This window comes from Lynx rufus, unplaced genomic scaffold (assembly GCF_022079265.1).
Source record: "Lynx rufus isolate CCGP_SWC_20201006 ecotype Redwood Valley unplaced genomic scaffold, mLynRuf1.p SCAF_3, whole genome shotgun sequence".
Classification (NCBI taxonomy): domain Eukaryota; kingdom Metazoa; phylum Chordata; class Mammalia; order Carnivora; family Felidae; genus Lynx; species Lynx rufus.
In genome coordinates this window covers 97,320,771-97,450,635 of record NW_025814845.1, presented here as the reverse complement: position 1 = coordinate 97,450,635, position 129,865 = coordinate 97,320,771, and the positions used below count along the sequence as shown (strand labels likewise).

The 129,865-nt window shown below is 37.9% G+C and overlaps 1 protein-coding gene across 3 annotated transcripts; it reads left to right on the top strand.

Moving 5' to 3' along the window:
* Nucleotides 1–14,010: 14,010 nt before the first annotated feature.
* On the top strand, nt 14,011–120,813 carry SEC24D (SEC24 homolog D, COPII coat complex component). 3 transcript variants are annotated; one of them, XM_047090888.1, is made up of 23 exons: nt 14,011–14,214; nt 16,385–16,543; nt 27,295–27,424; nt 33,461–33,609; nt 34,872–35,147; nt 35,421–35,548; nt 44,338–44,449; nt 50,526–50,653; nt 74,289–74,427; nt 77,765–77,880; nt 85,860–85,984; nt 90,852–91,043; nt 91,627–91,720; nt 99,156–99,272; nt 100,106–100,276; nt 101,522–101,618; nt 101,748–101,893; nt 102,885–103,023; nt 103,845–103,963; nt 108,469–108,648; nt 110,959–111,150; nt 113,886–113,975; nt 119,979–120,813. In XM_047090888.1, the coding sequence occupies exons 2-23, from the start codon at nt 16,426–16,428 to the stop codon at nt 120,117–120,119; spliced, it is 3,099 nt and encodes a 1,032-aa protein (XP_046946844.1). In that variant the 5' UTR covers nt 14,011–14,214; nt 16,385–16,425; the 3' UTR covers nt 120,120–120,813. The 3 variants fall into 3 exon arrangements, with proteins under 3 accessions (XP_046946844.1, XP_046946842.1, XP_046946843.1); XM_047090886.1 differs by having other exon boundaries at nt 35,418–35,548; XM_047090887.1 differs by lacking the exon at nt 14,011–14,214 and adding an exon at nt 14,916–14,966 and having other exon boundaries at nt 35,418–35,548.
* Nucleotides 120,814–129,865: the final 9,052 nt, after the last annotated feature.

Genomic DNA, 129,865 nt, shown 5'->3' with positions numbered 1-129,865 from the left:
TGTCTTGAAGAGCCATCATTTGATTTTCACTGCTTTTATCTATTATCTTTCTGTTCTCTATTTGAAGGGTTTCCCAACTCTGATCTTTATTGTTTCCTTTTTACAGTTTACTTTAGGTCTCATTTGTTCTTCTTTTTCTAGTGCCTTATGATGTAAACTGGCATCATTAATGTAATGGTCTTTCTTCTTTTCTAATAAGCATTTTAGTGCTATAGATTTTTCCCCTAAATAATGCTTCTGCCACATCCCACAAAGTTTGACATGCCATACTTTCATTTACCTCAAAATCATTTTTAATTTCCCTTTTGATCTTACTGACCAGTGGGTACACAGAAATATAATATTTAGTTTCCAAATATCTGGGATTGTTCCAGATCATTGTAACTGATTTCTAATTTAATTCAATTACAGTCAGAGAATAAATTTTGTATGACTTAAATCCTTTTAAATTTATTGTGATTTATTTCATGACTTAGAATGATCTATCTTCATACATTAACTCTAAATAAATCACAGACAAAACTGAAAAACCTAAAATTATAAAACGTCTAGAAGAAAATATAGATGTCTTTATGATTGAGTTAAAGATTTCTTAGATATAATGCCAAAAGCATGATTTATAAAAGAAAAATTAGTAAATTGAACTTCATCAAAATTAAGAAATTCTCTTCAAAAGACACTATTAAAGAATGAAAAACTGGGGTGCCTGAGTTGCTCTGTTGGTTAAGTGTCCAACTCTCGATTTTGGCTCAAGTCATGATCTCACAGTTTTATGAGTCAATCCCTGCCCTGTGCGTGCCAAACCTGCTTGGGATTCTCTCTCTCTCTCCCATTCTCTCTACCCCTCCCCTGCTCATGCTATATCGGTCTCTAAATAAATAAATAAATAAATAAATAAATAAACAAACTTAAAAAAAAAAGGAATGAAAAACCAAGCCACAGTCTGAGTGAAAATATTTGCAAATAGCATGTCTAATAAAGGACTTGTGAAGAAATCCCAAAAACTCAATAGTAAGAAATAAAACAACCAAATGAAAATGAGCAAAATATTTGAACAGACACTTTACCAAGTATGATGTATAGATGGCAAATAAACACATGAAAATATGCTTGACAACCTTAGGCATTGGAGAAATGCAAATTAAAACTACCATGAGATGCCACTAAACAACTATGAGAACTTCTAAAATCAAAAACACTGACCATACCAGATTCTGGAGAGGATATGGAGCACCTATAATTCTCACTTACTGTTGGTGATAACATGAAATGCCACGCCACTTTGGAAAAGAGTCTGGCAATATCTTAAAAAATTAAACGTACATCAACCCAACTATTGTGACCCAACTATTCTACTCCCAGGTATTTCTCTGAAAGAAATGAAAGGATATGTCCATACAAGGATGTGTACATAAATGGTTATATCAGCTTCATTTGGAAAAGCCCCAAAGTGGATAATCCAACGTCCATCAGCCAATATAGATAAACAAACTGTGATACATCCATTCAATGGCAACTTACTTAACAATAAAGAGGAATGACCTACCAGTGCACATACACAAATAGATAAATCTCAACATAATTAAGTAAAGAAAATCATCCCACCCATCCCCAAAATAGCATATACAATATGATTCTACTTGTATAAAATTCTAGAAAACACAAACAAATCTTTGACAGAAAGCAGAGCAATGGTTTCTTGGGAGCTGAAGGGTAGAGAGAATAAGGAAGAAGTGATTACAAAGGAGTACAAGGAAGCTTTTAGGGGTGGTGGATTTGTTATTTTAATTATGATGATTATTTCATAAATCATCCTTTAGGTTTTGTTTCAATTCCAGAGAATATATTAGTTTAATTAAAACTTTATTTTTTTTGAACAATGGCTTTTTTATATGAAAGCATTCATTAAAATTCGTTTCCTGGGGGCAACTAGGTGGCTCAGTTGGTAAAGCATTCGACTTTGGCTCAGGTCATAATTTCACGGTTCGTGGGGTCAAGCCCTGTGTTGGGCTCTGTGCTGACAGCTTGGAGCCTGGAGCCTGCTTCAGATTCTCTGTTTCCTTCTTTCTCTGCCCCTCCCCTGCTTGTGATCTGTCTCTGCCTCTATCTCTGTCTCTCTCTCTCTCTCTCTCAAAAATAAATAAATGTTGAAAATTTTTTTTAAAAATTGGTTTTCTGATGTGAAATACAAGACAAAATATTTTAAAATGTATATTTGCGTTTCACTAATATTTACATAATATGTCTAAAATTATAACCAGTTAAAAAATAAACTATTGAGTGAATTATTTCAACTTAGAACTGTTCTTTCATTTCCTTCCTACTTTTTTCTACGCTGCATTGAAGCCTAAACCTTTATTCAAGTTAAATTAAGATGTATGCATTTTATATCACCTTAAAACACTCTTCAAATAATGAAATTTTCAATTAACTAAATATTAATATTAATTAGCAATAAAAATTAAATATGAGTGCACTTTAAAAGCCAAGAATTCAAAAAAAGCAATGGAAGAATGCAAACTAAATCTAACTTGTTGCCTTCAGAAAACAACTTTTGCTTTTGTTTTATTGAAATGACATGGTCTTAGAACATCTTTTATGCATCCACTCAGCTGGCTCTGTTTTGATGTACATAGGGCTCTGGTGATGTACATAGGGCTGCATTCTTTATCTTCTATTCAATTCTTTCCTGAACTCCAAATCTGTTAGTCATTTAAATGTGAAATAAGGGGCTCCTGGGTGGCTCAGTCGGTTAAGCGTCCGACTTCAGCTCAGGTCACGATCTCACGGTCTGTGAGTTCGAGCCCCGCGTCGGGCTCTGGGCTGATGGCTCAGAGCCTGGAGCCTGCTTCGGATTCTGTGTGTGTCTCTCTCTCTCTCTCTCTCTGCCCCTCCCCCGTTTATACTCTGTCTCTCTCTGTCTCAAAAATAAATAAATGTTAAAAAAAATTTTTAAAAAAGAATACAAAAAAAATTAATGTGAAATAAAACTAGATATCCCATGAACCTAAACTAAGTTTGTTAAATATTACAGTCAGAACTTCTTATCCAAGATGATTATTCTTACATTTGGTATTTCCAGACCAGACTTCTCTGACCTCAGGTTGAAATATTGCAATTCATACCTAATATTAATATTTGATGTCTCATATAAATTTCAAATATAACATGTCCTCACCTGAACCCTATTCCCCACTCTCATCCCTCCTCACATAGTTTTCTCCACCTCAGTAAAGTGTACTATTGTTCAAACCAGTTGCCTATAAATCCTGAACAGTTAGATAGAAGGTCCAAAGAAAGATAATAAGTAATTAATTATGCTCCTATATGTCTGTTAAAGGCAGTGAACATAAATTTATATTGACATTTTATTAGTTCTTCAACAAAGATATTCGTTCAGCATCTTTAACCATTTAAAAACAATTCGACTTTTCCCAATTTCTGAGGCAATTCACAACCCCCATTCCATTTTCCTTTTAATAGTTAGAACAAAGTTTGAACCTACAGTTGCACCAGATGAGAAAACTCTCAACTTTTAAACAAGTCTTGAAAACCTAACTCTAAAAAGAAGGCGTTTCCTTAGGAGGCAATAAAATACCACTTGTTAGTGAAGTAAACACATAGTTGTTGGTCCACAAACTGGTGGAGTACACAGAGGGCAAGGAGAGACTGAGCAGCCACTCCAGATAGCAAGGTGGCAGTTTTAATAAGCAAGGGAACTGGGGCACCTGGGTGGCTCAGTCAGTTAAGGATTAAGGGTCCCACTTCAGCTCAGGTCATGATCCTACGGTTCATGGGTTCTGCCCTGTGTAAGTTGGGCTCTGTGCTGACAGCCCAGAGCCTGGAGCCTACTTCAGATTCTGTGTCTCCCTCTCTTTCTGCCTCTCCCCTGCTCACACTCTGTCTCTCTCAAAAGTAAACATTAAAAGAAAAAAAGAAAAAGTAAGGGAACTTACTTAGGAGGCTTGTCTTCAGCTGCCGCTAGAGGAGTAGATTTCTGCACCTGCTAACAGAATCTTTAAAGTTTATATAGAGGCCTTAATGGGATTTGATCACATACACTGTCCAGATAGTTCAACAACAACCTTTCTAAAGGCTGTATACTTGAAAATTGGTCCCATCTGCCCTTGTGGGCAGAACATACTTGCAAGGACAGGGGCTGGGAAGAGGAGCTTCTGATTGCCTGGATTCAGCTCTAGGGTCAACTGGCGGTCATGTCCTCTGGATGACCTTCTCCAACACAATTGTATATGTATCTATAAAAATCTTAGATGCCTGTGATTGTAATATAAAGTTACACTTTAAAAAATAACCCATGCAGCGTCTGGGTGGCTCCAGTCTGTTTAGTGTCTAACTTCGGCTCAGGTCATGATCTCCAGGATTGTGAGTTCCAGCCCTGAATGGGGCTCTGTGCTGACAGCTCAGAGCCTGCAGCCTGTGTCAGATTCTGTGTCTCCCTCTGTCTCTCTGTCTCTGTCTCTCTCTCAAAAAAAAATAAGTAAACATAAAAAAATTAAAAATAGCCCAAATTATTATGGGATAAGCCACCCGTTCACTAAATTCAGTCCCCATTCAGGGCGATGCAGCTGTTTCTGAAGGCTCCTCTGGGTGCTGAATTCCATACACTTCTGAATACAGTCCTCAGATTCGTCCATTCTGACTGGGTCTTGCCACCATGCTCAGTCACCTATGACTTCTCCACTCCTCAGATCGTAAAGAGAACCCTGCCTGGCCTTCTCACTTCTAAACAGTTGCTCTTGGCTTGCGTTCATGGAGATGGGGCTCCTGGGAGGCTGAAGGGTGCACCAGAGGAAACAGACTCCCACTCTCACTGCTGCCAACACAGAACCTTTATGAGGTCAGGATGAGCTCTCCAGACCTACTCCCAGTTCGATCAGTATATTTGGAGTCTTCTTTGTGTCTCTTGTATTTAGAATCAACTCTTAGATCTAGGGGAAAGGAGAAAGTCCAAAAAGTCACCTTTAGTTCTTGGCTAGTGAACCGTGAACAATAGAAACATCAGCTTCTTTCAAAAGAAAACTCCACCCTTACCCATTAGGGTATGTTTTCAACATGAGACTCCATTAAAACAATAGAATTGCCAAACTGTCCACTCATTTGCTCCTCTGTGGTTAATTCACTCTAATCGACAGTTCTTTTGTGATTCTAGTCTATATGCTGTTCTGTATGTTGGTTTATGGTAGATTTACTCTGATAAGTAAAATTTTAAAGTGTCTTATTTAATTTTTAAATACACTGATTTTGGGCACCTGAGTGGCTCAGTCGGTTAAACATCAGGCTTTGGCTCAGATCATGATCTCACGGCTTGTGAGTTAGAGCCCCGCATTGGGCCCTGTGCTGACAGCTCAGAGCCTGGAGCCTGCTTTGGCTTCTGTGTCTCCTTCTTTCTCTTTGCCCCTCACCCACCCACTCTATGTCTCTCAAAAATAAATAAACATCAAAAAAAATTTTTTAAATATAATTGTAAGAATATGATTATTTGTTTAAGAGGTCCCCCTCCCCACACAAAACCAGTGGCTCAACCTTCATACAATTATTTTTCTCTCATGTAACAGCTCAGAAGCAGACATGGGGCTCAAGGTGAGTTGGTGACTCTGGTTCATGAAGCTACCTAGGCACCAAAGTTTCCTTCACATTCTTTCCACCAATCCCAGAGAACTGTCCTTATCCCAAGGGTTCATTTGGCTTGACCACTACCATCTACATTACAGCCTGCAGGAAAGTGAGAGAAAATTCATCAGGCTGAAAATTTTAAGGGTGAAACAAAGAAGTTGCATATAATTTCCACTCTGGTCAGTGAGTCCCAGAGCTACAACCAGCTGTAAGGAAGGCTGGAGCCACAGTCTCCTGGCTGCGCAGCCCCACATCAGCTAAAACTCAGAAGAAGGATGGATACTCCAGAAATATTAGCAGTTTCTGCCACAATGTGATATTCCAAAATCTAAATTTCTGGTAATTTAAATTTCTAACATTATATAATGCAATTCTATATTGTTATTTACAATGACAATATAGAATCGCAGAATAACAATACAGAATTGCATTATACTTCTAGATAATCAAGTAAGAGGATTTGAGGAAGGAATCAAAAGAAAATAATTTCTTGTTAATAAGCATATATCGAAGCAGTGACTTCAAATAGCTAGTACCATTGCTACTTCTTCGGACCATTATTCAGTGAGTTATCTGGTCCTTTTTATTTCTCAGTTCAATCCTGATAGCAAAAAGGGAAATATTTGTTACAGAATATTTGTTACAGAATACAGCACATCATAAGCTTTCAAATCGGTATACAGGGCACTTTGAGTGCCTATTTCTCTCTCTCTCTCTCTCTCTCTCTCTCTTTCTTTCTTTCTTTCAAGTAGGCCCCATTCCCAACGTGGCCTTGAACTCGGGACCCTGAGATCAAGAGTTGCACACTCCACCAACTGAGCCAGCCAGGTGCCCCTGTGGTAGAGTCCCCTCCCTAAAGAAATAGACCTCACGTTAAGGGAAGGCAACCTGGCTAGTGTGACTTCCCTCATGAGCCTGTAACATCAGAGTGTATGCCTATACATTATCCATATTTGGAAAACAAAGAAGTAGAAAATGTATAAAAGACTACGCCACCTGGTGTTCGGGGCTCAGTTTTTTGGGTACAAACCAACTGAGCACATACCGGCACAAATAAAGTTGCTTCCTGGAAAGAAAAGCCTCGGTGTCATAACTCTCTGTGTGAGAAACCTGCTACACCCCAAGCTTTCAATATTAGAAAGGTGAGAGTACCTTTCTTGTAAGCATTCTGTTAAACAAAAGTTGGGTTTCATCCATGTCTTAAGTGTCTGCTCTCCTTCTTTGATCAAGAAAATCAGTGCAGTGAAAATACTGAGACATATATCATTGACTTCATCAATTGGAAAATCTTTGAAGTCAGAAATGTGGTCCGAGTAAGGGGTGAGCTATGAATATAGAACTATGGCTGTGCAGCAGGCACGACTCAATTTTCCACCAGCTTTTAAAGCAGGTTATAAAACTACATTTACTATTCCTCCTCAAATCTTAGCCACCATCAAGAAAACCTGTGAGAAACCAAATGATTAAAGGATAAATTTCTGAGGCCTAAAATCTCACTGAGACTTTGTAAAATAAATGTTTTCTGAACACCATATTCTTTATAAAGAGATGCTGCTTCCCATATTAGCAAACACACACATGCGCATGCACACACAGACACACACACACACACACACACACACACACACACACACAGAGGGAAGTAAGTCAGATCATGTCATTCCTCACTTTAAATTTTTTTAATGTTTATTTATTTTTGAGAGAGAGAGATACAGAGCACAAGTGGGGGAGGGAGAGAGAGAGAGGGAGACACAGACTCTAAAACAGGCTCCAGGCTCTGAGCTGTCAGCATGGAGCCCTACATGGGGCTTGAACTCATGAGCCATGAGATCATGACCTGAGCTGAAGTCAGAGGCTTATCTGACTGAGCCACCCAGGTGCTCCCTCATTCCTCACTTTAAAACCTGAAATGACTCCTTTTTAAATCAGAGAAAAAACAAAACTCTTTATTTTTTTAAGTTTATTTTTACTTATTTTTGAGAGAGGGGGGGAGAGAGAGAGAGAGAGAGAGAGCTGGGGGGGAAGGGCAGAGAGAAGGAGAAAGAGAATCCTAAGCAGGTTCCACACTGTCAGCACAAAGCCCTATACGGGGTTCAAACTCATAGACCATGAGATCATGACCTGAGCCAAAATCAAGAGTCAGATGCCCAACCGAGTCACCTGGGCACCCCCAAAACTCTTTAAAATGGATTAAAGGACCCTACACCATTCACTTCCCTTTTTAACCTTTTGTCTCTCCTCTCCTACAACTTTCCCCTCATTTCCTCCACCCCAGCTTTGCCGGCCTCCTGTTCCTGGAACATGCCAGGCACCCTCCTTTCTGACTTAGGGACTTTTGGGGGCTCTTCTGCCTGAAATAGTCTGCCCCCAGGTGATCTGCGTGGCTAACTCTATTACCTCCTTTAAGGTCTCCAAATCTCACCTCTGTCAGGTGTGTCAATCCAGGTATCCCAAAAAGCAGATGCCAACATGGAATTAGACACACAACAGAGTGACTGGGGAAACCACCTATGAAGAGTAGAAGAGAGGGAACAAGAGCAGGAGAAAAAGGGAAAAAGTCTGCTGGTACTATGCAGATCCAACACCTGTGAAAAGAGGAGAAGGAGGTAGGAGGTCTGGGTAGGATGAGCCTCATATTGCAGTGCGGTTCTGAGAAAACCTCAGCCAGGACAATGGAAACCCCACAGGAAAGATTCCTTTTTTTTTTTTAAGTTTATTTATTTATTTTGAGAGAGACAGAGACAGAGAGTAAGCAGGGGAGAGGAAGAGAAAGAGGGAGATAGAGAATCCAAAGCAGGGTCTGTGCTGTCAATGTGCAGAGCCTGAGGTGGGGCTCGAACTCATGAATCATGAGATCATGACCTGAGCCAATATCAAGAGTCCACCACTTAATCGACTGAGCCACTCAGGCACCCCGGAGGAAAGATTTCTTACTAGAGGGGTCCCATGCTGGGAAAAAGTAGTCTGACTTCAGTAGGCTTACTATGCTCAGTCATTGGCTTGAACTGCTGAGAAGAATATTTGCTTTGGGATGAATGGTGTTGTGAAAGGCATAACAGCTGAAGGATGTCATCTATTTACATGCCTGGGAGTAGGTAATCTTGGAGGGAGCTCTGAGTGGCATGCCTTCAGGCACCACAGACCCCTACCCTAAGTACTCTATGAAATACTACAATCATTAATTATCCCACATAAAACAACCCATCACCCACTTGGCATTCCCAATCCCCCTCACCCTGCTCTACTTTTACTTTGTTCCATAACACTTTGTTTCATATCATTAAATGTTCATGATAACAATAAGAAGAATGTAATATCCCAAATTTACGAGTACACCAAGGTTAGTAAGCTTAGAACGTGCATTCATTACAGGATTCCCCAGGGTTTCATCCTTAGACTTTATCTCCTTAATTACATTGTCACAGACATGCTGTTAATAATGATAATTATTTTGATGGTGCCATAACAACATTATTGAGCATGTATTATGTGCCAAACACTGTACCAAGTACTTTACCTGCATTATTTCCTTTAATTACTACAAAAAGTTTTGTGATTAGTATTATAATTACTCCCATTTTTATTGATGAGAATACTGAAGTTTAGGAAGGGAACACATAGCCAGTAACTGGCAGAAACAGAAGTCATGACTTGGTCTGACTGCAGAGCCTTATCTCTTGTCTGCCAGATTGATTTCTGGGGGAAAAATCATTGAATCATTCCTTTGCTTAAAATTTTTCATTGCCTCTCCAGAGCCTTTGAGGGCCCTCAAGAGCTAGCCTAGCCCACCTACCTGCTCTCATAGAGATGAGACTATCTATCTATCTATCTATCTATCTATCTATCTATCTATCTATCTCATTCCTCTCCTCACTCCTTTAGAACCCCCCCTTTGAGCTGTACTAGACCATCTCACCTCTGAATGCCCCAGATTCCTTGTCTTCTCTCTTTCATTCCTGCTACCTCTCACTCCTTTTTTCCCTAACTTATTTTTGTCCTCAGGGACTCAGTTCAGATGCCACCTCCATCAGGGAGATATCTCTCACTTTCCAAGTCTGGGCTCAATGTCTCTTCTTACATTTTCCCATGGCAACTTAGTCTTCTCATAGAACTCTAATCCACTGTTACCATACTTATAGGTCCCACCAGATGAAGTGTTGGCAAGCTTTTTCTTTAAAGGGCCAGGTAGTATATATTTTAGGTTTTTTGAGTTTTGTGGGAAATGTCACAACTACTCAACTCTGCTGCTGTAGTGCAAAAGCAACCACAGAGAGTATAATAATGAAAAGCATGGCTGTGTTACAATAAAACCTTATTTATGGACATTGAAATTTGAATTTCATATAATTTTTATGTGTCACGAAATATTATTCTTCTTTTGATTTTTTTCAACTATCTAAAAATATAAAAACCATTTTCAGCTTGCAGCCTTTACAAAAATAAGCAGGTGGGCCAGATTTTGTAGTTTGCCAATCCCTGTACTCTTCCATGAACTTTTAATAGCTAGAGCAGTGTCTATCCAACTTTATATCCACAGTGCTTAGTATAGCATCCAGCTTATAGTGAGTGCTTAATAAATGTTAAATAAGTAAAACTCATATAGCTAGTAGTGAGTGATAGTTTCAGGATTCAAACCTGAGTCAACTTGACCTGGCAGTGTGATGTCACACTGCCCAATCTATGGCTGATGACATAAGTAATGCAGTACACTCAGAGCAAGATATTCAAGATATTAGCAAAGTAATTCTAGCTAGGAGTGAAACTGCTGGGCCATATGGTAACTCTATATTTTAACTCTAAGAAAATATTTCTTCTAGAATCAGCTTTGGTAAGTTACATTTTCACAAGAGATTTCAATTTTAATTATTTTGTTATTGTCTTTTTGTATGGGGGGTGATATTGCCTGTTTTATTTTAAAAATAAAATCTCATACAGAGTGGCAACATTGCCTAATTGCTAAGTGCACAGCCTTTGAGCCAGACTGCTCCAAAAACTACGTTGAAACTACAGTGTTTATTTGAAGTTCCCAAGAATATTAAAAATGTATATCTAAACAAAAATTTGTACATGTATGTTCATGACATTATTCATAATAGCCAAAAGGGGGAAGCAACCTAACTGCCCATCAACTGATGAATGGATAGTGAAATGTGTTATATCCATACAATGGAATATTATTTGGCAATAAGGAAATAAGTACTAATACATACTACTTCATGGATTAACCTTGAAAACATTATGCTAGGGGCACCTGGGTGGCTCAGTCCGTTAAGTGTCTACCTCTTGGTTTCAGCTCATGTTATGATCTCACAGTTTCATGGATTTGAGCCATGCATTGGTCTCTGTGCTGGCAGCATGGAGCCTGCTTTGGATTCTCTCTCTCTCCCTCTATCTCTGCCCTTCCCCACGTGTGCTGTCTCTGTCTCTCTTTAAATAAATAAACTTAAAAAAAAAAGGAAACATTATGCTAAGTGAAAGGATAGTCACAAAGGGCTACGTATTATATGATTCCATTTATATGAAGTGTCTAGGATAGGAAATCTTTACAGATAAAAAGTAGACCAGTGGTTGCCTAGGGCTGTAGAATGGGAGGGTAGTGGGGAAAAGGCAGTGACTACTAATGGGCAGGGTTTATTGGGGAGGGATGAAAATATTCTAAAATTGATTGTGGTGATGGCTATACAACTCTGTAAACATACTAAAACCCATAGGACTATATTCCTTAAATGGGTGAATTGTTAATTATATCTCAATAAAACTGGTATTAAAAAACAGAGAAAGAAGTAATTTCCAGAAGTACCTTTGCGTCTGGCCCTTGATGATCATTTAAACTGTATTTTTACTGTTATTGGTTGCTGCTCAAGTTAGCCTACCATGTACCCTTCTCGCCACCACCATTTAATTTGGCCTTATTTATTGTGTTTTCAGATGTTTAATACAGTCCAAGTCTTGGCTATTTCATTTTTAAAAAATATAAATCCTCTTCAAACTGTAGCTTTTCAACCAGAGACTCCAAATTTCTTAAGTTACATAAATGCTTAGAGCACCATAGTTTTTTTCCAAAGGATATATATAACAGAAAGAACCCTGAGTATTGTCAGGTAATTCATTCTCTTTCTATACAATCTTTTGCACCATCAATTATCTTCTTTATTTTCCTTTTACGGTTAGAACAGAGGGGTTCCTGGCTCTGGCTCAGTCGGTGGAGCATGTGACTCTTGATCTCAGGGTTATGAGTTCCAGCTCCACGTTGGGTGAAGAGATTACTAAAAAGTAAATAAATAAGAATAAACTTAGAACAGAAAGACCCTAAAGAACACAGAACTCCAGCACATGGACACTCCCTGTGACCTCACCTTTCAATTAGGATTTGGTTACCAGGGTGACCACATTAACTATACATGGAACATCAGAGGCTGACATCAGGTGACAGTGGGGTAGTTTGGACCAAGGAAGGCTGGGAATCCAGGCTGATCCTCCTGTCTGGTAAAGGCCAATAATCCTACAAAAAGCGTAATGTCAGAAGTTAGTCACTAAAGGGGTGGTATATAAGGTCACGAGAAGGGAAACTGGCCTGAAACCAGAAGTCTATTTCATAAGAAAAAGAAATTTGTGATTGGTAACTCCAGTAACTGGTGGAACTGTATGGTCTATTATGGTCTTAGTTATTTGAAAGCTTAACTATAAGGCAGTTACAGGAGAGAAAGGCAAACCCATTTAATAGAGAAGAGCAAATCAGAGTAATATTAAGAGAAAGAAAAATGAGGTAAAAATTACTTTGAAATACAATTTGAAGGCATGACTTCCAACTAAAAGACTAGGAGGTTATTTTCATTTTCTGAAATTTGGTTTATTAATCTATAAGTGATTAAGTTGAATTCACTTCTCACTGAATACTGACTTATCCATATATCTAATCCCTTCCAGCTTTAAATATTTAGGAATTCAACACTTAGTACTGAAATCACAAGTTGTTTGTCTGGTATCCCTGAACAAAGAGAAAGAATTTACAAATTCAAATTTAGTGGTTTTATAGAGGCAACAAGCCAACCAGCTGATAGGAATCAGCTCTCCTATCTCTGAGAGACTACTATTTCTTACATTGTGACATAACTGTGACATGACAACTTTTTTTATTGCTCTTACAAGCTGTGTTGCTTCAACACAGATCAAAGCTTCCTAAACTTCATCAGACATTTTCATTATACTGAGAATACAGGAAACAAATTAAAAAAAATTTTTTTATTGTAGATTTTCAAGTCTAACCAATGGGCAGGGCATCACACTTTAAAGCTGTAGAAAAAGGAGAAGTGGGAAAGAGACCATTAGACTTCACCATGCTGGAATAACTTAAAATGCCTGCAAAAACTCATGTAGCATTTCAGCAGTAGCATTATACCCAAGCAAGTGTTTGCCCAAGGATTTCATCAGTAAAGGGATTTGTCAAGCAGTCTTTATCTTCTTGCAGTCCAGAGAAAAGCATATTTTGAAAACAAAACACTGATTTGGTTTGCTTTGTGTAAGTTTGGTAGCTATACCAAACCTAGGGTTGGCTGAAGGCCTTTCTATCTAGCAGTGGGGCGTTGTGAGAAACCAGCGAGATGGTCCTAGTTTTTAAGGCTGGATAGAGAAGTCAAGTCCCAGGTCTCACATAGGTTGTCTTTCTCAGCTGTTTCTTAACAACACAGTGAGCTAAACACTGGGTCCTTATGTATGAATTGATTCCTGTTTGGGGTGGGTTCAATCATTCTCCCTCACAATGAATCTGTAGGCATTCCTTGAAGGAATACACAGAAGTCTAGCAATTTCAGCTTCAATGAAGGCACCTCTTACCACACTTTTCAGTTAGGACATCTTTTTCTACCTATTTTACACGTTGCCAAGCTGCTTCGGACGTTCCTTCTGTAGTGCATTGCACAAATGCGTCATCAAATTGTCCGTATACACGTGCCAGATTCACCTTTAAACTCTCATCTCTTCGGAGTCTTGAATCGTGTACCTTCCATATTAGCAAGCAATACCTGTAATATCAGTTACTCAAGTAATACGTAATGAATAGCTGAAGCTGCAACCTGTTGAATGCAAGAATGAATGAACCCTCATTACGCACTCCCGCCTTCCTACACGGCTCCGCTGTGAAAACACTGATTTATCAAAAGCGTTAACATTTTGACCTGTTATAGGGGAACAAACAAACAAAGAAACAAACAAAACACACAGAAAGAGGCGAATAGAAAAAAAAAAAGGAAGGACGGGCTGCCCAAACTCCGGCAGTTCTCTCGGCCAGGCCCCGCCTCCGGCCCCGCCCCGCCCCGTCGCGTCTGTGCGCGTGCGCCGGCGGGTGCGCGGCAGCCGGTCTGAGCCCCGGCGCTGGGGGCGCGCAGCCGGGAGAGTGTTTGACGTGGCAGTTCCCAGCCCAGCTGCAACTCTGTGCGCGAGACCAGCCTGTGGGGACACAGGGCCGGGGGAAAGGCGCCTCGGGAGCAGCGGCCGCAGCGGGAGCAGGGTCACCGGGGGCAGCTGGCGCTAGGAGCAGAGCGCAGGCTCTCGGAAGTCCAGAGGCGTGCGGGAGCAGAACAGGTAACGCCTCGCCCTGCCTAGCTACGCTCTGGCGGGACAGCCCCTCCCCAGGCACAGCTGGAGCGGGGTGCGGTGCTGGGCCTGGGATGGGGGTTGGCGGGAGGCTGGATGCTAAGCTGTGGCAGGGCAGCGGAGGAGACCTCATACTTAGCTCCTACAGCCCTTTCGTGCAGTTTAATAATAATAGGGGTGGGGTGGGTGGGCGTGGGCATTTTTTTTACCCGCCCCCGCCCCCATCTTTTTGTCTTGGGATGCTGGGACTGCGTGCTTAGGGTCCTCACCAGCCCCAAGATTCCAGGGACACTGCCAGCGGTTTTCTTGTCTCCGTATCAACTTAATTTCCTTTTTGGAGGAAGGCAATATTGGAAATATTGATAGTAAAAATGGCAACTGTATCTTCAAGCTTCGGGACATCCTGAGAGTGCAACCAATTTGTCCAAATCCGAACCTGGTCCAGGGTGAGAGGCACACCTCGGCGATAATTGACCAGTGACAATGGCCTGGGGCTCCCCAGATTTTGATCCTAGGCCTGCTGTTGCCAAGTGGCTTTCTGCCATGTCGCCGCTTGAAGCTGAGTCAGGTTTCTGTAACTTGGTGCTGTGTGAGGAAGTTTGACGTGGCAAACCGGGCTGCGTGAGGAAGCAAATTCCTGTCAGGACCAGTAGAGAGGGACCCGACTGCTTGCTTCCTGCTGTTCGGAGTGAACATCCCGGCCTTGCCTCTCCGTCACTCAGCAACAGGCTGCTACGTAGGTGTGTGCTCCTGCTGACTTCCGAAATGTGCTTGGTTGGATGAGCTTGACCAAAGCTCAGGCTGCCACGTCTCTCTCTGCTGAAGTGGGAGGAGGGAAAAAAGTGTTGTCAGTAACAAAGTGGACCAGCAGGCTTCTTCCTGTCTCTCCTCTCTGCAGTTCTTGCCTTCCAAGGAGAGGAAAGTGATCTTAGGATATTTTCGCTTGGTCCTTTTAATTTTGGAAACGCATAGTTTAATAGGAAAATGAAACCGAATGAAGAATGACATTTCCTGAATGTAGGTAGGTCTATTTCAAGGCTTAGCAGGTATCACCCAAATTTACCTTAAAAGGTAGTATCGTAAAATAACAACAGGAAGGGTATTTCTATGCCAGGTAAAAGAAACCGGAGAGAAATCGTAGTATCAGTGTTTTATATCTGCCAAATCTTTAGAAACTTTATTTTGTAAGAGGGACCTGAGGCCCAGAGAGGTTCTTCACCTTATCCCATGTCACACAGCTAAGTATTAGTATATTTATAGTGAAAGCCTACTTCCTTTGCTAGGATTCACAGCCTTTTTTGTTACAAAAGATTTTTTGACAATAGTTCTGTGAAATGTTTCTTGTCTTGTGAAACCTGGAAAAAATGGAAAATTTAAAACAAATTGGTGTTTAGCTTCTGAGTAGAATCAAGGTGGGTATGTTACATTTGTGTGTGTGTGTGTTGCCTGAACATATATGAAATTGCTTTTTTTCTTTGTTCCTTAAATATATGTGCATATGTTTTCAGAGGTGTGATATTTAAATTAGAAAGAGAGTCTGTCATCTCTGAATGAGAAACCACTGACAACTCCCAAATTGTTGTAGGCTGCAACCTGCCTTAGTCATTTCATGACTCACAGAGTGAGTCCATTATCCGCTCCTTTATCTTCTGCTGTATTTGTTGGACTATTGATCTCTCTTCGTCCTAACTGCCTAACGAAAATTACTAATTAGGATAGCACTGAAATGACACAAGCCAAAAAACATTTGGTTGCAGACCACTGGCAGTTGTGCTGGTCAGTGAATTGAATGACTGTGATTATTGCCAGTGGCATGCTTTGTGCTGAAACAGGGCCATGGAAACCAAAGGCACAAACATAGGAGAGACTATCTGTGAAATAGTTCATTCTTCCAAAGAAAAAGTGATTGGCAAGTTGTTATTCATATTTTGTGCCTGAGAATTTGCCTATAGAAGCGAGTTACTGAGTTCCATAGAGCTATGATTAGAGCCTGTTTAGGGGATAATGGTATGATATGTTGTGTGATATGCAGACGTCTCGTGCACCTGATATTTTCCTCAAACCATTGTAAATATTTACTAACGGCATTCTTATTTTTAATAGCATTAAGTAACTCAAAAATCTCTTGTTGACTTTTTTTTTTTTTCTTCTGTTGCAGGCTTCTTTTGTAGAGCTATCCCTTGGGATGATATTTTCATAATGAGTCAACAAGGATATGTGGCTACACCCCCCTATTCTCAGTCCCAGCCTGGAATAGGTCTTTCTCCACCACATTATGGACACTATGTGGACCCCTCTCATGCAGGTTCTCCACCAGGTAAAGTGCATTGTTTTGGCTTGTATGTGATTATTGATTCTCAGTACTCGGAGACTTAAGATATTCTGAAAGAGCAGCTTTGGGAGTGTTGAATGGTCATTATATAATGCAGTGGTTTGAGAGTATAGGCTTATTTGGAAAAGTATATTATAGAAGAAGCCTGCATCATCAGTTTGGTTATTGCTTGGAATACAACGAGTTTGGTTTTAAAATATAGATTAAAACAACTGACGAATGGATAAAGAAATTGTGGTTTATATACACAATGGAGTACTACGTGGCAATGAGAAAGAATGAAATATGGCCTTTTGTAGCAACGTGGATGGAAGTGGAGAGTGTTATGCTAAGTGAAATAAGTCATACAGAGAAAGACAGATACCATATGGTTTCACTCTTAAGCGGATCCTGAGAAACTTAACAGAATACCATGGGGGAGGGGAAGAAAAAAAAAAAAAGGTTAGAGAGGGAGGGAGCCAAACCATAAGAGGCTCTTAAAAACTGAGAATAAACTGAGGGTTGATGGGGGGGGGGGGAGGGAGGGGAAAGGGGGTGATGGGCATTGAGGAGGGCACCTTTTGGGATGAGCACTGGGTGTTGTATGGAAACCAATTTGACAATAAATTTCATATTTAAAAAAAATGAAAAAAGTAATTAAAAAAATAAATATGACCTTTGATTATTAAAAAAAAAAAATAGATTAAAACAAAGAAGCTCCTGAATGTTTTGTTTTTACTGTTAGACTTGTTCTTGCTATTAATCAGTTGTGTGGGGTTATTTAAACATTTAATAAAAAACCAAATTAAATATGTACATATATATCATACATACTATATATATTTTATATATATATATATACATACACTAAAGTGCTTTTGGCAATCATAAAAAATCAGGCTTGATATTGGAAAAATATGATTAGATTCGTATGTCAAAGATTACAAAGTGATAATAACAAAAACATGGCCTTACCTTGAAATAATTAGTGATTGAAATCATTAATGGAGTGGGATTACCATTGCTCTGATGGAAGTTGGCACCATGAAGCCACCTCCCTTTATCAAGAGGCTGCTCTGAGGGACCCAAGTTTCAGGGTCAGGGGTGAGGCTAATAAGAGCTTGTTTCAGGTCTAATGGTCCCAAATTTCCTAAAAATATTTGTTTAAGACAGTTATTAGGAATTCCGAGAGAATGCTGAGGAATTCATCTCAAATTGTTGTGTAAATCAGTGAGTGTCTCTTGGGGATCACTAGGACTGACTCAGATATGTAGAATCTGGGCTCTGCTGGATGGCATGTATGGAGTGCAAATCACTGAGGGCTGGGGAATGCCCTGTAGGGAGGCTTGACTGCAGCAGCCACACAAAGTTCGTTTCAGAAGATGCTCTAAAGACTGTGAATTTCCTGTGGACAGTGACTCTTGTGATTTAGTCTGCCCCTCATTTTTAAAAACCTTCAGATGAGGCATCCCCCTCTTGTCCAGAACCAATCTTCCCCATAATATTTATAGATCTGGATCCTGTAGGAACTTCTTCTTGTTTCTCTCTATCAGGTGGTTCATTGCCCCTCTGCATTTGTATATGATGAAGATTATAAACTGCTCTTTTCGAGTGCTTACCATGTATCAAAAACTGGTCCTAAAAGCTTTACATGCATTATTTTATTTAATCCTCACACAATGCTATGCAATAGATTATTAGCCCTGTTTTGCAGCTAAGGAAACTGAATGGCTGGTATACTATGATTTATCCAAGGTCACAGAGCTGGTGGGGTAGCCAGGATGCATACCCAAGTATCTCAAGAAAACAAACAACAAACTCTAATACACACCTAAGTAGAACATTCAGTATCATTCACTCTTCCTTCCTCTCTTCAAGACAGCCATGTTTTTAAGAAATTACTTGCTTTCCTCAGTGACTCTCCATCCTTGCCTTTCAGTCCCTCCATGGCTCAATGTAGTCTGCTCCATAGCTTGGGCCCCATCCACTCTTCCCCTTCTCCCACCAAGGTCATCAGTGGCCCTAACACCAGATGCAGTAGACACTCTCCTGTCATCTTTTGAATTTGACACTGCTTATGGCTCTTCTTTGTACAAAACTCTCTTCTCCTTTGGTTCCAGTGACACCATATTTTATTATTTTTCTTGGTGGCTTTTTGGACATCTTTTTCTAAGGAGTCCCCTACCCCTTCTATATGACCATAAGTATTGCTGTTTCTCCTTCTTTGTTCTTCTTATTTTTTTTTTTAATTTTAAGTAATCTCCATGCCCAACTTGGGGCTTGAACTCATGACCCTGAGGTCAAGAGTCGCATGCTCTACCAACTGAGCCAGCGAGGTACCCTTCTCCTTCTTTGTTCTGTCATCACCCCTCTTCTCTCACTCTATAGGTATTTCCCTAGGCTGTAACCTTCCATATGAAGTACTAATCTCTCAGATCTATTTCTCCAGCCCATATGTCTCTCTTAAGCTACAAACTCTTATTTTCAATTGCCCACCTGTGTATGTGGGCACATTGAACTCATCATATCCAAAATAATTCAGAATGTTTTTCATAAAACCTACTTTTCCCTGGCATTCCATATCTCACCCAGCATCATCATCATTCACTCAGTTATCCAAATTAGAAACTTTCACTATTAAAAACATTCTCTCCCTTTTACCTTCTTCAATCCAACTGTCCTCCCAATTTCTTTTTTAAAAACAATTTTTTTAATGTTTATTTACTTTGGGAGAGAGAGAGAGAAAGAAAGAGGGAGAGAGAGAGAGTGCTGTCAGCACAGAGCCTGATGCAGGGCTCGAATCCACGAGCTGTGAGATCATGAACCAAAGTTGGATGCTTAACTGACTGAGCCACCCAGGCGCCCCCCTCCCTATTTCTTTTGGGGAAATTGTAAACCTCTTTCCTACCTGCTTCCTCCTCTCTATCTTGTCACTCGTCTTGTTCAAGCCATCCATTTCTCATCTGGATTACTAAAATAGTCTCTTAACCTTCTCTATCTTCAGTACTGCCTTTCTCCAGACCATCCAGTCCTGTGCTAGAGGGATATTTATTTATTTATTTTTTTAAGCTTATTTGTTTTGAGAGAGAGAGAGAACATGCAAATGTGAGCAGGGGAGGGGCAGAGAAAGAGAGAGCGAATCCCAAGCAGGCTCTGCACTGCCAGCACAGAGCCCAAAGTGGGGCTGTGAGGCCGTGTCCTGAGCCAAAATCAAGAGTTGGAAACTCAACCCATTGAGCCACCCAGGTGCCCCTGGAGGGATTTTGCCTTTCTTTTTCTTAAAACCTTTTATAGCTTCCCATTGGCTCTGATTGAATTTTAGGCTCCATAGACCTTCATTAATTTACCCATTTTCTTTTTTTCATCTGCCAAATTATCATACCTGTTATTGCAGTGGTACTAAGCCATTAGTCGTTTAGAGTCTGGTTTGTACTGGTGCTCTCATTTGCACTCCACACTACCAGGAGGTGGATCCATGCCTTCATGTTGTCCTCCACACTCCTGCTTTAGACTCACTTCAAGTGCTGTGCCTACGGATGTTTCTGACCACTGTTCTTTGTCAGGCTTGTCTATAAGTCCTTTTTTCCTTTTGTGTTCTTCTAACATCTGTGCAGGCCTCTATACCATTTGCCACACTGTAGTTTGATAGATGTGCCTGGAGCAGGGAAGGTACCCATTAAATGAGTGTGTGAATGACAAGCCGCTCCATTCATCAGCAACTCTCTGGTGTTTACCAGTATTAAAACAATAATAACAAGGAAACTTCCTCTGTTGGATTAAAACCTTCACACTTTAATTTAAGCCTTTTTCTGCTTATTCAATTCTCAGATGGATACCGGGCTATCAGACTCTATAAATATACCTTTTTGTAAAATATGGTGTTTTTGTTGAATTATTTAAGGCTGTTACTACATTACCCTAGCCTTTATTTCTCTGGGCTGAGTGACCCTAGATCTCCTAATCTTCAGTCATCAGGTGCCTTCTTTTCTAGTCTTTTGGTGACCATTTTATTGGTTTTGTGGCAGATACAGGCAATCTAGTTGTGGTTCTTTGAAGTATCTGTTCTACCATAGATATGAGCAGTGCTAACTCTTGTTTTGTGTTTCTCACAGATCATACCTCCATTTGTGCCTATTGTGTGATGCTAGGGCTATGTAGTAAAATTTAACACATTTATTGAGTGAGAAAAATACTTGCAGCAATATAACAATGAATAAAATAAACCTAATCTCAGCCTTTAGAGTACTTACTTACCTAGTGGGACATGTGTCAAGTACCTTGATAGTGGCAATACAGGGGGTGTAGTAGTATGATAAAGGAGGTGGAAGGTGGTATGGAAGCACATGTCAGGGGCACACAACCAAGACTTATGGATAAAGGGAATCCTCCTGGAAGAAATGACCTGGAAGATGAGTAAGAGTTGGCCAGGTAGTGAGGCAGCTTAGTGGGGTCAGGAGGTGGCACTTTTGAGCCATTTGCAAGAGGTTCAGCATGGCTGAGATGTAGAGTGCCAGCAGTGAGGGGTATGCCTGGAGTGGAAAGCAGGGCCATCTGAAGACTTTATTTAGGCTTTATTTTAAGGTCAGTAGGATGCCACTGAGGCATTTTAAGCTAGGAAGGGTCATAATCCCATGTATATTTTAAAAAGAGTTATATTCTACATTAGAAAGGATGGAGAAGGCATCAGACCTGGACATACTGCTTTCTGGAATAGGGTTTCTCATCCTCAGCACTGTTGACACTTGGGGCCAGTTAATTCTTTGTCGTGGGAGGTTGTGCTGTGCAGTGTAGGATGTTTAATAGCATTCTTGGCCTCTACTCAGTAGATATCAGTACTCCCCCTCCTATCCCCACCTGACCCATCCCCATCCCCATGCCTTGGCAACCAAAAATCTTAGACATTGCCCAAATGTGTCTTCAGAGGAAAAATCATCCCTGATTGAGGACCACTGGTCTGGAAGCTGAGAGGCAAGAACTAATATTGATGTCCTGGAACTACGGGCGATGGAAGTGTGAGGCTTATAATAAATAGCAAACTTATATACATACACTACCAGGCACAGTGCCTCGGGAAAAGTAGTCATTACATGTCCATGCAATAGGGAATTTATCTTTGTTTTATTTATTTAAAATTATATATGTGTGTGTATGTATGTACTCATATATATACACATACACACACATATATATATTTAAGCATGATAAGTGCATTCCTTAATCACCATCATCTATTTCATCTGTCCTCCCACACTCATCTCTCTAGTAACCATCAGTTTGTTCTCTATAGTTAAGAGTCTATTTCTTGGTTGGTCTCTCCATCACTCTCTTTTTCCCCATTTGCTCATTTGTTTTGTTTCTTAAATTCCACATATGAGTGATATCATATGGCATTTTTCTTTCTCTAATTTTGCTAGAGTTAATACCTATTCTTCTCAAACCATTCCAAAAAATAAAAGAGGAAGGAGAACTTCCAAATTCATTTTATGAGGCTAGTATCACCTTGATACTAAAACCAGATAAAGGCACCACAAAAAAAAAAAAAAAAAAAAAAGAGAGCTACAGGCCAATATCTCTCATGAATGTAGATGCAAAAATCCTCAACAAAATATTAGCAAACCAAATCCATCAATACACTAAAAAAATCATACACTAACAGGAACCCTCTTGCTCTGTTGGTGGGAATACAAACTTGTCCAGCCTCTCTGGAAAACAGTGTGGAGGTTCCTCAAAAAATTAAAAATAGAACTACCCTATGATCCAACAATAGCACTGCTAAGAATTTACCCAAGGGATATAAGAGTGCTAATGCATAGGGGCACATGTACCCCAATGTTTATTGCAGCGCTTTCAACAATAGCCAAATTATGGAAACAGCCTAAATGTCCGTCAGCTGATGAATGGATAAGAAGATGTGGTTTATATATACAATGGAATACTACTTGGCAATGAGAAAGAATAAAATCATGCCATTTGCAGCAATGTGGATGGAACTAGAGGGTATTATTCTAAGTGAAATGTCTGTCAGAGAAAGACAGATATCATGTTTTCACTCATGTGTATCCTGAGAAACGTAGCAGAAGACAATGGGGGAAGGGAAGTAGAAAAAAATAGTTACAGAGAGGGAGGGAGGTAAACCATAAGAAACTCTTAAATATAGAGAACAAACTGAAGGTTGATGGAGGATGGAAGAGAGGAGAAAGTGGGTGATGGGCATTGAGGAGGGCACTTATTGGGATGAGCACTGGGTGTTGTATGTAAGCCAATTTAACAATAAATTATATTAAAAAAACAAAAAAATAAAGTGCAAAAAAAATCATATATCACAATTGAGATTTACTCCCAAGATGCAAATGTGGTTCACTTTTTGCAAAACAATCAACATGATACATCACGTCAACAAGAGAGGATAAAAACCATATGATTATTTCAATAGATGCAGAACAAGCATTTGACAAAGTACAACATCCATTCATGATAAAACCTCTTTGCAAAGTGGGTCTAGAGGGAACATACCTTAATGTAATAAAGGCCTCATAAGAAAAATGCACAGGTTATATCATACTCAACGATGAAGAACTGAGAGCTTTTCCCCTAAGGTCAGGAACAACACAGGAATGTCCATTCTTAACCACTTTTATTCAATACAGTACTAGAAGTCCTAGCCACAGCAATTAGACAACAGAAAACAATAAAAGGGATAAACTTTTTTTTTCACAAGTGGTTTTTAATTTTGGTTTTAGTTTATCAGATCCAGGGCCAAGTCCAAGATATACTTTTCTGTGATGTTGTTTTGGTCAGGAGTTTTTTGTTGGTAGCAGAGACTATTATAGTAGAAAGTGATTTGTTAAAGGTATCAGGAAGCTAAGAGAATATAGAGAAAGCCAGAACCAGCTTGGGAGTCCATGGTCCATAGAAATGCACACTCCACACAGGACCATTCCATTAGCAGCCACTGCCTTTCTACCCCAGAACCACCATTTCCGCTTCCTGGCCAGGGTCTCCCAGTGATGTGTTGCTTTGCTGAATTTAGAATACATGGCAACTACATTTGTAAGAGGTTTATGCAATGGATGTTCCGTCTTTCTAGCTCAGGACCATACAGAAGGGCAAGCCAGAAAGGAAAATGGAATTGGTATTGAGTAAGCCAATCTATATCTGCCATGATATTAAAGACCAGTTTGTGATTTTAGATATTTTTCTTTTGGCATAAGCATAGTTATTAGTTCTTTCTTCTGTTATGGTTTTTCTTATTAAAATTCTCGTACTGCTCTATAAAGAATTCAATTTCTCTTTATCTCTGACCACTTTTGAAAATACCTGTAACGTGATCAGGAGAAGACTGTGACTTTGCAGATAAAAGTGATACTGGTTTCCCTTTGCCCTGAGGATAGAGTCCAAGTGGCACACAGGACTTTGCAGCCTGACCCGACCAACCTGGACAACCTCTGTTCCAGCCACTTTCCTTCATAATCTCTCTGCACTGAACCTTCTGCCTGTCCCTGATCATGCCATGCTCTCTCATATCTTTGCTCAAGTTTTCCCTTCTGACTGAAACCCTCTCTCCTGTCTCTACACTAAGAAAACTCTTGCTTGTCTTGCAAGATTCAGCTCAACCAGTCCTTTCTCTTTGAACTTTTCCTTGATTTCTTTAGGAAGAGTTAGCTTGTCTTTCTGCATGTTACAACACTCATCACATGACACTGTCATTATTTGTTTACATGGTTGTGAATTCCATAAGAGCTCTCAGTGTCTCAAAGGCACATTGAATGTATATTGAACAAGAATGAGTTTGAAACGTTGCCATAGAGTTGATTTTCAAAAACAAAAAGGAAAGAACATTTTAGTGAAATTGGTATATAACAATACTGCTTGAATATATTAAGCTGTTTTTTTTTAAATTTTGTTTTTGTAACCAGAAATTTATTAACGTGTGTGTCTCATGGATACATATGGGAATACTCAGCCAGAAGTAATGCTGAAAACTTTTTATTTTCTGGAACTATATATGAGGATTGTTGATGAAATTGGTATTTAGCTATTACTTAAGGAATCCAATATTTCTGGTTTCTTGTAGTACATATAATTATTATTTTGGCACTAGTGTTGTGGATTTTCTACTTTTGTCCAAAATAATGTTTCAAAAATGAAAATGCAAGTGTACATATAATTATGGTGTATATGTTCTGTTAGAATATAAATCCTTGAAAAAAGGAGGACAGGGGCATATGGTCAGAAGAGAGGAAACCAACATTTGATGATCAATTACCTTATTTATCAGGCATTTCTGGGTGCTGTTATACCTATTGTCTTATTCAATTCTCAGAACAGTCCTTGGAGACAGGGAACACTACTGCCATGACACAGTGTTAAAAGTTGAGGTTTCAAAAGACAGAGGTGTCTTATCAGGGTCACAGCTGTTAACTGATGGGGGAAGGAATTCAAACCCAAGTCTATGTAAGTGCTTATCTCATGTTTTTCTAACTTTGCTGGCTTTGGAGTTTAGAACTTTGTATAAAAATGTGGTGTTATAAGACTATTTGGGTGCCTGAGTGGCTTAGTCAGTTAAGTGTCCCACTCTTGATTTCTGCTTAGGTTCTGATTTCACGGTTCGTGAATTTGAGCTCTGAGTCAGGCTCTGCTCTGTCAGCTGAAGATTCTCTCTTTTCCTCTCTCTCTGACTGTCCCCATGCTTGCACTAGCTCATTCTCTCTCAAAATAAATAAATAAGCATTAAAAAATATTTGTTGTTTTTCTTCTTAGTATATAAAAAATTGCTAAGTAAGACTGTGACTGTAAAATTAATAAAACATTTTTCTTAAGTTTGAGGAATCCTGTTTTAAGAAAATAAAACCTTTTTGAAAGTTTTGATAATAATCATGAATACAGCCATTTCACTGGTTATATTACATTCTGTATTACCCAAGCATCTGAAAGCTTGCTGTCAAAAGTATTATGATGATAATATAAGAAACTTTAATTGGGCAACTACATGGTCATCCAGTTAATTCTCTTGCTATCTGAGAGAATAGGCTCTCTAGAGGAAGATAAAAGAAGAAAGGAGATGTTGGATATGAAATATCATCATGAAATCAAGTGGAGGAGTGCACAGAAGCCATCTAGGAGGTCACTGATAATGGTGCCAGAGAGAAGGGTAGAGTCAAAAGTAAGTTGAACAAGAGGTGCCTGGGTGGCTCAGTCGATTAAGCATTCAACTCTTGGTTTTGGCTCAGGTCATGGTCTTGAGGTTCATGGGTTCCTGCCCTACACTGCGCTGTCAGTGCTGAAGCCTGCTTGAGATTTCTCTCTCCCTCTCTCTTTGTCTCTCTCTCTCTCAAAGTAAATAAATAAACTTAAAAAGAAAAAGTAATTTGAATGAGTTGGTACAAACCAAGCAGGTTGGAAGTGGAGAGAACAAATAAAGACATATGTTGTCACAAATGATCTAATCGAAGCCTTTCATTTTGCAGTGAGGGAAACTGAGGTCCTTAAAGATAAAATTCTTACCCACACCATGCATGTGTTAGTAAATGGCCAGGTGGGGCCTTGAACTCCTCTGACCCACACTCAGTGATTTTTCTTCTGTACCACAATTACTCTAGAAGAGAAAAATGTCTGCAAATAGTTCTAAAGAGAGACCTTTAAAGATCTATTTGACAAGAGCTGCTTGTAAATGAAAACAGTTACTGCCAGGAGCATTTCGTCATCACAAGGGATCCCACCTTGTGTATGACTGAGTGTGATAACTTCAGCAGTTTAGCACCCAGCTATTTGGAATCCTGGAAGAATTATGAACTCTGAAGGCTTGCTTTGCCTTTGTTAGAAAAACAGATGCTACTTTCCTTTTGTTTTCCTCATGCTGTAATTCAAAGACATTTTTTAACTTTTGATTTTGGCTCAGGTCATGATCCCAGGGTCATGGGATTGAGCCCTGTGTCCAGCTCTGCGGAATGTGGAGTCTACTTAAGATTCTCTCTCTCTCTCTCTCTCTCTCTCTCTCTCTCTGCCCCTCTCTACACCTCCTGTGTATGTGCACACACTCTCTCTCTCAAAAATAAAAAAAATAAAAATAATAAAACACAAAGGCATTTTCAGAGAATTTTTTTCCCATAGTTAGAGTTAGGCTCTTTATGATACCTCATATTGTTTTGTTGTTGTTGTTCTTGGAGTTATTTTCTGAAATCCAGAATGGCATTTTTCATTGCATATTCTAGCATTCTTTGTGTGATTATGTGTTCTGTCAAGGTTTTTCTACCAAACGCAAGTTTATTTCTTCTGTTTTAGTTTCTGTTTATTTTATTTTATTTTAATTTTTTTTAATGTTTATTTAATTTTTGAGACAGAGAGAGACAGAGCATGAGAAGGGGAGGGGCAGAGAGAGAGGGAGGCACAGAAGCTGAAGCAGGCTCCAGGCTCTGAGCTGTCAGTACAGAGCCTGATGCGGAGCTCGAACTCACGAACCATGAAATGAGCTGAAGTCGGACGCTTAACCGACTGAGCCACCCAGGAGTCCCTTAGTTTCTGTTTAGTATTGAGATAATTCTCTTCTTTCTGCTCTCCTATCATTATGATGGTCAAATAACTATGGGAGAACCTGGTGTTGATAGGTCTGTGATGGTTAATGCAAATTTAAAGGAGAACTTGTCTTAACCCATTTTTTCCCCTCCTTCCCCTCCTAGTTTTCATTTTTAACCTAATGGCATGGCATCCTCTCTCTTTGCACATTCATACTCTTCTAAATTCATGCCCTTCTGTTGCAGGTATGATGAAGCCAGCAGGGCCTTTGGGGGCTGCTGTCCCTGGGGGGATGTTGCCTCAGGGCCCTTCACCTCCTGGACCCCATCAGTTTGGCCAGAATGGAGCTCATGCCCAAGGGCATCCTCCCCAAAGGTGAGCTAGGTAGATTTCAACCCTCATTTGTATATTCTACTAAAATGGTCTCACAAGTCCCTTCTAAACTTGCATGTTTATTGATTGAAAGTTTGACCTCTTGATTCTGCCCACACCCTTGAAAGGACTTGCTAGAAGACTGCCCTAGGAGACAAAGCATTTAGAAAAGGTAGGAGGGGGAAGAAAAAAACAATGCTAGTACATACTAAAAATATATATAAAAAATTACTTGTATTAATACCACACATTTTAATTTTGGATTATATTCCTCTTGTTTTAGAGTTCTGTATTAATCTCTAATTCCTTCAGATGTCTATGGCCTGTATTCCCCAATACATTTTAAATTCTCTATCCTCTTGAATCTTTCATAGAACAGATCTCAGTGCCAGTAGGTGCTTCATAAATATTTTAAAAATTAAATCATATTGTGGCCAATGGTAAAAACTGGATTTGATGTGGAAGGTACACAGATGCCGATGAAGGATTTTTGCAGGACAATAGTAAAAACAACAGAGGAAATAAATCTTCTGTTTGTGTTTTTATAATGAATTCAGGAAGGAAAAAGTTGAAAGTTGGAGGCAGGCCTGAAGAAGCCACGATAGGAGATGTAGGAGATATGTAGAGATGTGCACCCCACTGGGGACTGTCACCTGGGAGGGGAGCCAACATCACACCTTCCCTGCTGGAAGTCCCATTATTGTTTGTCCTGTGAGCTGCCACTGTTGAGACTCCTAGTGCCAAGCTGTATGTAGTGTTTACTTTGGAATTTCTCCAAGGGTTACCTGGAGGCTTCATTTCCCAGGTTCCTTTCCCAGGCTGTTAGGCTGTAGGGTTGGGTGGGAGGAGTAACCCCTCAGTGTGAATCTGGACCCTGCTGCTGCTGAAGCCATTTAGTTATCCTTTCAGGGAGCCTGAGAGTAGTCCCTGTTAGTGGGAAAACTCTCTGGAATTTTAAAAATCGGCAAGTTAATTCTCTTAGAGGCCATTGGTGAGGTTCATACTTTCTGGCTCGTTTGTCATGATAACTTCTACCATTGGAACGGTTGCTGTGAGACACAGAGTGAAGGTTAATGCAGGAAACAGGATGAGTGAGTCTAAGTAATTTGGTTTATATGTGGTTTAACAAGGAGCACAAAGTCAATGGACCTGACTCAGGACCTGAGTAGTCTCATTAGCAATGGTGGTGGGGCACAAGGATCAGAGTAGAAAGGCTAAGAACCAAGATGTCTTTTCTGGCTCAAAAAAACCCCAAAAAACAAAAAACAAAAAACAAAAACAAACTAGTTGTGTGATGCTGGTGAAGTTTCTGGGCCTCTAGGCCTCCTCATTTTCTTCACTTGTAAAATGTAGAAATAGAACTCCTAGTCCAGAATACAGAGGAGAAGATCTGGAAAAGTTTATTGTGAACTGCCAGCATTTCAGATTTTTTTTTTTTTTTAAGAAGAAATGCAGAAATTAAACATCTGGTTTGAAGCTAAGAAAGCTTTTGGTGACTGATATTAGCCTTGATTGTATGGATCTTTTTGGTTCTTTCCATTTGTTTCACTTGAATTAGGTTCCTTAGAAATAAGTAAACTGTGGATTTTGCCATCAAGACAGACCTTCGCTGTGTGGTTCTGAGCTCAGCACAGAGTCTGGCACAGTGAAGAGTGTAGACTGTGTAGAGTCAGGACATGTTTGCTACTCTTGGCTGAGGCAGCTGTTCCTGAGTTCCCTCATCACAATTTTAACAATAATAATGTGGTTGTAAGGATTTTGATGATTAATGCTTGCAGAGAATCTTGCATAGTGTGCAATGCCCAGGAAAGACTCAATATGTGTTAGCAGTTATCAGTACCATTTTCGGTGGATATAGAAAGTCTACTGTCTGTAGCTTGTCCTTCCTACTCATTCATTCTAGCTTAGGAATTTGGTTTTATTGTGATTCCCAGGGAAACCTTGACAGATTTCCCCCCCCCCTCTACTATTTGCTTACTTCAACTTGAACTTGAATTAAAGATTGGGAATGGGTTTAAAAATGAAAAAGTCATGGAAAAGTCAAGTATTCAGACTCAGCGTCCATGTTTTCCATGTTAATTTGCCCTCATGGGACATATTTATGTGTATATAGTTAAATGAAAGGGCAAAGGACACAATGATTATGCAGGTGAATCACACAGGGATGGTCAGAGAGTATAGATGGCTCACGACATCTTCGTGTGACATCACAATTTCTTTGATGATTATAGCACTTCATAGGTGTTGTTTGTACTTAGAGAACCCATCAAAAAAATCTCTTAATTTTTACCATATCTAAACTGTCTACTAAAAACAAGATATAAATCAGTTATGTTGATTAAAATTTAAAAATTAATAATTTTTAGTTTTAAATATTGCTCCTTCATAGGCAATGCTTCATAAAATTTGAAAATCATACTTAGTCATTTGTCTTATTGATCTTCGCTGAGGCAGAATAAATGTCTTAAACATGTAAATGGTACCAAAGTTATCTTCAAACTGTTACTGCTGGGTGGGATTAACCTAATGAATAAAATCTATAACTAAAAATCCATTTTTTAATTAGAAGAGGAAAAGTCAATTTTAAGTTATCTATTTTGATCAAAAAATGATGGATTGGGGTGGAGAGGGTATGAAGAGGAGACTCATCTTCCCCCATTAAAGCTGATAGGGTGAAATATGCTAAGAACTTGGTTGCAGTGAAAAGGAGGTATCAGGAAAAATAAGAGAAATAGTTGTTTTCTCTTTATTTCTTTTTTGTTTTCTTTTCTTTCTTCTTTGTGTGTGTGTGTGTGTGTGTGTGTGTGTGTGTGTGTGTGTGTAAAGCAGTGATGTTTGGTACAGGTTTTGTTTACTCTGTGGACTGAGTATTTAAAACCCAGGCCATTTTACTTCAGGCCAATCTTGAAAAAATTGTTATCTCCACATTCTAACAAACTTCAGCACAAAACTCACTACTTGAACAATTCATTGCAAACTTAAAAATAAGAAGTATTTGAAGTTGAACAGGCCACAGACAATGCAGTCAACTCTCCAGAGGGTTAGGACTAAACTGAGCCTAAATATTCATGTTTTATTAACCCTCTGATAGTAACTCTTTATTGACTGCTGTTTTTGGGGGCACCTGAGTGGCTCAGTGTGTTGTGTCCAACTTCAGCTCAGGTCATGATCTCACGGTTTGTGGGTTCAAGCCCCATGTCAGGCTCTGTGCTGACAGCTCAGAGCCTGGAGCCTGCTTCAGATTCTGCCTCCCTCTTTCTGCCCTCCCCCACTCACACTGTGTTTCTCTCTGTCTCTCAAAAATGAATAAACGTTTAAAAAACTTTTTTTTGACTTTTTTTTTTATGGTGAATCTGCCCTTTTCTGACATTCATTGAAACAATAAATTAAAATATAGAATTGAATGTTTTCTTAGGCCAGAAACCTATTAAATGAAGGAATGAACATGAGAAATATTTAAATCATAGGATTCTTAATTTTAACCACATTATATTTATAGCACAGAAGGGAATCTTTGAATTCTATCTGCTCATTTTTTCAGTTTGAAAGCTGAGAGCTATGGAGATTAAGTGGCTTGCCTGTAGTCACACATCAGGGTCTCCAGGCTGGGAGCCTTAAGACCTGGATTCACACTTAAAACTCTGATACCTCCCTGCTGTGTGACCTTGGATTAACTAAGTTAGTAAAGAAATGAAATTGAAAAATATTAAACCATGTTTAATATTTGTATGTTTAGAGGCTCCTGGGTGGCTCAGTTGGCTGAGCGTCCTACTTCGGCTCAGGTTATGATCTCACAGCTCATGAGTTCGAGCCCCACGTCAGGATCTGGGCTGACAGCTCAGAGCCTGGAGCCTGCTTCAGATTCTGTGTCTCCTTCTCTCTCTGCCCCTCCCCCACTCGTGCCATGTCTCTATCTCTCAAAAATAAATAAACGTTAAAAAATATATATTTGTATGTTTAAAATGTTCTGTTAATTTCTTTTCCCTTATTTATTTAGCCCTTTAATACTACTTTACTCTTAAGTAGTATTAAAATTGCTTTTAAAATTCAAATATGTTTAAGATTTATAACATTTAAGTTGGTTAGAAAAAAAATTTATTTCTAAAGCCTCATTCCCAGGACATATATTAAGCAATGAAGGATAAGTGGCATTTATGGGTTAAAAGCATGGCCTAATGGTTGTGTATTCTCTCATTCTTTATTTTAAATCATCAGCCTTTTGTTAAGTTAAAAAATACTGAAGGTTGCTTGTGTCATAACTTCGATTTGAAACATACTTCATCCTGTTTGTACTATCTATATAATAAATTATTCATATAATTTTATATTTTAAAAATATGATTAACATTTGTGAAATATTTGTTAATATATTTTAGATAATTTTTTTCTTAAGCAATTGAATAATGTCCCCCTGCACTCAATTTAACTGCTAGTTCTCAGTTCCTGCTTATTAGATCCAACTCCTATAACAATACCTCATTCTACATCTACTAATATATTCTTATATAGAATGTACATTCTGCCTGTGTGCAAGTATTTCATGTATGTATCTCTCATAACTTTTTTAAAAAGACAATACCATTTCTTCAAAAAAAGATTTTTAATCAGTGAATTTATAAAACATATTAAGACAATTCTTGAAATCATTTCTAAGTGACCAACAATATTTTAAATGTGTCAACACTAGAGTTATGTTTTGCCCTGCCTTTTTTACTCCTAGTGTCATTAATAAATTAGAGAGATAAAGGAAACTTTTATGTGAGAAGTTAACTTTTATATTTTCTATCTTTATTCAGTTTTGTTACACAAATTATTTAAATCAAAAGATGCTTAATGTAACTGCATTGGTCTGGTTTCAGTTTTTGACAGGAGAGGAAATTGACAGCTTTGCTAAGCAATATTGTTTGGGCTAAAGTGTTAATCATTGTAACTTTATAACCCTTTATAACCAAGTATTTGCTATATGATAGCTTGTACTTTTACATAGAAATAGCATTTTGATCACCATCCATTTAACTCAAAGTGTGGGATATCATCATTCTGTAATATACTTAACACCATACAGCATAATGGTCTGAAGGTTAATTGTAAGTTTTGTTATAGTAATTATTCAGTTTAAGATATATGGAGGAAAATGACAGAAGAGAATTAGTGTGATGTTTTGGAAAGTGTGCTTGCTTAAGACCTAGGGAGAGGTTAGTCCTGGTTTTGTCACACACAAATTTTGGGACTTCAGGCAAGCCACTGGCCTCCCTCAGTGGCAGTGAAGGATGGAAGGCAAGAGCGTGGGCCACTAGGGATATAGTTTCCAGTTTATGGAGAAATTGAAATCAGAGTATACTATCTGGGAAATTTTCATTTAACATTTTTATTTAACACTAAAAATTAAAAGGAAGTTATAATGTAATTTGAAGGGAAAGCTTTAACTTTATTCAGCAGATGAACTACAATAGGAACACTGTTCAGATGGAATAAACATACAGTAAGTCCAAACTAAATTAAAGGTTAAAGCATGGTGAAATTTTTAGATGAAAAAGAATGAATGACTTCAAAACTTTTTACTGAGTTGTTCACTTTCAGGTCCTGTTTTGCAGGGAATGTCCTGATTGCTGAAATTAGTGTGCAGTTGACATTTTATTTTAAAAAGCTGGGTAGGGTATAAGGATAATGATCATAAAGATACAACTACAAAGCATTTTATTTTTCTAGTTTCCGTTCTGTTGATCATTAACCCTGGTATAGATAAGGCTGTGGTGGACTCAGCTTCCAACTGCATTTCCAAAGCTGGTTCTCTGTTTACATTAGGAATTTTTTGCTAAGTATCTTGACATGTTGAGCCTGTGAGCATAGATATGAGATGATGTTACATGATTCATTTTAAGTTTACACTCAGATTAATTAAAGACTTAGCCTAAAATATCAGTCATTGCCCTAGTGCCCACAAGATGGGCTTATTTAATTTTACAAGTTTTTGACATTTGTTGTTTATCATTTCATATGAAACTATGATACTGTTTAACATTCTTTTTTCTCTCATAGATTTCCAGGTCCTCCACCTGTCAACAGTGCAGCATCCTCCTATGCACCATACTCACCCTCTACACAATCGTCTTATCCAAGTCCTGCATCCACTTCATCCATCACCCAGCTGGGCAGTCAGCTCAATGCTATGCACATCAACAGCTATGGTAACAGTTTCATTAGTAGTGTTCACTGACTGTCTATTTCATTAGCATTTTTAATGAGGAAGGTTTTCTCCATCTTTAAAACATACATAACTCTGGCACACCATACTGAAGTAATTTTTTTGACATTTTTATATAAATCATCTATTACATATGGCTATAATTAATTTTTTTCCTGATGATGCTGCCATTTATTTCGAAATAGTTTGAAGACCCTCAGAAAACCTTACGTTCAATATTAGAGTAATAAAAAAAAAAACAAAAAAAAATTTCTGACTTTACAAATAAACATAGAACAGTGAAGTTATTTTAAGAAATGTGAGGTTAGGTTTACCCTTGTGTTGTTTATAATGGGGCCCTAAAATGAAAAATATAATACTCCTTGTTTCACAGTGTGTTTTGATTCTGTATTTAAATCATGAAAAGAATGGAAGCTCAGATGTTGTGAGGCAGAAAGGAGAATAATAGAGAAAACAGTTACAGTACTGAGATTTGTATCAATAGAAATGCTGTATATTCCAAGTGTCATAGGAATCTTCACTGTAATAGGAGCATAGTCAGCCATTGATCTTGATGAAGAATGTTTCCATTACTTAAAGTTGGTTTTCTGGAAGTATCTGTTAAAAAAACCCCTCTATTTCCTATCTTTTATTGATTTCAAGATGGATAAGTCTCCAGTGAAGCAACTAAATTTCACATAATCAGAAATAGAAAAAATAATCTGGTGTCACATCTATTTCCAATATGATTAGAAAACATGTTAGTGGCCCATCTCTTCTCCCTTGTTATTTCTACCTGATTCTGAAATCTATTTGACCAAGTCAAGCACAGGCCACAAATAATTTATTGAATGTATGAGTTACCTGGATCATGCTTGTTACATGATAAAATTTTCTTCTATATGATTTTTTAGGTTTTGTACCAAAATACAGTTCCTTAATTAGTGACATGTATCATGTAAAGTTAATGCAACATAGTTAAAATTCATCCCATTAATTTTCTCACCAAATGCTTTTACTCTTTAAAAATTCTCCAATTGTGTAAAATGCCCCAAATAGCATTTGTATAGCTTTCTGAATGAAAATTCATCTTGTGGCAAAAAAAAAAAAAAAAAAAAAAAAAAAAAAAAGAAAGAAAGAAATTGGTGTATAAGTGTGCCTTCTTGTTTTATGTCAGGAAAAGAGGTGTCCCTGTTACGTACTTTGTAGAAGTTGGAGAGTTGAGAAATTCAGTGTTCAGTGGTCTGGTCTTCTTTTATCACACAGGTTCAGGCATGGCTCCCCCTGGTCAGGGGCCCCCCGGCCCTCCACCAGCGCCTTCCTTCCAGGGTCCTCCACGACCTCCGCAACCATCTATTATGCAGCCTGGATCTCAAGTTCTCCCACCACCACCCACCACACTGAATGGCCCTGGGGCCTCACCCTTGCCTCCGTCAACGCACAGGCAGGACGGGTTCCCTGGGCCTGCTCCTCTGAATACCCAGTACCAGCCCCCTCCTCTTCCAGGACAGAGCCTGGGCACTGGATATCCACCGCAGCAGGGTAAGCAGCTTTGCTCTGTGTTACTAGGCATCCATCACTTACTTTTAAGGAAAGCTAGTTTTCGATTAGTGTGGCAAATGTAGAGAAAAGGGGAACCATAGACATTCACACTTAACTCTCTTCCCCTATAGACATTCACACTTAACTCTCTGCCTTTATATAATAAGATGAAAAAATGCAGCATGCTTGACTGAATAGTGTAATATGGTCAGTGAACACTGCATCTGGGACTTTGGGTTCTAGTCATTTCTTTTTTAAATTTTTTCCAAGCAGCCAACTATGGTCCCCAGATGGCAGGTGGGCAGCTCTCCTACCCAGGAGGCTTCCCTGGAGGTCCTGCACAGATGGCTGGTCCACCACAACTTCAGAAGAAGCTGGATCCTGACTCCATCCCCAGCCCAGTAAGTGCTCTCTCTCACTCCCACCATCTCCCTCACAAAGGACCATTCTTTATTCACTGTCTCGGAAACTCTTCAGTTTGTTAGCATTTATCCTGTCCTTTATTGTTGAAGCACAATACCCATCACATAGAGGCTTCCTTCTTTATGTATGGGGGTGGGGAAACTGGGTTCTGGCATATCAGGGATCTCCATCACAGAAAGCCTGTGTAGATTTTTGTTGTTGTTGTTGTTATCACATAAACTTAACAATACTATTGATGTTTATATTGGCATATATTAGCAGTGTTTATTGATTATTTAATGAATAATTAGCAGAGTATATAAACATGCTAGTTTAAATAAATAAAGGACCCTTTTCAATAAGGGTAAGATACCCATAGGAAGTGAAAGCACAAGGTATTTTACATTTTGCCTATTGAAAATTGTTCTATATAAAATTAGAGCTATAACTTCATTCTTCTCCATCCAAGTGATTTTCTTTGGAAGATTACTCTTTCGTAATTGTATCAGTCAGCTTTTATTAGGTTATTCTCCATAACACACAATCCCCAGTTTTACTTCCAAACATGAAGATTTATTGATTGCTTAGGTGACCTGTAGGCTGTAGCAGCTGCAGTTTGGCTTTAGGTGCTGCTCTGTGTGTCCTTATCATTCCAGAAACCAGCATGAAGGGGCATCCTGTGTTTGGGACATGTTATTATCACGAGAAAGGGAGAAAAGAAAGAGAACTGGCCAAAAGGTGCAAGAGTTCTTAAAATTTTTGCTCAGATGTGGTACATGTCACAACCACTCACATGCCTTCGGCCAAAGCAAGTCATAACAAAGCCCTGGGTCAATGGGGCAGGGATGTATACTACTGCTTCAGGAGAAACTGCAAGTCTGTATCAATGAGCCCACATGTATAGTCCGTTTGGAAGAATAATGAAATTGATACAGTTAACTTGGGTCTTTGAAGTGGTTCTATAAACATGAGTAGAAAAAGAGATAGCCCAAAGAGTACAAAGAGCTACCGTATTAGCCAACTTTTGCTATGTAATAAACCATCACCAATCTTAGTACCCTACAGCCACTATTTATTAATACTCATGAGTCATGGGTCCTCTGGGCAGTTCTGCTAGTCTGGGCCAAGTTCGATGGATTTGGTCTGAGCTTGCTTGTGCACCTGGGGTCAGCTGGAGGGTTGGCTGGAACCTGAATGGCCCAGGATAGTATATTAACTCTCTGTGGCTGCTGTGCCAAATTACGCAAACTGGATGACTTAAAACAATAGAAGTTTATTCTTTTGTGGTTCTGGCAGCCAGAAGTCTGAAATCAATGTGTTGGCAGCGCTGTGCTCCCTTGAAAGGCTCTATAGGAAAACCCATTCCTTGTCTCATCTAGCTTCTGGTGGCTGCAGGCATTTCTTGGCTTATGGCCACATTACTTTTATTTCTGCCTCTGTCATCTTGTCGCCTCCTCCTCTTCTTTGTGTCTTCTCTTGCCATCTCAAAACTCTTTCTTCCTCTCCATGAGGAAGTTATGCATGATTCCTTTCATGGCCCACCCAGGTAATTCAGGAGAAGTGCTTGTTTTGAAGACTCTTAATTTAATCAGTTCTTTTACCATGTCACAGGTAATAGTCAAAGGTTTCAAGGATTAGAACATGGACATATCTTTTGGGAGGGCCACCACTGATGGTGTTATTCATGTGCCTGGTACTTGGACCCATTTGTTAGTTGGGAATGCTTGGACTGTGTTACCAAGCAGGCTAGCCTGGGTTTGTTCATGTGACTGTGGGAGAGATCTGAGAGGGAAAGTAGGAATATGCAAGGCCTCTTGAGGCCTTCCTTGGCTTGGAACTAGAACATTGCACTTCTGTGGCATTCTCTTAGTCAGAGCAAGTCATAGGATCACCCCAGAGTCAAGGAGTAGAAAGATAAGACTCTGCCTTTTGATGGGAGGACCTGAAAAGTCCTTGAAAAAGGCACACAGAGGTAGAGGATTTTGGTTATTTTTGTGGTCTACCCACTTATTCTATGTTTATTTGAATATAAACTTGAAGATTTGTGATAAAGTGTCTGATCCTATAACATGTTAGAAATTAAGGTTTAATGACTCTTAGTGCCTTTATAGATAATTATGTTACCAGCCATTACTTTTATGGCTTAATATTATTTCATTATTCTAGTTAAAGGAATATCCTATATTTACATTGAATTCATCATTTTATCTTAACTTCTTGTTTCTCTGCTTCTATATAACATCTATAGACCCTCTGGCTCATTCCACTTTGTTCTCTGAAGTTTTTAGCTCCAGGTTCACTGTTAATCTTTCCAGTACTATTTTTTGTCACAATTATTGGCAATTTTACTATCCATCTTTAGAAACTTTCATTTCTTGATCTTCTTTGCTCCCACTGTTCTTTTCATCCACCCCACCTCAGTTATCCATAGTCTTACCGTTAATCTTATCATAACCAATTACAGGGAACTTCAACATCTCAGTTGAAACCATCTTATTTTCCAACCACTGCCTCATATATTTTTGGCTCATCCCCTTTAGGACTACTCAAACCTGAATAATGATTCACCCATCAGGACATAACTCACCACCTTTTCTCTTACACCGCCTTCATCTTCTCACTTATCTTATGCAACTTAGATTATTTGATCCATGATTATAGGTCTGTCCCTTATATCCTCTACTCTCAGCTCCTTTGCCCCTCTCTCTCCACTGAATTCATCTAGAAAAATCCCATTTGTTAGTAAACCAACTCTCCACCTACTCCATGCCTGCACCCCAGATGCTGCCTGGTACTTGAGAAAAGTCACACCATACTTTTAATTTCTGACCACTGAACTAAGGTGAACCTATAGTTGTGTGATTCTAAAACCTGGCTGCACAAAAGAATTGATGGTGGAGCCATAAAAATATTGATGCCTTGGGGCACCTAAGTGGCTCACGTTGGTTAAGTGTCTGACTCTTTATTTTGGCTCAGGTTATGATCTCACAGTTTGTGGGGTCGAGCCCCACATTGGGCTTAGCAATGACAGTGCAGAACCTGCTTGGGATTCTTTCTCTGTCTCTCTTTTTCTCTGCCCCTCCCCTGCTGTATCTCTCAAAAATAAATAAGTAAACATTAAACAAAAAGTTCTGGTGCCTTGCTGCCCCCTGCTAACTTGATTTAATTAGACTGGGATGTGGACTGGACATGGAGATTTTTTTTTTTTTTTTTGAAGCTCTCTTGCTGATTCTAATGTGTAGCAAGTTTGAAGACCATCACTCATTTTCCTGGTGACTATCATTTCTTCTCTCTTCAAACTCCTAACACTTCCTTCCCCTTTCTGACTCTTTACTGATAATCTTGTTTGTTACTTCAGTGAGAGAATAGTAGCAATCCAAAAAGAACCTCTGCATGCTCCGCTGCCACGTCTCCCTGCATCTGTGCCCATTTATCCCCCTCTCCCATTACTGTGAATGAGCTTCTCCTCCCAACCAAGGCTATCACCTCCTAGATTCCTTATGGCCTCTCAAGGATAACTCTTCAGCAAGTATCTCCTATATTAGAGTTCTGCAAAAAACCAGAACCAACAGGATATATTTGTATGTATCTCTATCTACCTACCTACCTACCAACAGGATGTATGTGTGTGTATCTATCTATCTATCTATCTATCTATCTATCTATGTATGTATCATCAACAGGATGTATGTGTCTGTCTATTTGTCTAGCTATCAATCAATCAATCAATCAGTCAATCAACAGGATGTATGTGTCTGTCTGTTTATCTATCTACCAACAGGATGTGTATGTATATCTTTATCCATCCATCCGTCTATCCATCTATCCATGTATCTTTCTATTGAGAGAGTTATCTTAAGGAAGTTACCCACTCAGCTGTGGGAACTAGCAAATCTGAAATCTGAAGGGCAGGCCAGCAGACTGGAGACACAGAAAAGAGTTGATTTTGCAGCTCAAGTCCAAAGACATCTAGAGACAGAATTTCCTCTTTCTTGGGATTCCTCAGTCTTTTTCTCTTAAGGACTTCAAATGATTGGAAGTCCTCACATTATGGAGAGTAATTTGCTTTACTCAGAGTCCACTGATTAAATGTTAAATATATTAAAACATTTTTTTTCTAAGGCACTAAGAGTCATTAAACCTAAATTTCTAACATGTTATAGGATCAGATACTTGATCACAAAACTTCAAGTTTATATTCAAATAAATATAGAATAAGTGGGTAGATCACAAAAATAACCAAAATCTAAATTGGTGTTTGACCAAAACCTGTGCCTAGCCAAGCTGACATATAAAATTAACCATCACATTCCTCTTTCCTGCATCATTTATACTTGTTTCACGGTAAACTTTAATTTTTCACTGTCTAGATCATTTTCAGCAGAATATAAACATCCTGTAATACCTTCATCATTAATAAAAGAAGCCTCCCTTGGCTTTTCTCAAATTCTCTATCTAGTTTCTACTCATTTATTGGTTCTTTTATAGCAAGAAATCTCCAGAAGAATTGATTCTGCTGTATTCAGTTCATCTCCTCCCTTCTTCTCCTGAACCTACACCAGTGTAGATCTCTTTACCACAGCCCCACCAACACTTGGTGCTTGTCGAGGTCACCAGTGACTTCCATTACCAAATCTAATGGTCCATTCTCAGATCACATCTTTCTCAACATATCAGCAGAAATTTGACACATCTGCTCATTCCATCCTCCTTGAAACACTTTTTTTCATTTGGTTTCTGGGATACCACCACTCATTTACATCTCTGCTTATCTCACTGGTGGCTCTTTCTTATTTCCTTTGTTGGTCTCACCCTGTCTCTCTGACCTCTTACTATTAGAAGTGTCCCAAGGCTTCGTCATTAGACCTGTCCCTTTCTCTGTCGACATTTACTCTATAGATTGACACTCAAAAGCGTGCTGCTCCCAGGATGGCACCATCGGCATCAGCTGGGAGATCACTAGAAATTCCTATCCCTAGGCTCTACCCCAGACCTACTGAGTCAGAATCTTTAGGGGTGGGGCCTTGGAATCTGTGTTTAAATAAGCTCTCCAGATGATTCTTAGTTATACTAAGAAGCACTGATGTAGGTGATCTCATCTATTTACATGGCTTTAAATGAGGATTCAGATATTCCTAGTCAAGGTATTTTCTTGAAATCCAGATTCCAATCCCATTCTTCCAGTTCCTCAGGACCCAGATCCGGGAGTCATCCTTTGTACTTTCTTTCTTGCACATTGTCCTTTACCTAATTCTGTTGGTCCTGGTCCTGGCCCTGCCTTATGTGCCTATCCTCGTTCAAGCCACTATCATCTTCCCATATCAATTATTATAACTCATCTCTCTGATCTTCCAGCCTGCACACAGCATCCAGGTTTATCCATTCAGATTTTGAATCAGATCATGCTGTGACTCAGAACAAAACTCTCCAGTACTCCTCCAGTTAAAAACCAAAGTTCTTACAATGACCCGAAAGACCCTACATCATTTGCCACCTCTGACTCCCTCATGCCTCTCATCTCACACACACACACACACACACACACACACACACACACACACACCCCACCCCTCTGACTTGGTCTCTTACCCCTCTTCTCCATCACTTTGCTTCAACCACACCAGCCTCCTTATTATTCCTTAAGCATACCAAGTGTACTCCTGCCTCAAGATCTTTGCACTTGATATTTCCTCTGCCTAGATATATACAGGACATGGCTCATTTCCTCATTTCCTTCCTGTCCTCATTACTCATCACCAGTGTCCCTTATACTGTTGTACATATCACTTCATATCCACAGTACTTATTATTACTTGACATAGATCCATCTTATTTATATATTTATTTATTGTCTGTCTTCCATACAGTGTTAGTTCCCTGAGGTCAAGAATTTGGTTTTGTTCTCTACTGTGTCTCCAACAGCTAGAACACAGGCTGGTACATAGTATATACATTCATACAGTTGTTGAATGAATGAATGAATGAGTGTTAACAACAAAAGCAATAATAACCAGTAGTGCTGTGATTCATCTGAGACCCTTAAAATATATACATACAGGTCAGTCCAGTATAATTTTTATCATTAAGGTAATGAAATAACAATATCAGATAGAGCCTGTTTATTTTCCTATTCCCAAAGTTACCTGCTTCAACTGACTAAATAATCTCTTCCTTCTGGAAATAAAATGTAAAATCATGTTTACTAAATTCCTGTTACATGCTAGTCCTGAGCTAAGTGCTCACTCTAATCCTTTTGGGTAGTGCTATTATCCACCTTTTGAGAGTGAGATCACTGGTGTCACCATTGAAACTCTTCCTCACTCCCTTTCTGTATCTGCAGGAGGATCACTGAGAAGTGGGGCTCTTCCTATTCCCCTCTTTCTCACCACCCTGAAGCTTACATAATTCTGCTTTGAGCAACCTGCCTTAAATGTGCACACATCTCCTACCTGGCTTCTCCCTTATTGTTCATTTATCTCAAGAGAACCACTCTTTTTTTCTTTTCCAATTCTGTGATCCCAGAATACTCTATTCATAGAAGATAAGTATAAAAGTAACTCTAGTGGCAGATCTTCTGAAGGAAAAGAAATCTATACATTTTGAGGTATCTTTGACATTATCAAAAGTCACTGTCATCAAATCAAAATCCTTTAAGTACCAAGTCATAGTAAAATATCTCTATTGAAATTTCCATGCATTGTTAAATCTCCAGGCCTGTTTTTCGAGAACATGCATTTGAGGTAAAATTAAAAACCTATAGTATATTTTTAAAAATTACTAGAAGTGGTTTTTAAAAAAAAATTTTTTTAATGTTTATTTTTGAAGGAGAGAGAGAGAGAGACAGCATGAGCAGGAGAGGGTCAGAGAGAGATGAAGACACAGAATCCAAAGCAGGCTTCAGGCTCTGAGCTGTCAGCACAAAGTCTGACACAGGGCTCAAACTTACAAACTGTGAGATCATGACCTGAGCCAAAGTCGGATGCTTAACCAACTTAGCCACCCAGGCACCCTCAAAATTACTAGAAGTGTTTTAATATTTCTTACTCCCTTTATAATATTCTAGCCAAGATGTGAATTAGTTTAGAAATATAATTACCACATATGACATTGTTTCTTTGGAGCCTGTGCTTTATAAGTTGCAGACAACTAATTTAAAAACAAATTTTTTTTGGAAATATAGTCTATTTTAAGGTTGGAAACTGTTCAATATGTAGATTACTATGCCTTTTAATTTGCTTTCATATTTGACACTTCATTGGTTGATTACCATAAATTTTGATTATATAAAAAGTACTCCAATTTTGAAGGAGCCAGGTTAACCTTAGGGTGGAAATATAGGATGTAATAGTGTTTTGATTTTTCTGTTTGCTTCTTGTCTCTGTCCATGGTAGCTTTTGGTCTCTTCTGTATCTTATGGTAGTTCTGTTTGGAGCATATTCTTTCTATATCATTAATAAGAACTCAAATCCTGTGAAATTAGAAAAAACAGAAATGTGTGGATTTAAGGCAGTTTAAATTTATTTTTGAAATGCCATAAAACCAATGATATCAATGCCAGCTAGGGCCTGGATTGGATGAGATGGGAGGGGAAAATGGAGAAGGTAACATTTCAGAGTTTGGGGAAGACAATTTTCATATTAATAGTTTCTTTAGGAATATTAAAAACTATATATCCTCCAAAGCTGTGTAGTACAGTCTGGGCACTTGTCACATTTTTCTGTTTTTTCCCTCTTTACTTTTTAACCCCTTGTCTCTTGTCACAAAAGAAGTGAGGGCAGGGAGAAGATAAAGAGGTAGAGGAAGGTAATTATTAGGATGCCTTCTTGTTTTCTTCTTAACTCCAATTACTAGATTTTGCTTATTATTTTCATCCCTAGACAACTACAACAGAAAGACAAATTTTTATCTCTACATTATTCATCAATATTTATTTTAGAGACATATGTGTCCAAATTAGATGACAAAACCTAAGGACTTTCGTGTCTTCTCGTATCTGTACAATAGGCAGCTTCCATGTGGAAACACTATGTTGTTCGTTTTTTACAGTCTCTTTTTTTTTTTTTTTTTAATTTTTTTTTTTTTCAACGTTTATTTATTTTTGGGACAGAGAGAGACAGAGCATGAACGGGGGAGGGGCAGAGAGAGAGGGAGACACAGAATCGGAAACAGGCTCCAGGCTCCGAGCCATCAGCCCAGAGCCTGATGCGGGGCTCGAACCCACGGACCGCGAGATCGTGACCTGGCCGAAGTCGGACGCTTAACCGACTGCGCCACCCAGGCGCCCCCGTTTTTTACAGTCTCAAGGTGGGGGTGGAAGAACTTGAATGGCAAATTGAGGATCAAGAGGAACTTAAAGTAGAAAGGTGTTTTAGGTTATATTGTAAATCATTTATTCTGCATTTAATGATTTTAGCCTTGTATATTTTCCTTTAACTACAAAAGTTATTTTCTTTATAAACTATTTTCAATTTCTTTTTCTACCACAATATATATATTTATATATATTAATGCTTATCTAAGGTCCCAGTGACCAAATTGAGTAAAAGTTCTCTGAAAAGTCAGAGCTCAGAGTATCAGAGAACAGAATTTAGCAGCTACTGCTCTAAAATTATGAAAGTAAACAAAGGTGGATCTGAAGGCCTGGTAGGCTCTCAGTGAGAATTTGATCTGAACTGAACTGAAAGGATTTAGAAAATACTTATTTGTATGTGTGTGACTAATGGAAAGGAGGGAGAGAGAGGAAATGTTTGGAAGAGTCTTAACTAACTTGCTCTTGATATCATATCAGATTCAAGTGATCGAGAATGACAGAGCCACCAGAGGAGGACAAGTTTATGCCACCAATACCAGAGGCCAAGTCCCTCCCCTGGTCACTACAGATTGTGTGATACAAGACCAAGGTATTTATTTTCAAAAACGTTTTTCATTGAGGTTTAAAAATTTTTCACCATTAAAAAAAAAGTTTTTAGCGTTTATTTATTTTTTGAGAGACAGAAACAGAGCATGAGCTGGGGAGGGGCAGAGAGAGGGGGAGACCCAGAATCTGAAGCAGGCTTCAGGCTCTGAGCTGTCAGCACAGAGCCCCATGCGGGGCTCAAGCTCACTGACCATGAGATCTTGACCTGAGCCAAAGTTGGATGCTCAACCAACTGAGCCAGCCAGGCACCCCAAAAGTTTTCACCATTTTAAAAAAGTGGATGTGGGGCTCGAACTCACTGACCATGAGACTGTGACCTGAGCCGAAGCCAGACGTTCAACCGATTGAGCCAGCCAGGCGCCCCCAAATTTTTCACCATTTAAAAAAAGCAGATACACTGACACCCTGCAGTAATCCTATCATTGACAGGGAACCTCTTTATAGCTGATAATGGGGACCAATTTTGCCATCAATTGCTCAAGTTCTGAGAATGTATTATCAACTTAATTCTATTTTCTGCTTATAGAAGTCTAAAGAGTATCTGGTGAGATACAGTTCAATGTACTAATTTAAGAATATTATTTTAAGTTATGAGCTTAAAGTAGTACATGCTGTACTTTGGCTTAATTTGTTTACTACCTTAGAAACATGGCAAAGATAGCATGAGTAGAGCAGTAGGGGATTGAACATGAGAAATCAGCATACCTGATTCTAGCCCCAGTGATATATTTTTTTTTCATTAGGTTCTTTAACATGGGTGCTCTGTTTTTCCAATTTTGAATTGGGATGAGTAAAGGCTGAGCTCTATCCCTACCTAGATGTCCTCTGTGTGTGCCGCCAGTTTAATGTATCTGCCCTTGTACAGGTTTGTTCTTTCCAGGAATATATTATTTTTCTACCGCTTGTGGCAAGTTAAAACACAGCCTGATGACATCATTATTTATGTATTTCCAGAACGTGTTTTTATCATCCTACACTCAAACTCTATACCCGTTAAACAATAACTCCCCGTTCCTACATTCCCTGCAGCCCCTGGTCTCCTCTATTTTATTTACTGTCTCTATGAGTTTGCCTCTTCTAGGTACCTCATGTAAGTGGAATCATACAATGTTTATCCTTTTGTGTCTGGCTAATTTCACTTGGCATAATATTTTCAAGGTTCATCCATGGTATAGAATGTATCAGAATTTCATTCTTTTTTAAGGCTGAATAATATTCACTTTTATGTAAATACATTATGTTTATCCATCCATCTGTTGTTGGACATTTTGGTATTGTGAATAGCCATAGCAGCCATATGTCTGCTGTGAACATTGGTGTACATGTATGTGTTTGAGTCCCTGTTTTCAATTATTTGGGGTGTATCTCGAGACATGGAATTGAGATCATACAGACATAAGGAAGAAGTAAGGAAGAGTACGAGGAAGGCTAGGAAGAGAAGGAAGGACTGGTGAGGTGGCAAGGTGCAGGTCTTCATCATGTCTCTTGTAGCCCCGCCCATGGTGGGGAGACACAGCTGCCTGCCTTGGAGCCCTGAAGTTGGTCCAGCCACACCCCTTTGCTGTGACGACCCTTTGTCCGGCTTGGTTTATTAGCCAGTACTTACTAGTGCATTTTTCAGGACAGAGCCCAAATCTCAGACATGTGCAGAAAGTCACAGACACACGTAGGATATAGAGGCAGAAGGAATCTTGGCCTCCATTTGCTCAGCTCTTCCACTTTACAGGTGTGAGGGCACTAAGGGCCAAGGAGCTTAAGCGACTTGCCAAAACTCCACAACTATCTAGGAGTGGCACTTATAAAGAAAAGCATCTACTTAAAAAACACTGTTTTCTTTGCCTACAAAAAATGTAGATAATGTTTCTTTGGCTATGGTATCGAATGTAAGACCCAACTTGTCCCTTGATTCTGTGCTTCTGCCTATCCTATGAGACCCTGTTCAGGTACCACATACTTTGTATAGTCACCTCTGATCCACATGGCGGCTCGTTGCCTCCCTGGGCCACTTCTTAATGAATTTGCTCTTCTATGATACTTACTATGCTGTATTACAGTTACCTGTTTTTGTTATCGCTCTCTACTACCAGACTTTGAATTAGCAATAATCGAATCACTGATAAACCTCTTTGGCTACAATACTGCCACTGCACAAAGCTGTCTCCTACAAGACTTTGAAACCAAAGGCTTCATTAGCTCTGTCCCTAAGCCTCTAGCAGGGGGCTTAGCTTCATAAATATTTATTGAATGATTAATCTGTTGAATGTTTTCCAGTCAGATTATCCCATAATGCTCTTTATTAAGCATCTCAAAGAGTTTTGAATCTTAATTACTGAACTTGCAAAATTATCTACTGTAGCCATATCTTTCATGCCCCACTTTTGCATACCAATTTATGAAAACAAATGCTCAGTGGCTTTTTTAAAAATTATCTTTGTGCACATTATCTTCCTGAAACAAAAGTTTGTTTAGTCCCTGTTAGGAGCTCGTTTGTGTGCATATTGCACTGTGAAGAACTAACCCTTTCAAAGAACAAATACTCAATTTCAATATGTTAGTGGTAATTTTGGCTAGTAAAAATTGAGTACAATGAAAAATTAAAATATACTTGAAAATTTTCAAAAATCTTTATTTCACAGTCTGTAAAATCGTGTGATGAGGAAGATCTTCTCTAAGTTGTTTTTTTTTTTTTTTTGGTTTGAGTTATGTGAAATGTGTAAAATAATAGGGTTTGGGCTCGAGCATATTTACATTTATTGCTAATATTTCTTTTTCTTTTATTACTGCTGCCAAAACTCTTGTTTTACTCCATGTTGGTATTTAACTGGACTCTTAACAGTAATGACCAGCCCACCTGTCTCCAATGTTTTCCTGCCTCCAGAAGCTGCCTGGCTAGTTTAGTTTTTTTTTCAAGTATTACCTTACCTGCACTAAAAAAAAAAAAAAAAAAAAAGAAAAGGTCCCATCTTTGCCTGTGGGCAGAAGGATTGATCTTAATTCTTCATCCAGAATTCAAGGCCTTCATAACCTGGAAGCAACCTACTTGGGATATAGTAAAGAGTTGTGATAGGTTCTAATACCACTTTTGTCATTTACTGACTCCTTAATCTTTGGCAAGTTACTTAACCTCCTCGTGCCTTAGTTTTCTCCTCTGTAAAATAGGTATCAATCTCATAGGGCAGTTGTGAGACTAAAATGGTTCACATGTAACCATCCTAGAATGATGCTTAATATACTGGCAATTACTGTCATAATTATGAGTCCCGTTTTGGGCTCTGCTACAGAGGATCTGAGAGACAACAGAAACATGGTACCAACAACAGCTGGATTCAGCCTGCAGTCATGTTAATTTGTCATGCACAGTATTTTGTCTTATTTCTATTTGAAGTCATTGCCATTATGTAAAATCAGAATATTTTATGTAAAATCCAGATTTCTAGCTAGTCCTAAAAAGTAAAATTTGGCAATAATAGTTTAAAGCTAAATAGAAGAAACTCAGCTTTCTTATGTCCAACCTTTCACTCATTCCAGGCCCACCTGTGCCACAAAACCTGGCCAGGGAAAGGCTCCCAGCCCTGCCACAGTACCCAGTCAACCATGCAAACTCAGGACCATGCACTTCCCAGCACACTGTACTTGCCAAGTCCTTTCACTTTTCCACTCTCCTGTTTCACACTCCTTCCTGAAACCTGCAACTCCTCTCCCAACCTTTCTTTTACCTGCTCATACGACCTCCTTTGTGAGAGAACTGCACAATCATGAGTACCCTTCCATGAATTTTCACCATCATATCAGCCCCTGCTGAAATGTGCACCTGTGCTCTGCCTTTCTGGTTTTGGCTGAAAAGGAATGATCTGTGCTCCAGTCAGCAGCCAGCCTCTCTTGCTGTGCAGTACTCAAGTATATTGCTGCAATAAGTCTCCCTTCTTTCTTTTATGCCATCAGTATCTCTCTTTTTACACGATTATCCCATTGTGTTACACTCTCCCCTCTTAAATAATAAAAATGTTTTCATGACCTGTTTTCCTTATAGCTACCCTTCTTTTCTTTCCCACCCTACACAACAAAACTTGGAAGGATTATTGCCAATTCCTCTCCTTAAAAGTTAGGAGTCTCTCAAGCTCACTATAGTCAGGTTTCCCACCCTACCCTCATTCTGCCAAAACTCTCTTCTGGATCTCTAGCAACTTCCATGTTGTTAAATCCAGTGGTCTTTTTTTCTTTAAGTTTATATTTAAATTCCAGTTAGTTAACATACAGTGTTATATTAGTTTCAGGTGTACAATATAGTGATTCAACAATTCTATGGGTTACTTAGTGCTCATCACAATGAGTGCCCTCCTTGAATGCCCATCACCTATTTCACCCATCCCCACAACTACCTCCCCTCTGGTAACCATCAGCTTGTTCTCTGTAGTTAAGAGTCTGTTTCTTGGTTTTCCTCTTTCTCTTTTTTTTTCCCTTTGCTCATTTGTTTTGTTTCTTAAATTCCACATTTGGGGGGGCTCCTGGGTGGCTCAGTCGGTTGAGCATCTGACTTCGGCTCAAGTCATGATCTTGCGTTCATGGGTTTGAGCCCCGTGTCGGGCTCTGTGCTGACAGCTCAGAGCCTGGAGCCTGCTTCAGATTCTGTGTCTCCCTCTCTCCCTGCCCCTCCCCTGTTTGCACCCTATCTCTCTCTGCCTCAAAAGTAAATAAACATTAAAAAAAATTCCACATTTGGGTGAAATCATATGGTATTTGTCTTTCTCTTTCTGACTTATTTTGCTTGGCATAATACTCTGTAGCTCCATCCACGTCATTTCAAATGACAAGTAAATCCAGTGGTTTTATTGATCCAGCAGCACCACCATGAACAGATAATCATGCTTTTCCTTGATGTACTTTCTTCACCTTTGGGACACCAGATAGTCCTTGTTTTTATCCTTCTCAATCCTTTAACTGGTTTCTCCTTTTTCTCTGGCTTCTTTATGTTAGAGGACCCAGGGCTTAGTTCTTGGCCATCCTCTCTTCTCTGGCCACACTTATTCCCTTTGTGTGGTTTAACCTAGTTTCATGGCTTCAAATACCATCTATATGCTGAAAACTCCCAAGTGTATATCTTCATCCCAGTGCCCAGACTCACATATCTAGTTGTTTACTCAGCTTCACTGTGGGATTGCTTAATAGAGTTTCCAAAGTGGACATGTCCAAAGCCAGATCCCTGATCTCCACCTACATACCCATTAACACACTCCTTCCCTTCCTGCTTTTCTTCTGTCAGTTGGTGCAACTTCATGCTTCTGGTTCCTCAACCCTCCTCAACCCAAAAACTTTGGACTCATTCCTGATCTCTATCTCACCTCCCATCTTCACACACACCTCAGACATCACTCCTATCAACAATCAATGGACTTTTAAAATGTGTGCAGATTCTGGCCATTTGTTAGTACCTCTACTGCTATCAGGCTGGTCCCTACCACCACCATTCCACCACCAGTCCTGTACAAATTTTGTTACTTCTCTGAACTCCTTAACAGCTGCTGTGCCCGACACATGCTCCATGCCGGCCACACAGGCCTCCCTGATACTCATCTTCCATCAGGCCAGACAAGCCCTGCCCCCAGGCACCTCCTTGGGTAAATCCCTTGCTTCCTTGGAGTCTTTACTCAAATGTTACCTTTTAAATAAGGCCTACTCCATAACTACTTAAAGTTGCAATCTGCCTCCCACCGAAGTTCACCTTAACCAGATATGCTTTTTTCATAGCATTTATCATTTTCTAATGACCTATGTAATTTACTCATTTACTAGGTTTTATAGTTATTGTCTGTATCTTCTGTAAGAACATAAGCTCTACAAGGAAGCAATTAGACAATGTCTAAAACTTAGTAGACATTCAATAAATATAAATATGAGCATAGATTGTAGATTGCATAATACTACTTATTTTTAGAAATCATGAAGAAAGTTATATAAATAAGGCAATGTGTTATCTAGAATTACCTTGATAACTATTTAAACATTATAGGGTAGATTTTTTTTCTCTGCAAATTTTAAGTGTGTTCCTTTGACCTTTTTAGGCAATGCTAGTCCTCGATACATTCGTTGCACAACTTACTGTTTCCCATGCACGTCAGATATGGCCAAGCAAGCTCAGATTCCATTAGCTGCTGTCATCAAACCTTTTGCCACAGTTCCTTCAAATGAGGTAAGAATGATGAAAATAGTAATTCGAGGAACGCCTGGCTGGCTCAGTTGGTGGAACATGCGACTCTTGATCCTGGGATTGTGAGTTCAAGCCCCATGTTGGGTGTGGAGATTCCTTAAAATAAAATCTTAAAAAAAAAAAGCAATTCAACAATTTACCAATTCAAAATCCTTCTTTCATCATTGTTTTTTTATTCTGTATTATAAACAGAAAATTGGAGAATATTTATATAGTGCAAAAATATCTAAATAGATGAATATTCAATAGAATAACTATTCAATTCACTAAGGAAGACAAAAATCTGACAAGCTATCTTTTTTGGCAACCTGTGTGCCAAATACTAATGGACTGGATCACTTGTGGCTCTGTTGTAACAATGTGAATACTCAGAAAATATGGAATGTCATATACTCAGACCTCTCATGTGGCCCTTATAGCCTAGTTCAAAGCCCCAGCATCTAGGTGTTCTGGTGAAGGAAGTTAACAGAGCCCAAGGTTCATGGTCTTATTAAGCTGCTTTAATAGTCATGGGGCCAAGCTGTTCATAAACTCCTGCTTAAAAAGTCAGTATGATTAGAAAGCGTATGTCTTGAGTTGGAAAGATGTACCCAATATATAATTCATTTGGGTGTTTATTTTAAATTTCTGATATTAGGATGGAGTTAATGGATGTTGTGATTAAAACATCCCCCCACACTGCTGTGATTCCTTCTTTTCATGTCCTGAATGGTGGATACCCACATACACACAGAGACATAAGGTGCTATAGTAGAGCTAGTAAAATAGGTTAGGAAAAGCTTTAATTCTGGCTGGAGCTTTGGCCATAACCCTATTGCACTAGTCCAGTCAGCTACATTGAACCCTGGATTCCTTTTGCTGCACCCAGATTCTCTTCCCAACTGAACCCTCAGCTTCCCTTTAATGGTTCTTTGAGCTTGGCTGATCTAGTGAACACCTAACAGCATCTGAGCAAAAGGCAGACCATCTGCACAGGAGAACAGATTTGTCCCCTTTCATGGTCAGCTGTTATGGGCAGCATGGTGGCATGGGGAAGGGGAAGAGGGGTTTGCTTTACATCACCTCAGGGATGGAGGAAACGGGAGAGAGAATGTGTCCGTGTGGACACTGGCTTTCATGCCCTTTGAGATGTCCACTCATTCTCCTTGTAGTATGGCAGAATGCTGCCCTCTCTTTGGGAGTGGAGTGAACTGGCTTAGAGCGGAGCATAGAAGGGGCTATTCCTGGAAGCCAATATTACATGCACTATGGTCTCATATTTGTAAATCAAGAAGTACATTCAGTATTTACTATACTTATTTTAAGTGTGGTCTCTTATATGATGGACCCAGAAATTTAATATAATGTCTATAAAGTCCTCTTTGAATCCCTATGCTTAATAAGGATAAGGTAGACCAATATGTAATGGCAAAGAGATCCATGTTTAAATATGATATGTGTTTCAAATAATAGCTAGAAATAATTTTTTAGCGATTTTCACATTTCATTATGAAAATTTTCAAGCGTACAAAAATTTGAAAGAATTTTATGGTGAACACCTATATATCTGCCACCTAGATTCCACCATTAATATTTAACTATTCTTGGCTTTGTCACGTTTTGAGTCATCTGTCCATCAATCCGCCTTTTTTAAATGCATTTCAGAGTAAATTGCAGACATTAATTAGTACACTTCCCCCTAAATACTCCAGTATTCATGGCATTAATGAGAGTTCAATATTTTCTTACAGATTGTTTTTCCTTTTGAGGTAAAATTGATTTACAGTAAAATGCACATATCTTAAATACGATTCACTGAATTTTGACAAATGGATATATCTGTGCAACTCAAACCCCTCTGAAGATGAAAAACATTACTGTCATTCTTAGAAGTGTCTCGTGCGCCTTCCACCAGCCTCCCCTAACAACCTTTCTTCCTTGGCAACCATCGTTCTGATTTTTTTTCCACCATAGATTTGTTTTGCCTCTTCTAGGTGCTCAGGTAAACAGACTTCTAGGGTATGCACTCTTCTGTGTTAGGCTTCTGCCAGCAGCTTAATGTTTAGAGCACCATAAACATGCTATTGCCTGTATTAGTAATGTGTTCTTTTTTTTAGTGCTGAATAGTATTTTACTGTATGGTCATACCAGTTTGTTTAGCTAGTCTTTTATGATGAACATCTGGGCTGTTTCCAGTGTCTGGCTGTTGTGAGTGAAAATTCCATGAATATTCTCGTACAAGTCTTTCTGTGGACATATAGTCATTTCTCTTGGATTAATACCTATAAGTAGTTTGCTGGCTTATGAGGTACATGTTTATTTAATTTTATAAGAAACTGCCAGGGGCACCTGGGTGGCTCAGTCAGTTGAGCATCTGACTCTTGGTTTCAGCTCAGGTCATGATCTCACAGTTTGTGAGTTCAATCCCCAAGTCAGGCTCCACACTGACAGCGCGGAGCCTGCTTGGGATTCTCTCTCCCTCTCTCTTTGCTCCTCCCTTGTGCATTCTCTCTGTCTCTCTCTCTCAAAATAAATAAATAAACTTAAAAAAAAGAAAAGAAAAATAAACCACCAGATCATTTTCTAAAATGCGTGTACCGCTTTACAGTCTTTCTAACATTGTATCAGAGAGCCTCTCTGTTTGCTGTTGTCGTCTTTTTAATTTTAGGAAGTTCTGATGGCTCTGTAGTAGTAACTGTGAGATGTATTTTTAATTTCAAGTTTTATACTTTGAACAAATTTAAATTAAAAGAGGACTAGTGAATAATATCACACTCACATACCTACTACCCATCATTAACAAATATTAATATTTTGTGATATTTTCTTAAAATAATTTTGTGGGAATTAAAGCTTCCTAGCTATATAGGGTATTTCCTTTATCAGGCCATTCCTCTCCTCCCTCCCCTTTAGGAGCAGATGCTATAATGAATTTGTATCTATCCTTCCTATATGTGACTTTATATATAGACTTCATGCTCATGGGTCCATGGTAATACATAGTATTATTTTGCTTTTTAATGAATCAATTAATTTTAAATAAGTAAAATATAAACTTATATGAAAGGGGTATACAGTTAAAAAAGGTCTCTTCCTACCATTCTATCCTCCCCCTTACAGATGACCTTTACCTATTCTTTATGAGTCCTTCTAGAAATAAAAAATGCATATACCAGCATATAGGTACACATCCTTTAAAAAAATAAATATATAAATGGTCGTATAGCATACAGACTCTTTTTCACATTTCTTTTTTCAATTAAAGTGTCTGGGGGGCACCTGGTTGGCTTAGTCTGTTAAATGTTCGACTCTTGGTTTCAGCTCAAGTCATGATCTCACGGTTTGTGGATTTGAGCCCCGCATCCAGTTTTGCACTTACAATGTAGAGACTGCTTGGGATTTTCTCTCTCTCCCTCCCTCTCTGCCCTTCTCTCTCTCTCTCAAAATAAATAAAATAAACATGAAAAAAACATCTGGCACTCCTACCATGTTGCTACCTACAGAGCTGCTGCCTTATTCTTTCCAACAGCTGTGTGGCATGATATATTAGCAAGATAACCACTGTTGTCAACTGTATGTATCAATTTTAAAATGTGTAAGGTCCCAGGGATTTACAGTTTTTAAATGTGAGTCCTAAAATTGAGGGAAATATAGTAATATGAGTGTGCTTTAAAGAATGTCAGATCAAACCCTTGACACATCTCCCGGCAGGGTGGGGCAGGGGGGCAGGGGAGGGAGGATTGCTCTGGATGTACACTCTCTACCTCACTCATTCCTATGCCACCTGAATCATTTTGCAGTAATATGTTCTTTTCATAATAAGAAGGTAACACTTGGACCTTGAAAGAGGCTTGTGCAGCAGTTTTGTAATGTATCAGTGTGTGTGCTAAGTGGGATTTCTGCCCCTGGGCAGTATTAGCTTCTGTGCACTTTGTCCACAGCAATGCATTTGCACAGTTTTCAGCTACACACTAGTGAAAACCTCTCCTCCTTGCTCCTCCCCATGACCCAGGTGTCCCAGGCCAAGCTCCCATGAAACAAAACAAAACTCAACAGCTATTCATACCCAAAACCAGAATCTGTAACCACCTTCTTGTTATCACCATTTAGTATTAACAATGAAATTATTCAGTAATAGGTTCCTGAAAATGAAATGTAGTATTTAGTTGAGAAAAGCTTTCAAATCTTAGTTCAAGCCCCACCCCCAATATGTATTCACATTTCTTTTTTTTTTTTTAATTTTTTTTTTATTAATTTTTTTTTTAACGTTTATTTATTTTTTGAGACAGAGAGACACAGCGCATGAACGGGGGAGGGGCAGAGAGAGAGGGAGACACAGAATCTGAAGCAGGCTCCAGGCTCTGAGCCATCAGCCCAGAGCCCGACGCGGGGCTCGAACTCACGGAGCGTGAGATCGTGACCTGAGCTGAAGTCGGACGCTTAACCGACTGAGCCACCCAGGCGCCCCTCTTTTTCTTTTTTTTTAAAGTTTTTATTTTATTTTGGAAGAGAGAAAGCAAAAGCAGGGGAGGGGCAGAGAGAGAGGGAGACGGGTGACCCAAAGAAGACTCTGTGTTGGCAACAGAGAGCCTGATGTGGGGCTTAAACTCATGAACCGTGAGATTGTGACCTGAGCTGAAGTCAGATACTTAACTGATTGAGCCACCCAGGCGTCCCATCCTGTACACATTTCTCACACAGACCAAATGTGTGTGCTTTCTATTTTCCAAAATTGTTTGATCTGACCAAATACTATTTCCTCACCAGCATGAGGTTTTCCTTCCTTTGGTGAAAATTTATGCTGCATTTTAGTCTTGTGCTTCCCAAAGTAATAAATGGATGAGTTTAGAGTGGTGGCTTATTTTTGGAATCTGACTTAGGGAGAAGCTCTGCTTGAGAAAATAACAGACTCTATTCTTTTCATGTTGCTAGAGACTCTGCACACTAAGTAAATGTATTTTGACAGTACTGTGTTTTCTATTGCAGTTCTCTCCACAGAAGCTCTTCCTTTTCTTTAGACCTTTAAAAACAGGATTACTCTGAATACACTGTGTGTGTGTGTGTGTGTGTGTGTGTGTATACATATATATGTGTACTGACATATATATATGTATTGACAAATTGTAAGATATTTAATGAATATCCTATATTTAGAAAGGATTACTGTCTCTTACATAGCAGTGTCTCCTGGGTTGAATGAAGACATTCTCTATTTAAAGAACTACATTTACTTTTATATGTTGAAATAGGCTTAGAGTTAAAAAAATAAGAAATATTAAAGGGATATTAAAACACCAGGAAGAAGTTCCTAAAGGTTGTGTTCTCAAAAAAATTGTCTTCCTCTTTGGGGATTAACTTCACCTGAATGAGGCGAGCCACTAGCATTAAGGAACCATCCCTGCTCCACTACATTGATGAGCTGGGTGAAATAGGATTTAGGGCTCCTTGACAGACTCTCACTTTGTGGTTTCCATGACACCTTACTGGTGTATTTTTTTCTACCTCACAGGCAGGAAACATTTTAGTTCCCTGTGTTTTTTTTTTCCTGATGAAATATTGCGGTTCACCAAGGCATGGACTTGGGATCTTCTCTTCTCTCTTTAGGATTCTTTTCCTTCCAAAGACCAAATATCATCTGTAACAGCTGCTGCTATATTACTTAAGGGAATAATAGTAGTCTTACAGAGTACTAATGAGTAAAATTATAGGGGTTTTTAAAAAATTTATATTAATTTTTAAATTTTTTAACATTCATTCATTTTTGACAGAGACAAAATGTGAGCAGAGAAGAGGCAGAGAGAGGGGGATACACAGAATCTGAAGCAGGCTGCAGGCTCTGAGCTGTCAGCACAGAGCCTGATGTGGGGCTTAAACACACGAATTGTGAGATCCTGACCTGAGCCAAAGTCAGAGGCTTAAGTGACTGAGCCACTCAGGTGCCCCTATAAGGTTTTTTTTTTTTTTTAACTTTTTAATGTTTATTTATTTTTGAGAGAGAGAGAGAGAGAGAGACAGAGTGTGAGCAGGGGAGGGGCAGAGAAATAAGGAGACACAGAATCTGAAGCAGGCTCCAGGCTCCCGGCTGTCCCCATGAAGCCTGATGCAGGGCTTAAACTCATGAACCCTGAGATCATGACCTGAGGCAAAATCTGACACTCAACTGACTGAGCCATCCAGGCACTCCTCTAAGGGTTTTTTTTTTTTTTTAATGTATGTTCATTTATTTGTTCTTCACATCAACCTATTTATTATCCCACTTTAGAGACAAGGAAAATGAGGCACAGTCAGGTAACTCATTAAGGCCAATGGCTACTAAGTCACAGAGGTAGGATTCCAACCCAGGCAGTCAGACACCCAGGTCCTTAACTCCAATCACTGTGCTGTTACTGTCTCACTCAGTCATTCCTACTTATTCACATACCCAAATACTTTTCTGAAATCTCTCCTTAGGTACCTCATAGAAACCTCAAGCTTAATATGTTCAATGGTGGATTTCTGATCTCTAACCCTAAACCAGTTCATTGTTCCATGTATCTATAAGTGATACTATTATATATTTAACTGCTTGAGCCAGAAACCAAAAACTAAATAAGCAATTATAGTTAATAATAGAAAATGAGGAACATGCTGAAATTTGATATTTATAATCTATAATCAAGTAAATAAAATTTAAAGTATCTTTCTTAAAGGTAGTGGGTTATATGAATACTTTTATTCTCCATATGAACAATATTTTATTGTTTTTAGGTATAGTAAACTTTAAGGTTTTACTCCTTATCTGAGTAATAATTGCCATCATTGCTGCAATTTAAAAAAAGGATATCTCTAAAGATATCTTGATTTGGCATCTATCAAAAGGATATAATACAGTTTTTTTTTTTTAGTTGCTTCTATTTGACAGAACCTTTTAAAGCATGCCACTGTGTTAGCAACGGCCGATAAAAATAAACCTAATCCAAGCAGTTATGATCAGAGAATGTTCCCTGTGAGCATTTGCTTTGGAGATGTATGCTATTTCCAAGAGCATATATATCATCGTTGTTTAAGATTTCATGTTCCTTACCATAAATTTTAATTTTTTGTATGTTTTTCAAGTGAAACCCATTGCCACATTCAGTGTAATTAACTATGAAAGTAATTGGTTATCTTTTGTTTAGTAACTTGTGATTTTATTTTTGATGCTGTATTTTAAAAATGGAGGTAGACACAGGTTTCAGTGCAAAAGGATTGAAGATTATACTTAATTTTGCATTTTCTTCAAAATAGGAAATCTTTACATTTTAGACAAGTGTGTAGATTTAATTATACATGGCATTTAGTAATTTCACCTATAAACCAGATGACAGAAGCTTTTACTACATCTGTGACTAGAAATTTGAAATATGTGTATATTTTTAAAATTGTAAATGGATATAATAGTCAAAGTAATTTCTTTTCTTGCTGAATTAATATAGTGCAGATAAGCTTTTATCCAAGTCTTTAAATTTCACTTGATTTATAATCCCCTAATACTCTGTGCTAGGAACTGAGGTGAACTTTAGGGTTATGAGGGAAGACAAGACAATTACTCTTGTCTAGGACTTACAGAAAATTTCCAAGTACCCAGCTAATTTTGGTGCAGTGTGGAAAAAACTCTGATGGGTACAACTTTGTTCTGTGGAGTTTAGGTTTCAGGAAGTTTTACCTTAGTTATGACTTAATGAAGAAGCTTGTTCTGTTATTAAATACTATTTAAATTCTTTTTTCTTTTTTTTTTTTAAATTTTAGAAACAGTGCAAGTGGAGGAGAAGGGCAGAAGGAGAGAGAGAGAGAGAGAGAGAGAGAGAGAGAGAGAGAGAGGTAGAGAGAGAGGGAGAGGGAGAGAGAGAATGAATCTTAAGCATGCTGAGCATGGAGCCTGATGTGGGGCTTGATCCCATGAACCTGGGATCATGACCTGAGCTGAAATCAAGAGTCGGATGCTCAACCACCTGAGCCACCAAGGTGCCCCTAAATTCTTTTTCTTTAACGATTATTCATATTCTGATGGATTCAGTAGATATGAAGAAGTGATTGCAAAGAAAAAGGAATGAATGTCAAAGAACTGACAAATGGGGTTAACAAAAAAGGAAAAGACTGTCAGAGATTAGACCCAACACTAACACATTACATCAGGGCTGGACTTCCTATGCATCATTTGCGGGAGGGATTGCTTGGTCATGCATTTGACTTTTCAGTCTTACCGGCATGAATTAACATTTTGGCAGAGTTTACACTGCAATTTAAGCATCAGAGGAAAAACAATTCTGTCTCACTATAGTATTATGTCTGTGTGTTACCCTTCTTTCAGGAAGATAGCAACTTGTGAAATAGGTGTATTCAAGTTTATAGATGTAGAAGCTGTACAGGTTCTGAGGCTATTAAAGTTAGAGCTAATGAGCAATGCTGCTGGAATTCGAGATTTCAGATTCCAAGTTCTTTTACTACATCTGGCTATAAATGAGCTTGTTGAGGTTTTATTTAATTAAACATATAAAATAGCATTCCTTTTTCTTGCTGGCAGTCAGTTTAGCAGTGGGATTTCTTGCTCCTCCTGTAAACTTGTGAGTTATCGTGAAATGTCTGTCTTAACCTCTTTTCTTGCAGCCTTGTGACTTTAAGATACTGCTTCATACTCCTTGAAGGCAAAGGCTATCCAAAATCCATAGGCTGGGCATTCAGTAAAGGTACTAGTTGAATAAACACACTCTCAGGGTTGGATAGATATTTAAAAGACAAAGATCAACCAAACTATAGAGTGGTGGTTGATATGTAGATATTTTAAGCCTCTAAATTAATAATATTTTTTGTACAGTAAGTCTTAATTATTAAGTTCCTTGGTAGCACTTTGAGTCTGTTGATAAACATGTCACTTAATGAAGTAAGGGTTTTATCTTACTTTGGCTATCTGATTTTATTTTGTACTTTTGAATGACTACAGTCTGATCAGACTTTGTGGGTAAAGAAAAAAAAATCATTTGAGAGATTATAGATGTATTTTAGCACATACTAATGAATACACATATCAGTATATTCCATCACATATTAATGAGGGGTTATATTTCATTATAAAGAGCAGAACAGTGAAACAAGTAGGAAGAAATCTTGATCATAATAAAGATACGTCCAGAACCAATAAAAATTGACTATCTTCTCCAAAGTACAATAGATGGTAACCAAATGGTGGGACACAGGGTTAGGATCCAGGAAATGACTTAGTTCTCTGCTGTGCCTTATATTATGATCTTGGGTGTTTATTCCCAAGAGGGAGAAGTCTGGCTTTGATGTCCTATAGATCTAGAAGACTGCTAGTGTCTACTTTTCCACTCTATGGTGCATTCAGTGTGGATTATCATGAACTTATCACACATCCTATATATTGTTAGAAATTCTTGTGAACAATCTAACACAAATCTAACCCAAAGTGGTTTCATTTATATTATACTTTTAATAAAAGAAATCTGAAGTGTATTATTCACTTAAAAAACACATGAAGGTTGTGAGACTATGCATTTTTACATATAGCCCAAATTTAGCTAGCTTTACTGAAAAACATGCTCTGAAATGAAATTGATTACAACATAATATTGTGTCCTTTAAAAAACTTAAAGAATGCTTATAACTTAAATTAGAAGTTATTTCACTTCATTCTGACATGAAAGCTTCAAGAGTCTGAATCTGTTTTTAATATGAGCATTATAATCTGAAGTTGTCTGCTTTAATGCAGTATTTAAAAAGGTATTAACATAAAAACTTGGAAAAATAAAATGCATATACTCAAATAGAAGTAGAATTATGAATATAACATTTAAAATACTTTAATGTATAAAGTTACTTTAGAAACTGAATTTTATCCCCTGATGATTGTGGTCACTGTTGATATAGTGCTATGAAAAAGTTTGGCAGCTGAAGAACAGAATCTTGTCCCTTTTTAGAATGGTGTTATAGCAGACATACAGAAAGAGTCACATTTGTCAGGGCAAAGGTTGTTAGAATTCTATTTTAAGTTATAGTTTAGAAGCTAACTGCACCAAGCTTATTTTCTTAGTCACTAAATTATTCACATGAATCTTTTTTACTAAATGGAGAATACCTTCAGGAGAAATAAGAATAAAAAAGAGAATATCATGCCTTGATTTAATTTTCAGTGGCTGTGGGTTTTATGACTTTCCATGCCTGGTGATTTAGTGTGCAACATCCATAACATAGGAGCCAAGACCAGTCTCATTAGACATAGAGCGCTGGGCACTCATGAGGCGCTGCACTGGAGAGGAAATATTTTAGTGCCTCTTGCTACCGTTTTCATCAATTCTTTTTTTTTTTTTTAATTTTTTTTCAACGTTTATTTATTTTTGAGAGACAGAAACAGTGTGAGTGGGGGAAGGGCAGAGAGAGAGGGAGACACAGAATCCGAAGCAGGCTCCAGGCTCTGAACTGTCAGCACAGAGCCTGATGCAGGGCTTGAACCCACACTGTGAGATCATGACCCGAGCTGAAGTCGGATGCTTAACCGACTGAGCCACCCAAGAGCCCCTTCATCAATTCTAAGGTCCACATTTCCTCACATTTTAACATTTCTAAAACAGGAATATCTCCTATTAACAATGACTTCTTAGCATTGTGTCCTGTTCAATTGGAAGCTTCTCTGTCTCTTATAACTGATGAGATTTTAGAATTAGTGAAATGCACTAATTATGCCTTGCTTTACTAACTTTGCTCAAATTTTGTGGACTTGATAATACAAGGGCTTAAAATGTATACAGTTGTCCTTGTAGTGCTCAAGTATGAGAAAAGCAAATATTTCAAAGTTTCATATTTGAAAATTTACTAGGCATCCCACTGGTTAAAACCAAAAAACTTAAATTAAATCCTATTTTGAGAAGGAAGGAAAGAGGGCAGGAGAGTAGTTAGGAAAGGAGAGAAGAAATAAAACCTTACGCAAACCTTTCATATCTGAAAATGACTCCCAAGTTTGTCTGAACCACAAGGGAGTTTTGAAGCAGTTCTTTGTCAGGAGTTTAGCATAACTACAAGTAAGGTAATAAGGGCAGGAGTGTAGGAATCACACGAAGCTGGGTCTGCAAATTCACTCTACCACTTCTAGTAGTGTGACCTTGAAAAATTTACTTAACTTTTTGGGTCTCATTTCTCTCATAAATGAAATTATGATAACCTCCTTACATGATAGTTACTTAAAAATAAAATAAGCTGTTATAAGGAATGATAGCTATTCTTATTATCATCTTTACATTATTGTTGTGGTTATTTTTTATATGATATTAAATTCCTCCATGGAAAATTTTAACTCAGCAATCACTGATTTTGGGAGTCTACTATATATAAGGAAGAGAAACAAAAACTACAGTGATTTAGGTTTACTGGAAATGGACATTTAAGAGAGATGTTATCACACCCCTTCAGTGATTCCAGTTATACATCTTACATAAGAAGGAGGAAAGTGTTATATATGCCACATTTATATTCATTTATAACTGGAAAGAGTTGGCTGCTCATTTATATTTTTAAAAAGAAGTGTTGCATAGGACCTGTCATTGGATAGTATATCATAATTTTCTTTTTATTCAAATGATAAACACTCACCATTACATAAACATTTATGTAACTTTTGATTTTCCATAAGATGCTTCATGGACATTTGCTGGAATAATTTCCCCTCAATCTCTCACACCCCGTCTTGTATTTTTAACCTAATTAGTTTTTATTCAACTTTCAGATTTTGGTTCAAAGTCACATTCTCAGGAGAGCTTTCCAGGATACCCCACATTTATACTCCTTGTACCTCCCCTTATAGCACATCACAGTTTGTGGTTTTATGCTTGTGTATTTGACTGAAGGAAGGGACCACATGTGACTTTTCCTCACTATTGCTTTCCCAAGGCCTGAAATAGTTCCTGGAACATTTTTGCACTAAATAAATATTTAATACATTTTCATTACACAATATCATTTATATTTGGGAGTAAAATTAGAATTTTGAAGCCAAGTAACTTGATGAGATTTTCAGAATAGAGATCTTTGTGTAAACATTTATTGAACATCCACTTCATGTGTAAATGCTATATTTCTAACCAAATGAGTTAAAAGTAAATAAAATTGAACTATCTAGGAACCAAGCTAAGGCTAGGACTTGCATTTTGGAGTCATCTCTATCCAGGCATCTGACATTTACTTGCATCTCTGTGTTCTATATCAAAGAAAATGTTTTATTTCCCACACATATGTTCTTAAGAAAAATCACCATTTGGAGACTCACTGCAAATTATCCTTGCTTTTAGTATTGCTGGCAGACAAAACCACCTGTGCTGACTGGGTAACAGTTGCTTAAAGAATTTCCTGGACAGTTAAATTCTTCCTAAGTTTAGCTTAGGTTTCAATTTTATCCCTCCGATGGTTGTTTCTTTCAGTATTATTTCACTATAAATGTGAAAATATATACTGTGTATATGTGTGTATATTTATGAAGAGTGAGAAAAAAGGTGGTATATATGAGACATGTAAAAAAAAAGAGTAGAATCTTTAAAATGTTATTCATTGTTTGGGAAAATAAGAGCATCCTGGGACAATATTTCTGCAAAAGCAGGTAAAATAGAAGAGCCATAATTATAAAATCTAGTGTAGGTAGATATCATAGAACTCCTCCACCAGAAATCACTTTTATTAGACCTAAACTGTGAACTACGGAGATAAACTGAAGTAGCGTATCATAGTCTTGAACATGGGATGAGATCTAAACTTCTTTTGGCTTACTTTGTTCCATACTCTCTTGCTGCTACAGTTTTACAAGTTTTGAACCAATCTTTTATTTAAATACTTCAAATATATAATTTTGACTATATTTCTCCTTTTTTCCCCACATTTCTCCTTAAAGGAAAATGATATAAAATGTATATTAGATCATATTTATCAATTTTATTTGTTTGATAAATTATGCAGCCATCTTCCCTCTCCTTTCAGCTCATTAATGGTATATAATAAATATATAGATGTACTTACTCCTCCAGATGCTTTTGAATTGGTCACATGCGTTTTTTAAGTGAAAACTTTTTTCTCAACTTTTTTTAACCCTGTTTTTAAGTCTTTCCTCCAAATGGCTTGTGGTTATTTGCCCAAATGAAATTAGCTCATAAAGGATGATATCCTGTGTCACTGGGAAGCGGTCTAGCCAGTAGATGTGGCTGCCCACCAGGGACGGTAACTGAGCAGTATTTACATTGACAGCAGATTGGATTGCATGAAGAACTAGTAATTTACTTAGTCTGCCTTATTGAATGAAGATTTAATTCAACAAACATTTATTGTTCACCCAATATGTGCCACTTCCTGTTCTTGTTACTCGAGACATGTCAGTGAACAAAATGGATAAAGATCTCTGTCTACCCTCATGGAGCTTACATTTTAACTGAGAGAAGACAAGACTATGAACCTGAAAATGAGAAAATGATGTAACATATGGAGAAAGGAAAAAACAGAGCAGGGTTAGGAAGATGAGGGCTGCCTGGGGAAAGGGCAGTTGGCAGGTTTCAGATTAAGTTGGGTGGTTGGATAGGCCTGATTGAGAAGCTGCCATTTAAATAGAGACTTGACTCATGCACAGAGGACAGTGATTTGAAGGTGTTTTCATGGCCATATGAAGAAGTGATATAAATGAGGGAAGACTTTGGTTAACTTACAGTTCTGCTGAGAGACAAAGGGAGTGTGCTCCTAGGCTTATTATTTTTAACACTTTCACCTTTAAAGTGTATTTTATAACTTTCCTTTGAGGAACAGAAAACTGCCACTTATTTTTTTATGGAAGAAACAAACTTGATTCATAGAGTTTTTAAGTCTAAAATATATTTTCTTCATCCACACATTCTTATAGCAAATATATCTTCTTCAATTGGTCTATAATTAGACAACAAAATAGAATTCTTCCTTAGGGATAAAAGATAAACTATAATAGGTCAAGGTTTAAATGCATTGTGGGAAAATATCTCTCAACTGTAGAATTCCTAAATATCATAGCTCCTTAAGAAGGAGTGTCTTACTCAGAAGTTTCTAACATCTGTTCCAGCAAGAAAAGTGGTGCTGATCTTTGCAAATATACCTGTAACTTGAAAACCTGGGCCAGCAAAACCAATCTAAACTGACCATTTTTTTTGCTTTAGGATCATTATCTACCATTTATAATCTAGTCATGAAGTAGGACTGCCAGTCAGGAAAACTGATATAATGCTCTCTTCACTGTATTTATTTTCGCTTTTGAAACCGTGGGTACCTTCTTAGAAAAGCACCCCTTCTTAAACTTTAGCATATGGTCCAATTTGGCCTTTCCACTAAAGAGCCTTCCTGGCATTAGAGGCCCCAGGTAGAAAGATTACAGCTATATTGCTTTGAGATGCTTTTGGCCATTGTAGGAAAAGAGTCTCCTATTTGTGCATATTTTAGGGTGAACTTAGCATATTAGGATTTATTTCATCCAAGCCTAATCTTCTGTGATTATCCTCAGGTTTACACATGACTTCTGTATTTTCCTTCTTCCTTCATTTTTTAGTTATCTTGTTGTTCAGACTTCTTTTATTTTTTACTTATTTATTTAAAAACCTTTTTTTAAGTTTATTTATTTTGAGAGAGAGAAACTGCAAGTGGGGGAGGGGCAGAAAGAGAAGCGAGACTAAGAATCCCAAGCAGGCTCCGCGCTGCAGCCTGACATGGGGCTTGATCTCATGAACCATGAGATCATGACCTGAGCCAAAGTCGGATGCTTAACTGACTGAGCCACCCAGGCACCCCTGTTCAGACTTCTTTTAAACCTGTTTTTCTCTTCTTCTATCTTTCCCTCCTTATCAGTCATTCAGCAAGTATTTTTTGAGAATTTACTCTGTAATTAAGGCCCTAGGAATCAGTGGTGAACTTGAAACTTACATATAGTATTAAGGAGTGAATTCTTTACGTTAGAAAATTACTTTAAAAATTCTTACTTTACTTAAAAAATACTTACTTTAAAAATGCTCATTCAGTTAAGCATCGGACTCTTGATTTTGGTTCAGGTCATGATCTCACGGTTCATGGGTTCAAGCCCCATGCATGGCTCTGTACTAGAGGCTCAGAGCCTGCTTGGGATCCTCTCTCTCCCTCTCTCTCCCTCTCTCTCTGCCCCTTCCCTGTTTGTGCTCTCTCTCTCAAAATGAGTAAGTAAACTTTAAAGAAATAAAAATAAAAATTGGAACTAATATTCAAATATCTTTTGAGTTTATTTTTTAAAGAGTTTTATGAATTGAATAAAATACAGGAGATGATGAAACAAATTTTACAAGTCTCTCGTGTTGATTGTAAAACATGATAGAATTCACTAATTTATAAGAAGGTTTTAAGACCTATACCGAATGAACCAATTTTCTAAAGGCATCATTTACTGAATGGTGAAATCTCAGCTATCTTCTGAATCATTACCATATAGTCTGTTTTGTGGTCCGTGTTGTAAGCACAGCCATTTGGGACATACCTGGTTTTGAAAGCTCTCCTCAAAATCAGTCCAGCTTTCCTATTTATCGCCCTCCATCTCAGCTGAATTAGGCTACTTGCTTACTAACTACCAACATACCCAAGCTTTTCCTCCTGTGTCACACTATTCTTCCTGATTGAAATTGTCTTTTTCTGTCAATCACTGAAAATATAACTCCTCATAACTGCTTATCTCTTTTTGAAAGACGCTTTTGTTGACCCTCAGCACAAGTGGTTTCTTCTCTTATTTGCACCTTTTGCTTACGCGCCTATCATGAGCTGCCCTGGGTTTACAACAGTGTGTCTGTGAGTACCTGATAGATGTTTTGTTTGTTCATTCAAAAACTGTTGACTGCCCACTCTCGCAGGTATTGTGCTCTTGGAAATACAATGATAAACAAATGAGACTTGCAAGTCAAGGACCTGAGAATTTAGTAGTGATACTGAAAAGTAAAGCAGTGTGATGAGTGCTGTCAGGCACAAGATAATATGGGAATGTACAGCTCAAATGTCTAAGCCGGTCCTCAGGGGCCAGGTTGAGACAAGGTCTCTGTGAAGTCAGGAGGAGGACACCCCTTCCCTTGTAACGAGAGGGAGAGAAAGGAAAATATTAGGTAGAAGCTGGCAAATTGGTGGAGGAAAGTCAAGGAAGTTCCTGTCTGAGGTCTTCTATTTTCTTTTTGAACAAGGAAGCAAAATTATCTGCTAAGGGATGTGGAAAGAGAGCTTATTTGGAGTTTGGAAAGGTATAAAGTAGCTGCTGTAGAGGAAGAGAAAAATGACAAGAGAAATTTAATGGTTACCAGGGATCACTGAGTACTTGATTCAAATCAAAGATCATGAATAATGGAGCCTTTCTCTGAAACTATAGGCTTTTCTATAGAAACAGTCTGCAAAGCAGTTTCTGTATATGTATCACAGAGAAGGCAAATAGATGGAATAAATGAGTGAGAATTCAAGCTGCAGTCCTGCAATTTATTGGACAAGTCACTTTTCATCATGGACCCTCCATTCCCTTCTGAACCCATGGATGGCAATTCCAACTCCCAAGGTGGAGTATCTCAATATCAAATTGATATTTTCATATATTTGAAAGCATTTTAAACTATAGATAATACATAATAGTTATGATCTTACATGTATTGTAGGTTTTAATCGGTAAAATTTCTCAGAATTTTTCAATGCTGGATAGACAAGACGAAACACATCCCCTCAATGCAAAGGATCCATTTCCAAATTAAAAAGATGTTCAAATCCAACACAAGCTCTAGATATAGCTATAGGAATAAATAGGCTTACAGTGATGTTGAAGAGAAAAAAGCTGAAAACAATCTTTGAAGTGCATTTAACAAGAGGATACTTTTCTGGAAATATGAAAACACAAAGCTTTAGGTTAACAAAGGCCAACTACAAACATCCTTAGAAAGTGTGACAATAAATTTCATATTAAAAAATAAATAAAAATGCTGATATAGGAAATCTATGAAAGTAAATATGGAACATTGTCATGGCATTTTTCACATCTCATTGTGTGGTGTAATAGAGTTTGGCTACATTTGTGTATAGGCAATAACTTTTGGGCAAAAAGGTGGATAAAGATTTTCACAAAATGAGAAGAAGTTTTATGACTCCCAAGAGATGTTAAGATTGCTTCATTCCAAAATACAGTTTGACAACCCTGGACTGAAATCATAGACAATTATAATCTGCGTGCTTTCTTATGGTGCATTGTGTGTATGATAAATAAAACATACTTCTCTAAAAAAAAAAAAAAGAAAGTGTATGTTTAGAATTAGTACAGTGCACTGAATGTTTTTATTATCAAGCTCTGTTTCTTTTCAGAAGATGCATAACATTTTTAAAAGGCATTCAGAAAATATTCTTTCATGCTATATTTGTTATTTTAAAAAAGTCAAACAAAACAGTACTGCTGTTTAGGAAATATGTGTACAGTAAGTACCTATTGCTCTGTACCCTTTCTTTCCATGTAAGCTGACTGAATATCCTATATGGCAAGGCTAGAAATAGAAAACATGTACAAGTTGCTTCCTATTTCTCTGTCCTATGGAAATGTCTTTACTAAGTGCACTTGATACAGGTTCTCTTTTCATTTTAGCTTCTGGGCATAATCCTCTGGAATCTAACCCTGCTCGTCTTCCAGCATGTCTAATAGTCTGAATGTTTAACATTTTTCAAGGGTAGTTGTTCATCACAGGTTCTGGATTATCTTTTCACATACCATTTCCATGCTTCTCCTTACATCCCCCTGATTAATCTAAGTTATCAGCTGACCTCTTCTTGATATAGATCCAAAAAATAAGCAGTACTCCAATCCCAAGAAGTAGCTACATGCCAAAATACATTTGACAGTATGAAACTATTGCTGCTAGAGATATCTATTTATAGTGGTTTACTGGGGAATATAATTGATGTTAAATATGACCCTTTATCAAGCTGGAGGACTGTGTTACATTTCAGCAGGTTATCTTACTTTGAAACTTTTGATCTGAGGGGCGCCTGGATGGCTCAGTCGGTTAAGTGGTTAAGCGTCTGACTCTTGGTTTCAGCTTGGGTCTGGATCTCATGGCTCATGAATGTGAGCCCCGCATTAGACTCTGCACTGACAGTGCAGAGCCTGTTTAGGATTCTCTCTCTCTCAATCTCTCTGTCTCTCTGTCTCCCTCTCTCTCTCTTTCTCTCTGCCCCTCCCTTGCTCACCATCTCTCTCTCTCTCAAAATAAATACACTTAAAAAAAAATAAAACTTTTGATCTGATTTAGGGCCCACTACAAGCAAAAAAATTTCTCTCCCATTACCAGATTTTATAATTTTGCTTATAAATGGGCTTTAATCTTTTAGCTTCTAGTATATTTCTGCCTGCTCTTTCTGTTCTCTTCTGTTCTCTGTTAAGGTATTTCTTTCAGGCACTAAGTAAAGTAGACTATTCTTCATGTGAAGACAATGTTATAGTCCAGGAAGGAGACTGATTACTTTTTTTGATACTTTAAAAAAAATTTTTAAGCTTATTATTTATTTTGAGAGAGAGAGAGAGAGAGAGAGGATAGGACAAGTGGAAGAGGGGCAGAGAAGTGAGACAGAATCCCAAGCAGGCTCTGCACCATCAGCACAGAGCCTGATGAAGGGCTCAAACTCACGAATTGTAAGATCATGACCTGAGCTGAGATCAAGAGTCAGATGCTTAATTGATAGCTCCACCCAGGCGCCCCTCTTTTGATACTTCTACTGAAGGAAATAAAGGGAGAAAAAAGGGAAGAGAAGTGTATGTTGAAAATGGAAAATATGTATTTTTTCACAATTAGTAAACAAGTATTAAAAGACAGAGGGAGGGTAGGTTGTTACAGAATTTTTGTGTGCGTGATTAGAACTTCTAGGACTCTTACTTAGAACTCTGGTGCTGAAAAATAAGGAGGCAGGTAGTGGGGCAATGTGAGACAGTTTTTGCCCAGCCATATCCTGGATATGGGCAAGTGTAACCTTCCTACAGCAGGGTGTTCCTGAAATCTCCGATTTGGCCTCTCTGCCCTACCCCTCCCTTCACGCACACCACTGCCTATGGTTTGATGTTCCAGCAGGAAGATAGATGTTTGCTTTAGAAAATAATTTCTTCATCACAGTGTGCTCCTGAGCACCGTGATGCAAGCTTCTCTGACTTTGCTTTGTTATTTTGTGCTTGGAATGCTAATGTGGCAAGCAGGAGGTAGACGCTGGCAGCAGGAGCATCAGCTTCCTCATGCCCTTCTCTTCCCGGGCTGGGCTGTCTTCAGGTTGCTCGCTGTGCTTTGGGGCTGCCTGTTTCCCCACATGGAGTCAAGGAAAAGTTGGCAGGGGATTAGAAACGTAACGTAAATTTTTCTGGACTATTATCTTCAGTAATTTAGGCAGATTCTATAATTTCTATATAATTTATATTTAAAGTAACCTGTATTTCATGTTGTTTAATTTTGTTTCCCTCAATATTTTTAACCGTTAATTTTTCTTTCAAGAGAAGTATAAGTTTCTTAATTTTGTGACAGTAATAGCTGACAGAAGTTTAATGTTATTAGAGCTACATTAAATGAATGTAGCATAATTATCTTGAGTATTTTATTACCTACCGGGTAAATTATGTAGTTTTGTTTTAATTTTTAGTCGCACAGTGCCATCTACTGGATCTGTGCTATAAAAACACCTTCATATTTTCCTTAGCTTTCCAGGTTTGGTTATAAGCTTTTAATATTTAGGTGCTTTCTGGTATTCATTACTTGCCTAAAAGAGAGACTACACAGCAGGACTTGTGTATTCAGACTTTTCTTAGTTATAGAGATACCAAAACAAAGGACATAGGCTACAAATTATAAGAATTCTTCATGTGGGATCTTTCTACATTGTACTTCATTTTTCTTGAGTATTTTTCTTTGGGGATGCGATTCAAATAGTTTAACATTGCTTTTTAAGCTAAAGACAATTCTTATTAATGACTATTTCTCAACTATTCTAATCCTACTTTGCTCTTTTAATTGCATATTTACATGCTTGTTTGTTTCGTGTATTTTCTATCCTGATTGACTGACTACCCCACCAAGGCACATCATATACCCAGCCCCTACTGTACAATGTTACAGTTACCTGAGATAATGACAGGAATATTGGGAAAACTGATAATATATTAATATGAGAAAACATTTTAAATTGTAGTAGTAGTACCAAGGAGTTATTGATTGATACATCTTATTATCTATTCCTTTTACTTGGAAAAATAACCCCAAGGTTTTTTGTTTGCTTTGCTTTTAAGTTACATCATTTTAACACTCAACCAGGGGCGCCTGGGTGGCGCAGTCGGTTAAGCGTCCGACTTCAGCCAGGTCACGATCTCGCGGTCCGTGAGTTCGAGCCCTGCATCAGGCTCTGGGCTGATGGCTCAGAGCCTGGAGCCTGTTTCCGATTCTGTGTCTCCCTCTCTCTCTGCCCCTCCCCCGTTCATGCTCTGTCTCTCTCTGTCCCAAAAATAAAAAAAAAAAAAAAAAAGAAAACACTCAACCTTATTTTTCAGTGAGTTATATACTTTCTTGTGGCCCAGAATTGAGCATGGTATTATACATGCACAAAAAAAAGAGAGACATTTTATTCAATTAAAGCATCCTAATTAAAATTAGTATCAGTAAAGTATTTGGCATAGCCCTGGTAATCCAAAACTACAAGCAAAAGATTCAAATGTTATTCTTCCTCTTCCTAACTCAGCTTCCCCATCACTTTCATGTTGTATAAGTTCATGCCACACAGGATCAGAACCAACAATACTTTTTCTATTTAAGAGGAGAACAGAAAAGAAAGAGCAGGCAGAAATATACTAGAAGCCAAAAGATTAAAGCCCATTTATAAACAAAATTATAAAATCTGGAAATGAGTTTAAAGTAAATATGATATAATGTTCTTGATAAGGAAAAAAAAACTTAGAGATTTTTTGGGAAACTAATTAGATTTTTTTTTTAAAGCCATATACGCTAAAGTTGAACTGAGAAGAAAAGTGAGATTAGCTATTTATGAGCTCACACAGACTACTGTACAACAGATAAGCGGACATCTGGAGAGAGCAAAGAAAATCTCTGATAGTTTTCAACATGGCCTGAGAGAGATGAAACAAGGCAGTGTAACTTAGAAACTTTGTTCTGTTGCCCCCAAAGAAAATGTAAACAGTTAAAAAGCTTTTAACATTCTTTACTGTCACCTCAATTGTCTGAAGACCTTACTTACCTATCCATCATCCAGTTTCCAAAGAGTGAAAACACACAAAAAAAATGTAAATGTATTTAACAGCCTAGATACAGTCACTACTCGACTCCAGTTTATTACTAGACATTACTTTTTGGTTCTGCAAGTTTGAATCTGCCAGGACTGGAATGCTAAGGTGTTAGCTGCCGACAGTTTCACAGTAATTTTAGGCTGGGCCTGTCTTTGGGTAAATCATATCAGTAAAAATATGGTTAATTTTCCTCCTGTTACCTCTGCTTTGTCTGGCAAATAATGGCATCATATTTCTAAAGTCTCTCAGGGAATTGATTATAGTCTTTGAACTCTCAAAATAAAAGGATGAGAGAAGTAAAGTTGGCTGGAGTGCAGGCAAATTGCAGACTTTCTCCCTGGTTTAATTCTTGAAAACATCTTCTGATCTCAGAGGTTGCAGCTGTAGAGAAGAACAGCAACAAAATCATGCTTGATAGTTTTGATCCAGAAATAGCTATGTTGTTATTGCATTTTTGTTATCTTTCACTTCTTATTCTAATCCTCCATTCACTGTCCTGACAATTTCTGGTTGGGTCCTGTATCTTTCTGCTTGCTTTCCTTTTGTTCCCTCAGATTAGTTATTATTGCCAGCTAAAGAGGACAAACATTTGTCAGTTTTTGCCTCTCAAACACAGTGTATATTAAAAAGTATTGTATGTGTCAATATTTGAATATGTATGCATTTAAGTCAAATTCCTGGGGAGGGTTTTTAAAATCTTCCATGGCTCTCAACTTTAGCCATTAGCCTGTATCAGAATATCCTGGAAGGTAGGTTCCCTCTCTTCTAGATCATTTTAACAGTGGCAGTTTACACTAACAAGTTAGCTAATTAACATGTTTATATAAACAAATGCCTTTAGAAACTCAAACCTATCTAACTATAATTCTCTCATTAAACACAGTCTCTTCTGAGCTTAGTGATTTTGTGAGAGGAAAGGTTGTTCTGTATAGATACGACAACACCAGTTACCTTTTGTCCAACAATTTTGTGCCAGGCACAATGCTCTGTACTGCACATGTATCCATCATTTAATCCTTGTCACAATCCTACCAGTGGGGCACGAGAGCTATGCCCATGGTGTGGATCAGAAGAGACCCCATATAAGAAAATCCAATCCATTTTCTGGCTTCCTTGAGGCAAGAGGAGGGGCAGAGGCCAATGCAGAGGTAATGGGAAGTGATCCTGAATTTTTTTTTTTTTTTATCCTTTCCCTGATTCTTTTATGTATTATACTAAACCTGTGGTTGTTGTTATTGTTTTCTGATATGTGTTGTGTTATTGTTTTCTGCTATGAAACCTCACAACTCATTTCTCAAACCTCAGCAGTAGATTAGTTTTCACGCTGAACATCTGGACAGGGACAAACAATAAATCTCAGTTTTGTAAGTTGAGTAGAAAATGGCCTTATGACCCAGCCTCATCCGCAACCTTCTTCCTCCTCCTCAGGTCTCCATTAAAAAGCAGTCTGCTACATCTTTTTCTTTAAAGAAAAACACAGTTAACATGCCAAACCCTGTAATTTTCAAGCTTTTCTAGAAATGTTATCTTTAAAGGAGATTTATAAAAACAAGAAGAATCTTTGTGGTTTTATTCTGAAAGCCAGAAGGGCTGAAAAACAAGGCAGACTCTAATGCTGAGTTTTTCCACGTTCAAGCTGTGTAATGGTTTTTATGCATGTTTATAGGAAGAGCAGTGGAAATATTTATTTTTTCAGTTCTGGCAACGCATGACCAATGACACTGAAAGTACATTTTGTCATGGGATAAAGAAGCAGAAAAGGCAGAATCAGCGTTCTTGCCTAAATAAGTGGATATTATTGCATATTTATTCAGATAGTTGCATTTTTGAAGAAACATTTTGTATTCTTTGATGGAACTATCTAGACAAACTAGACCTGTATACGAACGAATGCTTTTAAAATCAGACCCAATTCGCTGCCTTATTTATAATCAATAAACAAACCTTGCAAAATATGTGATACAAGGTGTCCAGGACATTTTTAACATATGCTTTATTAAATATTATTGCCATCATTGTATTTTTTCTCTGTCTTCACGCACTTACAGATAAATATATATACACACATATACATAAATACACAAACACACATGTGTCCTTATTAGTGAGATAAAAATACAAATTAATTTTTGTTTGGGTATGGCCTTGAATTCAGCAGGTATCAAGAGAGGCATCTTTACCTTCCTGGCAAACACTAAGAGTTAAGAGTTCCTTAATGAATCCCTTGGAAGACTTTTCAAATTACAGTTATTGCATAGCATTCTGAAGTACCTTGAAGTCCTATACCCACCTGTCTCTTCATTTCACTTCTTCTAGACTCCCCTTTACTTGGTAAATCATGGAGAGAATGGACCAGTCAGATGCAATAGGTGCAAAGCCTACATGTGCCCCTTTATGCAGTTCATTGAAGGAGGAAGGAGGTATCAGTGTGGATTTTGCAACTGTGTGAATGATGGTAAGTGATGCCAATAAATGCTCTTAGTAAAAGCTCTTCATTAATTGAAATATATTATACTTCTTAGTTTAGGGGAAAATATATATATTAAAGCTTTTAATTACACCTGAGCTTTTCCTAACTACTGGTGAGCTCACATTCAAGAATAACTCAGAGGCATTGTGAAAGAAAAAGTCTCTCAGTTTTATCATCTATAAGCATGAGAGGTAAAATTTTATTTTGCCTCTAACTGAGCCTTTGTGGAAGGGGATTAGGAAATAAAAGGACTTACCCACTTCTGAAATGTTTCTTATGAAAATGAGAAACACAGAAACTTTATGTGGGAAACTGCAGGTGCAAATGAATGCGCTTATATGAGGCTGGGAGGGGCATAGGGCACGTTCTGATTGGTTTCCTTCTATGGAAATTATAAAGAACTTTTATTTTATCTGTGTTTATGGATGATAGGTTGGAGAGATTTTTTTCTCTTTATTCCTCTGAATTATTCCTGAATGTGAGCTCATCAGTATTTAGGAAAACTCTGGTATAACTAACTAAGGGCTTTAATATGTGTATAGATTTTTTTTTCCCCTTCAGTATGAATGTTGCATTGTTTAACAAGGAAAAAAAAAACATTATTATGAAGGGCTTTTCCAGATTCTTTGTATTTTCAGTTTCATTCCGGTATGAACTAACTGATGTTGGAAAAAAAAACCCACAAACTTGGTAAAAGCAACTTAGCATTTATTATATTCATAATGTGTCTATTTTTTTTTTTTTAGTTTTTTTGTGTTAAGTAAAGCACATACTCAGCCTGAAACATTCCCACATTCATTTACGTTTCTAGAGTTTTTCTAGAACCATGTAATGATTATGAGAGCATGAACTTTCTACATGTTTTCCTTTGTTCCTTGTCTTTGTAGACATGCTTCCCTGCAGATCATTAAATCTGAAGAATGTATAGTACCCTATCTGCCCAGGAGCCATGTGTCCTGTGGCTGCTGGCTACTCCCTACTGATGAGTGAGCTAAGGCACAACTTTCTGCCTATGTCATTGCATTCATGGCACCTCAGCTCCGTGAGTGTTTTCTGGTGGGAGAGCTCCTTGTTTCCCTGCCCCCTTATTACAGCCCATGGTTTTGTCCTACTTACAGGGCTAGAAAGTGGCATTGTGAGTCTCACAAAACCTTTGGTCAGTTCTTAAAAATGCCTTGCTATGGAATGGAAGCATTGGTTTCTAGCCTCATCTCAAAAACTGCCATCCTCTTGGGATGGCTCTCCTCTCTCCTTGCTATAACTGTGGCATCCACTCAGTGCAAGTTGGGTCTCCCTGTGAGGCCAGATTCTTTTGGTTCTCCACCCTTACTTCTCTTTCTAGGGAAGAATTTATTCCTTGTTTCATCTTGGATGAAACCTGCAACCAAGTCATTGTCTACTACCTAATGTTGGGACCTGGATTTCAGGAGCCCTGTGACAATTCATTTCCCTATACTTTAGTTTTTTGGGGAAGAGTGATGAGAAGGCAGAGACCTCTCCTGCAGCATTTGTATAAATGCCTCCACCAAAATCACCCACACCTCTGTGTCTTTATCCAAGCCCTCAACTTTCTTAGAAAGGTGATCAGAAATCTATGTGGCTTCTAGATCCAAGATCCTCAGTTTGGTGTAACACCCTGGCCTCACACCCAAAGTGTCAGCTCAGAGCACAGCCACTTCCTGGTAGAAAAACCACTCAGAATTCTTGTATCTCCCCGTAATGAATTCTCTTTCCTTGGGTATTCGCTTCTAGGAGGCTGCTATGTTCATTTTCCTATAGGGTTATTCATACTAGGCTCAAACATTTGTCCCTAAGAGGAGCCAGACTCCCATAGATTTACACTGACACCTGCATTCTTCATTTAGGTCTAAAGAAGACAGAGGTTTACGGAAGTTAGAAAGAACCCGGCAAGCTTGATCACATGGTTTCACTCTATTTCCCTTCAAAGTGTCCAGAGATTACACGGTGGGAAGCATGTGGGGTCAAAAGGCATGCAGGAGACAACTGTAGTGCATAATTTACAGTGTGACTTGAATTTTGTCTTATAAACACAACAGATAATATTAAATGCTAATGAATGTGAAATTCATTTTAAAAGGAAAAATTTCATGCGTTACATGTAGATGTGTGAATGAAACTTAACTGTAGTTACACTATGTAGAATTTATCACACCATAATCCTAAATAGCCAACATCATCTACCTCAACTAAAAGTAACAAAATAGCAGGATTAGGCCCTCATAGTTTACTTATCTCAGCTGAGACTGTTAGTTTCCCACTTCCCTAATCTTTTCAAAACATTGAATTTTCCAAATTCAGAGATCCATATGTACATAAGAATGTTATAAAACTTGCTTAAAAGAAATGGCCATGATATAGTAAGAAAATAGAAAAATCTTGGTGATTATTTTTAAGTCCAAACTGCGAAAATAGTCTTGTAAGTGTTAGTTCACAACTAAAAATAAAGTAGACTGAGTTGTTCATTTTAACAGAAAACATATTACTTCTGTGGTTTTGCAAATGAAAATGTTGTTCTTTATGAAACGCTTAAAGCCAGAGTATTGCTGGTTATTCTAAATACTTCTATTGTCAGTGGTTTAATAGCCAGCCCTATTAATCTCAAGGCAACAGGAGTTTGTTTTCACAGAGATACCAGGCCATATTTGTCCAAGTGTTCAGTGTGTGACTCATAAGTGTTCCTGTGCTGTTGGATGACTTCCAGGTCTTTGCCAGAACTAACCTTCTTAGACATTTGAATCAAATTAAGAGTTCCTCAGCTGAGGTCTTAGTGGTATAGTCTTTCCCTAATACAGTAATCCTCTCTACTCTGAAGCCCAAACATTAAAAGATTACCATGCAAACTTTCCATGGCTGAAGACGTCTATTAATTAAAGGATAATAAATATTGTAGTTAATAGTACAGTCCAAATAACCAATGTATATTTCTGTTAGGTGTATTGAAAATTTAAATAGTTAGAAAAGCCAGAATTCCTTTTAAAAGAGGTAATTAAATAGGGGTAGTTAAATTTTCTTTGTGACAACTAAAAAACACCAGTACTTTTATCCCCTGTTTCTTCACAGTGGTCCAGATCATAAATGTTATGTGTCATCAGTAACTTGCAAGAGGATTTTTTAGAAGACCTTTGTACTTTCCAACACATGCTTTTTAAATAGTGGATATTTAGAATATACTACATTCTAGCTTTAAAATACTTTTTTTTCCTCAACTAATTCTTTTCCTCCCATAATAAATTTTAAGAACTTATTAAGTTGTCTGTGTTACGAAAACAAAAGATTTCCTCTCTTATTTTGTTTTTATTAGTTCCACCATTCTATTTCCAACATCTGGACCACATCGGGAGAAGACTGGACCACTATGAGAAGCCGGAACTATCTCTAGGATCTTATGAATATGTTGCTACTTTGGATTACTGCAGAGTAAGTGTTCCCAGGACTTCAAGTGTTTATATGTTGATGTCAAATTCAAGTGAATAACTTTCATATGTAAAGAACTGACTCTTGATTCACAACCAAAGCATTTTGGTGGTGTCATGGGGATGTAGAAATGCCTCAGACGCAGATCAAGGCTTCTAGGCTGTTGACATGATTAAATTGCCAAACTGCTCAGTGCAGTGATTATTTTTAAAAACTAAAAAGTGGTGTCAGAAATAGAAAACAGTAATTTAATTGTTATATCCCTATCAGATAATGTAATCTGGGTTCTTAAAGCAACAGTTCCATATAGTGCCTCTGCTTTTTTTGTTTTGTCAATACTCTCAGAAAATTCTCCCTTTCAGGGCAGAAGCTCAATCAATATGGCCAATAGGACAATGACAGGTTTCTTTACTGCCTTTCTGCACGCTAGTTGTCACCACAATGATTTAAGGCTCTTAGCATCTTCCTTGGACTATCTGAGAGCCTGGGATTCTGGCTTCTGGTTTCTTTCCTTTATGATGTATGCATGAGACTCCTCCTCACGTCCTTAATCTAAAAAATTAAATTCAAAAATTTAGCTTTCCTTATAAGAAAACATTAACTGTTGGACACCATACGCCCACCTCAGCTATCTCTTCAGTTGTATAAAACACTCACCACGTACTCTGAACTCATCACTCCTTTTTACATCCCCATGCTTTTAGACAAGATTGTTTTGACCAGACTATCTTTGCATCCTCCTATTACATCTATATATACTCCACGTAGCAAACTCCTACTCTTTGTGTAATACCCAGCTGAAATTTTATTTTATGTGAGTGTGTGTGCATGTGTGCACATGCACAACTTTATTTGATTTCACTATGGTAGTTATTTACTAAGTCTTCTATTTTTTTTCTTCCCCATAGAATTTGGTTCATATGTTTGTTTTTGCAGTTATCTCCATGAAATTTAAATCTTCTTAAATGTTTTCCCTCTTCATAGATTTCAATATCCTTGGTGACAAGAATCTTGTCTTTATGGCATCTACCACAGTGTCTAGTGCAGGAAAGACAGTTGATCAGATTATGTGGAATGAATGAATGAACGAATGAATGAATTTGCAGGTCTGTTACTATTCCTAGGACTGGCTATTTCCCTTTTCCAATGTCACAGTGAAAGTGACATCATTATGGGTAACTTGCAGGCCTTTAAAATTCTTCAGTGGGGCGCCTGGGTGGCTCAGTCGGTTGGGCGACCGACTTCGGCTCAGGTCATGATCTCGCACTCCGTGAGTTCGAGCCCCGCATCGGGCTCTGTGCTGACAGCTCGGAGCCTGGAGCCTGTTTCGGATTCTGTGTCTCCCTCTCTCTCTGACCCTCCCCCGTTCATGCTCTGTCTCTCTATGTCTCAAAAATAAATAAACATCAAATAAAAAAAAAAATTAAAAAAAAAAAAATAAAATTCTTCAGTGATTTGGAAATATTTTCTTGGGTATCAGTCAGTTCAGATTTCGGCTTATATCCGAAGTACCATATGTAGGTAGACCTGAAGAAAGAGTCATCCTGACTTTTTTTCTTACTTCCCCTTCCAAATATCAATGCCTACTGATGCCCAGTTCTCAGAAAACAGCCTCCGACCCACAGGATTCTATCAGGTGTTTACTACAGGCCTAGTCCACATATTGAGTATAAGTTGCAAAGAACATTTTTCCTAATAGAAGTGTTTTGAACTGATTGGATTTACATTTTTTTCAGTTAATATAACTTTGCATGTATTTTAGTGTTTTGTATGATTTTTTCACTACATTACCTATAACGAGTTATTAAAGAAGAGTTAATACTTTATTAATTCAAAATGTAACCTTTGAACATATTTTGAGAAACACAAGAACATTATTGGTATACATGCTTTATAACAGACCAAAAAAATCCTAAAGTACCAACTACTGTTGTTCTTTACTGCTATTGACTGAAGGTGAATGATTAAGTAGACCATAAATACTTGCATTCTAATTAAATGTAATAAAACCATTATAACTAGTGATATGGAAAATTTATTGATTGATCTTTGCAACCATGGTACAAAAATAACTATGCTCTCAGTTACTAGTTCTCTGCCAAAAAGGCTATATTATCTTGATTTTATGCTTTTTTAGTAGAAACTCAGGCAGAGAGTCAAATCTATTTCTGGGAACAAAAGTCTCAGTATCTTCAAACTCTGTTATCTGGAAACGTTCCAGATGTCTAATTGATGGGAAATTTCACCCAGCAGGCAAGGAACCAAATAAAAAATATCTACATACATTTTGAAGAATTTTTTTGTAAGCTTAATTTACCTTTTATTATTCCAAATAAGGTTTAAAATAAAAGATGGGGTAAGTATCTTCAAATTTAATTATAATTAAAAATGTAAATAATGTATAATAATTAGTTGCTTTAGGGATTTGGACAATGAAAAAGGTTTTATTTAATTTTGCCATCTAATTTTTAACTGCAAACTTAAAGGAGAATTACAAAATTACATTTTTCTGTATTAATTTTATTTTATCTTGATACCAATTTTATATAATAAAATTAGCATTGATTGAATATTTACTATTTGTGATGCTTTGTGCTAAGTGCTTTTTATATGTTGTTTCGTTTAGTTCTCAAGTGACCCCATGTGGCAAGTACCACCATTACATGGGGAACCTGAGGCCTAGAGCTCTTACATGCCATACTCAAATCACACACATAGAAAGTGCTGGAGCCAGACTGAAAACTGTGTTGGCATGTCCTTATTCTTTATCAGTATAGGGTGGATCTGTAAGCAATTATTCAGAAAATCACCATGGTGCTCCCCTGGAAGAAAAGATCCCAGCTCTGTTGCTTACGTTTTTCATGTAAAATTTTACAGAATATATCTACATACAAAGTGTACCTGAAATATAAAACCCCATTCCAAGCCAGCCTTTTTCTTTTCTAAATAAAGATATCATCTCTCCACCTAATTTTATTATTTTATTTTATTTTTAAAAGTTTGTTTATTTATTTTGAGAGAGAATGAGAAAGGGGGAGGGGAGGGAAGGAGGGAGAGGGGTAGAGAAAGAGGGAGAGAGAGAATCCCAAGCAGGCTGATAGCATGCTATCAGCATGGAGCCCAAACTCATGAACTGCAAGATCATGACCTGAGCCTAAATCATCAAGAGTTGGATGCTTAATGGACTGAGCCGTCCAGGTACCCCTCCACTTAATTTTAATTCATTGTGATGTTTAACGAATACCTAACGTGTCCAAAACACTTGGTTATGTGCTATGAGGGATACCAAAGCTAGCAAGATAGTGAACCTGATTTCAAGATATTTCCCATATATAGACCTGGTAAGTGTATAATTATGATATAAATCCAAATATGATAAATGCTGTAAGAGTCAAATAATTACAGTGCCATAACAAAACAGACAAGCGATAACGTATGATTTGGAGGATCAGGGATAAGTGATATTGGAGCTGGTTATACCAGGAGCAGAGTCTGGACATGTGGAAATGAAAGAGAAAACTAAATAGTCAGTAGAAGCAGAGGACTTGCCATTTACTCCACTTTCTTCAGGGGCAAGGCCGGTATTGTAAATGAGTGACGTGGAGTTAGTATGGGGACTAGGATAATTGGAGAGTATGTTCCCTTTCCCCCAAAATACATTCATATTCAAATATTTTTTAAAACACTATGCCAAACAAAATACTTTCCTGGCCAAATTCTTGGCCCAGACCCATTAGACTGTGACTTCTGGATAGGAAATGTTTTGAAAATGGCAAACACTTAAATTAGTTGAAGGAATGTGTATTGAGAAATAATGGGAAGTAAAGCTGGTAAGTTGTTTGGAGATACAGACTAACTTTTTATATTCCACTGGGTTTGGCATCATAGCTGTGATCTCCTGGTTTTTATACATGTTGGTTAAATGGGTATTATAGGGAGTCTTAAATGCCAGGGCATAGAGAAATTTATGTTAATTCAGTAAGTCATGAGGATCCTTAAAGGTAAAAAGGAAGTTGTTTCCTTAATCCTTTCATCCATACATTTATTCATTCATTTGGCAGTATTGAGCACTCTTCTGTGCCATGCTCTGTGCTTGACTCTGAGGACTCAGTAAACATCCTGTCCTCAGAGGCAGTGGTACTGTGATCTGTATTGTCTTTTGGACCATTTATTCTGACAGCAGTTTGTATAATGAGAGGAAAGAGATTGGAGACAGAAGGATATTGGAAAATTAATGCAGTGGTCCATGCAGGAGAAAATAAAAGGAGTATAGCAGTTCCTCAAAAAGTTAAAAATAGAATATACCCAAAATAATTGAAAACAGAGTCTCAAAGAGATATTTCCACACCCACGTTCATAGTGGCATTATTCATGATAGCCAAAAGGAGTAGGAGTCCATGAGTCTATACACGGATAAATGGATAAACAAAACGTGGTATATACATATGTTGAATATTATTCAGCTTTAAAAGGAAAGAAATGTAGACACATGGTAAACATGGATGAACTTTTAAGGACATTATGCTAAATGAAATAAGCCAGTCACATGAAAGACAAATACTATGATTTTACTTGTTACTTATATGAAGCACCTAGAGTAGTCAGATTCATAGAGACAAGAATGTAGAAGTGTAGAATGGTGGTTGCCAGGGTCTGGAGAGACCAGGGAATGTTAAGTCATTGTTTAATGATCATAGAGTTTCAGTCTTACAACATAAAAAAGTTCTGGGGATGGATGGTGGTGAAGGTTGCACAGCAGTGTGAATGTACTTAATACCACTGAACTGTACACTTAAAAATAGTAAAGGTGGCAAATTTTATGTATATTTTACCACAATAAGAATCAAATTGGGGGGCACCAGGGTGGCTCAGTCAGTTGAGCATCTGACTCTTGATTTTGGCTCAGGTCAGGATCCCATGGTGGTGAGATTGAGTCCTAAGTCAGGCTCCATGCTAGAGGTGGAGCCTGCTCAAGATCTCTCTCTCTCTCTCTCTCTCTCTCTCTCTCCCCCCCTCTGCTCCTTCCCCACTCGCTTGAGCTCACATGCGTGTTCTCACTCTTATCTCTCTCAAAGATACATACGTACGTACGTACATACATACATACATACATACATACATACATAAGATCTTTTAAAAAGCTTACTATGAAAAAGAAAAATAATTTTAAAAACAGTAAATGAGGGTCCAAATTTGGGTACTGGAACCAGAAAAGCTTCACAATTAGCTGGTTACGGACGGTAAGGAAGGTGGACAATTCCACAGAGAAAATGAGATTTGAAACACAGATTACTTTTGAGGATCATGCTTTCTGTAAAGAATATAATGGGATAAATGTTGTCTTACTTACAAAATTCTGAATGAAGATGCTGACAGGATCTTTATGTGGAGGTGTGCTATAGTTGAATGGAGTGCTGGTCTGGAGCTCAGAAAGGAGACCATGATAGGAAAGAATTTGAGGAGTTGCCTATATAGAGGTGCTAGTTAAAAGAGGTGCACAGAGATTTCTGTGATAAAGCAGGTGGTAACAAAAGAGAAGATATCATTTGAGGAAGATAAGAAAATGAAAAAGCAGTCAGAAAAGTGGGAGAGGAAATGACACCACAGCGCTGTGATAGCTAAAGTGAAAATGGTCCATGATGCCTAAAATTGGATAGATAAAAGAGAGTTAGGGATGAGAGCTGGATTTTACTTAAAGTCATTCATTTGCAGTCAAGAGGTCTGTGACCCTTAACAGCGGTTTTGGTAAAGTATCATGGAAAACCAGGGTTTTATAAAGTTCATACCTGTTAGGCTTGACTGTACAAAGCGAGCTGGATTAAAAGGAGTAATTGATTAAAAAGACAACCAATAATGAAGTCATTAGAGTTTTCTAGGCATGAGATGACAAGCTTCTGGATGGTTAAGAGTAGGGACTGGGTAAAACATGTAAAAGAAGCATTTTGAAAGAATAGTCAATGGGACTCAGTGGTTGAAAGAAAAGGAATAGTTAAATCTAATTTTATGTTTTTAAGCCTTTGAATTGATGTGTAGTGATGTTATTGATAGAGATTTTGGAAGAGAATATCATTTAGAGGAATGATGAATTAGTTTCACATACATAGAAAACAAGTTACAGTGAAGGACTCCATAGATTTATGGAAACTGTTCAGTGGGGAACTGAACTTAAGAGATCACAGAATGGTAACACACATTTGGGTTGGTCACAAAGAGGCTTTGGTTTAATTAATGGAAATGAGAGTGATTTTTATTTGATTTAAATTAATGTAAGTCTATGTTATAAGTTAGATTAGGTGGGAATCAGGAATGATTTGCAAAAAAGTTGCTCAGATAGACAGCAGTAGAGTTCTTTCATTTCTTTGTTGGCCTGATTTTGAATGTGGCAAAACAATGAAGCTTCTATGTTGATGATTTTTAAGTCCTGCACTTCTTTTCTTATTTCAAATGGTAGACTTTTATTAGAAGGCTGTTACCTCTAAGCTTGTAGTGGCTAGAGAATGAACCAGTAGATGAATTGGAGACATCATCATCTAATTTTATAATTATAATAGTTAAAAGACAATTTTACTTTGGAACATTTTTTTGTCATTTATCATAAAGTTAAAAATTGAATTAACCTTAACTCTTTTTTTTTTAGTCACTAAATTTGCCTGAGGCTGTTTTCTAAATATTTTGTAAGACCTAACTGAATAATCACTTCCTAAGAGCTCTTTGAACACCAGCCAGTAAAGGGACCAACAGCTATCAAACATTTACATAGCAGCTGCTTTATGTTGTAGTGATTGTTTGACACAGATAGAGAAAAGGCCCAATATTCTATTTTTAACATAAATATGTAAAGAATAGGTAAATATTTGGTAATATAGTACAATTTTAAAGCATACAATTATATTTTAGTATACAATTTCATATCCTTAAAACTGGGAGAGCTTACAAAGGAAGAGATTTGAAAATGGCATGATCCAGTTAATGAAATTCTACTAGTTTCAAGACAAATACCAATTATTATTTTTTTTTTATATGAAGTTTATTGACAAATTGGTTTCCATACAACACCCAGTGCTCATCCCAAAAGGTGCCCTCCTCAATACCCATCACCCACCCGCCCCTCCCTCCCACCCCCCATCAACCCTCAGTTTGTTCTCAGTTTTTAACAGTCTCTTATGCTTTGGCTCTCTCCCACTCTAACGTCCTTTTTTTTTTTTTACCTTCCCCTCCCCCATGGGTTCCTGTTAAGTTTCTCAGGATCCACATAAGAGTGAAACCATATGGTATCTGTCTTTCTCTGTATGGCTTATTTCACTTAGCATCACACTCTCCAGTTCCATCCACGTTGCTACAAAAGGCCATATTTCATTTTTTCTCATTGCCACGTAGTATTCCATTGTGTATATAAACCACAATTTCTTTATCCATTCATCAGTTGATGGACATTTAGGCTCTTTCCATAATTTGGCTATTGTTGAGAGTGCTGCTATGAACATTGGGGTACAAGTGCCCCTATGCATCAGTACTCCTGTATCCCTTGGGTAGATTCCTAGCAGTGCTATTGCTGGGTCATAGCAAATACCAATTATTGTATGTATTCTTTGGGGGCACAATTTGTCAAGTTTCCAGACACACCTCTTCTTAGAAGGAGAGGGTTGTAAGCAAGGCTGGTCACTAGACTGTACTCACCCTTGGGTAATTGTAGTGAGAAAGTCTTCAGGGTGCTACAAAAATGAAGCTTCACTGTTAGATATCATAATCCTGCCGAATTCAATAGAGTGTCGCAGGTCGTACCCTGGAAAACAAACAGCTTTTATCTTTTTTATAGCATCAGAGACTGTGTTCTAAAAAATGATTTAATTCCCCAGATGTTATATCCTAAAATATTAAATGAAAAGTTTGATGATATCTTCAAGGGTTTGAGTGTTTTAATTTGATTATGCAATGTATATACTTTTTAATTACATTTATGTGATTTGTTTGCTTTCCTATAGAAAAATAAGCCTCCCAACCCACCAGCCTTTATCTTCATGATTGATGTTTCATATAGTAACATCAAGAATGGACTTGTGAAGCTCATATGTGAAGAACTGAAGACTGTGCTGGAAAAACTTCCAAAGTAAGGGAACTGCCATTATTTTTCTAATTTGCACAATATTACTGAATTAATTTATTGGCCAGAAAGCAAGTGCTGAATGCCCCGTGGATATCTTTTGCTAATGAGGACATTGGGTAAGTATTTCTAAATTAAACAGCCACCAGCTCGTTGAGTCCTTAAAAAGTCAGAGTTATCTTTTGTGCAAAGCAAAAGAAACAAACTGATAAAAATTAATGCTATGGTAAACAACATTCAGAGTACATTTTAATTATAAGGAGAATCCCAACAGTGTGCTGGGAAAGACTTTGGAAGTCTGTTATCCACTTTCAAAAGGGCTGGTTTTTCAGTGGAAACTGCTAGTTGTGACATGTGGTAGGTAGAGTTCTAAGGGGTGCCAGGAAATTGTACCGTTGTCGTATGGCAGACGTGGTAGCTTTTTAGGCAAATTTCCTTTTTTCCTGTATTATACACCGTCAAACCCCTTTGTCACTTTACTGCTTCTAGGTCCTATGACTTAAAGCATAAGGTAGATCACTTTCCTTGCCACAACAGGGAGCAGTGCACAAAAGGAAAGGTGGAAAGGTATTTCAGCAAACATGGCTGTTTTTCATAATATACAAACTAGTTATTTAAGATGGGAGCTGCCATCCAGTAAGGAGACCTGGGAGTGGAGAAAGTCTTCCTTTATGAGAGGAGACATGCTTAAGAAAATAAAAGAGTCTAAGAAATATCATCTGAAACCTAGTGTCTATACCAGTCTCAGCATCTTCCACCCCTCCGTATCTCCTGAATGATCTCTGTTCTGAAAAGGGATGCTTTGAGGGATGGGCTATCCATAGCCTTTAGGGCTCCCTGAGTCCTTGGGTGTCCATTCCTCTATATTCATTCCACATGTGGCTGCTGCACTGGTGCATGTGAGGCTCAGATGAATGAACTCTGGACCTCCCAGGAGTAGTTTTGTTTGTATCTGTGAAGCTAAAGTCATAATATTCTCAAGGATGGTTTGGAAAAGCAGTTGGGGATGTTTAAAAAACATTGAGGTGATTTCAAACTGAATTCTAAAATGAAGAATGAGCTGGGAGCAAGTTGAAGATGGGGCATAAGAAAGGCATGTGATGCCTGCTGACACTTTGTGACTCTAGTTTCTGTTACTTCATTCTCCCGGATACTTGAGAACTGTGGACTTTCTGCTGAATAGGACTTACTTTATAATAGACTTCTCTCACAGGGCTGTTTTAATTCTAAATCTGAAGTTGGAGCTTGATTCATATGAAAGAACACTATGATTTCTGGAAATGGTGTCTCTTTCTTTCCCTTCTCTCAAACTGGTTAAATTAGACTATGCTATTCTCATGGTTACCTTGCCAACCCTTAGCTCCTTTTCAACACAATGCTGATATGAAGTGTATAACCTATTGATATGAGTTATGAAATCACACTTCTTCCTGAGATGTCATTATGACTTATATCTCATTGGAGAGCAGATTGTGGCTTCAGCAAAAAGATAGGAGAAAACAATAAAACGATTTTAAAACAAATCTGGTTGCTTTTTTTCTTCCCCAAAGTTTATTTTGGGATCTGTAGATATATAATTTTATACTTTTTATTGTAAGATAGCCATCAGTTTGATTTACTTCTTTGAACCAGGTAATATGCCAAATAGTGTTTTTAAGGCACAGTATAAGTCTTGATTAATGTCTAAGGTATGTTCATCTCTTAGCTGATCTTTTGAAAAGTAAAGGCCCCATTCTTTACTATTTAACTTTGAATTTACATCTTTGATTTTGCCAGATGTCATTTCTGTCTGACTTCTCTGAAACAGAAAAGAAAAGATTTGAAATATCTGTTGTTCAGATCAAGCAATCGGGTTTTTTTCTTGTTGTTTTTAATGCTCCTGTAGCAAAAATGTTCAAAATGCTTAACTTTGGAATATTACAGTTCATCCAGTTACTAACATCTTCAGTTTTGCTCTGTCGGATTCATTCCATTAAAATAATAAGGACAAGGGGTGCCTGGGTGGCGCAGTCGGTTAAGCGACCGACTTCAGCCAGGTCACGATCTTGCGGTCTGTGAGTTCGAGCCCCGCGTCGGGCTCTGGGCTGATGGCTCGGAGCCTGGAGCCTGTTTCCGATTCTGTGTCTCCCTCTCTCTCTGCCCCTCCCTCGTTCATGCTCTGTCTCTCTCTGTCCCAAAAATAAATAAACGTTGAAAAAAAAATTTTTAAAAATAATAAGGACAAGTGTTGAGGGGAGTGGTAATTGAAAAACAGAAGAAGAAACACATGTTGTTTTCTGTGATATCCCTTATATACCTTTATAAAATTTGCATAGAATTAATATGAAGGAGAGGCTGAGATTTCATTTTCTTCTGGTCATGATTTAACAAGGCAGTTATACTGTTGAAAAGAAAATTTTAAGATAGTTCTTTGTTTCTCAAACAAATTGAAACAAATATGTTCCCATGAAAACATGTTATAATATTTTGCAATAATGTGAAATGTTCTGATTAGATGTTTTTAAAAATGTTAATTTAGATTTTAAGTGAACCCTGTGAATCCCAGGATACTCCTTTCCCATCACTTGAAAATGTTCAAATCCAATGGGAAATAGCAATCCAGACTCTTCTCTGTAATTTTTCTTTTGTGTCTTTTGCCTTAATTGACTCTAAATTAACTATTAAAAGAGAATAAATGCCCTTGGGATTTGCCGGACATTTATCACCTTATGTAATAAAAGGTTTACTCGGAAATGGGAGCTTAACCAGTGGTGCGCTGGTAAACTGGATCTCAAATAAATAAAGCCTTTACTATAATGTTTGCTCATTCCTGTGGTGTACAATATGTCCAGCCATGCTGATTTTAAACTAGCAAGGCGACATCACTAAACAGGAGTTGGGAAAAGATGCATACAATCCGTTTATCAATCTGGGCTCTAACTTGCCATCCTAAATAAATACAGCATTTCACCTTCACGATAATCATCCTGAGCAAACCTCTAATTCTTTGCGTTATACGAGACCCTTCAGGAGCAGGGAACATAAACTTTGAGACTTTATTGATTTATAGTCAAGGATTCATGCTATGTTAACTAACAGGCACTATATACTAAGAACCCAGTGAGAATGATTTGTAGAAATTTAGAAGAGGAAATAACTTCTGGTTGGTAGCATCAGGGGAGGTTTGAGAGAGGAAGAGTATCTGTGCTTGGTCTTAAAGAGTAAAATTCTAATGAATAGGGGGGCAGGGAGAACATGAGTACAGTATCATATAATGGTTAGTTGCATGAAATCATCCAGTTTAGGATATTCAAGGGTGTGTGTGTGTGTGTGTGTGTCTGTGTGTCTGTGTGTCTGTGTATGTGCAGTTACAAAGGATTAGGTACTATTTCTGAAAATGTTCTAAGAGTCCATAATATAAACATTTACCAGGTACTTTTGGAACGGATTATGAGGATCTATTTAAACTGCCCACCCATTCATGAAGGCCACAATGAAGAACAAATACCTTCAATTAGCAAAGGAAGTAGAGAAGAAATAAAGAGTTTAAAGTCAATAGTTTGTCATCATGTACTGTGCTGAAATTGGGAAGTCTGCAGTGGGATCAACAATTTGAACTTCAGATACTTTCATCTATGTACTTCATTTTCCTTTCTCTCATACTTGAGTAACTATGCTATGTGCAAAGTTTAGGAGCTGAGCATACTAGGTTCTTTTTTTAAAAAAAATTGTCCCTAAGCAAAATAAGTTTTACTGATATCTAAGGATCAAAGAAAACGGCATGTATCTTTTGTGGCCGTCATATCATTGAGCACTGCTGTATACACCAATGAAAATCAGGAAGTGTTGTTGGAAGGGGGAGGGGAAGGGAGACAAAGAGAAACCTGGGTAAACATTAAAGAGAGTTTAGACCACTCAATTCAAGTGTAGACTTAAATAAACATTCATGCCTTATACTCTTTTCAGGAAGATTAAGGCCTTATCTTGGATTTCTTTAAAAAATTTACTTTTTAGGGTGCCTGGGTGACTCAGTCTGTTAAGCGACTGACTATTGATTTCAGCTCAGGTCATGACATCATAGTTCCTGAGATGGAGCAGCATTGGGCTCTGCGGTGACAGCACTGAACCTGCTTGGGATTTGCTCTCCCCCCACGCCCCCCCACCCCCGTGCTTGCACGTGTACTGTCTCCCTCTCTCAAAATGAATACAGTTTTAGAGTTTTTATTACTTTTATTGTCTTGCCAAGACATCACAAATGTTTACTTAATTAGAATTATATCATCAATTCATGTATGTGACTTTTTAAATATATTTACATTATATGTTTATATGGCATATAGCTGTGAAAATCTAGTCCAATTTCTATTGCGATTCTCTAGAATCTGTAAGAAAAGAATCACACAGAAGGAGCAAGTCCTTTCTTGATAAAAATAGCTATCCTGTTTGTAATCTGAATGTGCCTTTCTCTTGCTTCAGATGTTCCATTTGTTCTTCTGACCTTGTTGTGACTTCTGAGAGAACTTTGTTTATAAAGAATGTAATAAGCCTAGCTTGTTTATTAAAAAAAAAAAGCACATCTTGTAATTGCTATGGATTGAGCATACATATATTAAAGAAATAAATATTTTAAAGAAATGTATTTTCATATCTGTCTGATTTTTTTTTTTTGCCTAGAATTTTGAGAATTTTTTCCTTTATCAGCTTACTTATTTTTGTAATATCCCCCACCCCCTACTGTGACTCAGTATTGTTTATATACGGTAAACATTCATTAAGAGCAAAACTTTAAACATGTCTTCCATTTATTTTATAGAAGGTATACTTACTGAATTTCGGATAGAAACATGTCTCATAAATATATGAAAGAACTTCAAACACTGTGTTTTTCTCATAGGGAAGAGCAAGAAGAAACTTCTGCAATCCGAGTTGGTTTTATCACATATAACAAAGTGCTGCATTTCTTTAATGTAAAGAGTAATTTGGCCCAGCCTCAGATGATGGTGGTGACTGATGTTGGAGAGGTCTTTGTTCCACTGTTGGATGGTTTCCTTGTCAACTATCAAGAATCCCAATCTGTGATTCACAAGTAAATATCAAGTATTTTATAATTTAGATAAAAATCAGGTATCTGTTCTGAATTATTTTGATTCAATCACATGTTGTTTTGGCATTAGCAAGGGAGTTTTAATGTATGGATTATAAAACTCTGTCGTTTATGTTAGTTCTATTTTAAATGTACACCAGTATCTAGAAGGAAGAGTTTTTTTTTTTTTTTTGATACACTCAACCAGTCCCTTCTCTTTGCTAAAAAAGTTATGCAAAGGAAATATTTCCTGCATATTGATAAGTCTATTCAATGATGATGGTAATAGCTAAAGATATAGCTACTGTTCCAAGAATTAATGGTCTAAGAGGTCAAATATGTAAATAGTGAAAAAATATTTACAAAGAGTGTGCTTTTGTAAATGTTACAAATAAGTCATAAATTTTGGTTCCAGAACATATCAAGATATCATTCCCTTAGGGATGACCTGTGAAGGTCACCCATAGGTGTTCAGCATAAAATAAAACTGTATGTGTTCAGGCTTGAAATGTTAATGACTTATTTCTTGAAGTTTATTACAAATATGCTTAACACTTAAAACCTTTTACTCATTCACTTATTACAGTTTATTGGACCAGATTCCAGAGATGTTTGCAGACTCTAATGAGAATGAGACTGTCTTTGCTCCTGTCATCCAGGCTGGCATGGAAGCGCTAAAGGTGAGAAGTCTTTTTTAATTGCTAATAAATAAATTTTTAAAACCAGACACACACACACACACACACACACACACACACACACACACACACACAGGAAGTTTCATCTATGAAAGAAATTACAGCCTTCATTAGAGCATGTAGTTTGCTAGAGGCGCGTTCCAAACTTCCCTACAAATCTCAGGAGGAAAATGGCCAAAATCATGGATTGCTCCCAGCGTTTACATTCCAGAACTGTTATCATCTGAGTAACTGATTTTGTCAGTATTTCCAGTTTAGCTCCTCCCTTTGGCTTTTATATGAACTTTATATGATCTATTTTATTTTTATTTTTTAAATTTTTTTTAGCGTTTATTTTTGAGAGAAAGAGCGCAAGCAGGGGAAGGGCAGAGAGAGAGGGAGACAGAATTGGAAGCAGGCTCCAGGCTCTGAGCTGTCAGCACAGAGCCCTACGCAGGGCTTGAACTCACGAGCTGTGAGATCATGACCTGAGCTGAAGTTGGATGCTTAACTGACTGAGCCACCCAGGTGCCCTATATGATCTATTTTAAAAATACTTCAGCAGTATCAGAACTACCAGATATGAAGGGAAAAATACCCCTATTATCCTCTCCTTCCTTGGGGTTTTCAAACATGCAAGGGCAAGCAAGGCCTCTGACAATGACAGATGTGAATGCCACACAGGGCATTGCTGAATGCCAAAAGCAGATGCGAGGTTGGCCATGTCTTCACTTGGGGAGCCGGGCCCTAATGACTCTGGCCATTTTCATAGTAATAAAGACAGCAATCTGAAGAAGGCAAAATGATTGACAGGTACTGACTGTTCATCATTATTACCTTAGCACAAGAGTCAGATCACTTTAGCCTGCATAGCTAGTTCCTAAAAACTTATTTTTTAATTTTATTATTAAAGTTAAATTGAAATTAACTTCTAAAATATAATGGCTATTGGTAATAACAATAGCAATAATAACAGCAATAGTAATGCTATAAAACTGAATTTATGAAACCCTTCCACATAAATTTTGTGTCTAAACATTGTGGTTTGGTTTTAGGACACTGATTCTTACCTGGATTTTCTGATCTTCAGAGTATTTACTCTTGCAGATGTCCCTCAAAAAGCCTCAGAATACATGTCAATTTAACATAAAATTAAAAATAAATTTTACATCATAAAGTGATTTGGACATGTTAGGTCCATGTAGTCGAAACCAACAGTGATCTTGGTTGAACTACAGAAAGACTTGAGAATTCCTATTTTATTCCACATTACAAAAAGCAAATATTTTCTATTTCAGTTTGAAAGTGTTTTGTTGTTGTTCTCTCTTCCAGTAAGGTGTCTAGAACTGCCATGTAAATTTCCTGATTTATGATCATTGTACATGGCCCAACGAGTTTTTCTACTCTCAGATATTAGTACAGGGAATTGTATTCATGTGCTAGTGCCTGAGAGGAAAGATGAATGGATATCCATAAGCCAGTGTATCAGTTAAGACAGTAGAGTGGAAAGGAGAATATGGGCATGTCTTCTAGAGCACCGAAGTTCAGAATCCCAGCTCAACCCCCTTTTTTTCTGAAAGGGAACAATACTGTCTTGTAACAATGGGTTCACACTGGCAGTACACAAGAGGTCTAGAGGCAGCTTTGAAAGAAAAATATAGGTAAAGCAAATTTGCCTACATGCATTCCATGTGTCCAAAATGTGATGTTCTTTATGATGCATTACTGCAAACCCACTGTGTTGGTAATAACTGTAATGTTCTTTGAGACTGCTCGTTCACCACAGCTGGAGCAGTCAGCAGTCTCAGTGCTCATGCAGCAGAGGCCAGTTCCTTTCATCCGGTGGATTTTTGTATCTTTTGCATGTTATTTTTTGTTGTATTTGCAATTCTTTTGTTAGAGTAACGTATACTTTTACACTGAAGTTTAAAAATGAGAAGAATTCATATCTAAATGTAGCAACTCAGAATAACTTCACAAATATCGAAGTTAATAAGTAGCATTCTTCTTACAAAGTAGAAGAACTATCTTTATAAAAGGTAAAGAATTGTCTTATTAAAAAGATAGGGAACTGCCTATAAAGTGACACTGTTGGACATCATGTTGGTGGCAGTTGCTGTCGTGTGCCTGCTGGCAGAGCAGACCTTGTTCCACCAGCACATGTCTTCATGCAGAGCAGAATGGTGCTCCGCTCTGTGCAAGGGTAAGGGACACAGTAACTCCTCAACTAAGGAGTCACAGAGTCATGTGTTAAAGGGTGGCTACATTTTTAAAATGCAGATTTCTGGCCCCATTCCTAGACATTCTAATTCATTAACTCCTCAATTTGTTCTACTGATCATCCATATTTGAGGACTACCAGCACAAGGAATTATTCCTTCTGCAGTCTCTGAGAACATCCTCGCATTATGTTAACTCACCAGCAAATTGCCTGACCCATACCTGCCCCGTACAACTTTGTATGTTACCTTTGTACTAGGAATGCTTTCACTTAACCATGATTTAACATCTTGCCCTAAGCTTTTCATTAATGGTTAAATTAAGAGCAAACACTAAGAAGACAGTTTCTTCCTTGTGTAGAACATTAAATGATTATTGCATATTAATAAATTTCTTACATGTAGAAAGATTCACTGGCTGGTTTCCTAGAGTCAGATTTTATAAGCATTCTAACTCTTAATGTTTCTTCTAGCCTCAACTACCAAAAAAGATACCAATGATACTTAGGGTAAATTTTCTAAATTTAATTCTTTTCTTTCCATGACTACCTTCCTGATTTCTAGTTCTTTACATTTGCTTTGGTGATTCCATTGTATATGTATCTTTAATCTGTTTCTTCAAAACTTTTTTTGAGAAAGAGAGAGAGAGAGAGCATGGGAGTGGCAGAGAAAGAGAGGGAGAATGAATCTTAAGCAGGTCCATGCAACGTGGAGCCTGATGTGGGGCTCAATCCCACGACTGTGAGATTATGACCTGAGCCAAAATCAAGAGTCCTTCACTTAACTGACTGAGTCACCTAGGTGCCCCTGTTTCCTCAAACTTTTCTATAAATAATAGATAGTTGATAAAAAAAAAAAGATTAATGAAAAAGTTTCCCCTGCATCTGCCAGAAAGATTCTGGGTCATTATAATTCATTGTACAAGAGCAGAAACTGCTGTAATATAATTGGACTGTGTCTGCAGTTTGTGTTTTCTGCCTTGTAGCAGCTTTATAGGTTTGGATGAAGACAAATTTTTCCAAATAAGATCAAAATGTGTATGGGTGTGTGTGCGCACACGTGTACCTGGTGTATGTATGATTATCTACCTCTGACAGTGATACTATCTCATCATCTTTTTAGGCCCTCTATGGCAACAAGCAGTCAGACTTAAATTTGGGTACCTTGTATACAAGGGCACTAAAATGCTTGCCTGAAGTCAGTATTAGGCAAAGAGCTAACATTTTTGAGAATTTGCAGGGTATTATCTAAATATTAAGGAGACCTCATCATTTATTTACTTGTTCTTTCAATCAAGAAAGATTTATTAAATGTTTTGTGAGGCATGTCAGGACTACTGTTTCTACTTCTAAGTTGCTTACAGTGTGCTAGAAGAGATGTAACTCTGTAACACAAGACATGATATTTATTGCTTGTATTCCTCAAAAGGTGGGGGGGAGGAGAGCAGAGAATAATTTTGGAAAGCCCGGGGCTGTGGGTGTTCAGCTGAATTGCTCAGGGTATTATGCACAAGAGGCCAGAGGTGAGAGTCTCACCCTCTGTGGACAGGGAGTAGAAACTGAAAGAACATCCAAATGTAGGCGTTTTTATGTGTCCAAGTGAAGACATTTTAGAACTGGACTCCCCCATTTGAATTAGAGCTTTATTTTCTACTAGATAGATGCCAAGTAAAATCCATATATAATTAGCTGTAATAAACTTCTTGAAGCACAGAAAGTAGACAAAAATTAACAAAAAACATGTGCTGATTTGTCACAAAGATAAAGAGGGAAGATTTGGAAAATTCTTATACATACTTTCTCAAAAGTCCCTGAACTATTCAACTGCAGGGTTTGATACACTTTTTAATGTTGCACATGCTTCTGTGATCACAGCATCTTGTTCTCTAGTGTCTTTTTTCCACAGTGTTTCAAAATCTGCATCTCTTCTCAAAATTTGACACTCATAACTCAATTATGTGTGAATTTCTGGCATTGTCTTTTAACTTGGTCAAACAATAGTTTTCTGAGTTACTTATTACTTCTACCAGAAAACTAAATAAGTAGTATTAGGCAAAAAATGGGAAGGAAGTGGCCTTTAATGGTTATGCTTCAAATATATCACTAATTGGGAAATTTATCTTTAACGTATCTTCATGTATATCTAAATTTGGTTTCCAGTTGATGCATCACAGCATTTCTTCCATTCCTTCTAAAATTTATGGAGCACCTATAGAGTGAAAGTTCTAGACCCTGTAGGGCTTGGAGAAACTCGCTGTAGAAAAATCAAGGTCCTTTCTTTCTCATGAGCCTGTTACTTATAGAAGATAGTCAGACACATAAATTGTGATATGGTGTTATTAAGTCTTATCTGCAAAGTAGAGGGAGGACATGGAGGTAGAGACAGCCAACTCTGTTGAGGGTGATATTAACACATCTGTCAGAGGAATGGATGTTGGAGTTAAATTTTGAACAATGGGTTCTCCAGGCCAGCCTTTCTCAAACTGTTTTCCATTGTAATAAAAATGTCATATGTCATTGTCATTTATCAATTCTATATGATACACTTGTGTGGGCACAATAAGATTTTGGTAAAAACATAACATTTTATAGGGATGTAAGGCATTAATGCCCTAGGAACTTTTTCTTTTATTGCTACTTACAGAAGATTTTGTAAGTATGCGATTAATGAAATTATAAATCTAAAATTAAGCCATTATAATTGACTAATGAATTAGAAATAAATACGGTTACTTTATTTTTCTCAGTATTTGACTTTGTTTTCTTAATGAGCCTGATTTTTCTCGATGAGTAATCTTAGCAAGGCAATTATATATAGTTAGTTATGATTAACGCCATGTACTGGGTCATTGAATTCTCTCAACAATATTTTATATAGTTACTATTTTTTCTATGTTGCATATTAGGTAACTGAGGTTTAGAGAAGTTAAGTAATTTTCCCAGTATCACTCGGCTAATAAAATGGTTGGGACTCTTATCCATGCAGATAGGAACCAGGACTCATGCTCTTAAGTACTGTGGTATACAATTACAACACTTGTATGAGCAGAGACTAGATGGATAGAAGTGAGGGAATATCTAGATGGATTGACAGTGAACTCCTTAGAGGAACTGGGTGGGCCAGCCAAGAAAAGCTGGGGAGAAGATGGACTTTTAAAAAATGTTCTAGGGGCACCTGGGTGGCTTAGTCGATTGAGCACCTGACTCTGGCTCAGGTCATGATCTCACGGTTCCTGAGTTCGAGCCCCACATCAGGCTCTCTGCTATCAGCACAGAGCTTTTTTTTGGATCCTCTGCCTCTCTTCTGCTCGTTCTCTCTCTCTCTTAAAATAAATAAATGAACTTAAACATTTTATACCTTTTCTGCTACTTCAATTAAAATAACTTTCATAACAATGAAATACATAACAATACTTTCATAACAATGAAAGTGATATAAATGAAAAAATTAGTCATAGAATTTAAAAACTTTAGCATGTTTTTTTCATTATTGCCATAAATTTTACCCAGGTCATAGGAACTAATGTGTCTTAATTGGCCACAGTGTTGTTAGCATCTTTTTCCTATGTATGCATGTAGGGTCACTATCTTTGCTTCTTCACTCATCCATGCCTTTGTTCTCATTTACCTGTATTGATAATTTGTAGAAGTAGAAGACTAGTGCAGCGATAAAATCACTGCTCACTGCTGGGCATGACGAACACAAGACGGGGCATGGGTTATGCACCCTTCCCCATGTGTCAGCTGTGACCCCCACCTCTGTGGCCCACTCACCACACATGTTGAATGTCACTTAGTGAGACACATTAGGACAGGGCTAACCTTGAATTTTATCCATTTGTATTTTAGGGAAGTAGGCACAAACTCACATGTCTTATTAGTAATAGCAAATAATTTACAACACATCTTACCGCTGACCCAGACATACCACTGTGTGCTGCTAAACCCGTCTTTTGCACACAACAGCTCCAGGCCAAGAAGAGGGAGAGATGGATTCCAGGCTAATGGAACAAAATGTGCAAAGATGTGGAGGTGTATAAAGCACGTGGTATATTCCAGGAAAGCAAGAAGCTTGTGTGGCAGAAACTTCCCCTGAAAGGGGTGGCAGGGGTGAGGAAATGTAGAGATTAGACTTGAAAGGTATATTCAGGCTAAACTCCAGAGGGCCTGGAAGGGCAAGAGGGTCACTGGCTGTGTGACCTGGGGCATAGTGGATGAGCCTCAGTTTTTTTTAGCCTTAGAATGCAGAAAACAGTTTCTTCTCCCCAAGGTTGTATTAAATAAGAAATGTGTGTGAAGGGCCTGGCACAGAGCTAGCTGCACACAGCAATTGCTTGCAGCAACCCATCTCACTTTTTTTTACCCTTCCTGTTCCCACACAGATAAAGGAATGTGGACTTTATCACATAGTAGAAAGTCTCCACGATTTTTAGGGAGAACTGCCCCATACATGATCAGAACAGTTAGCTTTATTTCAGAGAGTGCCTTGGCAGCAATATGCCAGGATAGTTTGGAGAAAGGCAAGATTGGAGGGGTCAATATAATGAATCATTTAATCTCAGTAAATTTTGCTTAGTAGATTACTTCTTAGGTCCTTAAGATTTTAAATATTCTTAATATGGAATTGACTTTTGTGGAACCTAAGTTCATCTTTTTATTGCTTCCCAGGGACTACAGATACATAATCTTGATCACATATTTTCCCTTTTGTCATTTTGTCTGATAGCTGGTTCCTTATATCTACTGTTGCTACGTTCATGTGCATTCTTCCTTGAAATACCACTTTAGGTTTAATCTCTGTTTACTAAAGGTTTCAAAGAGGAGCTTCTGTTGCATCATCATCCTAGGAATTCTTTTACTTTTGCATCATGAGATTCACTTGACCCTGAAAGTCTAGGCTAAACAAGAAAGTATTTTCCCTGTAATACATCCTTTTTAGTTTATCAAAGCATTATGTGTATGGACCTACAATCAAATATTGGCTGTTTCATTTACAACTTATGTGACTTTAGGCAAGTCCCTATCTAAGCCTCAGTTTCCTAGTCTATAAAATGGAGAGAATAGTACCTGCCTAAGGACACAACAGTTACTGAGAGGATTAAATGAGATATGTATAGTGCTTGGCTCATAGAAAATACCTGTATTTTAATTTATCTTCTGAGTCCCTTAAAGTAGAACTTTCCCACCCAAAACATTTTCTGTAATTTTTTTTTCTTTTAGGCAGCAGATTGTCCTGGGAAGCTGTTCATCTTCCATTCCTCCTTACCCACTGCAGAGGCACCAGGGAAGCTCAAAAATAGAGATGACAAAAAACTGATTAATACGGACAAAGAGAAGGTATTTGTAAACAATGGCTCTTTGAAGTATCCATATGTCAGTTTGTAAAGGGGAGTAAAGAAAGAGGGAATGTGTCCTTTGAGTAAGAAAGGGAGAGAAGCTAAATGTAATGTATAAATCTGGGACATTGTATATTAACGAGAATATTTTGAATTGCAAATAATTTAAGAAATTTTATATTCCTAGAGAAACCAATGTCTGAAATAAACTTAAAATAAGGCCTCAAACTTTTCATGTATAAACTGTGTATGAGACTGGGATAATACAAATGGGAGAAATGGGGGGAAATGCAGGAAGAAGATAAAGGTAGAAGGAGAATGTAGCTGGGACCATATAATAGCACTCCTGAGACAGGAAATAGAGGTGCCTGATGCTCACAGTGTGCTTTGCTCAAACCCTCTGACAGAATCACCATGGGGTGGGGGGTAGACAAATCAGTGGGAAGGATAAGACCAGGATATAGGCATCCAGCTACTGGCCACATAACACCAGACAGGTTGTTTCCTCTAGGTCTGTAAAGGTAAGACAGCAATGTCCGTTTCATTAGCATTGTCGGAGGATCAAATAAAATTGCGTGCATGTGCGCGCGCGCACACACACACACACACACACACACACACACACACACACTTCACACAACATGAGCCTGGCACACACTGGGTGCTCAATAAATGGCTGCTGCACTGATGATTACCGTAATTCATTCCTTCAGCCCAGTTCACTTGACTGGAAAAAAATTTTCTTTCATTTTAAAAGAATTCAACAGAAATAAAAAATTGAAACCAAAAACATTTTGTGGTTTTCTTTTTCCCTTTGTGCATCTTTTTCTTCAGATACTTTTCCAGCCCCAAACAAATGTCTACGATGCACTGGCCAAGGACTGTGTGGCTCACGGCTGCTGTGTGACCCTCTTCCTCTTTCCCAGTCAGTATGTGGATGTAGCCTCTTTGGGTCTCGTGCCTCACCTCACTGGAGGAACCCTTTACAAATACAACAATTTCCAGGTAAAAGCCAGCAATACGTTCACCTCAGGTTTTTGTACTGCCATTTAACTTTTGGTGCTTAAATCATAAGAACGCTGTGCCCCCTTGTGGGTAACTGACAAATGTAAATCTAGAGCCAGTGGAGACCATGTATATGTGATTAGGCAATTGCTTTCTTACTCCCTAAGTGTTTGGGAACAGATTGAGCTCATTTAGTCTCAGAGGTGAATTTCAGTGTAAGCTTCCATGATGAGGAAACATATATTCTATATAAAAAGTTTAGTGTTTTAAATATATTTAAGATAATTGTTTTTAATTTTTTTTTAACATTCATTTTTGAAAGGCAGAGAGAGAGCGTGAATGGGGGAGGGGCAGAGAGAGAGGGAGACACAGAAACAGAAACAGGCTCCAGGCTCCCAGCTGTCAGCACAAATCCCGATGTGGGGCTTGAGCTCACGGACTGTGAGATCATGACCTGAGCTGAAGTCGGCCACTCAACTGACTGAGCCATCCAGGCGCCCCTGAGATAATTGTTTTTAAAAGTGACTGTGTATTTGTTTTAAATTGTTACAGTTTTGGGGTCAGTTCATTATACCTCTCTCTTCCAACCCTGGATTGAGAGAGTCATGAGATAGGAAAAATGTCAGCACTGTACAGACATATGTCTGAGGGCAAGTGGGCTTGCTAATGCTTTACCTTTCAATGTGACAAACCTGTATACCCAGGCACAAGGTGGGCATATTACAAGCTTCTCCTGTGGACAACTGTACCTTCAAAACTTAGCAAATTGAAAGGTAATAAATGTGTGCCTCCTGCAGGCAGGCTGCCTCCTCAGAAAGAAGATACAGAGTAGACTGAGCTATGTCCATCCAGTTCCTTTACTCAAACTTACTAACCAGATAAATCACCTGCCCTCACCTGAGAGGAAGGGGTCAGGGGAATGCCTTTAACTTACGTACCTATACATGGAAACATGGAGTGAGAATAAGTGTTCCCCCAACATAAATGATAAATGTTAATCATCATCTGTTTTTATTTATCATCATTAAAATTATTTTTAATCACCTAGTTACAGATTTATACGGTAAACTAATTAAGGGATTTGTTAAGGCCAAAGATTGCAAATGAAATAAAGTTGAAAAAGTTTTAAGAACCCTTTTTAAGACTTCTGGATAAGAGTTTTAATCAAGATTTAAAAAAATAAGGATTGTTATTTTAAATGTTTTGCTGCCATCTGGTGGGGATTGATGCTACTTTATTTTTTAGATGCATATGGATAGCCAACAATTTTTGAATGACCTCAGAAATGATATTGAAAAGAAAATAGGATTCGATGCTATTATGAGGGTTCGTACCAGCACAGGTAATTTTCAATTATACTGTTTTTCAGGTCTCCGTTGGTAATTGTTTCCTATTCAAATTAATAACAGGCCAACAGAGAAAATAACAATAAATTAAATAGAAGAAAAATTCCCTTTTTCCTCATCATTAGGTTTCAGAGCCACTGATTTCTTTGGTGGAATTTTTATGAACAACACCACTGATGTAGAAATGGCAGCCATTGATTGTGATAAGGCAGTGACTGTGGAGTTCAAGCATGATGACAAACTTGGTGAAGACAGTGGAGCCTTAATCCAGGTGATTTAAAGCTTATTCCCATCTTTTGTGTTTTAGTTTGTTACAGCGATCACTGGGCAGACTAAAATACCATCAACTATGTCAGTCTTTCTGTAAAGAAGTTGAACTCTATTTCTCCAAAGACAAAAGTCATTAGATTATAGCACTCCATTGTGTATTCTCCAGAGCCTGATTTATATGTGCTGCTTGTATGAAGTAATAATTGTAAGTCCTCACATGAGAGCCCAGCAAACTGTGGTCAGTATTGTAAGCATTAGCAAACTGACTGCCAGCAGAGTTCAATTCTTTAAGGCTTTAGAACCCATTCATTCATTTGTTGCATTCCTACCAAATGTTAGACGCCATGTTAAGTACATTATTATGTTATATGCAGCTATAAATAGAATTTGGTTTTGTAGTAAATAAAATTAAGTCGAAGCCATGGAGATTTTGAATTAAGAACAATTGTATCGAATGGTTATAGTTTTCAGATACTGTCATCACCCTTAAATAATAAAGAGGTTTGTCATTAAGTTGAGGAAGAACTCTAATATTTATTTTTGATCACAGACATTTGAAGAAGTGGATACTTGTTTGCATTCTTGAAATATATATGTCATCAGCATAAGACTTAAGTACATCATCAAAGTTAGATGTTTGTTTTTGAACATGAAAAGTATTATTTTTGGACCTGAACCCCTGGTAATAAAATCTGAGATGTGTGAAAGTACACTAATATGCGTGAAAGCCCAGAGTTACATATGCGTGAAAGCCCAGTTAAAATTTAAGTTTAAACCAGTGAAATGCTACACAGACGCTCAATGTATGAATTGTCATTATTCCTCCCTTATTTGTTGTTATTCAGTCATTAGCAACAATATACAAAAAAAAGTCTGTGGAGGGGTTTAGAGGTCTTTGACCCATATATAATGCTCTGTAAATCTAAGATCAGACTAGCGTGGGTGGACATGGCTGAGCATAAAAGCATGTGTCCTTGATGTCGCCTCTTCAGTGTGCTGTGCTTTACACAACCGTCGGAGGTCAGAGAAGACTGCGGATTCACAACCTTGGCTTGAACTGTAGTTCCCAGTTGGCTGATCTCTATAAGAGCTGTGAGACAGATGCCCTTATCAACTTCTTCGCCAAGTCAGGTAACACTCCACTAATCCTGTGCTGCTGTGTATCTTGCCTAAGAATTCAGTGAGACTTGTTGGTTAATTGAATTAGTAATTGACAACTATTGTGGAAGCACAGCCTTTTGGTGGGCAAATCCAGAATTTATAAAAACAGAGTGTCAAGGAGAATACTCAGCATCTCCAATTCCAGATTAATAATGAGAGATCTCCGTCAGGCCCACACTATACAGTTCTATTCAAAGTTTCCTTCTTGGGGGCATGGGGGCATTCTGAGTTGAAATTTAGGAAGGTGATACTTAGACTCTTATTATTGTATATGAGTATGCCCTCTGGCACCTGGGGCTAATGGAAGGAGACTGTCCCTAATGTTAGGCTGAACTTGCATATCCACACCATGATAATTATGAAATTCCACGGGTCTGAGTTGGCCCCTCTTTGGTTCCTTCTCCCCTTCATAACCCCCGTTTGAGATTCTACACCAAGGTTTAGAAGAAACAGCAGTCCAGTCAGTAGGAATTCAGGACATCAGAAGATGGCACGTTGGTCTTTCTTTTCTCTGTGTGTAGAGTTCTGTTTATAATATTCTGTGGAAAAAGTCTGGACTAATGACCTACCTTTTGTTAGAGGTTGGCCGTTGTTCTCCATTGGGTATGTTGTCATACTTAGTAAAATGGAGAACATTAGCAGATGACTTTAACCTTTTAAACACTGTTATTCCTTGCTGGATGGTCTGAAGATAAGAGCATTTTTTTTTTTTTGTTATTATTATTACCATTTGAAGGGACTGATTTCTGAGCCAGAGCTTTCATGCTCTTTTCATTGTTTTATGCAACTAGCATTCAAAGCAGTTCTATACCAGCCCTTGAAGGTCATCCGGGAAATTCTGGTTAATCAGACTGCCCACATGTTGGCATGTTACCGGAAGAATTGTGCAAGTCCATCTGCAGCAAGCCAGGTAAGCCACCTGTTGTACTTAGATTCTAAAGCATTACAAGTGATTACATGTTCTCTCAGCATTTAGCTCCCGAAGGCTTATGCTGTTCCAGGCACTTGGATGCTATACGTAGTAAACTATACAACTAAGAAGACTGAGTCTGCTATTTGGAGAGGCTATCGTCTTTTCATAGCCAACATTAAAAAACTCAGTGGCTTTACAAGATGCATGAACCAAAAAATATGTGTGCATTTTGGGTTGACAGTCACTACATTATATTTAAATAACAGAATGTTATATGTAAGAAATGTCATAATATAAATGGGATTCTCTTTTGCTTATAAAGAGGGATATTTAGTTGAGAAATGTGTATGCATAAATATATTTTGGCATATTAACAATCATAGTTGACATGAGCAAATGGCAGGAAGGACTTCTTTATATTTTATAAACATGAATATAAGTTATAAATATTAGAATTTTTTATATTTAAAGGTTAATAATAGGTATGAAGAGTTTTAAAGGAAATGTCTCTGGGTACCGTCTACTAATATGAAAATTTTAGAAGATCCTTTACATAAATCTCATTTAGACTCTTTCCTGTAAAAGAAAAAGCAGAACCTCATGTTCCCATTTATTTTTGCATCTGTTCTCTTATTCACATTTTTCCCTATGTCAGTCAAAGCTAGATGCCACTTTTCATAATTTTATGTTGAATATACGAATATAGAATTTGGATTGAAAGAGAAGACAGGGAGCAACAGATGGGGAAACTTTCTGGTTAGCTCATTGTCAAAAGTGGGTGCTGAGAAGACATCTGAAACCCCACTCAAAAGTAAGCCCTTAGCAACAGAGATCATGTAGATAAAATTGGGGGCCAACTTTCATAATCTTGGTAAAGAAGGAAAATAAAACACAGTTATTATCTTGGACCTTTCACAAAAATTCCTTTCTGTGCTGTTCTGAGTGATTAAATTAGCCATCTCTTCTTCTGTCTCCTGGTGTTGACAGTCGCATAAGCAACTCTTGAATCTATATGTGAGTGTCGATCTTGTTTATTATCCAGGAGATTTGGAACTTTAGTAACTAAACTCCAATACCAGTACTATTTCACAGTGTACTTGTTCAATTTATACAGAGCCCACCAGATGTACCTGGATACAGTCCAATCATGAGCACTTTACACCCCCGGTTTTACTATTTGTTTTATGGCTCTGGAAACATTAGTCTGTCTCTGGAGTGTCTCACGCTTCAGAAGGATTAGTTGAAGGAGAACAGGTACAGTTAGTGTCCTCAGAAAGTTTATTTGCTAACGTTAAAGCAATTGGATTCAAAGACCTTAAGTTAAAAACAAATCTGTTGCCTATTTAAGAAAAGAAATGAAATCTGTCCGTTCCTTCTGATTTAAAAGTGAAAAGCTTTGTCTCTACTACTAGATCGTCTGTTCATGCAGTTTAGTTATTTCTGCAGGAAAAATATTATGATGCCAAATTTTCTCTGAAAAAGTTGATAGAAATTATTTTTCTTATGATGAGATTGTACTTTCTCCATGAGCACATGTAAACGGTACATTTCAACAAATGATGTGCTTTAAGAAATGACATAATTTAGATATGATTACCCAGCATGGAGTGGGGAAAATGTAGGGCTTATAAAACTTAGTAACAATAGTATATTAAAATATAGCATTATTTTAAATACATGAAATGGCTGGACTTGGGGTTCTCTTCAGAGAATGTAACTTCAAATGTGCTGCCCTTCCAGAGTTCATTTGTAAGAAATAATATCTGGGGAGAAGTTCCTAAGGAATTCCACTCCTTTACTGTAGAGTCCAAAGTTTCTTTGATCCAAGCAGGACTATTAGGGATCTGGATACTTGGATTATATGACACTGGATCTCAGAAGATCTGCTTTTACTGAATCTCCAGGGCCAGGACTAGCTTGAGACAAGAGAGGCACTTAGTGTGCAAAGTTTAAGGAGGCTCCTACTCTGGAGGTCACATTATTGATGCTGGTTTAACACATATAACTACAAACAACATTAAAGCAATTTGTTAAGCTTACATAAGCAAGGTAGATTCTTAAATCTAATAACTCACTGTTCTGAACTTAAGTATGTTACATCATATCGGAGTACAGTGACTTCAAAAGGAAAGTCAAATGGACGTAACTGCAATGTAATAGTTTTTTTTTAATTCACTACTACTTCTGTCATTTCAAAACTACAGAAGAATTCTCCAAATTCAAGCAAACTGGACTTACGTGAATTTTTTTTTAAGTTTGTTTATTTTGAGAGAGAGAGTGTGGGGGTGGGGCAGAAAGAGAATGAGGGAGAGAGAATGAATCCCAAGCAGGCTCTGACCTCTCAGCTCAGAGCCCCATGTGGGGCTTGAATTCACCAACTGTGAGATCATGACTTGAGCCAAAATCAAGAGTCAGACGTTCAACCAACTGATCCACCCAGGCACTCCTCGTTTTCACTCCTTCCTCATCTGTACTTTTTTTCCCCAAGAATAGTGTCCATCTGTTGCCACATTTTCTTCCCCACTATCTCCTTGTTTTCTTTCACCCTAATTCCATTCTTCTATATCAATTTTCCTCCTTATTTACCTCCTCAGTTTTGTTCTTTCTACCCCTTCTCATCCAGGCTCCTCTGATCAGACTTTTAGTCCTGTAGGGTCATCATGGGCCAGGCTCATCCCTTGGTGGCATTTAGGTCAACAGATTTCTAAACTGTCTTAATATGGCCTGGTTAATGAGAAGCAACCAGTGAGATTACTAGATAATATTTGAAAAACCATGTGTTTTTCTAAGAATATTCTTAATCCATAATATGTAAGGCCGGATGGCTCTGGGATATGATTATGATCTGGTTCCTACATATTTGATCATATTTTTCCTTGGTTGAAAAAGTGGTAGCAAGTGTTGTCAAATAAAAATCTTTTATGCTAGAGAAAAAAAAATTAGAAGAAGAGTATGAGGAAACATGCATTTAACTGTCTTTGATTCTCTGAAGAGATTAGAAGAGGAGGAACAAACTGCAAAGTAGAATTGTCCTGAAATGTTTTACTAAACCAGTTGGAAAACTGTCTTACACATTCCTTACTTAGTAGATCATGAGAAGAAACTTAGGATGTAAAGGTTTAAGTTGAGGAGTAAATCCTAACAGAGCTCCAAAGGAAATTTTCTTTTCAGGGTGGATTCTGATCAGTGTATATTCTTTTTCATCATTAAGATAGAACACTAAAAAATAAATCGTGAATTTATAGACCAGATATTTCTATTTGTAAATTGTCATTATCTCCCTATGTATTCCTTTTCTTTTGAGAATATCCTTTCCATTGACCAACTGTTAAATAGAAGGAAGTGACACTCAGATCAATCTTGATTCTTACCTATTTTTATAAAATTGAGTTGAGAGAAGGTTAAACAACACAGACAGATTATTTGTAATTTTTTTACCCATCAAGTTATGTTTCTACAAGTGCTGCATTATGTTATTTGCAGCATCACATTACAATATGTATTTTGAAGTAGAATGAGGTCACATAAGCTAAAGTGGGGATGGAGAGGAGGGTACAGGTGGATTATAAAGACAAAATTAAAATAATTCATTTACTAATTGAAGGTAAAGAAAAAATGAAATTAGGGTTCATCTGGTAGTTAAGTATCTCAAATAGGAAACGTAAGAGGAAGAACATGTTTGTGGAATTGTGGGAGTTTGATTTTGCTTGTTACCATTCAGTAGTGACATACCTAAATCCAGGAAGCATTTCCTATTTTAGTTTGTATCTGTAGTATTGCAATCTTCTTGTTAGGTTTTATCTATTTATATGTCTGTCATCTTTATTGGACTTCAGGCATCTTGTCACGTAGACTATCCCTCGTTCCTCTGAATATTGTTGACACTTTGCTCTATAGAACGCGTGACACAGTGGCATTCAATAAGTGTTTGATGAGTTTATGACTAACTGTGTGAGTTTAAGATGCATGAAGAGCATAAAGGAAGAAATATCTCACAGGCAGTTGAAAAAAACACTGTTTTTGAACTGAAGAGGTAGAAGGTGGTAAAATTGATTAGGAATCATTTATTTAACTTTATCTAATAAACGTGTGTGATACTATATGCTAAGTACCATTACATGTGCTTCATAAATTAATAATCATTTAATCCCATGATCATGCTGTTGATCATGGCTATTCCATTTTTAGATGAGAAAACCTGGGAAAAGAGAATGATTTGCCCAGGGTCACACATCTGGTAAAAGGCAGAATCGAGATTGCATTCTAGGCAGAGTGTGCTGACAGCCACCATGCCAAGCTGCCAAAGTGCTAGATAAAACTAAGTGCCATTCTGTGAGTACCTACTGTGTGCCAGTTTATATGGTCCAGGTGCTTTGTATGGTCTATCATTTAATCCTCAAAATCACCTCAAAAACAATTGATGTTTCTGTCTTAAGGATAAAAGCTCAGGGGTTCTTTCTCATAAAGGTCAAGCACATGAAACAAATGACTTTCTTTTTCAGCTTATTTTACCAGATTCCATGAAAGTATTACCAGTGTACATGAACTGTTTGTTAAAAAACTGTGTGCTGCTTAGCAGACCAGAGATCTCAACAGATGAGCGGGCGTACCAGAGGCAGTTGGTCATGACCATGGGTGTGGCCGACTCTCAGCTTTTCTTCTACCCACAGCTTTTGCCAATCGTAAGTACACTGTGGTGGTGCATTTCCTAGAGGAGTCTGGAAGGGAATCATATTTTGTCCTTTCCATATGTTATGTCTGGAATATTTTCTTAAGAAGAAGTTTAAAGTCACAAATGCCTTCAGAATGTGTATGTGGGCTCTTTGAGCAAGTTGTGTACATGAGTCAACATGTGTTCAGTATGGTGATGGTGATGGTGATGGTGATGGTGGGGGATTTGAGGTGTTCCTACTTCAGTGAATTGCTCAGATGATTGCTTTTCTTTTCCTCATTCCCACATTGGCAGATTGAAAAGTCAGTAACAAGTTGGAGCAAGCCAAGCTTCAATTGTTCAAGAAATCTACCTTACAGCATTAAAGGCAACTGATTTGTATCTGTGTATGGGATCTCGTGTGCACACATGTATTTGTTTCTATACAATGTATGAATGTCTAAGAGTCACAACATTTCATTAGAATGGCTGTGATTAGCCTTGACCAAATACAATTAAGGATTTACAAATCAGCATATATTTGAGGGCACCTGCATTGTATAAGGGACCAACTTCACTTGCCCTCAGAGAATTTACTTTGCAATGTATTCTACTTATTTGAAGTCAGTCATTAATGTCTTGAATGCCCCTGTAATCTAGACTAAGCCCTTTCCCCTTGAGACCTAACAAGTTCAATTTATAATTGAGAGATAAAAGAGAGGAAGACTGATGGCTTATTTCAAATTCTTATATTGAAACTCGTATTCAGGCTCTCAGTAACAATGCAGTCAGTATTAGAAAGACTTAAATTAGGTTGGAAATTGAAAGCTATAATTCTTTCAATCAATATGAATGTTAGGTATAAATTATTACAAAATGATTGATTTTCAGATGAAGTTGGATTGGCAACAATCTGTATGCCAGAGAAACTAGAACTCTGAGGGATAAGAACATCACCTCTCCAATAAAATCCTCTTACCAAGATCACCAGTGGCTGACATGTTGCTAAACCCAAAGGGCGGTTCTCAGTCCTTCTCTCCTCTTATTGTCAGCAGCATCTGACACAGTTTATTTCTCCCTCCAGAAACACTTTCTTCACCTAGCTTCTCTGCTTACCCAGCCACTTCTCCTTTCTGCCTTTGCTAGCTTGTCCTCTTCTTTTTGTCAGGCTACCCTGGGGTTCAGTCCTTGGGAAGCTTCTCTTGTCTATCTACGCTCAATCCCGTGTAGGCCTCATCTGACCTTTCAATGCTGTTTATATACTAATGATACCCATGTTTATATGTCCATCCATACCATATGGGTCCTGAACTCTAGATGTGTCTATCCTGTAGCCTATTGAGCATCTCTCTGTGGGTGTGCAATGGGCACCTTAAACCAAGCCCTGATTGCCTCTCCAAGCCTGCTCTCTGGCAGTCTTCTCCATCCCCATTTACCACTACTCTCTCATGCCAATTCTTTAGGCCAAAACTTCGGTCACTCTTGACTGCTTTCATTCCCTCATCCATCACATCTCATTAACCAGCAAACATGTCAGTTCTCCTTTCTAAGAATATTCAGATTCTGACCACTTTCTCTCCACCTCATCTGTCATACCCAGGTTCAAGCACAATCATCTCTCCCAAGGACTGCTGCAGTACTCTCCTAACAAGCCTTCATGTGTGCACCTTTGCTTCTTCAGTCTGTGTTTGGCGTAAAAGTTAGAGTGATTCTCTTAAAATAACTGGCCATCCCTCCACTACTCAGAACACTCTGGATTTCCCATTTCAGTAAACACCAAATCTACTGCCTTTGCCAAGTGTCATCTATACTATCTTCCCCTCCTTTCTATCTGACCTCATCTTTTGATCCCGAAACATCGGAGACAGACTCTTGCTTTGGACCTTTGCACCACCTGTCCCCTCCATCTGGAATGCTCTTCCTCAGTTATCCCTATGGCTCCTTCTCTCACCTCTTTAGGTCTACTCAAAAAAGTTACCTTCCCAACAAGCCTTCTTGGATTACCCTATTTAAAATTGTAACCACCAGCACCAGCATTGACATGCCCTATCCCACTTTCCTGCTTCTTTTTTTCACAGCACTTAAAACCACTTAAAATTCGATGTATTTTACTTCTTTTATTTGTTGCTTCTTATTTCTTCCAAAAAAAAATATTAACTATTCAAGGCAGCTTAAACTGACTGTCTAATAGCTAGAATAATGCCTGGCACATGGTGGGCATTTCTTAAATATGCCCTGGATGGAAAGAAGGGAGGATGGAGGTGAAAGGAAAAGGGGGAGAGGGGAAGAAAGGAAGGGAAGGAGAACACACTTACTAACTCTCTTGCCTTTGCCTGCACAGCACACGTTAGATATCAAGAGTACTACACTACCTGCTGCTATTCGTTGCTCTGAGGCCCGTCTTTCAGAAGAAGGGATATTCTTATTGGCTAATGGTCTAAACATGTTCTTATGGTTAGGAGTTAGTAGCCCACCAGAACTGATCCAAGGAATATTTAACGTGCCATCGTTTGCACATGTGAACGCAGATATGGTAAGTATTTTTTTTTTCATTATTTTTGTGGTAACACACAAACTCCTGAATGTTTTGTGCTCATGTGCAACCATATAATACAAAGTAGAAGAAACGATAATGGCATGCCGTTCTTTATAAGAAAGAGAATTTCATGTTTTAATGAATAACAATGAGCTGGTATAAAGTTATTTGTATAAAGTATTATCAAATAACCAAAATATATGACTTTAAATAGGGATTGCCAGAACTTCCAGATCATTTGCTATGTGTTAGTCACTGTGCTCTAAATACTTTAAATACACCATTGCATTTAATTCTGTCACAAATCAGTGATGAGACAGACATCATCATCAACATTTTGTACATGAATTGATTGAGCTTTGGAGACAAGTTCTTTCAGGTAGCAAGTAGCAGAGATAGAAAGCGAATTCAGTTCTTACACCCGGTACTCTTCTCTGGTGTTGAACTCAATATTCAAAAGAAAGCAGAAATCTTGCATCCATATTTAGCTACAGAATAAAACTGTGTCAGATTAATGAGTTGCAAAATAACAACCTCACAAAAACAGGTTTTATTCCCCTTTGTTTTAAATAAGTTATATACTCCACTCATTACAAAAGAGATTGTGGATTTGTTGTAAAATGAATACAAATGACTTTATTTTTAAAGTATCCTAGGAAAAACCAGCAGTTGTAATTTGTTTGAGAGTATTTATTGCAAATCTTATTTGTAGACCATTGTTGCATGAGCACCATTGCTATGAAGGTTATTGTCTTATTGTACTTCATGGTGCATTTCTTACGAATTCACATGTAGAACTCAGCAGATAGTTTGTTCCCTGAGGCCTCACTTGTATGATGGCAAGATGAATTAAGTCTAGTTAATTCCCCAATTTCTGTTACGAAGGTAAATACATAATATCCTGGAGGAACGAGCAGGATCAAAATTCCACCTCTGTAGGTGGTCAGCTTAGGGAGCTGCATATCTGTTATGAATGTCAAAAATATATTTTGGGGACGCCTGGGTGGCTTAGTTGGTTAAGCATCTGACTCGTGACTTCAGGTCACGTCATGATCTCACTGTTGTGATCTTGAGTCTCGAGTTGGGTTCCGTACCGGATGTGGAGCCTGCTTAAGATTCTCTCTTTACTTCTCCCTCTGCCCTTCTCCCCCCACACACACTCTCACTCTCTCCCTCTCAAAAAAAAAAAAAAATATATATATATATGTGTGTGTGTGTGTGTATACATGTATATATATATGTGTATGTGTGTGTGTACATATATATATTTATATTTTAAAAGAATTAAAGGTGTCCATATCCCATTAAGAGACTATTTCTAAAGACTTAGAAATAGTAAGATCTTTGCATGTGGTTAAAATTAAGGAGTGATTAGAAATGCAATTTTTAAAAAATAAAAAAGTTCAAGTTCAATAGACAAAGGACTGTGAATCTGAAGAATGTTTATATAAAATTTAAGGAAGCCTCCTCATCTGTCACAATGTATTGTTAGAGTAAGTGTTAAATGTGTATTTGCTGAATTTGCTGAATGTACATATGAAATCACCAGTCTCTCTACCACAGAGCAGCAGATTAGTAGGTTTGTGCTTATACCAGTGTGCCTCCTTCAACCTTCTTCAAAAAAATAAAACAAAAGAAAAAGCAAATGTCACTTTGATTTTAGAGACAGTTGGCACTTCGAAATATGTATGTGACGTATACTTATGTTGTTTGTTACATAAAAAGATCTACCTTAATGTCAAAAAATACACATAGGGGATGGAATGTAAATATAAATAATGAATTTTCTGCCTTTTTCTTTCTTTCTTTTTTTTACAATTCCTGTGAAAAATACCGTCCATGATCTTTTCCTGAGGCTTGAGACTTTGTGGTAAAATGTTCTACATTTTTTTTTAAGTTTTCCCCATTTATTTTATTAAAACAATTTTTTTTAATGTTTATTTATTTTTGAGAGTGAGAGAACATGAGTGAGGGAGGGTCAGAGAAAGAGGGAGACAGAATCTGAAGCAGGCTTCAGGCTCTGAGCTGTCAGCACAGAGCCCGACACGGGGCTCAAACTCACGAGTTGCAAGATCATGATCTGAGCTGAAGTCACTTAACCGACTGAGCCACCCAGGTGCCCTGAATTTTACTGTCTTACTGGAAGAAATGCAATTCAGATTCTTTATGTCCCCTGAAGGCCATGTGCAGTAGTTATCTTTTATAAACTATTAGCCAGATTTCAGAAACATCTCAGGGGGCACGTTCCCCTTGAGAAATCAGCATTTGGTGGTTTGTTTTAATCTTGGAACAGTGGTATTTGGATGGTGTTTTCTAAACATGGTCATGATTCACGGTCCTGCAACTGATCCACTGAAGGAATAAAGTACATCCTTTTCTCCTGTGACAAAGCCTTGAAAGAGACATCTTACAGAGGGATTAAACATCATGGTGTATGATCCAAAGATATCCTTTGCATAAAACATATACCCGTTGTGTCATTTAAGTGATGTACATGTGTCAAATTTCAGACAATATTTATTTTCAAATGATGGAGAGTAAATTGGTGGAAATGTATGCCAATAAGAATGAATAATTTTCAGTGCATTTTTTCACAATTTTTGGTTTTTAGGTAAACAGACTAAGCCAAAAATCAAATATATGGTGTAGAAGGATTTTTTTTTAACTTTAACATTCTAATAATCTCATTACCAATTACACTGAAGCTTAAACTTTGATTTTCTCAAATTTAGACATTACTGCCTGAGATTGGAAACCCGTACTCTCAAACACTCAGAATGATAATGAGTATTATCCAACAAAAGAGGCCATATTCAATGAAGGTAAGAATAAGATTTTTTTTCCTTTATTCAAATTTTTAAAAAGATTTTACTATTATTTTTTAATTAATTTATTTATATTCAAGTTAGTTAACTAACATACAGTGTAATATTGATTTCAGGAATAGAACCCAGTAATTCATTGCTTACATATAACACCCAATGCTCATCCTAACAAGTGCCCTCCTTGATGCCCATCACCCATTTAGCCCATCCCCCCACCTCCCCTCCAGCAACACAACACTTTGTTCTCTATATTTAAGAGTCTCTTATGGTTTGCCTCCTCTCTGTTTTTATCTTCTTTTTCCTTCCCTTCCCCTGTGTTCATCTGTTTTGTTTCTTAAATGCCACATCTGAGTGAAATCATATTATATTTTTCTTTTTCTGACTACCTTATTTCACTTAGCATAATACACTCTAGTTCCATCCATGTTGTTACAAATGGCAAGATTTCATTCTTTTTGACCACCAAGTAATATTCCATCATGTATATATACCACATCTTCTTTATCCATTCATCAGTCAATGGACGTTTGGGCTGTTTCCATAATTGGCTATTCAAGTTTTTTGTTTTTTTAATTTCATTACAGACTTTTAAAATGCATGTCCTATATTTTTATAACATGATCTTTGATAGAAAACTCACACTGACCTTAAAAATCTACCCACTTAACAGATACAAACATAAAAAAAAATAGATATCACCACAGGTTAACCATGGATTATTTTAGTAAGTACTAACTTAGTAATCATGCAGATCTTCATGGCTTAATAGCAACTGATTTCATTAACAGACTGTGGAATGACTGCTTCAGTGCTTAAAACTACTTAATTACAGAAGTATCATTCAGAACATTTTTTAAATTTTTTTATAACTTCAGAATTGTGATCTCTGAGTTTTGTTATCCTAGCCCTTCTAAGCCCTTCAAGGCCTCAAGTTTGGGTAAAAGAATATAAAATATCTATAATTCAGGAAAATTATGCCTTGTTACCAAGTCCCAGCTACTTACCCATCTTCCTTCTCAAGTTAATATTGAGAAGATTCAATATTAAAGTCTCCTGGAATTTGAAATGTACAGATGATGGTGGTTTATTACGGTGCTATTCCCTGCAGAAGTGTAAGACATTCACCTAGACGCAGGCCTTTACAACATTCAGGATATTATGGGCCATTTTCCCCTGAAACATAAATATTATAGTAATCTAAGTCAGTATCCTTGACTGTGAAAGATATTCATGCATGCAAACATCAACTTTAGGCAGAGCTTAGGTAAATTGAACTAATGAAGAGCTTTATAACTTCTAGGGTGCCTCAGTGAGCACAGAACCTTTCCAGAACTATTTTCACACCACACACAGTTTTAAATTTTTTTAATGTTTATTTTTGAGGGAGAGAGGAGGGGGTGGGGAGGAGAGAATGTTTGCAGGAGGGGCAGAGAAAGAGAGAGAGAGAGACACAGAGGATCCCAAGCAGGCTCTGCACTAACAACAGAGAGCCTGATGTGGGGCTCGAAACCATGAACTGTGAGGTCATGACCTGGGTGAAGTCGGACGCTTAACCAACGGAGCCACCCAGGTTCTCCTACTTGGGTTCAGTTTTAGGGAAAGACCTAGAGATGACAGAGAAGGCTCAAACTAAACACATTCTTCACATGACACTGAACACCCTCGAGGCATGTAATGAAACCTAAGGTCTCATGAAACAAACATTGAAAAGCACTGGTATTGAATACATAGCAGTGATGATCCGTATACCTTTATCCTAGCTGCAGCAGCTACATCCCCACAACCTGCCTCATTTGCAGAGAAGAGTCTAGACTAAACATGGAGATCATGTGCCCAAGAGCCTCTCCGTCTAGGAAAGATAAAACTTGTCTCTCTGCTTTCTCCCACCTGCTCCAATAGTGGGAGGTCATGTTAGCTTTAATTATAAAAATACCTGGGGGGCACCTGGATTGCTCAGTGGGTTAAGCTTCCTACTCCTGATCTCAGCTCAGGTGTTTATCTCTGGGTCATGATTTCAAGCCCTGCATTGGGCTCTGTACTGGGCATGAAGCCTACTTAATCAATCAATCAATCAATCAATCTGGGATAAGCTCTGAATATACGTGAATAAGATAAAAGCAGTTGCATGTTAAATAATTTTGGCTTGAATACTTAAATCAGAATTTTTATGTGCCACTTGCAAATGTATCTGTTGTTTATAAGATTTCTTTGGCCTCTTCAAGAGGTATATTATCTGTATAACAAATTTGATCTACAGATGTTAGAGTTGAAAGGAAGCTAGAAGATACCTCATTCACCTGCTGCCTTTCAGCTCCCTCTAACACCATCTAACAGATAGTAAAGTGAGACTCAGAGGAGCTCACTCACTTGGTTACTGTCTCAGAGCTAGATCAGGGCAGATGCAGGCCTAACTCCAATGCACTCAGCATTGATACCTTTGTCTCTGACATTTGAAAGTAGGCAACATAAAGGAAATAAAAACACATTTATAGAATCTTTAAATCTCTTCTAAAGAGTCAAGGTTGAATAGGAGAACAAAAACTGGACTAGAAGGGTCAAGAACACAAAATCAAATCCAGAAGCCACTGCTACCTTCTAGGCTACGCTAATCAGCTTTTCAGACCATCGACTCTTTTAGACCTCATCATTGTCTGCATAAGTCTTACTTTGTGGAGGAGCAAAAAAAGATTTCTCTCACAGTATATCTGGGAATATTACCTCAAACATCTCACTGATAAATTCTAGTCCTGCCCTGCTCAAAGTTCTCTGTGCTCCAAGTGTTTGCCATTCTCTTCTTCGTGTGTTTTCTACATAACTCCCCTCCCACTGGCTTCTTTCTAGTTTATAAGCTGTTCAAATCTACTTTCATTGAATCTTCTTTCTCCAAGATTCTGTTTCCCTTTCCTTTTATTTCATTCTACAAATTTGTATCAAATGCTAGCAATGTACCAGGCATTGCATGTTTCTTGAAAAAGTCATCTGTTAACTGCTTCTATTTCCTTATTCCCATGTCTCCAGTTATCTGAAAATGGCCAAACCGCCAAGAAATTGATTCTCAGTCCCTTTACAGCATTTACAAAATCAAATGCTACCTGTTTTCTCAAATGTTCTCTTCTGTCAGCTTTTAGAGCATCATATTCTTCTGATGCTCCTTTCTCACTGAACTTTTTCTTTGGCTTCCTTTCATTTATCTGCCCCTTAAGAAGAGCTGGTGTTCCCCTTAGTTGTGTTTGTGGCTCTCTTCCCATTCAGTTCATTCTTTGGGGGCCACCCTAATCACTCTCATCATTTATCTATTTCTTATGAGGCAGGCAATGAGAAATGAGAATGGCTTTGAAGGACAATGATTCCTTTTTTAAAAATTTTTTAATTTTTTTAAAAAAAATTTTTAATGTTTATTTTTGAGACAGAGATAGAGCATAAATGGGGGAGGGTCAGAGAGAGAGGGAGACACAGAATCTGAAGCAGGCTGCAGGCTCTGAGCTGTCAGCACAGAGTCCGACACGGGGCTCGAACTCATGGACTGTGAGATCATGACCTGAGCCGAAGTCAGACGCTTAACCGACTGAGCCACCCAGGTGCCCCTGAAGGACAATGATTCCTTAAGGCCACTGGTACTGTGACCTGGAAAATATAAACTGGGACCACTTGAAATAGTACTTCCATGAAGAGGGTACCTAAGAGGTTGGGAGGGACACCAGCAATGATCATTTTAATATTCTCTTCCTATTCTACAAAGCTATGTCCCTCCCTATGGAAATGTAAAGGGAGAAGGATTATAAAATATGGATTCCCCAATCAACCCCAGTATTTTTTTCCTCATCCTTGTGTGATCTAAGACCACCAACATGTCAAGACAGCTAAGACAGTTTGCCATACTTTCATGAATCTGCTTCCTGAGACCATCCACTATAGTTTCTGTGCCATCCTGGAATGACTGGTGGCCGGCTCAACTTCGTAGAGACTCAAACGGTACAGCAGGATATTTGTTACTTAAAGCTCAGTTTCTCTCAAGGCTGAAATTCATTTCCTATTCTATTTCCCACCTCAGATCATAGCCAAACACACTTCATCAAAGGAGGTTTTACAGTGAGCATCATGGGAAAATGGCAGCAACAGAGAATACCCCTCAGATGTGTAGTATGAACTTCTTCCCATTAATTTCCATAGAGAAATGAAATTCTAAAGAAATTGGATCCTCAAATTCTTCCCTTCATAATGTCTCATTCTGCCCAGCCTCAGCCTGGGCTGTTTCACTGAAGCCAAACACATTGCCGTTGCCCATCACGGCCAATAGTAGAATCCTAGTGGCATGTGGGAAAAAGTGGATACCACCAGTAAAAAAGAAAATGGCCTTGGCTTCAGGCTCACCAGGATGCAAGTCTTAAACTCCTTTGGAGAAGTTTCCCTCGAAGGTTAGTTTTGCTCCCCCATGTTGGAGTGGAGCACACCTGTCCATAGCTGTTCCTGTGCTGCCTCCCCGTGCCAGGCACTGACACCTGAAAGCCAAGACATCACACGTGTCCATATCCACATAGAATTAGCTGAGTTGTGTGGTAGCAGCAGCAGCAGTTTTGTATTTTAATCAGGTCAGGGGTGGTTTAAAGCTTATCAGCCTAGGGCCCAGGCCAAAATAACATAAAGGAAAAAAGCAAACTGTGTTGACAAAATTATTCTGCTTGATAACTAAAGCAAAAGTGGGGAGGGTCAGGCCCTCCTAGTCAAAATGGCAGATACCTTCCTTGCTGCAGCTGGTAACTGCAGACCTTTCTGGTGGTTTCACCTGGTGAGAGGAAGTGAGGGGATACCTGGCTCCTCCAAATTATACAGGAAGCAGGCAGGGGGACATTGTTTTGCATGTGTGGCTCCATTAACTCCACTCGTAGCTCAATCAGATCATCAGACCATCATCTCTGACTTCCTGAAACGGGAGTGAGTAGGGACCAGCTAGATAGAAGGGCTCCAAGTGTTCATGACAAAGCTACCCGCTTCTGGGCTTCTTTCCCCTGTGCTTCTTCCCCTAGAGCAGCACTGTCCAAATAATGCAAGCTGCAGATGTAATTCTAAATTTTCTAGAAGCCATGTTAAAAATGTAAAAAAAAAAAGTCATTTTAATAATATATTATTAATCCAGTATATCCAAAATATCATTTCCACGTGTATAAGCAGTTACTGAGTTTTGCATTTTCTTTTTCCTACTATGTCTTAGAAATCCATCGTGTATTTTACATTTATAGTACAACCCAGTTCATACTAGCCATGTTTCAAGTGTTCAATAATCACACATAGCTGGTGGCTACAGTACTGGACAGCACGGCCCTAGATAATTTCTATAAGCAGGGAACAAGAGTCCCCTGTGCGATCCACCTCGGTGGTGCCTCTCAGATCTCCTCCCTTTCCACCATCACTGCTCTGTAATTCAGGTCCTGACCATCTCCCACCTAGACACCTCCCAACTGCTTCCTACCTAGCTTCCCTCATCTCCTAATGCATTCTGTATGCTACCAGTTCACTGTCTCATTTTGTTCTGCAGCACTTTCACTGGATCACAACCCCTACGAAAGCTTAGACTCATTAAGGTAGTTTGTCCCTAACCTTCCACTGACTTTAAGACTGTTAACTCACATCTAGCCATGTCTGTCTTTGGCACATGGTACATGGCACCCCGTTATGGAATGCTCTCTAAACCCTACCCCACCCCCATCCTTAAGGAAATCCTACCTTATCCTTTAAGGCTCAAGCGATAGTTAACTACCACTGTGAAGCCTTTCACATAATGGTTTTTCATGTTTCATTGTTGGAACTTACAGTTGTATGTCTTGGGTTTTTATGGTTTTGGGGTCAGTGCCTCCCTCCACTCTAGATAATAAGCACTGTCCCATCATTTTACAAGGCCTCACACACAGTGGACATTATGTAATTTGGGTGAAATTGAAGCATGTATAATTGAGCCACATTCGGAGAATGTTTATAAATCACCTACCTTGTTATTTTTCCTAGCTGACAATAGTAAAGCAGCGAGAGCAGCCAGAAATGGTTTTCCGACAGTACCTGGTAGAAGACAAAGGACTTTATGGAGGATCATCTTATGTGGATTTCCTTTGTTGTGTTCACAAAGAGATCTGCCAGCTGCTTAATTAATTGAATCTTCTCTGTTGTTGATGTTGCATTTTTAAGGAGATCATCTCCTTCTTGGTGCCTAATTCTCCAGATGATAACAGGCTAGTTTTGATTTCTTGCTCATTTTCAAAATAGCTTTCCAAGAGGACATTTAGGACTTCAGCTTTGGTGCTCAGGTATAAAGTCAATGAAGGTACAGTGGTACCTTTTAAAGGGAACAGTCTATTTCTGATTGCACAATTTTTAACTGTTAAAATCGATACAGTTTGCATTTCATGAAAGGCATAGTTTACAGAACTGTAAACATTCTTAATTTTCTTTCTTTGTGCTAGACATATAAATTATTTTTCAAAATGTATAGATTTGGGGTAAAAAGTTGTCTTGGCTCTCCCATTTGCAGTGAGGGAAAAAACCAATTTTTACATTATACCTAATTTTTTAAAACCATGTAACACCCCTTGAACATGTTTTTCAACTTAAGGTTTGCATAGCAGACTTTTAATAACCTTGGAATCTATTTGGTAGAACAATTTGTGTTCTACATTTTTTTTTCATAATTATATGTTGTGTATGTTAAAACTATTTTCCAGTTGTTGTTTTGTCTATAAAACTGTCTTTATCTATATTCTTAATGGTTCTCTGTACAATTTTGAGGGTTTCTACCTGTATATAATGGATCTTAACCAGTACCAATAAATCACTTCATATGCTCTTACTCAACAGGTAGAGATCATTTTTTAGGTATTTTGAGATTTTAAAATAAGGGTCATACTGTGTCTTGGATAAAAGTTGTTTACAAGGCTCACTAAGAAAAAATGGGGAAAACTGTTTTTTTTTTTTTTTTTGAGGGTTGGGAAGTGTTAAGTGAATAAATCAGTCTAGGAAATATCAGAGACCATGTACTTGAGAATTGCATTTTTAAAAATTCTCCAGTATGTCCTTATGGGCAAATAATAGAAATGGGTTATATGAGATCATTATTAATAAATAAATATAAACCTAGGAGAGTGGTTTTGAGTGGTATGACACAGGCATCTGTCCTGTATCCGCCCTAATTCAACTCTGATACTAGTGATATGAATAAATAATAAGAGTTAAGTATACTGAGTACATATAATGTTGTAAGAAGTGCACTATATGTTTTGAGAACATTATTCCTCACAGCAACCCTAATCTTATTACCAGCCCCATTCACAGATGAAGAGATAGGCTTGAAGTGAATAAATCAGGACCTTGTCTACGATTGCATGGCTAGTAAGGTTTATTTATAAATCAGTAGATGTCATGAAATTGAGTAGAATAACAAATACACTGACAGAATTAAAATCTCTTCCCATGTTAACTGGCATGATGTTTCAGACTGACTCAGATGAGTTTAACAAGAAGAAATGTATGATCCTGAACTTGTGTCCAGAAAAATGAACATGCAGATGCTCCTTGGAAACAACGGTATTTAAAACAGAACCGAGGGAGTTTGTCAGCATGAATCTGTAGTGAGATGAAAGCAAATGTGATCTCAAGTTACTCTATTACCAGAATAACCTCTCAGATGAGTAGAGCTACTCTGAGGTGAAACCACATTGAGATGCGTGTTCAGTTCTAGGCACCATGCTCCATGTGAACTAGAAGCCCAGAGCACATTCCTTGATTCACTCGATGATAAGTCTCTGATTGCTCTGTATGTTCCCTAGGGTAGAAGACCAGAAACAATATGTAGAAGTGACAAGGTGCCACTCAGTTGAAAGAAGAACCTACTAAGTAATTAGATGCTCAAAGAGTGTGCCATTCTGGGAGGTAGTGTGTTCTACATATTTATTTATTGCACATCTTCTATGTGCCAGACGCTATGCCCTCTACTGGAGAGACAGACAACAGTGAGCAGCACAAACAAAATCCTCTCCATCTCTATAATTACAGTAGTTTTCATAAATGCTGTGACATGCCATAGTATTTTGTTATTTCATATATAAATTTTATATTATACATTTTATGTGTATATATATATAAATTTATAATATATATTTACATATGTAACATAGAAATAAAATCAGGTATATGTGATATGACCTAGTCTAGCTAGCGGGCACGTATAGTCAGTAAAGATTTCCCATTAGTTATATTAAAGCTGGGACCTGAAAGAATTAGTAGACATTAGCCAGGTAAATGAGAGTATTGGTAAATATGTATGAAGGCTCAGAGCGGGAGAGAGCACCTATCACCCTTTCAAGAAACTTGCAGAACTTAAAGTTAGCTGGAATTTACTAGGGAGAGACAAAGTGGCAAAAGATAAAGCCTAAGGGATAGTAAGAGTGAGTCCTAGTCAAGGGGGAGTTTAGATTTAATCCTAAAGGCAAAATGAAGACATTCAAACTGATTTCAGTAAGTGACAGGACTGTCTTTAGGAAGATCACTCTGGGGTTGTAAAGTGGTAGAACTAGAAGCAGAAACACCACTTAGGAGGTTGAGTAGTCTACTGGAGTATATGGCGGCCTGCACTAAAATAACAGAGGGTTTTGACAGAGGGAGATAAGGAGATGAAGTTAGTGAAGGAGAAGTGTTTCCCTCAGAAAGGAAACACCGGAGTAGATGCGGACTGTGTGTATGTGTGTCTCTGTTTGCACAAGAGGCAGTAGTTTACAGCTGTCCATGCTGAGGTAGCTTGCAGTCTATGCAGGTGGGATAAACTATACCTAAAAGTAAAGGCCTGAAGCTCAAGCAAAAACTCTGGGCTGGAAATTTGCAAATCATCTACGTACAGAGAAAAAGGAATGGCACAAGATGAAAAAACCTCTGACAAGACTGGGAGAAGGGCCAGAGAGGTAAAAAGGAAAACTTGGCAAGAGGATGTTACAAAGCCAAGGTAAGAGGGGTGCATGCAGAGAGTGGGGCAGCCAAATTAACAGCCTTCCTAGAGGGAACTTAAAGACTAAAAGGGTTGTTGGAATTAGTAACAAAAAAAAAAAAAAAGTCATGGCTGAGTTTGGTGAGAGCAGTTTTACAGGGTCAGTGAACTTGAATGCTACATTGGAATATGTTCAACAATGGGAGTCAGAGTGGAGGCAACTCAAGAAAGAGATGAGAGAGTCACAGAGGAAGGACAGGATTTTTTTAAGACAGGGATTTGACATTTAAATGCTGGTGGAAAGAAGCCAGTATTATGTTGGAAAAATAAATAGTGGCAGTACTGTTTCATCAACAGTTCGAAAAATGTTGAAGACTAAAGACAAAAAAAGGTTTAAAAGAACAAGATTCTTAGAAGGCAGAAGATAATATAATGCAGAGTACAAACAGATTAGCTTTCAATGGGAAGAGAAACCCAATACATAATGGAGGTGCTCCAATAAATCCTGAAGGACAACTTGCCAAAAATGTTGAGTGCTGTTCTAAGGTGTTCTGCAATAGAGCATCATGGTTTCTGGAACCAATGACATAGGTTTCCATACCAGCTCCACCCTGAAATTGAACGTCAGGGCATGTTAGAAACCTTTCTGCCTTGGTTTCCTACTCATTTGTTGATAAGTGTTAAAGGTTTAGAATAGTCCCTGATACACAATGCTATTTAAGTGTTCATTGCTGTTATTATATTAGTATTTTTTATTTTTTATTTTTGTTAAACCTGCTAAGGATCACGAAAACTAGGACTACTCTGATTCCTAATTGTATTTGCTCTTGATGCCATGAGTATATTAACTGGTATCCTCGAAATCAAGCTATCTTTAAATGCTGTAGAAATGTCCAATTAAATTACGGTTTCAGAAATTAAAATAAATTTATCAATGAGAAAACTACTTAAGCTGTTTTAAGTGTTAAAAACCCAAACTTGTAAAATATAAACCAAAGACAAGAATTTGTATTTTGTGTTTTGAGGAACTATTATGAAAAATAAGAGTTTACTCCCTCAAGAAAGCATATCTTTGAGGAAGTTACTAAATGGCATTACCTTCACTTCCTAGAAGTAACTGGGTAACAGGAGACTGAGCATCATTAGGAATGATATATTAATATATTTTTTTAATGTTCAGTCACATGGGGACATGTTTCCTATTAATAAACCAATGAAGAGTAAGGATCAAATTTTAGATCATGTTCTGGAATAGGGCAAGATATTCTGAAATTGTATATTAGCTCCACTAGGAGGCGTTATATACTAAAGTGTCTGAAACCTTCCAGAAAGGTTAGTCAATAATCTTCCAGAAAAGGTAATTCTTTGCAGAGAATTGACTTTGTAAATTTTAATTGCTGGAAACACAAGATGTAATGCTGACCACACTAGATAAAAAGAAAGAAAATCTCCGAGGAAAGAGGCAACAGAAATCCCTTAGTCATCATCTTTAATGGGTATTTCCTGGCCTCTTCTTAGGACACTGATAAGAAGCTTACTACTGCTTACTCCCAAACAGCCATTTATGAACAACTATGTAAGAAAATTATATTTAGCACATTGTTTTCCTTAAATTGTTCTTTTTGGTGCTAGCTGTGTTTTGAGGCCACAGGTGAAGTCTTCCTTCACTTGATAATAGTTCTCAGAGTTTAAAGCTAATATATATTACTATTGTGTCCCTTCCAGGCCAAACCCTCCCAATTCCCAAAGCATTTCCTTGTAAACATGATTTCCAGAGCCATTGTCATCCCAACTTAATACATGAAAATCCAGTTTTAACTCACATAAAGAACAAAGTCAATTTGGGAAAGCAAAATGACCAGTGTCCAGTTAAGGAAACTATCATTCAATAATATTGACTGCAGATGGTCTCAAGTACATGGTTATGCGAAAACTTTCAGGGTGTGCTTTTTATTTTGAGAGCATTATAAAGTTTTTACCAATTACACATACAAAACTCTTTTGCAATAAGAATTTCCCATTTTAAGATATTTTATATAAGACTTCAGTTTCTTAAGTCCGTATTTTTCAAACAGGTTATTTCGTGAGTCCACAAAACACTTTCTTTAAATACATATTACTCATGTTTGAAAAATACAGTTTTAGGATATCCCATGGGGTTTAATGTTACCCAATCAATGTTTTAGGGCCCAATATGCCTATTTGGAAAAAGAGGTTACTACATTATGAATTACGGGAAAGCAGATATAGCAGATATGAATTTACAACAGTAAACTCTAGTGTGCAAAAAAGGTGTCACGTTTTAAAAATGAATCTTTTATCTGAATCTCTTTTTCACAGGACTGGCAGGGAAGGTTTACTATCTTTGGCTCACACTGATGACTTGTGTCAAAGCCTCCCCACAGCTCCTGAATTTCAGGACTTCTCTGCTTCCATAGTGTGCTTCTGGGAAATGTATGTGTAGTCTAAGGACCATCACTTTCCTAAGTACACCATTCAGCTATTTCCCAGTGAGGCCCTCCCTCTCTGAGGCAGTGTTACTGCCAGCAGCAGTTTCCCAAGACTTCTGAGTGTCACCCTAAGCCAGTCCTCAACTATCCTGTCCTCCCACTCTTGGGCAACCTATTCTTAGTTCCACTATTATTTATGGGAGGAACGTAGTGTAACTTTTTACTTAAGCTATAATCAACAAGGTGATACAGATGGAGTTAAACCATTTCCCTTACTCTTTACTTTGTAGGTTGCATTTGGTAGAGAAAAAATTTATTATCTGAGGAAAGAATCAGGTGTCTTTAAAGTCAGATGAGGGGAAATTCATTCTATAAATCTGCTAAGTGGTAAGTCAGTGGAAATTACTGTTTCTTCAGTCTCAAAAATAATGTTGAGAGAAAAAAAATCCTTATTAGAAAAACACAGTCCTCTTACGCGGCCAAGAAAGCACCAGTAGAAGGAAAAGGAAGTGGCAAGAGAAGAATATTAAAAATCCTCTGGGCCTTACTTCCAATTATTAAGCAAGCAAAGGAGTATGGGACTATTTATTAGGCACTTACTATGAACCATATATTAAAAGCTGAGAAAGCACACTGTTGCCTTTTTATGAATGACAAAGGCTCATTTCTGAGAGCACAAGCAGCAGAGTTGTAAGGTCTAAATGAGTAGACAAAGGCAATCTTTGGAATGGTGGCCATCTTTCACCTGATCTGGGACAAGTGAAAGCAATCAGAAGTGGGCATGATCCCCAAAGAGGTCCTGATGCTGTCTTGATTCAGTTCTCATTAGCATCATCTCACAGAGATGGGATTCAAGATTCAGGAAGTTTGTGGCTGGTGAGCTTACATTTGTGCTTATATTTGCTGAAAATTTCCTTTGGAATTGTTTTTATAAATATGGTATTCTTTTTTTTTTTTTTTAATGCTCATTTTTGAGAGAGTACAAGTGGGAGAGAGAGAGAGGGGGGGATGTAGGATCTGAAGTGGGTTCTGTGCTGACAGCAGAGAGCCCGATGCAGAGCTCAAACTCACAAACTGTGAGGTAACGACCTGAGCCGAAGTCAGACTCTTAACTGACTGAGCCACCCAGGTGCTCCTATACAGTATTCTTAATCATGATGCTGCTGTATCCCTCCCTTATCTGTGGTTTTGTTTTCCATGGTTTCAGTTACTTGAGGTCAGTCATGGTCCAGAAGCAGATGATCCTCTGACATATTGTCAGAGGTCAGCAAAAGCCCAACACTACATCACAGTGCCTGGATCACTCACTCCACTTCATCACACAGGCATTTTAACATCTCACATCATCACAAGAAGGGGTGAGTACAGTACAAGAAGATATTTTGAGGGAGACCACATTCATGTAACTTTTATTACAGTATATTATTATAATCGTTCTATTATTGTTCCTCTCTTACTATACCTAATTTATAAATCGAACTTTATCTAGGTATGTATGCATAGGAAAAAACTTAGTATATATAGGGTTTGGGACTATTCCTGGTTTCAGGTATCCACTGGGGTCTTGGAACATATCCCCCATGGATAAGGGGGGGGGGGACTGCTATATGCTTACACATTGTTGTTCAATAAGACAGAGCAGTAGAAAAGTAGGCTTGAGCTCCTATTCACCATGCCTTATAAGCCTAGCTTTTTGGACAAGGCCAAATAATCCATCCACCTGTATAGTTCATACGAATTATAGTCAATATTATTACCTCTCCTTTACTAAATATTAAAGTATGTACTTACCCAGAAGTTGTCTTGAGAAGCATAAACCTATGAAATGAAATGACAGCAAATTCCCTAAGATATTTAGGCAATTACCTTAGTAATTCAACTAGCATAAACTACTAAACTGTATTTCTGAACAAAACTGATTTTTTGTCCTCTGCTTTACGACAAAACAAAATAATAATGTAGTTATTCTTTTATGATATTCACAACTGTAATTGTAAACTAAAATCTTGAATAGGTATGGGATTCTATAAAAGGTCTGTTTTTGTGACAACAGGGGCTTAGAGCTCTGTATTTTCTCCCACTGGACAAATGGCTTGCAGTCACATCACTGTGTGCAACTTGAAAGTAATTAGTCCACGTCTGCAGTCTTTTATGTACGCTCCAAAGTACATTGACTGTATCACATGCTTCCAAAGCTGATGGTGTCCTGTCCCAATTGAGTAACTTTTTTACCTCTTCTTTTAAGAAATTTGGTCACTGGTGTTTAGAGGCCAAAATTTAAAATATGCACGCAAGATTTAGCTAGCCAAGCTAATTTTAACAAAATTTTAGTTCCATGAAAAGTAGCAAAGGACACAAATTTAATTGCCAACACTGTCTAAAAATTAGGTTGATTTCACACAAATCTCTCAAACTTACTGTCTTCCCTGTGTGCTGACACCTATGGAGAGCTGAGTAGTGATGTCCACCTTACTCAGGGTGGGAGCTCTCCTGTCCCTACCTTTCTCTCTAGTATCCATGGGCCTGAGATCAAGTCAGTGGCTATTTATTAAAGTACTCTGTGCTGCTCTGCTTTTCTTAGAGAGGAGTTGAAAAAAAACATCAAATTGGGAAAACAGCACAGACGAGATAAATGTGAGAAGGTAAATGAAAGTATTTCCATGTTTAATATGCAAACAAAATATGTCTAAAAAGATAATTATTCCACTATAAACAAACTCATGGCTTGCTTCACCAGTCTATATATGCTTGGTTCCTATATACATTTTACATTGTTGACCTCTAGATTCTCCATGATCTAGGAAAAAACCTACCTTACCGAATTTCACTATTAGCACCTCAAGTTTCAGAGACAAGAAGTGTAACACATATACAAACTGATTATTTTAACATTTTATCTAATACTGGAAAGAGGGTTTGCTGGAAAATAATTATCTAGATTAAATGAGGTAGTTTTCTCTGTGTTCACTATAGCTAGCAGTGTTTATATCTGAGTAAATGATGAAGGCCTTTTGAACAGAAGCAAGGTGGCTTTTCCAGAAATGGAGTCTTCCATGGCTGTGAAGTCCTAGATTTATAGCTTCAGAACTGACGACATATACTTGAGACCCAAGCTAAAGTTCAGTCCTTATGACCAAATATCAAAGACAGGATAATGCTAAAAGTCCTATGTGAACCCCAAGATTATTGGATTGTTTTAAGGAAGGCCCTTCTTATAAGTAAGGGTTTATGTTTTTAATAGCTCACAAAAATAAAAGACACTTTTAGATCAAAAACTATTTAGAATGAGTCCCACTGGGCCATCATTCAGTCAAGTTAGTAAAGATTAAACAATCAGTAAAATCTGGAACTATACTGCAAAGACCAAATCTTGGTAGTTAAATTCAGGATGAAAGCAGTACAACTTTTAAAATAAGTGGCTGAAACTAATCAGAAAGTTGTAATTTAGGAACTAAAATGAGTAGGAAGTATTTTGGAAGACACAAAAAGGAATCGTTCCTAGGAACAGCCAAGACAGGATCTCAGCTATGGACAGCACACTAACCCACACACACCTTGCCATTACAGCTCCATCAACTTAAAATCAAACGACGGTATGACACTCAGCTTTAGAACAGAGATTTGTAGTTTAAATTTCCAGATTTATGGGCTAAGGGCTCAGGTGGCTCTTTGACTTATCGAAGCCTTAGAACAGTACGTTGCTGCTGCAGGGCTGACCCATTCCAACTCTGGATATGTGACCTGGCTGCCATACTAGACTCTCCTCCATGTTTGATCCCTCCTCCCCAGTTGTGCGGTGTCATGGTAACCGTTCTACTCTTTGACATCTCCATAATTCCTTGGTCTAATCTGATTCAGCAGTGTTTGGGTAGAATATTCTCCACCACAAAATCTGTTGTCGCTGACAGCATCAACCTCTTCCCCTTTTCTATTCTACACAGTGAAGAAAAGTCCAAAAGAACTGTGATACTTTAGGCCCCCTAATCTTCATCCTTTGAAGGGAAATAGGTTAACAGGGAGAGAATTGTTGCCAATGAAAATAAACATCAACATTTGGACTGGCATACTTAGAATTGTAATTATATATAATAGGTATGCTGATCTTAGAATTTTTAAACTCAATTGGGGCTCCTGGGTGGCTCAGCTGGTTAAACGTCTGACTCTTGACTTCGGCTCAGGTCACAATGTCACAATTTGTGGGTGTGAGCCCTGCGTCGGGCTCTGCACTGACAGTGCAGAACCTGCTTGGGATTCTCTCTCTCCCTTTCTTTCTGTCCCTCCCCTGCTTGCTTGTTCTCAAACTTTAAAAAAAAAAAAAATTTTTTTTTTTTAACTAAAAAAAAGTGTAGGGTTATTTCACAGTTATTAGCTTGTGTCCCCAATTAGGAATCAGTAAGTGAAGCAACTATAAATTATTTGGGGTAATTCCTAGATAATTTGTTGAAAATTTAAGACATGTAAGTATAAAGATGATC

Coding starts and splice junctions, on each gene's coding strand:
- SEC24D (XM_047090886.1), top strand. CDS start 16,426: ATGAGTCAACAAGGATATGTGGCTACACCCCCCTATTCTCAGTCCCAG. Junction 91,721..99,155: donor CTGGCATGGAAGCGCTAAAG/GTGAGAAGTCTT, acceptor TTTTTCTTTTAG/GCAGCAGATTGTCCTGGGAA. Junction 108,649..110,958: donor ACCCACAGCTTTTGCCAATC/GTAAGTACACTG, acceptor TTGCCTGCACAG/CACACGTTAGATATCAAGAG.